Below are 144179 nucleotides of genomic sequence, written 5' to 3'. Positions count from 1 at the left end.
ATTTAAGGTCGCCAAGGAATTCAGCTATGTAATTCCTAAATGAAAACTCAAGTCAGCAGTCAACCTTTTATGGAGTTTTTAATTACAAACAGGAGGAAGAAAGGTATTAGAGATAGAGAGAGAGAGAAGGAGAGAGAGAGAGAGAAAGAGAGAAAAAGGGAAGAGAAAGGAATAGGGCTTAATACCCCCTCTTCTTAGGCTGGGCCAAAGGCCCAAGCCCTTAGATAGCTGGGGCAAAGAAAAGAGATCAGTCCCTATCACTCACGTGACCAAAATGGAGAAACAGTCTCAGGGGCCTCCACCTCCAGCCTCCTTCAGAGCAAGCCCTCCTCTCAGATCTCTCCAGGAGCTCTTCCTCCAGGACCTCTCTCCTCTCAGACTCCTTCAGAGCAAAACCTCTCAGAGCAAAACCTCCTCCTCTTGTCCTCAGACCCCGCTATCTTTAAGGAAAAATCTAAGTCCCCTCCCCTCAGTTCTCACATCTACCAATCACTGTCGATGTCTCCCCTGTGCCAATGGTGGCTCTAGCTTAACCCAGGACCGCCCAGAGGTCTGTTTCCTTTGCACATGTCTGTTGAAGGTCATATTCTCAAATAATTAAATCTTGATCCTTTGCTGCAGCCCTTCCTAAATCCTGTTACTCTGACTGGGTGGAGATTGGAAGTTCCAAGACCTGGTTCTGTCATTCCAAGTATCTCTATTGTATCAATTCTAAAATCAATCATGACTCGAAGAACTTCCTGTTCTATGCTTAAGCATAGGTCAAAGCTCTTTCCATTGTTTAGCAAAAGGTTTCTGTCCTAAAGTAGTCTTAAGTAGGGAGGAGAAGGATCCTCCCATGCCAAGGAGTTTCACATTCCAATAGAGTTCTTACTATCAGTAGGAAATTTTTTCAAGTATGAAATTTCCCAATGGGGAATTTTCCAACATTCATAAGTCTAAGAAATTTTAAGGTTTACAGGATTAAGCCTAAGAGAAAAGGGGAAAAGGAGGGCTTGTTTTCTAATTAAGAACAATTACATTTCCCTTCCTTCAGGTATCCTAGAAGTCGATTTAAATTAAAGAACTATTCATTTTCAGTTGAACTAAAAATGAGATTTTAATGTGCTTCCACACAATGTACAGTGAATTGTGACCTATGGGAATCATAACATCACTTTATCATCTCTGGAGTCTCAGACTCTGCTGATGTGGACACAGAAGCTATATTAGCACTATACTTTGGGAAACCCAGTTGAGCCACAAGGAGAAGGTAGAATACACTCTGATCCTGGATAATTATACTGAAAAGTGGCATGTTTAAAGGGTACTTAGCTGGGGGCATTTGAGGAGAAGCAGGGTAATTACTGCTGACAGCAAATTATAAGACTGCCTTGGGGCAGTGCTGGGTAATCATTGAGAAGTGACCTGAGTAAGCCTTCCAAGCTCAGGGAAGCATGTGGCTGCTCTGTGTGGGTCTTCCAAGGAATGTCCTCTTACGTGGGCATTTACTATTTTCTTTCCCAGGGCACTGACTCATGGAAAGGAACCTGAGGTGGTGATTGCGGTGTGCCTATGTCTCTCTCCCCAGGCATCTTGCGTGCTGTGGTTATACTTGGTACCCTACTCATAGTAAGGATCAGTTTCCCAGAAGAGTGAGTCTGTAATGATAATGATTCAGTTACAGCCCAGGTTGCTTGACTAATTCAAGCAAGGAGGACCTAAGAGTATGTTTTTAAAAAAATCCTGATGCCAGTTTAAGGCCTTCATATTGCCATCTGAATCAGAGAAATGCTTGAGAAATGACTGAAAGAATAACAAACAATCAGAAAACCAACAACTTCTACAGAGAAGCCATTTTAAATTTGGGTGGTTGGATAGAAAGGTGTTTCTCTTATAAGTCAGATGAATTTTTAAAATAACTTTTGCAGTTTTACTTTTGCTGATTTTTCTCTTATAATTCAGGTGAATTTTTAAATAACTTTTGCTGATTTTTTTAATAATTAAGCATTGATATTTGTTATATAACACAGTCCTGTACAAATTTTGCTATTAAGGAAAATATAAGAAATGAGGATTTTGTATCACTAAAATAATAGTGCCTAGGATATAAGTATTCATATCTTTTCTCTACTCTTAATTAAAGATTTCTTGACTGATTGACTGGATTGTCAGTCAATAAGGATTGACTGAATCCTTAAGGAATTCAGATCTATGATGATAAGGTTTGCCTGCTGGTTTCCCTAAATTATCATCCCTAAGTATTTAATGCCTTTTCTTGGAAGCCTCTTTCTTGTCTTCTTTCATTTCTAACATATTATTGAATAAATATGGAATTTCAAGATTTTAGGGAGAATTTCACATATCCTTTGGCGTAGGGACCCAGAGAAATTAGCCTTTAAGGGAATCAATTATGATATGGGATTTCCTGAAGAAATGTTGATTCATCCTGCCAGTGAGAAAAGGACATCCAGTAATTAGCATGTCATTTAGTTGGGAAGAGAAGATGCAAATATGAAGTCTATGAAAATTTAATGAAATACAGGTAAAATTTCCCAGTATGGACCATTCAGATTAAAATGTAATTTGGAAGATTTAATAAAACAAATTAAAATATAATGCAACATAGATAATGTTAACTTATGGTTTTCTAACCACATCCAGCCTGCAAATCCATTTAATAATAATAGTTAAAATTTATATAGCACCTTCTATGACCTAGGCATTATGCTAAATACTTTATAATTTGAGGGAAATGAGAGGATTAGGACAGCAAGTGGTTAATTGTGGGAATTAAGTGATCCACACAAACTCCACCTTGTAACTTAATTCTGAAGCTAACTCAGTTCCTTTTCTATTCAATTATGGCTGTAGTCCAATTTTTGTCTTGTGAGAAAACTTTCTTCAATTGTGGGAATTGGGAGAAAACCTTACTGTATTGTTTAAACCTAGCCCTGCATGACTGGGAACCAGGATCACCCCTACCTATTGCTTAGAGATGCCTTGATTGTATACAGACACTTGGGAGGAATATCTCTTCTCTGAATTCAGGGAATTACACTTGTTTTCTCTCCCCCTCCCAATTTGAAAAGTCTTTAGTCTTTCATCCAATTCAAATATAGATTAATGTTGTATTGTTTCCACTTAACTAATTAACCTTATTTGGTTAATTGTTTTTAAGTGTATAAAAGTCTATCTCCTCCTGTATTGGGGTCTAATCCTAATCTGAAGAAGGGGCCTGGTCCTAATTTGTTAGGCAACCAGCATGCATTGCTCAATAAATAAAAATGCTTGGAAACTGGAACCTTTTTTTGGTCAGTCGTTTCATTTTTCATCCACCTCAAACTGTTGTCTCCTTCAATGCTTACAAGCACCCTGGAATATAGGTGCTATTATTATCCTTATTTTATAGATGAGAAAATAAAACAAATAAAGTTAAGTGACTTGCTCAGGATCACACAGCTAGTGAGATCTGAGGCTAAAATTGAACTCATGTTTTTTCTGATTCCAGGGACAGCTAGGTGGCACAGTACATAGAGTGCCAGGCCAAGAATTAGAGAAGTCTAAATTAAAATTTGTCCTCAGACTTACTAGCTATGTGATCCTCAGCAAGTCACTTTGCCCTCTTTGCCTCAGTTTCCTCATATGCAAGATGAGTTGGAGAAGGCAATGACAAGCCACTCCAGAATCTTTGCCAAGAAAATCCCAAATAGGACAGGGAGAGTCAGACACAACAGAACAACAACTTCCTCACTCCAGGTCCAGTGCTCTCTTCACTTTACTACCTACCTGTCCACAATTTGTCAAATTATTTGAGTTTGACACCATTAATCTACAACACTAAATAGCAAAATGACTTGTCCAGGATCACATAGTCACTGTATTATCAAAAAAATTGAAATCAGATCTTGTCTGCTTCAAGGCCAACCACCTAACCACTGCATGATCCTGTTACACAGTTTTCATTTCAGTGACTTTAACTGCCTGGCTCTGAGAATGTGAGAGCAGCCATACTATCAAAAATCTACATTCACATCTTTCTATTTGACATGTTGGAGGGCAAATGGTTTTTGACGCATTTACCTAGCCACTTTTCAATTCCAATTTTGCAAGTGCTTTGTAGACTGCTTTGAATTAGTGTATTGTCAGATACATTAATGGTACCTTAATTGATTATGTATCAATTGATTATCAATATTCTGTAACTGACATTTCTCATATATATGTATGAGAAAGAGAGAGAGAGAGAGAGAGAGAGAGAGAGAGAGAGAGAGAGAGAGAGAGAGAGAGAGAGAGAGATCTAAAATCTCATTTGATCCTTACAATATCCCTGGAAAGAAGGTATTTTTATTATCTCTATATTACAGATGAGGATGAGAGATGTTAAAAAGATTGTTAAGGATTACAAACCTAGGCTGTCTCTGGTTGCAGATTTGAACTCAGGGCTCTCTCTTTTATATGTCTCTGTTCTATTAATGATAACATCTAACTGCCTCAACTGGGAAAGAATCTGAGTTATTGGGCAATTTGGAAGAGTGAAATATTATTTTAAAATCCACACAAATAAAGTACTACTAGACTGTAAACTCTAAGCCCCATGAGGCCAGAATATATCTTAATTATCAAACTCTTGAAATATTTGGTATAGTGTAGTATACATATTGAGCAGTTTTCAAATGGTTATTGAGTGAAAGAATATAAACTTCAAAATTTATATGAAAATAAACATGTAGATCAATCTGATAGCTTACTTTGTCTACCTTTTTTCCCCCAGAACAAATGTTTTCTACCATTTCCCTGATCAATGGCTTTGCAAATCATCTACCTCATCCCATTCCATCCCACCCCTGACCATGGAATGTACTCTTTTTAAAGGCTGCATACCAAAAGGCTGAGAAGCTACTCACCAGGCCTTGTTTGGGGTAGCCTCCCCACCTCTTTACATAATGATATACATCTGCTTCACTGAGACAGGTGAGACTCCCCACTGGCATTCCTACAGATTAAATTGCCAAGCAAATGAAGCCTTGAAGGCTGTAAGTCAGAAGAGACTTCCCTGGAGCAGAGAAGGCATGATGTCTCCAGAAGAACCCAGCAGGATGTCATCACACCCAGGGTGAGTTGTTTCCTTATAAAATGGTTCAATAAAGTCAAATGTACTAACTCAAGATGCCCTTCCCTTCTGCCTTTTATTTAAAGACCATTATTTTTAGGGGGAAAGGGAAGGTCAGAGTCAAACCCCAAGCCAGGGTATTCGCTTTTTTTCTTCCTCTCAGTAGTTGGCTGATTAGTGTGTCCAAATGAATTGAACCCAATGGTTTTTCCTGGTGTGACACTTGTGGTCTTCTACTAGTGTATTTTTTCCCTAGACTAAACATATACTGTATTCCAACATGTGGTGATGAAGAATTTGTTAAAATGCTTCCAATAACTGTGAAAAACAAATAAAAATAATGATTCCCCCCACCTCCTGCCCACCAGCTGCTCCCCACACACCCACACATACACATACACACCCTGTCTGAACATCTGTATACAGGATAGGCAGTTTCTTGGTTTGGGGGAAGGGTAGAAATAGTGTTCTCATCCCCTGATTAAAAGTTATTCTCCAAATCAAATGAGCTGTTATGAAGTGAATGGGACCAAATTTCTTTTGACCACGTTTCTTCATAACACAGTGGGGATAATGAAAAACTCCCTTTAAAACAATAAATTTTTTGAATGGGTTTATGGTGGCTTCCTGGTGGGAGTCAGCTGACATAGTCTGTCTACATGATGCCAAAATATCCAGTCTATATTGCCAAGGTAGGGAGGATAGGAGAGATGGTGTGGGTCAGGGAATCAGTCAATCCAGATTTTGAGATCACTGCCCAATTTCTTCTAATTTTGATCCAAAAATTGGGTATGCATCAAAATGGGGGCATGCCTAAACTTTCTCCTCTCACCTTCTTTATTTTTAAGAGATGATTTGGAGAAATATTCCCCAAAATGTGGGTGAGGGGAAGAACACCCTTTCTTACATCACAGATTTCATTCTCACTCAAAAAGTCTCCACCTGAAGGGAGAATAAAATCCTTTCCTGTGGAAAAAATGTCTCCTGGGCTTCAGAGTTCACTTTACAATCAAAAATATGGTTATAATAGGAGGCAATGCTACGATTAAACAAATATCCTTTAAAGAATCATTCAACTTGTCAAACCTGGCTTGTTAAATGAGGCTGGAGCCATTATCCTTGTAACAAACTTGATCTTAACCTTGGATAACAAACTGCAGTTTTATAGGTCCTTCCAATGACCTCATTGTTATAACAAATGAGTACATCAAGTTTCCTTATCCATCAGGAAAGTCCTACACTCTGTGTGTCAGATGACTCAAAAAACACACAAACTTCTCCCTGTGTTGAAAGATCACCAGGGTTCTGGAGTTTCTCCATCCAGCATCCCTCTCAGCTACATGTCAAAGCAATATCTCTCCAGAGCTCTTTGCTAACCTGTTAAGGGATAGAAATGGGGTGACTGTCTGCCATCTTACTCAGCTTATCTTGGACATCATCCTCTGCTGCCAAGAAATGAAACACATTCTTCCCTCTTAGCTAAGGGCATCCTATCCTATCACACAAGGATCCAATATGCCACCCCCTCCTTGAAAAATCTTCTCTCTATCCACTCTATATTCTTTTCCCCCTCAGAATACATCCTTTATTAAGCAGAAAATGGCACAATGATCAAGAAATAATCTAATTTTCTGATTAGGCAGCTGTTGAGAGAGAGAAGAAAAAAATAGATTTATCCTTTGCTTCTAGGGTCATACTGGGAAAATGGAAGCTAATTGGGAGTAACTCCAACTCTGAATTATCAGACTGACTAGCTATTCATTCTCTATATGTTTTATGCCTAATGGCAGGGTACAGAATGGGTGAGGGCCTGGTGTTATTTTTTTTTTACTTGTCTAATGAATACATCAATAAGATGTTTGTTGAATTCTTTTTATCCAGGATTATTGATGTGTTATAATAGAAAGGGGGACAACTAGGTGGCACAGAAGATAAGAGTCCTGGGACTAGAGTCAGAAGGAGTCATCTTTCTAAATTCAAATTTGGCCTTACACAATTATTAGCTGTGTGACCCCAGGCAAGTCATTTAACCTTGTTTGCTTTTGTGTAAAATGAACTGGAGAAGGAAATAGCAAGCTATTTTAGTATCTTTGCTAAGAAAATACCACATTAAAAAAAATGCCACATAGGGTCAGGAAGAGTTGGAGAAAACTAAAATGAATCAGCAACAACAATAAGATTGTAGAAATAGTAAAAGATTAGCGATCCCAATTTTTGGTTCTAACAAAGCAATCCTTTCACATTTCCTTAATTGATTCACTACCCCACTTACTTAAGTAGCTGTTCAAAATTTTTCATCCGTTCTGAAACTTCTGGTGGCTTCCTCTCCTTCTTCTCTTTCAGTTAAGAATTTTTCTTTATAATTCTTTTTTAAATAAGTTTAATTAATAAATTAATTTAGAATATTTTTCCATAGTTAGATGAATCATGTTCTTTCCCTCCCCATCTCTAACCCCTATCCCCTAGCTAATGAGCAATTCCACTGGGTTTTACATGTGTCAAAATTTACAAGATTTACAAAATTTACAAGACCTATTTCCATATTATTAGTATTTGCACTAGGGAGATCATTTAGTATCTACATCCCCAATCATATCCCCATCAACCCATGTGAACAAGAAAATGGTTTTTCTTCTTTGTTTCTGCTCCCACAGTTCTTTCTCTGGATGTGGATAGCATTCTTTCTCATAAGTCCCTCAGAATTGTCATGGATCATTGCATTGCTGTCAGTAGAGGAGCCCATTGAATTCAATTGTGTTACAGTGTATTCATCTCTGTGTATAATGTTCTCCTGGTTCTGCTCCTTTCACTCTGCATCAATTCCTGGAGGTCATTCCAGTTCACATGGAATTCCTCCAGTTCATCCTTCCTTTTGAGTATTCCATCACCAACAGATGCCACAATTTGTTCAGCCATTCCCCAATTGAAGGACATCTCCCCATTTTCCAATTTTTGCCACCACAAAGAATGCAATCATAAATATTTTTGTACAGATCTTTTTTCCTTATTATCTCTTTGGAATATAAATCCAGCACTGGTATGGCTGGATCAAAGGGCAGGCAGTCTTTTAATGCCGTTTGGGCATAGTTACAAATTGCCTTCCAGAATGGTTGGATCAATTCACAACTCCATCAGCAGTGCATTTTGCTTCATATTTCGCAGAAAAATAATTGAAGTAATTGACTGAGGACTCTCTTTTCTCCCCTCCTCATTTTGCATCACTTTGATGTTTTCTGTTTCTATTTCTATCTTCACCATGTGTCACATGAAGAGGTAGCCCTTCTCCTCCCAAAGCAAAGTCTTCCACAAGCACAAATAATTCCATTCCATCCTGTGTTCTCCAGGAAGCAAATTTTTTCCTCTGTCGTTTTCAAACTATCACTTACCTTCGGTCTCTATTTGGTAGTTATTTCTTTACAAACTTACTGGTGCCCACAAATATATCCATGTCTCCCCCATCTTCAAAAAACCCTCACTTGATCTGTATTTCTACACTAGCTCATCCTACAGCTCTCCTGTTTTGTTTTGTTTTTGTGGTTATATTCTTTGAGAAGGCTAAGTACAATCAATGTCTCTTCCCTCTTCTAACTCTCTACAGTCTGGCTTCTGACCTCATCTTTCAACTAAAACTCCTTTCTCCAAAGTTGTCAATGTCCTCTTTTTATATAATTTTTATTTTTCTTATTTTTTTCATGTCAATACAATTTTAATAATCTTTTTCTGACTTTTGTGATCCATATTCTTTCTCTCTCTCCTACCCATCTCCCTTCCCCAGGGTGACATATATAGATTGTTCATGTGTTACCATACAATACATATTTCCATCACATCATGAAATAAGACAATAATATTGCTTATTCTGGAAAAAAATTCATGGAGGAAATAAAGTGAAGAATGGTATGCTTTGATCTGCATCATGAATCTCTTGGAATTGTTCTGAATTGTTGAATTCCTGGTAATAGTTAATTTATTCATAGTTGGTCATCATACATTATTGCTTAATAGCCAAATCTAATTGTCTTTTTTTAATCTTCATCCTGCTTGACCTCTCTATAGTCTTTGACATAGTCAATCAACCAACCTCTTCTCCTTGAAATTCTCTTCTCTCTAGGTTTCTTTGACACTAATTTCTCCTAGTTCTCCTCCTACCTGTCTGATCACTTCTTTTCAATCTCCTTTGCTGGATTTTTAGCCAAGTCATGTATACAAATTTTGGATATCTCCCAAACCTCCATTGGTGCTCTCTTCTTTTTTTTTAATATCTTTTCTCTTGAGGATCTCTTCAACTCGAATGGATTCATATCATCTCTACACATATGATTCTCATATCTATATGTCCACCCCTAACCTCTCTTGACCTCTAGTCTCATATCTCTCACTTGCCTATATTAAACTATCTCATAAACAACTTAAATTCAGTATGTCTAAAACTGAACTCATCTTTCCCTTCCAAACCCATGCTTCTTTTAAACTTCCCTATTACTGTAAAAGGTACCATCAACCTCCTAGTTATCCAGACTCACAACTGAGTCATCTCCAACACTTCACTCTATATACAATATATTGGCAAGTTCCATTGATTCTACCTTTCACTTTCATAATACAAAACATCTATTTTGTATCCCCCCTACTCTCCTCTAAAACTGTTACCTCCTGTTGCTGGTCCTAGTCACTTTAGGCCTCTTCCAATAGTGTAAGTGGAAAAAAGGGTTAATTATATAAAAAGGTTGAACTGGGTTATATTTAAAATAGGGTTGCCAGGAATTTAATTTATTCCAAAGAGATATATTTACAAACTAGAGAAAGAGTGAAGTTAGAAAATTAGAGAAAGGATAGGGTAAGATATCTAGCCTAAGCACTAAGTAATTTACTCTGACTACTGGCTCAGCCCAGGCAGGGGCTTTAACCAGAAAGGACTCAGCCCTGGCTTTAACCAGAAAGGACTCAGCCCTTGTAGCTGAGGACCTGGGGATGTCTCTCTCAAGAGGATAGGTCTCTACTAGTCTCTTCAAAAAAAAAACAGGAAGGAGTCAGCTTTTTCACTGACCACGTGTCAGTCCAAAGGAAGAAATTTATGGACAGTCTCACCAGGAACAGGGTCTCAGATCTAGTCAACAGATTCTTCTCCAGTCTCAACTCCAAAAGATGAAGAACTGTATGTCACAGGAAGTTCAACTCCAAGTAGACCTCCTCAGGAAGTTATAACTTCCTTTTAAAGACACTTTCTTTTGCATTGCTTCCTGTGCCTTCCCCTAATTTTACTACCATTCACAGTTGAAGCTTTGCTTTAGGACTGCCCAGGGGCAATCAGTTTAATTCTGATTAGTTACCCACTATTACACAGGTGGGTCACATATCTCCCCCCATCCAAGTGTGAATGGGTTGTTTACACCTTTGGTAATTAAATCTAAAAGTGAGCAGATCTCCCCACTCAACTTTTAAGTAGGGTGCTTACCATTTTGGTGATTTAATCTAAAAATGGGTAGGGGAGTTAATTTAATTTTCACAATCATGGGAGAGTAAATTAATTTCACTTTCACAATCAGGGGAGAGTTAAATTTAATCTTCACAAGAGCCAATTGTTTGATCTTCTGACTGAAGTCTCTCTATACTTCAATCCATTCTCCCCCCAACTGTCAATCAATCTTCTTAAAATATATTTCCCCATGGTACCCCCTATTTAATAAGTTTCATTCCCTATAACCTACAGATTGAAATATAAAATCTTCTCTTCAGTTTTTTATAGTCCTCCATTTCTGGTCTCTTTCTCTCTTTTCAGTTTTTTTCTCCATATTATCACCATCCATGTACTCTGCAATTCAGTGACAGCTGTTCCTTGAATTAGACACTCCATCTTCTGACACTGAATATTTTCATTGACTGTCCCCATGCCTAGAGCTCTTTCCTTCCATCTCTCCATATCCCTGCTTCCCTGACTTCCTACAAGTCTCATCTAAAGTCTCACCTTCTTCAAGAAAACTTTTCTGATCCTTAACCTTATTGCCTTCTATGAGATTATCCTGTATATATTTCATTTGTACATACTTGTTTAAATATGGTCTCTCCCATTAGAATGTGAGCTCTTTGACAGCAGAGACTGTCTTATCCCCAGGGATTAGCAAAGTGCCTTGCACATAAGAGGAGGTTAATAAGTGTTTCTTGACTTGATTTATGATTCTCATGATTCTATGATTCTATGTAACCCTAGGCAAGTCACTTTGTGAGTGTGTTGAGTCTCATTATGAATCTCAATTTTCCTCACTGCAAAAAGTGAATAACATTATTTATACAAGGTTATTGTGAAAATGGAACTCATTTCAACAAACATTTGTTAAGCATCAGTTATGTGTAAGGCTCTGTGCTAGAAAAGACGATAATGGCTCTGTAGGCATTTTGCAAAATATCAGGATGACCTTACTCTTTTTCTGAGTTAAAGTAATGGATGACCAGATTTAGATGTTGGGGTAGTATTTCACCTTTGCATACTTTGACTCTCTATGAATTTCTACAACCCCATATTAGATGGAAAACAAACTATTTAATCATCTCCCTGAAGATAATGTAATGAGAGAAACCTAGAACATAGGCTAGCAGGGGAAAACAATCAACTAATAAGGAAAAAAAATCATTCAGCAAAGGTTTTTGCCAATCTGCAAAATGTCCACCAAATCTTCCAATAGTGACCTATGTCATGTTGCTGACCCAAGGAAGAATAACAATAACTTCTATTGCACAAGAGAATCTTAAGGTTTAAAAAGTCATTGACAAGCATTATCTCATTTTCTCATCAGAATAATTCATTTATTAAATGTAATTCTTCCCCCTCCCATCAATTAATTAATTAATTAAAGTAGAACTATGAGAATAACCTCTATTTTAACCATTAGAAAACTAAGGCTCAGAGAAATTAGGTGATTTGCCCTGTCAATCTGACACAAACTATCTGAGTGGCCCTGGAAAGTCATTTAATCTCCCATGGCACTAAACAATTCTCTGAGACAGGAAGTGTCAAAGAATGTGCTAATATGTATTGACAAAAGGAATTTACTCACCTGAGAGTTCCCTAGATCAATGACATCATAGGTTCTCTCTCTCCCTCCCTCCCTCCCTTCTCTCTCTCTCTCTCTCTCTCTCTCTCTCTCTCTCTCTCTCTCTCTCTCTCTCTCTCTCTCTCTCTCTCTCTCTCTCTCTCTCTCTCTCCCTCCCTCCCTCCCTCCTTCCCTCCCTTCCTTTACACAGTAAGTCAGGGTCAGAAGCAGAAGACTGAAGTCCAAGATCAAGTTAGACAGGCTCTGAGAAGACCACCTCATCCAACTGTGCTCTTTGTAGAAATCTCCTCTTTAACATCCCAATGAATGGTCATCCAGCCTTGACTTGAAGGGCCCCCCAAAGTGAAAACCCCTCTTACCCAAAGCAGCCAGTTCTACTTTTGGACTGTTCTAGTGGTTAGGAAGTTTTTCCTTACATTGAGCCAGAATCACTTTCTTTCCAACTCTCAGCCCACATTTCTCCTGACTCCAAGCCCAGCATTTCCCTCACTGTCATACCGCCTTCTACTAGTGCTAAAGGTCCCACATTATTTAAATGATCATTTCTCTAAATCTTGTTTTCTCTTTAGTCTATAAACTTTCATTAATTGGCAAGACATTGGTGAATAACAACAATAACAATAATAAAGCCCCTGATGATGTGCAAAGTGTTTTATGTAAATTAGTTCATTTGAGTTCAAATCTTCCCTCAGAAACTTGCCAGCTTTGTGTCCTTGGGCAAGTCTTACAGTAACTCTATAAGGTAAGTCGTGCAGTATTATGACTATTTATGTATGAAGAAATGTAAGTTGAAAAAAGGTTACTGAAATAACCAAATCAATCTATAGATAGATAGATAGATAGATAGATAGATAGATAGATAGATAGATAGATAGATCTTATTACTGATGCCAGTAGTGCTGTAGATAGAGTGCTATAGTAGAAGTCAGCAAGGTCTGAGTTTGAGTTCTGCCCAGAAACTAAATAGATTTATGATCCATGGCAAGTCACTTAAACTCTAAACCTTAAGTCTCTTCAACTGTAAATAGAAATAATAATATCTACTTCTCAGTCTTGTTATTGAGGATCAAATGAGGTGATATATGTAAGATGCTTTGCAAACCTTGACATGCTAAAAAAAGATATCTTTAATTGTCATAGGATATCATCATCATATCATAGGTTTGAAATTAGAAGATCATCTATTCCTACTCCATCATTTTGCCACTAAGGGAATGGAGGTGAAGAAACATGAAGTGCTTAGCTCAATCAGACAATAAAGGTTTATGAAGTGTTTACTATTTACCTAGCACAACTCACATTTATGCAATGCTTCAAACATTTGAAAAGCCCTTTATGCATTAGCTCCCAGCTGCATCTACACCACAAACTCTGGAAGGAGGTGCTCTTATAATCACCATTTTAGAGATAACTAACTTTATGGATAAATTCTCTTCTTCCCCCTGACTTACTGTTATTCTTGATCTTGCTTTAATGACAATAGTAAAATGAGAGCTAGCTTTTAAATAGGACTTTAAGGTTTGCAAATTTCTTTGCAAAAAATCCTCATTTTTTCCTTATACCACAACACTGGGAGGAAGATATTATCACCCTATTTTGTAGATGAAGAAACTGTGGTTAAAATGACTTGCCCAGGGACACAGTGCTGGCAAAGTTTCTGAGGGAAAATTTGAACTCAAGTTCTGATAACTACAGATCCAGGGTTCTAAGCTATCTGGATGTCTAAATTGCTTTGACAATTTGATTTTTATCATTATCATTATCATTAACATTGCTGACTTTTTCTGTTTGCTGTAATTACAAAGAGTAGGAACCATACCTCTTACAAGGAAGGCTTTATTTGTCTGAGTATCTTTTATGGTGTCTGCCCTCCATGTCAGTCTATCCCTGTGTCTCCTTCTTCTTCCTCTCTCAATCTCTCCATCTCTACTTCTCTGCATCCTTTAGTCTGTTTCTGTCTCTACTCTCTTGTCTTTCTTTGTCTATCTGTGTATGTTTCCCTGTACATGCATACACACACCCGTTGCTATATATAATCAAGGAAACCCTTCTGCCACGCTCCATTTAAGACAACACCATGATGATTCAGTGCATTTTCTCAGCTTTAGGTGAAAGGAGCTGTTAAAATGTAACATAATAGACAGATGTCCTCATCCCAGATCTCTCAACAGAGAAGTTATAGAGTAAAGGAGCGTGACTCTTGTAAAGTTAATTATTCCAAATGGGAATTACGTCTAATTAAGTGGGGGTTGAAACCTTTGCCTTGGGTATTCTGATCACTGTCCTTTGGTAATATCAAAAATCTCCATTTCCAAGGTACTAATGGCCTTTGCAGATGTTAAGCTCTGAAGCCCCCAATCCCAGCCATCAAGGATTTCCTAGCGCACAGTCACCCATCATGGGTCATTGTCCCCAGTGAGACAGTTTACCCAGCACTAGGTATATATCATGAGGACAATTTCTTTAGTCATTCTTGTAGCTTGGCACTAATTTGGATATAAGCCATCCAGCACAAAGCAGATGGTGAGGACAGATAGCCAGGTCAGGACATCTCCATTGCAATAGCTCAATGCTTGTAATTCTTTATAATGAAGGCTGGCATGTCCTGTGTAAGCTCTGTAGGGGTTTTCTCTCCCAGGCTCCTGCTCCCTATTCCTGCTGCAAACTGAGCTATCTAGGCATCACACAAAAGTGGAGTTGTGCAAGATTTCCCATCTAATATGCAATGTGAGCCTCACTCAAGGCAAAATCAATCTTTATTTGTCATTTGCCCTGGAGGCCCAGAAGACCATATCATTACATGTGAGCAAATATGGTAATTTACACATAGGATCCCCAGGGACAAGAAGCTGTGCCGCTTGCCCTAACTTGGAAGTGACCTTTCAGAGTTTTCCATTAAGACACTATAGTTTGGTTTTTTTGTTTTCTTGAGGTTTAGGGGGGTGGGGGAGTTGGTCAATTTATCCTCTGGCTGACTTGAATCCATGGATTAGACAATGGATGCTTTTATGTAGCTAACATTCCTGGATTGTAAATCTATTTAAAAAAAAAAAGGAGGCCACAGCAAATGTAAAAATTGATTTCTGCTGTTTTCTCTTACTTCCAAATAATACCATAGGTACCACTGCTGCCTCACAGAGCAAGCAGCTCATAATTTAACAGACATGAAGCTATTATGTCCTCATTTCTTAGAGAAATGAATTAGCAACTTTTCTCCAAGTCACAGAAAGTAGTCACCAAAATAACTTGACCCAATGGTGCTTCCAATTAATGTCGTGTTTCAGTGTGTGAGGAGCTGAAAGATAAAACTACCATGTAGTAGGGGACTTGAGAAAGAAATCACCCAGTTCCTAAAGGGAGAGAGGGGAGGGGCTGAGATGGGCAGTGTGTATTTTGTCTATCTTATCTTATTGATGTCTCCAAAAAATTATCTGAGGATTATTTATCTCTGTTAGACTAGGCAAAAGGCCCCAGACAATTTACCTTCCTTACCTTCAATGACTGATCCTTTGAAAGGAAATTCTTAGGTTACCTTCTTTGGCTCCATTAAAAGTTTAAAATAAAGAGTAATATTATTTCATTTCAGCCATGTTTAACTGAAGAATTGTTTCAGGGTCAAAAGTGAAGCTTAAGTCAAGAGTCCTTAGCCTTATGAACAGGGCTATTAATGATCTAGGATAAAAGGTGTACCTTGGTTCACCTCAAGGTAAAACAGGTAATATATTATCAGTCTACATGACAGGAACTTTATTAAAATTTAGGAAAGATTTACACATTGGCTTAGGGAGGACATGTGCTCTCAAATATATTTCAGCATTTTCAGTTACTTTGGGAAATCTACTTACAATGTGACTAGAAAAAACATTAAGAAATATTGGGATTATGGCATAAAAGCTTTTAGGGGGAGAAGAAGGTGATTTTATTAATGTAACTCATTGCATGTAAACTTTCTTCATCTGTGCCTATTTAAAACATGTTTTCAACTTTCACTGAGGCATATATAAATTTTATCTTCTCTATCCAGAGATAGGATCTATCTATCCCTTTATATTTTATTTCATATATTGCTTATAAAACTTAGTACTGCATCAGGAATATAAAAGATCCTTGACAATTAATTCAAGAAAAGAAATGCATATTTTTTAAAAGATCTTCCAAACTGGCATTGTAATTCCATTGCTAGAGTAGAAAATGAAAGGTAATACTGGAAATTGTCCATTAGTTCTTGGACATTTTAAAATTCTTGGTTTGGAAAATTCTGTTAAAGAAATGGACTTATTTTGGAGAAAAGAACTACCCTAGAAGTCAGGAAGACTTGCTTTTCATACAGACTGACCTCTGTGATCCTTCTTAGTGCCATTAACCAATTCTGTAATAGTTTAAAGTGTGGAAGCAGAGCCAAACTAATCTACAATGGCAAAGGAAGTCATTGAAAGACTCCTTAGACCAATGAAATTGCAGGTCTAGTAAAAAAAAAATAAAGTTTGTTTTTGCAATCAGACTCACACACTCACATACAAAAATGAATATATTCTGTGCTTTTATATCAAGAGTGGTCAAAGAAACCCCTGATCTGAAGTGCTTTAGGCACCTTCCACGGAAATGACCAAGCATTCTGGTTTCTATCTAAGGGGCATGCTAAATGGTCTTTTACTGAAGAAGAGACCAGGGCACATGTTGATTCCCATGGAAATGTCTTTATCTAGTAAGTCAGGAAAATTCTTAATGACCTCTCTTGTCATTTTTTTTTTCATTCTAAGTGTAATCTTATGTGTAAGTCCTATTCATTTCAATGAAGATCCTCAAAGAAATCTGAGGGTTAGGTGGTTGTGTAGGATTTTTTGTTTGTTTTTTTGCCTTTAAGCCAATCAGTAACCCTCATCAAAAGTTTAATGAAATGATCCTGAGGGATGGGGGAAGGAGGAACACAAGTGAAACAGAAAATTGGCCCTTTCCCTCAAGGAAATAATGATATATTTGGTAAGATGGAGCATGCATAGATGAAAATGTCTCTGGAATGCTTAAACAGCAGTTTATCAATATTCATTCATGGAGAGAATACAAACCAAGAGCTGGTTTGTATTGTTCCTAAGGGAATTAGGACTAGTGGCTAAAAGTGGGAAAAACTCCAGAGCATGATTCTTCTGAGTCATCCAGTCCCTTCCTGCCAGCATACAAGACCTTTATCAGGTACCTAACAAAAACCAATATATCAAAGCAAGTAAACTTTTATTAGTTTCTTTGGTGCTCGAGGAAAAAGTGATATTACAACAAGGTTTCCCATTATGAATAAATTAAGGTATTAGAACAAAAAAGATGCTGGCAGTTATATGACATCATACAACTGACACAAGAAGGATACCACTAATTTACTATTGTGTCAGATATGTTAAGGCCCCTGTCAAGGATTTTACAAAAATATTTAGCTTTTTCTGAGCAATTATTTAACTTTCTTCTTGTAAAAAAAATAATCTTTTGATGTAAGAAATGTGAAGTAAATGATTTGAAGAAATGGTATAAAAAGAGCAATTTTTTAAAACTTTCACAGGCCTGGCTTATGTATCTCACCTATCTCAGCATCTTATTCTTCCCTGGTACCCTCTCACTTAGTTACTCTCGTGTTCAAAGCTCCCTGAATCCCTGATAAATTACTATCAACATAGGAACAGAATATCTGTGTCTCTCCCCACCCCCACCTTGCCACAGAACTTTCCCATATTCCACGGGAGATTTTTTTTTTTTGAGGCTGGAAGAGAAGATGGCTTAGTGGGAACATTGCCGTATTGTTGAAGTTCTACAGTTTAAAAGGCAATTCTTATTTCAGTTTTTCCCTAATGAGCAGTATATTGATGGCTCCCAAAGTGTTGTCTGGGGTGCCCTGGAGACCTCAGACACACTTTCAGCAGGTCTTCAAAGTCAAAACTTTCTTCATAATAATGCTAAGATGCTTTCTCTTTCTAATGCAGAGCGCACCAATATACATATGTGCACATATGTGTATATATGCATATGCATATATACACATATACACACAAGCAAAAGCTCTTTGGGACTGAAGTCTTCAATAATTTTTAAGAATACATAAAGGAGACTCTCAGACCAAAAATTTCAAATACTTTTGATTTATTATATTCCCAGTGAAACTTTCTATCTCCAATGATATACTGATTTGAGGGTGGAACTCATGATATATGGACTCTCCATCACCAGGTACAAATCACTTATGATTTAGGAAGGGAATTACAAAGGAACAGGCACTTAGTAAGCGTCTACTATGTGCCAGAAACTAAGCTGAGCTCCTTTTCCAAATATTTGACCCCCACAACAATAGTGTGAGATAAATGCTCTAATTATTCCAATTTTGCAGGTGAGGAAACTGAGATAGACAGGTTATGTGACTTGCCCAGGTCGCACCACCCAGAAGTTTCTGAGACAGAATTTGTATGTAAGTCTCTCTGACTCCAGATCCCAGCGCTCCATCCACTATACCTCTTAACTGCAAAAAAAGTAGTTAAATCATGGGGAAGTTTCCTGACATATATAGTAGTTAACTTATTTGCTCAGTGTCATATATTTAGCATCAAAAGCCTGAATTAAACCCAGAACCATCTTAACTTCAAGCCTAGAACTCTGTCCACTATGCTATGGTTCCTCTACAGAATAACCTTATTAAAGACTAGTTTTACCTTAAAAAAAGAAAGTTTTTTTGATCCATAAAGAAGGGGTTGGTGGAGAAAGGACATTGGTTAAGGATCATTCAAAGAGAACTAAGAAAACTTAATTGGCCTCCTCTTAGAAAATAAAGCAAAGGATGTTTTTAAAGACCTACGAAATGTTCCTTGGAGCTCTAGAATTTAAACACCTAGCAAATAAAATACTCTGAAATGTTCCTTCTTGTTTTGTTCTGAAATGGAAATAAGTGATAGATCTTCATTCCCATGTAATGATGAAAAACTTAAAACCTCATAAAAACAGGGGATCATGGGCTCACCTTGAGGTTTTATCAAAATTTCCAAGTTAGGTCCATTTGTGTTCATAGGATTTAAAACTAGCAGTAACTTTAGAGATAATGTAGTCCAAACCTTTGAACTCACAGATGAGGAAACAAAGGTCCAAGAGCTGGAGATGAGTTCTCCAAGACTCCAAGTTTCCTATCAGAGTTTGTTTACTTTACTACTCTTCTAGCCTGATATTCCCTTCTCTAGTTCTGACCTTGAAACTAAACCTGATAAAACTCCTCTCTCTCCTAACAAATTCCCTTCCAAATCCTGCCCCAACTACTGATTTCCACCTGCAGACCTTTGCTTTTAATGCCTTTCATGTTTAGAATTCTTTACCTGATTCACTTAATTGATCTAAATCTACTCATTCTTCAAAACCAAACCCATATCCGTCACTTGCATCTTCTAGAAAGTCATCACTGAAACAATATCCCACTCCGGTATTTCTCCTCATAGCACTCTATTTTATTCCTTGTAACAAAAAAAATAATTTAATTATATACTATCTTAGGTTATTATAACATAAATTAACATATAGGAAAGGATCTATACAACTCTTTATCATATTTCCATTTTTGAGGGGGGAAGAAACCTTTAATTTATGATTTTCAAAAGTTTATTACAGAATTATTTTCCAATATGACACCTCCTCCATCAAATCATTCCTTATAACAAAACTGAATTTAAGAAAAGCCCAACTGGCAAAGCATATGCAACTGAGTGAATATACAACATTCTTCATTGTTAACCCACTATCTCTCTCCCAAGATAAAGCAGCACATGTTTCTTATTTTCTCTGGGACTAAGGTTGGTCATTGAAATTATTATATGAGGTCAGTGGCATTTTAATGTTGGTTTCATTTATATTGTGAGAGTCAGTATAAGTAGAGAGCTAGCCTCAAAGCCACAATGACCTGGGTTCACATACTGCCTCTGACATATTGACTGTGGGACCCTAGCCAACTCACTTGACCTCTCGGTGTACTAGGAAATTTTCTAAGATTCTAAGTGATTGAGATGGTTCTAACCTAAATTAGTTGAGGGAGTTTCCTCACTGGGGAATTTCATATGTTATTGAAATGGCAGGTCTACCTGTATCGCTATATTTTTCTCTTTAGTCTCCTGGTTTTACATAATGTCATACAAGTTAATTAAATTTAATAAACATTTATTAAATTACTATTATGCCCCTAGAAATATACTAAGTACTAGGGATACAAAGAAAAATTTTAATTATCTTTGTCCTCAACAGGCTTAAAACCTACTAGAATAATAATACTGGATAATCATAGGAACATAAATTTAAAGCTTGCATTTAGGTCTAGAAATATCAAATGACTTACCTAGTGTCACAAAGGTAGTAAGTAACAGATCTGGGATTTAAATCTAAGTGTTCTGACTATAAACCTAATGTTTATTCATCATGTGTGTTCCATTGAGGGGGGGGGGCTCATTTGATATAAATGATTAAAAGGTATTGAAATTAACTTCTGTTGTCCTAATTCTTCAAGAAATCTTGTATAACTTTGACATATGCATGGGGCACAACTCTTTGGTATATAGCTTTTGTGGAAGGGAATTTTTTATCTTAACTTAATCAATCAAGCACTTGGAGTGCTCTACCCTTTTAATGTATTCATTCAAGAACTTGAGAATCCTTTTGCTAAAAGTTCACACCCTCAGAGGAAAGAAGGTAGATCCCATAAGCACTGCAGTGTCAAGTAAATTAAGAAACCCTGATTGGTTACTGAGATGTGATAAACCAGTCCACAGTGAAAGGAAGTAGAAACCAGAGAGACAGGAAGTGACATGGACAAAACTACTTATAAAAGCCAGCTGAGGGTATTCTGACTCATTCTGCTGCCTTGTTGGCTCTTGCTAAAAAAGGATTTCTTCTTTGGAGGGATTCTGCTTTAGAGGGATTCTGCTGCTGGGTGTTTCTATTTTGGAGATTCTGCATTGGTCACCTAAGGAGTTTGGCTTCAGTGACTCACTTGGGTTGAGGGGACCCTGGCCAGAGACCCTGGCCTTTTTGACTCTTCTCCTGTCTTCAGAGGGATGTTCTCTTGGGTGAGGCATTCAGATCTGGTCTTAGTTAATTTAGCTAGGCAATATCTTTTATCTCCTTTCTACATTTCACCCTTTACTATCTCTACCTTGATGCAATAAACCTACTAAAGCGACTAACAACCTTTTGACTTAAGAGTTATTTTTTTTAAACCCTCACCTTCTGTCTTAGAATCAATACTAGGTATTAGTTCCAAGGCAGAAGAGTGGTAAGGGCTAGGCAATGGGGGTCAAGTCACTTGCCCAGGGTCACACAGCTAGGAAGTGTCTTAGGCCAGATTTGAACCTAGGACCTCCCATCCCTGGGCATGGCTCTCAATCCACTGAGCCACCAAGCTGCCCCCTTAATTTAGAGTTAATTATTACAATTGGCGACCACAACAAATTTTTAAATTCTTATTTTGGTCAAACCCATTTTAATCATTACCCTTTTAAAATGAAAATTTCTTCCACCAAATGGGACTTTTATTTACTTAGCAAATAATCACTATGAGTTCTTGTGTTACCTACATCTTTTAGTCAATTGTTTTATGATAAGTGTGATTTACTATGAAATGTTGCTAACAAAAGTCTATCAATTCACTTATCAAAGATGCATTTGATACATGTCTATTTTTCTTATTCATTTTAAAAATAGGTAAATAGCAATTGATTGTACCTTTTTATTGTAATAATAAGATATTGAGGTTACTTTTTATTTTGGATGGTGAAAAGAGTTTGCTAATTTTGTTTTGAGTACTGAAAGGGTTAAAGTTTATGGCTGAGAAGTGAAAAATTTCCTGAGCTCTTTGGTCATTCAGGCCTTTCACACCACCAAAGAAATACTCCATGAGCTACTAAACAAAATAAAAATATATCAACCAGAAATAAGACATTATTATTTATTTCTTTTGGATTTAGGGTAAAATTGCTGAGTTCTTTTTTTTGTCTTTACAATATTATTTTAACTATAAATTGTTCCCCTGGTTATGGTCACTACACTTTTCATTAGTTCACACAAGTCTTTCTGGGTTTCTCTGAAACCATAGCTTTCATTAATTTTTATGGCACAATAGTATTATTCAATTATATTTATATGTCACATTTTATTTAGACCTTTCCCAAATAATGAGCACCCCCTTAATTTCCAGTTTTTGCCACTACATAAAAAGTGGCTACAAATAGTTTTATGCACAGGAGTGAATAAACACTTTTAGGAAAACTGTTCTCAGAGAACAGCTTACTTCCTCATCTCAGAAACAGTCATCTTAATTGTTAGGGTTGTGTGTCTGTATGTAGAAAGAAACAGACACAGACACAGACTTAAGGATTTGAGGTGTACACTCCCCACTTCATCTGCATGTTTCCCCCTCTATCAAACCAAAGGATGAGACAATTTTATATCAAGAGTAGTGCTGAAACATAGTAAAGGTTAATAAATGTTCATATTGAAATTGAATTGGATAATAACCAATTCTGAAATAAGAAATGGGAATTTTGATTCTATGGGAATCAAAAACCAAGAAACGGGCAGACTGAATTCCACATCTCCCTGACTCATATATTTAGACAAAAAAACATTAACTATGCATCATAGTTAAATTATGATGTTTGACCTGGTGGCAAAGCATTGAACACACTCTTCTAAGTGCAGCTACTGAAATGTCTTCAGTCATATTTATGCATATTTAAGATATTACTCAGATTTTTTTAGTCCCTGAATATTTACCCCTCTTGAGTGAGAAAACTGAAGTGACTATTTTTCTCTTATGTTGTGCATTAGCACACTATTTCCACTACCTGTGAAGTCTGTAAACTGAATCATTTAAAAAGAATTAGTCACTATGTGGAGTATTTCTTTTCTTTTTTTTTTAAGTATATGGCTCCATTCCCTATATTGCAGTTGCTCTAAAGCATTTTCTTTTTCAACAGTAATTTTAAAAAAAGCTGAGAAATATACAGTATATAACTGAAAACATCTTGTTTTGACTCAGATTTCCTCCCTTTTACCCCTAACTAGTCCTGAGGAGTCCCCCTAGGATATAGAAAGATAATTCTTTCTGCCTCAGTTGCTACCTACCAAAATTTCAAGCTTTTCTGTTGCTCATCTTGATCTACCCATCATCACTTCTCCCTATCATTCAGGTGAGGATACATCTCAGCTCTGAATCTCTCTGTGTATCTGTCTGTGTGTCTCTGTTTTGTTTGTCTGTCTACACCCATACCTCATGTGCTGACCATTTTCTCCTTCCAGTGAGTCTTGAGGAAGTTAGTCAAAACAACAGTCTAGTCACCACCTATTTTAAAATTTTAACAGAGTTCAATTAAGAATGGAACTTAACTACAGGAAGAAGAATTTTAGGCAACCAGCCCAAAGAAGTATGTCTCCAGATAAGTTGGACTATGAAGGTACACTCCTTGAGTGTAGGAACCATAATGCCTTCTAAATCTGAAGGACTTTCGCCCACCTTTGTCATTTGGGATAGTCTTAGTCCTCATTCAGTACAGGTGTGTTGAATAAATGAATGAAGAAATGCATTGTGGGATCTTCCCTTTAAATCTTTAAGAATGAGAAAAATATATTAGGGTTAGTAAATCAATAAACTTTTATTAAGCATCTACTATGGGCTAAGTCCTGAGGATATAAAAAATCAAAAAAAAAACAAAACAATCCCTTCCCTCAAGGAGATTACATTCTATCTGTATGTGGGCTCATTTAGGTATGCATATAAGTATATATATAGATTAAACAAAAAATAACACAAGGTAATTAGGGAGGGAGCGTACTAGCCGTTGGTGGGAAGGGGGTGGCAGGTGGCTCAATCCAGGGTTCATGTAGAAAGTAGTGCTTGAGGTGAGTCCTGAAGGGAATGATATTCTAAGAACTAGAGAGGAAGAGGTGGTAGGTGTGAGTCATGGAGACCTTGTACTGCAAAGCCAAAGAAATGGCAGATGGCATGGTGTGGGTGAGTGAGTAATAACGAAAAATCCAGTTTGGGGCTACACTGTAGCATGTAGGGATGGAAATAATATATAACAAGACTGACTGACCTTATGGCTCAGTCATGTCTGATTCCTCTTGACCCCCACTGTTGTCAGAGTGAATTGAATCTATCTGTGGGGTTTTCTTGGCAAAGATACTGGGGTGGTTTGCCATTTCCTTCTCCAGTATATTAAAGCAAACAGAGGTAAAGTGACCTGCCTGGGTTCACACAACTAATGTGTCTGAGACTGGACTAAAACACAGAGGTCTTCCTGACACCAAACCCAATGCTCCCTATCCACTGAGCAATCCAGCTGTCTCCATAGGGACCTCAGAGGCCATTTAATCCAAACTTTCATGTTTTTTTGTTGTTCAGTTGTTTTCAGTTGTGTCTAACTCTTTGTGACTCCATTTGGGTTTTCTTGGAAAACATACAGGAATGGTTTGGCACTTCCTTTTCCAGCTCATTTTACAGATGAGGAAACTGAGGCAAACAGGGTTAAGGGACCTGTCCAAGGTCACACAGATAAGATACTGGAGTGGTTTGCCATTTTCTTTTCCAGCTCATTTTATGGATGAGGAAACTGAGGCAAAGGGGACTTGCCCAGGGTCAAATAATGAGTATCAAAGGTGGGATTTTAACACAAGAAAGAATCACTCTTATTCCCAATATATAACACCTTCTTCCCTAGGGTAGTTTAGACACCCCTTTTCCCCTTGAACCAGAGGTCTCAACCAATTTTTTCAAACTTCTTTTTTGGCCTGGGCATTCTATGAATCCCACCCTCCATTTGGTTAAGAATTGTCCTTTGTGTTCTGCTGCTTAGCTGATAGCTAGGTATGTCTTATCTACATCTCCCAACTCACTTTGGTTTGGCAAAGCCTCTGCTGACTGGGGTTTTGTCCAGCCCTGATCTATTTAATCCCTGTAGTTGGAATTGATACAGGTGCTGGCTGAGTCTAGTGAGTTATTGTGTTGTTGTTATTGACTTTGGCCAGAGTTTCAGGGTTATTAACTACTTGGAAAAGTGGCCCAAGTTTATATGATGGGTTCATTTAAAACATCTAAAATATAAACAAATGAGTAATATTTTGCCGTGGGGAATGGATGAGTGGTCATACTTGAACTGATCTCATGTTCTCTTGACTCACTGATTGTGTCACTGGAGAAGGTTTTCCCTGGGGTTTGGGTGAATACAGAAGCTAAATTCATGCCCTGGTAAAAAGGCTAGAATTTAGGAATGCTGGGAGGGAATCCACACAGCTGAGTTGCAGGTTTCCTAAAACTTTCACTATTTCATAATTTTTCATTTTCAACACTTTTATCCATAAATTTAATTTGATACTTCTTGACTTTTTGTGGGTGATTTCATCAGTGTCGGGAACTCCCTGGCATGGAAACAAACTCCTTTCACGAAGCTCAGAAACTCCTCTGTAACTTCTAGTCTTAGTGAGAGTTTCCTGGAGCATTAAAAGGTTAAGTGGCTTACCCCTGGACACAAAACTAGTAATCAATCAGTGGCAGAACCTGAACCCAGGTCCTCCTGATCCCAAAGCCAGATATTTATCTACCATGCCACCCTGCTTCTTTTTTTTGTTGACATTGTGTGTGTGTGTGTGTGTGTGTGTGTGTGTGTGTGTGTGTGTGTGTGTGTGTGGATGAATGTATGTCTGGTCCCATGATTACCCAGAAGCTTATAGTCTTAGGGAACACCTATGGGCATTCAGAGCTGAAATGACTTGCCCAGGGTGGGAAAAACTGTTTGTCAGAGAGAAGATTTGAAGAATTTGGTCTTCCCAACTCTGAATCAGGTTTTCTACCCTCTGTGAAGTTTGACATAAAATTGTAAACAACTGATGGATCAAATCTCTATATTAATTCAGTTGAACCTACCATACAGCTGTGGCTGGATCCAGGATCCATCAACACCTGTTTTTTGATTGATCTGTTGGGTATAATGTCCTGTCATGGATATCTACCTCTTTAATGGGGTAAAACATTACCGTAAAATACCCCCCAAAAATCGTTAGCTGAAAAGATAGGGTAAGAGTCAATACAAGCCCCACCATTATACTCTGGGCTATCACTCTAAACACTCTTTCCCTTCTCTCTGAAAGTCTACCATAAATAAACATCCCTCATTTAAGAAATGTAGGAGTCAATGTGAACTGGTGACTTTAACATAAACCTTTAATACAAAGAAAACTATTAAAGGAAAAAAATTAATATACACAAACCAACTAATAAATAATTTTTAAAAGGTGCACAAAAAACCCTACCAATTCCTCCGAAAGGCAAATTCGTAAAGCAATGTGTGTAAGGCACTGAAATCATAATTGGCACTACTGTTTTGGCTCTATGACTAGTTTGACATCAGGGACTTATTTTCCAGTCTTTCCTCAGAGTCCCTACAATCCCGTGCTCCAGTAGACTCTAAATTGAAGGGCTCATGCAATAAATGTGCTCCCTCCTGAGCCCTCAAAGGCACTATAAAATGCAAAAGAAAACAGTAGAAGGCATTGAAGTGGTTCACACCAGGACCTTTTAAAACCCCAAGAGAAGAAAAGACCAACTGAACAATCTGAGATTCATAGACTGCTCTCGTCTGGCCTCTCCTACCCCCATCACTTCACCATCCAGTTATCAGAACACAGTTTCAAGTTGTGAAAGGTAGGAAAGACTTCAGCGATAAGAAAGGCACCTTTCCAAAAGCAGCTTCTAGGATACAAAGGTTTTATGTGTTGTCTTTCCCAACTAGACTGTCAATTCCTTAGGAATAGGAATCTCACTGTCTCACTTTTTCTATTTGTATCTCTAGCTCAGCACCGTGTACTTTGCAAACACTTAATCAACTTTTTTCACTTAGTCATTTATTCATTCATCTATCCATGCATCCATTCAACTATTCATTCAAGCTTTTAAGTAAATTGGGAAGGAGTATCCTGGTTATACTTTGGGATTAAGTGTGTCCATTTAGGTATCAGAAAGTGAACTTTTCAATCAGATTCCAAAATAAAGCTATTAATTGTGATAATATTCCAGTGAGTGCTTCACAGGTGAACAAAAACAAAACAAAATGAAAATTCAATCTTTTCTGCCTCTAGCCAGAAAAGGCCTTGTGAAATCAGTCTTTCATATTTGAATATTTTTCTTATTTATATATTTATTATTATGATTTATTCATACTTTTATTATTTCACCCTGACAAAAAGTTCTCTCTGCAATATGCCCAGGGAAAAGATGATGTGCCTAATCTGACATGTGCTCTAAAAAATACAGCTGTTTTCTTTTTATCTTTTATATCCTCTCCAGTAATAAAGATTATTCCACTAGAACTGAATGGAGCGATTGAAAATATGTGAAGTAGATCAAAATCTCCTTGGCATTAGAGCTATAGCAGTTACAATGATTTCTAAAAGCTTATGTGTAATAGAATTCGAAGACCCATATTCACATGGCCTCTTTCCCATGCAAAACTGTATTTCTAACACAAGGAAAAAAGAATGTAACCTCACAGTCTATTAAAGGCAGAAAATGTTTGATAAATTCACTATGTCCATGTTCAGAGATATATTCTTCTTACCCTTTCTTAACCTGATTCAATATTATTATGTAGGAATGTGATGCCAACCAAATCAGACCTACTTCAATTCACTGGATTCTGCAGTTGAAAGAAGATTTCCTTGGTAAGAACTTTGAGTTCTCCATAATCTCTTTTATACTAAAGTCAATGGGGAAGACTAACTACAGAACAACTTCTTCTATCCAACAAGATGCATCCCTTCCACTTTATAAAATCTCCATGACTAATACCCGCTCAACAACAAAAAGAGTGTGAAATGACACAGAGAATAGTGAAGTGAATTTGAAACAGTATTGAATCTGGAGTCAGAGGACCTGTGTTCTTATCTTTTCTCTCTTCCACTTACTGCTTGTGGGACCTAGAGCACTTCATCTTTGTGGAATTCAGTTTCTTCAAATATATATATATATATATATATATATATATACATATATATACATACATACATACATAGATAACATATGATTCATATATGTATATAGACAGATAGTGTGTGTAATATAACAAAGGTTGTATATATATACATATATATATATATGACCTGGGTACTATGGAATTTTGCTTTGCTGGACTTGCATAGTTGCAAAGGATTTTGTTTCTCTTGGTTTCTCAGTGGGTGGGAATGGGAGTGACAGGAAGGAGAGAATTATAAATTCAAAATAAAGTAAAATTGAATTTTTTAAAAGGAAGGAAAAGAAAAGAAGAAAAATAATAATGAGACAGCTGGACTAGTTTACCCCTAAAATCTCTTCCAGCTCTAACTGTCTAAATCTAACAGACTACTTTGAATCCCACAACAATCCTCTGAAATTTATTTTCTCTGTAAACATTTTAAAATAAATTTTCTGGATTTTTTATCTTGGTGATGACTACTCATTAACCCACCTACCCACTCTTGAAGCAGAAGTTTTTCCTCAAAAGAAAGAAGCACAGACAAGCTAAAGAAAGAAATAAAGCAGTATATTGCCCCATTTTAGACTGCTACCTCTAGTCCAAAGGTGTACTAGAAAAAAATTTAAGTTAACTTGTTAATATTTTCTCCATCATTTTACCCAAAAAAGAAAGAAAAAAGAAAAGAAAAACTCAAGCCCTGATTTATAGCTTTAAAAAATTATTCTGAGATTTAGAAGCTAATTCTAAAAAATTAATTAATTGCTTTTTTAATTAACCAATTCTTAACCACAAGTTTGATTTGGCTTTAGCATACCCTTATTCTAGGCTTAATATACTACAATCGGGGTGTATGGGGTGCTCAGGGAGGAGTAGTATCTCTGGTATGGAGGGCTTGTCGTGCCCTCCTAGGGCAGCTCTCCAACCTCTGACCCCCACCTGACACCCAGCTCTCACTTGTGGCTCCTTGTAGCTGCTAGCATGCGGCACCGGCCACACCCCGGGCAACGACATCCACAGGCTGGCTAAACCTTGTGAGGGTAGCCATTGGGTCGTTGTGGACCCCTGGTGAACTAGGGCTTTGCTCACCCAGCATGTGAAGACTGTTTTGGCTGAACAGGCAGAAGAAACCAATAAGAAGGTTCAACGGCTGAGATGGCAACACAGCAAGGCACTGTGGAGTGCTTAGGGCGTGTTGGAGCACAAAAGACAACATGGCCATCCAATGCAGCTGAGGAAGTCTCCAGGTGTAATGACTTTTCGTGCCACTGGACCCAGGCTTCCAACGCCGAGAGAGTGGGACTGTCTCTGTGCATCGACTTTCCCACTTAAATCTCCTTCACGCACAAGTGTTTTTGTGCACACTCATCTACATCACTGATGAAAGTGCACAAAGACAGTCATCATCCTCTGTTACTGAGAGACTACTACTATATATTACAATCCTTTTTGAAGTCCTGACTGGTCACTACTTTGATCAGAATTCTGAGTTATTTCTAAAATAGTTCCTCTCACAGTATAATTACAATCATTATAAAAATATTATTATCCTGCTTTTGCTCTTTCAGTCTGCAACAGTTTATGTAAGTCTTTTTGAAATCTCTAAATCCATTATATTAATAATTTTAATTATAATAAAATTACATTTATATGCCATAATTTGTTAGCTCATTCCTTAATTGGGTAGGCACCTGTTTTGTTTTGAATTATTTATGACATCAAGAATAGCTGATATACATATCTTTGTACATAAAGTTGATTCTAATTATTCATAGATTCCATATTTGTGAATTTGCCAAAAAATTTTAATAACTCCCAAATCAATACTTGGAGCCCTTTCATGGTCATTTGAGAACATATGCAGAGAGGCAAAAAATTTTAATCGCCTGACTGACACATTTCCAGCTGAGGTTTGAACAATGCCCAGGATGCCTGGGAGAAAAGTACTGCAAAAATCTAGCAAATCAATAATGCTATATTTCATTAGCTCTGTAGTCACAAAGCCTGTGTTAAAATCCCACCTCTCTTGCTTAATACCTGGTGATTTTTGCAAGTTGCTTCCTCTTCCCAGGTCTCAGTTTCATCATCTGTTAAAAGAGAGGATCGAATTATATAGTTTCTGAGATGCCCTCAAGGTCTTCATGTATGATTCTATTAGTGACTTACTACTTGAATACTTCCACTGTGAGTGCCTTAGTAGAAATATTCTCGTGAACTTCTCTGGCCAATTTGATGATGATGAACTTCTCCAAACTTGGCCATGCTTGCCTTCAGGCAAAAAACATAAAGTGTGAGAGGTCTTATCTTGCACTCACTCAAGTCATCTCCATTACACAACAATCCATTGGTGTAGGATTCCAGTGGATAATTCAAGGTACACCAGCTTTTTATTCTTAAAGAACTCTAATCTTTAAAATATACAGTTAGGAGAATTGGACAACCTTCTTATTCCCCAGAGAGATCTCATTTTATTGGTACTGGATCAAAATAGAGTTTGTAAGGACAAATAAATGAATCAATACTCTGGGAATTGTCAGAGGATTTAAGTTTCCCGCGATGTTAAATTAAAATTTCTCTTGAATTTTTAAAATGTCAAAATAATGATTCAAGGATAGGAAATGAATCAAAGCATCAAAGTTTTAGGCAGATTTCCCTTATTTGCACAGTCCATAATGTCCATCCCCAATAAAAAGAAAAGTCTTGAATATCTTAATGCCTTACCTTGCTGGAGTGAAGCAAATGGAATAAAAACACTGGTTATCAAGTGAAAAGCTATACAAATCATAAAATATAATAGCACTTTTGACAAGATCATACTAACACTCAATAACTTGCTAAAGAGAAGCCCTACAAAAGCCATGATAAGAAAGAGAGCAGCCAGATTTATCTTTAAAGGCATGATTAATCTACATTTCTACATTCTTGGGCTAGGAGGCAATATTTCAGATAACTGTAATTATAAAACTTCCAAAGATCCCTTTGGTCACAGTGAAGAGGTAGGGCTCCCTTTAAAGAACTCATGGTTAACACAAGTTTCTAGAGGTAGGAATAGAAAAACCCTTTTCTCCTCCAAATTAGTGGTTTCCATAGCTACATAGCACCACAAGAAGAGTGTTGAGAAAAGGATAGAGCCATTCTCTAACACCCTATCCAAAAGTAATTTCCAGGAATTAATAGATAAAGCCCTGGACCTTGAGTTAGAAGGCTTATTGTCACCTTCAGTCTCATACATATAATAACTATGAACATAGACAAGTCTTTTAATATTTCTCTCTAGGTCTCAGTTATTTCACCTTTAAGCCTGTAAGATGGAGAGAATACTACTTTGATTGCCTACCCACAGGGCTGTTGTAAGGAAATTTCTCTGCCAATTTAAACAATAGAACAGTGAGTTATTAACCACCTTACAAATGCTCAGTTTAGAACAAAAATTCAAGTCAACAAGTATTTATTAAGATGATCAGGTAATAAAACAGTTGAAATAAGCAGACTGTATATGTCTATATCACACATTTATTGACTTGAGTTTCTTTATTTTTTCTTTTGCATACCCATCAGCATTGACATTTTATTCTTCTTAGGTAGAAAAATCAAGGAATGAAAAGCCAAAGAAAATGACCTGTCTCACAAACATCTGATTGTGGAAAAAAAAACACTTAGGTCATTACCTTAAAAATGAAGTTAAGTGTAATTTGGATTTTAAAATCTGAGACTCCCATCTTGGAGAAAACCAGGTGTTGCAAACGTATTCTTTTGCATAAGTCCATAAAAAAAGTCTGATTACTGAGTGTGTCAGAGCCCAGTGATTCATTATTAAGTGATATGTTTTCAAAAAGCAGCACAAAGAGATTTTTAACACTGAATTTGTCTGAGACTTTATATACATCAAACAGATGCTTTTCACTTGGAGCATTTGACTTTTAAACTTCAGTGTTTCATATGTTAAGTGATTGGAAACTTGGGAACCATGAAGTAATACTCCTCTCTGATTTGGAAAATTTGACTCTTTAACAATGAAACCTTAGATGTGTATTAAGAAATACTTTGAAAAGTGGTAGTTCTGGTATATAGGACTGGTATTCTCTTTACAAAGAGAATTTGGTTCAACAATATTCCTTTTTTAGAAAAAGAATCCTAAAAGTTGTTTTTGATGTTAAGACCTTTTCCCCCTTCTTAGTTAACCTTTGTAAATCTTTATTTTCCCTTAAATCCCCCTTGGCTTCCATACACTTCTCATAGATTTCTTCATAAGATTTGGATAGAGTCCATATGACTGACTCAAGCTCTGTGAAAAAATTCTAGCATTGGTCTCTTGATTTGCTATTAAAAAAAAAAAAACTTTCATAAACCAAGAAGTAAATGCTATGTATCTAGATAGATAGATAGATAGATAGATAGATCTTTTATCAAATGCTCAGAAGGTCTGTTTCTGTAACTTCTGACCCATTCTTAGTTGTAAAGCATTACCACTATTTTTAATACTTTTGTACATTTTTAAATTCAGTTTAAATGAGCTGGTTATATAGCACTTTGCTGGTTTTATTAGTTATAAGTCATTTTATAAACCACAAATAGCACTGGAAGAAAGCAAAAATCAGCCCATTTTATGAGACTATTCAGTATTTGGTTCAATTGATTGACTAATTGAAGCAGGATAATAATGGAAAGAGTATTTTTCCTTTTATTTCATAATATAAAGTGAGCTTCTCTCATAGTTCAATTCTTCATGGATAAAGAGAACAAACAATGTTCTTATCAATTACATCTGAGCAAGCTTGTGAGAATCAGATCGATAATAGAAGTTTCTCTCGTTAATTGCTTCATCAATGGTGAAGTTGGGTGGCTAAATAGACACTGTTCTCTGTCTCAAGTCAGGAAGACCTATGTTCAATTTTTGCCTCTGATACTTATTAGCTTCTTGATAGTGGTCAAGTCATTTAGCTGCTCTATGCCTCATTTGTAAAAGGAGGATTACAATTGCACTTACTTATGAGATCTGAGGATAAAATGAGATACTATTTGTAAAGTGTTTTACAAATCTTAAAGTGGAATACAAATTTTAGCTATTATTATCCAACTCTTGAAAGATGAAATTATCTTAAGACAAGTAAAAAAATTATTAGTAGCTCTGTCTGGGCAGAGAGAATATCCAGTAAAATATATGGATTAAATGAAGATTCCATTTCTCTGACTCTAAGATAAGTCTATGATCTGTTTCTCAATCTCCTCATCTCTTTCTGTCTAGGTGGTTTGTAGTAATGATAGCACTACTTTTGTTCTGGCTCTGTTAATTTTTGCCAAATACTCTACTCCACTTCCCACACTCTGTTTTCTAGTTTCCTTAAATGAGTAGGCCTTGATATAAAATTCTATTTGGCAGCACTGTCTAATTTTCTGCTCCTGGGCAATACCTGGCCAGTCATATTCCATACATGTGTGTATGGATGTGTTCCCCATCAGGGCAATTTGTATTGAAATTGCCAAGGTCAAACCCACCTTCTTGTATTAAGAATTCTAGTTTTTCTTTCTGTTACACATACTTTGTATATAGATATTTGAGGACACAAATTTTATTATTGACTTTTCCTTCCTTCCTTCCTTCCTTCCTTCCTTCCTTCCTTCCTTCCTTCCTTCCTTCCTTCCTTCCTTCCTTCCTTCCTTTCTTCCTTCCTCTCTCTCTCTCCTTACCCCTTATGGTTTTGAAATCCAATTGTAAATATGCTGGAATGTGTGATTGCATATAGAATTGGTTTAGTAACTCCGTATTTTTCAAGTTAAAAATAAACTGAGACTGTTATTCTTACCTTATTATTATGATTTATAAGATTTCTCTCTCTCCCTCCCTCCCTGCCTACCTCCTCTCTCTCTCTTTCTCTCTCTCTCTCTCTCTCTCTCTCTCTCTCTCTCTCTCTCTCTCTCTCTCTCTCTCTCCCTTTCTCTCTCTCTCCCTCCTCTCTCTCTCTCTCTCTCTCTCTCTCTCTCTCTCTCTCTCTCTCTCTCTCTCTCTCTCTCTTCCTCTCTCTCTCTTCCTCTCTCTCTCTTTCTCTCTCTCTCTCTCTCTCTCTCTCTCTCTCTCTCTCTCTCTCTCTCTCTCTCTCTCTCTCTCTCTCTCTCTCTCTCTCTCTCTCTCTCTCTCTCTCTCTCTCTCTCTCTCTCTCTCTCTCTCTCTCTCTCTCTCTCTCTCTCTCTCTCTCTCTGTCTCTCCCCCCCCGCCCCCCTCTCGCTCTCTCTCTCTCCCTCTCTCTCTTTCTTGGAGTGAGGAAGACTGGAGTTCATATTCAGTCTCAGATATTTACTAGTTTTGCAACCCTGGACAATTCACCTAAACACTCTCTCAGTTTTCTCTTCTACAAAATAAGTAATATAAATTCAATGACATACCCCAACCCTAAATTAATCATCTTCTGATCTCAGATATTTTAGTATTCATTTCTCTGACTCTTTGGATTTTTGTATACTTTTTCCCAAGTAGTTGTTTATAGTTTTTGTTTCTTACTTCAGTAATTGCCTGTTTATTGGGTGTGAAATATTGCTCTATACCTAACTTTTGTCATACTATTTTCCAATTTTCCAAGCAGTTTTTGTCACATACTGAATTCTTATCCCAAAAGCTAGGATCTTTGACTTTATCAAACACTAGATTTCTAAGATCATTTACCCTTAATCTATTCCATTGATATACCATTCTATTTCTTGGCCAATAGAAAATTGTTTTGATGATTACTGCTTTATAATGCAGTTTAAGCTGTCGTACTGCTAGACCTTCATTCTTCATGTGTGTTTTTTCCATTAATTCCCTTGAAAATCTTGATCTTTTGTTCTTCAAAGCCCATTATTTCTATATAGCTCAAATATGTATTTTTTTCTTCATCCAGAACTATGATTTCATTGACTGGAAGCTCCCAGTTAGATAAGTATCTCTACCATTTCAGATCAGTCTTTGAGAACAGGCTGGACCATTGAGAGGGGAAATGAATTGCTCAAAATTTAAACGAGAAGTTTGAGTAAGAGTCCAAATATAAATGTCTTTTCCTTACTGCAAAGCCCACTCCCTAATTACTCTAGCATGCTACCTATTATTTTTATCTAATTCTATGAAGTACCACAATATTTTGATTGTTATAACAATCAGATCTCAAGAATACTTTCTGCAATATTTGTATATTTTATCAGACTTTTGTATCTATTTTTATACTTTTATATGATGTGATTTTTATTGCTTTGATTATTGTTGTGACTTATTGGTCCATTTTCTTAATATTAAATCACTTTTAGTTCCCATAAATGTAATAGTAAGTGAGTCAAGTCAGGGAACAATTAGGTAATTAAGTGAATTGTGACCTGGGCCTTGAGATGGGAGGTCCTAGGCACAAATATGGCCTTAGACATATTTTTATTTTGTCTCTAGGCATGTCACTTAATCCTCATTGCCCAGCCCTTACCACTCTTCTGCCTTGGAACAGATATATATTATTGATTCTAAGATGGAAGGTAAGGATATTTTTAAAATAGTCAGTGAATCAATGCATTCATCAAGAACTTTCTTTGTCCCAGGCACTGTGCCAAGCCCTGGAAATGCAAATAAAATAAGTTAAAGGGCTTCCATGCTCATGGAAGAAGACATCACATAAAAAGAAGCTGAAAAGTGGAAGGAACAGAGAAACCTCAGTTCATGAAGGAAAAAATCATCAGTAGTACAGCCTAGAGAGGAAAAAGATGTGGCTGGCCAGGGTACCCTCTTTAAATGGAGAAGTCATTGAATCAAAGGGATATGCTGCAGGTGCACGTGGCTCTTCCTCTGTATGGAGTCCAGGGCTAGAGTGAGTTTCCAGTATGAAAGATTTGGAGACCATGATAAAGAGAATATAATACTGTATTCAATTACCCAATATTTTATATCATTCATGTCATATAAAAGTCATTTGAAGCATTTAGGCATATTTAGTTTGAAGAACAGATGAATCTCGTTGGGTGTAATAAATATCTTTAAGTATCTGAAAAGATTGCCCTAGGAAAACAAAAATAGATGACTTATAGTTGGCCCCAGAGAACAAAACAAGGACAATAAAGGTGTACTTTCAAAGAGGCAATTTTAGACTTTCTAAAAATTGTAATTGTCCCAAAATTGAAATATGATGCCTTCTAATAGACTTCTCACTAGAGATCTTCAAGAAAACTTGAATAACTAACTGCCAGGTTTCTAAGAGGAAATTATGTTTGAGGTATAGGCTGGAAATGAAGGTCTCCAAGACCCTTTTTTATTCTGATCTTCTATGATACTGTGAATGAATGTTCATTGTGATATTGCTTATAGTTCACTTTTTCTCCCTTAGCCTCTCTAGCTTGGTTATTAGGACCATATTTATTTCATAGAAAGAAGTATCTATATTTCTCATAATTTATATAACAAAGGGATTTTTAAAAAAAACTTGTTTGAAATTCACTTGTGAATTTGTCTGGTTTAGACATTTCAGTAATAACATGTTTTTCTCTTTCTTGAGTGACTTGATTTGGATTATAGATTTCTGTTTTGCAAATGTAGACAATTCATATTTTGGTATTTATTTATAGATTTTATTTAAATTTTCATATATTGTTCATATTCATAGATATCATTTAGATTGTTGGTAAGTAGATAAAAATAGTAGATCCTTTTAGGTTTTTATACAGTAGTTATTTCCTCTTCATTATGTCAATGTAATTTATACTTTGGTATATGATTGGCAATTTTAGTGTATGGTTTTCATTCAATTTATGATTCACAGAATCTCTATAAGTCTATCTAATCAAACTTATACCTGAACAAGAATACCTTTTAGGAAACTCCTGAGGAATCATTATCCATCCAGGTTTTGCTTGAAGACATCTAATGTAGGAAAAACTCATCAGGTCCAAAGCCAGGTATTTAGCAACAAAAGTAATTATTATATTTATTATATTATTATAATTATATAGTATATATCTTACAATATATTAAGTATATGTCTAATTATTTTTTAAAAGCTGAATTCAACTGCTACCCATAGCAACTACTTTGGTCCTCTGGAGGTAAGAGGAACAGGTCTGTTCCCTCTTCCATATCATAGTCTTTTAAACTGAAGATGGCTATCCAATACCTGCTGAGAATTTTCTTTTTCAGGATAAATTTTCCCTTTTCCTTTGACTGGTCTTTGAATGCCATGAACTAAATAACTTTCACCATTCTGTGTGTCATTCTCTATTAGCTCTCAAATTTCTCAATAGTCCTTTTAAAACATGGCATTCAATCTGACAAAGGCACAATATAGCTGCATTATTACCTTCTAAGTGTCCTGATTCTTTTAATGCAGTCTAATTGACCTAATTAGATGCAATATCACAATATGGAGTCTGCATTCCACAAAATCTCAGTTAAAAAAAACAAACAAATAAAATGAAACTGTTATCTAGTCATTCTATCTTAGACCTGAAAAACAAGTATAAAAGTTTATGTTTATGTCAATTAAATTTGATCTTATTAAACTAGTCTGTCAATCATTCTAGTCTGTCAAGAACTTTTGGAATCTTTATTCTTTCATCTGTCTTGTTAGTTATTGCTCTCCCCAGCCTTGAGCAATTTTCAGATTTAATATGCATGTCATCATTAGTTTTATCCAAGTAACTGATAAAAATGTTAGACAGCACTGGTCCAATCATAAACCTCAGGGGCATTCTGCTGATGGGAATCTGCCAAGCTGATGTCAAATCATTAAATTGCTCAATGGGTCCAAATAATCATTTCCAAGTTCATCTAAATGTACAATCACATGGCCGACAGTATTTCAGCTTTGCCATACAAGTAGAATGAAATGCTTTTTAAATTTTTTTCCTTAAGTGAAGAAAAGTTAGATGTCGACAACATTTGAACTGTAACGTTTTCTACATATCTACATATAGATAAAGTTAAATTTGGAATAGCTTATTCTTCATGAACAAATACTGATTCTTCCTCTTTTAGATACTGTAGATCCTAAACATTCACTCTTTGAACTTTTGCAACATATGTTGATTTTATTAGTAACCTCATTATCACTTTCTATGAAGATTGAGAAAAGAATTGAGTCCCTGTGCAAGTTTGTGGATAAATTGGTATCCTATTAGCTATTTCACTAGCGTTGTTCACATTATATTTTAGGGTAAAGAACTTCATTTATTCCCTTTTTTCACTGATTACCTTTAAAACTCAAGTTTTGTACTAAAATCCTCCCCCTCCCCAAAGCACAACACAAGTTGGGCTCTAAATCAAAGCATGCAAAATCAGTGATGGGGCTCAGTGAGAAAATAAAAGTGTTAAATAAACTTTGTGTCAGAATGTAATGTTAGCCTAAATAAGCCATCTGGCTATAGATATCAAGGTTATCATTTCCATCATCACTATAAGTTTCAGGGTAAAACATCAACTAGCCTCTGCTATGTTCCCATACTCCAAAACCCTTAAGGATCTCAAACAGCACATAAAGCAGAGGTTGCCAACAGATTAGTTCAAACTGGTTCATCCTTCATGATTTCAAATGCCCCACCAACAATGAAAGGCAGTGTACTGGAGGTCATGTTGAGGTCTTGTCTTCTAAGTCCTAGCTACCTTTCCCTTGCTTTCAGAAGGTGGTCAAATCAGAGAGGTTTACAGCAGTATATTATGTAGTACAATCCCCTCATACCACCATATCACCGAATAGTGGAAGGTAATATTCAGGTTTAAATGTTTAGTTTTTAAAATTTTATTTGCTGTGCAATGTTTATGGTACGGTAGATTTCATGTGTTGTGAAAAAAGTGAATATTGTCTAAAAATCAGTCTTTTAATAGATAATAATAAATGAGTAATTAGACCTTTGTCAGAGGTTTTTTTTATGAAAATTGGTTCCCAGTTTGTTGCTTCCCTTCTAATTTTGGTTTCATTGGTTTTGTTTGTACAAAAACTTTTTAATTTGATGTAATCAAAATTATTGATTTTATATTTTGTGATTTTTTCTAACTCTTGCTTGGTTTTAAAACCTTTCCTTTCCCAAAGAAATGGCATATATACTATTTTGTGTTCACCTAATTTATTTATAGTTTCCTTCTTTATATTCAAGTCATTCACCCATTCTGAGTTTATCTTGGTGTAGGGTATGAGATGTTGATCCAAACCTAATCTCTCCCATACAGTCTTCTAATTTTTCCAGCAATTTTTATCAAATAGTGTATTTTGTTTCCAAAAGCTGGGACATTTGGGCTTATCATTGACTGTCTTGCTGAGGTCACTTTCCCCATGTCTATTCCACTGATCCTGCTTTTTGTCTCTTAGCCAGTACCATATTGTTTTGATAACCACTGCTTCATAATATAGTTTGAGGTCTGGAACTGCAAAGTAACCTTCCATCGCATTTTTTTTTTCATTATTTCCCTAGATATCCTTGATCTTTTATTCTTCCAAATTAACTTTATTATGTTTTTTTTCTAATTCAGTAAAAAAGTTTTTTTGGTAGTTCAATGGGTATGGTACTAAATAAGTAAATTAATTTGGGTAGGATTGTAATTTTTATTATGTTATCTCATCCTACCCATGAACAATCAATGTTTTTCCAATTGTTTAGATATAGTTTTAATTGTGTGGAGAGGGTTTTGTAGTGGTGTTCATAAAGTTCCTGTGTTTGTCATGGCAGATAGATTGCTATGTATTTTATATTGCCTAGGGTGATTTTAAATGGAATTTCTCTTTCTAATTCTTGCTGCTGAGATGTGTTGGAAATATATAGAAATGCTGATGACTTATGTGGGTTTATTTTGTATCCTGCAAATTTACTAAACTTGTTGATTATTTACACTAGATTTTTAGTTGATTCTCTAGGATTCTCTAAGTAGACCATCATATCATCTGCAAAGAGTGAAAGCTTGGTCTCCTCATTGCCTATTTTAAAACCTTCAATTTCTTTTTCTTCTCTAATCATTACAGCTAATGTTTCTAGTACAATGTTAAATAATACAGGCATCCTTGTTTCACTCCTGATCTTATTGGGAAGGCTTCTAGTTTATCCCCATTGCTGATGATGTTTGCTGATGGTTTTCAATATATACTGTTTATTAATTTTAGGAAACACTCTTCTATTCCTAGGCTTTCTAGTGTTTTCAGTAGGAATGAGGGTTGTATTTTGTCAAAGGCTTTTTCTGCTTCTATTGAGATAATTATGTAATTTTTGTTGGTTTGTTTGTTGAAATGGTCAATTATGTGTATTTTTTTCTAATATTGAACCATCTTTGCATTCCTAGTATAAATCCTACCTGGTTATAATGAATAATCCTCATGATCACTTGATGGATTCTTTTTGCCAGTATTCTATTAAAGATTTTTGCATGTATGTTCATTTTTATGTTATTTTCTTTCTCTGTTTTTGACCTGCCTGGCTTTGGAATAAGTAACATATTTGTTTCGTAAAAGGAATTTGGTAAAACTCTTTCTTTGCTTATTCTGTCAAATAGTTTGTATAACATTAGGATTAGTTGTTCTTTGAATGTTTGATAGAATTCATTTGTGAATCCATCTGGTCCTGGGGATTATTCTTAGGGAGTTCTTTTATGGCTTGTTCAATTTCTTTTTCTGATATAGGGTTGTTTAGGTATTCTATTCTTTGTCTGTTCGTCTAGGCAATTTATATTTTTGTAAATATTCATCCATATTACCTAGATTGCCATATTTATTGCCATATAATTCAGCATAGTCATTTTTAATGATTGCCTTAATTTTCCTCTTCATTAGAGGTAAGGTCTCCCTTTTCATCTTGGATACTGTTAATTTGGTTTTCTTCTTTCCTTTTTTAAATTAGATTTACCAAGGACTGTCTATTTTATTTGTTTTTTTTTCAAAGTAACAGCTTCTATTCATTTATTAAATCAATAGTTCTTTGACTTTCTTTTTTTTTTCATTTCTCCTTTGATTTTTAGGATCACTAATTTAGTTTTCATCTGAAGATTTTTAATTTGTTCACTTTCTAGTTTTTAATTTGCATATCCAATTCATTGATCTCTGCCCTCCCTAATTTGTTAATATATGAACTCAAGGATATAAATTTGCCCCTGAGTACTGCTTTGGCTGCATCCCATTAATTTTGAAAGTATGTCTCTTCATTGTCATTTTCTTCAGTGAAATTACTAATTGTTTCTATGATTTGTTCTTTAACTAACCAATTTTGGAGAATCATATTGTTTAATTTTCAATTAATTTTTATTTGCCTCTCCATGTACCCTTACTAATTATTATTTTCATTGCATTGTGATTTGAGAAGGTTGGATTTGTTATTTATGCTTTTTTGCACTTGTTTGCAATATTTTTATGCCCTAGTACATGTTCAATCTTTGTGAATGTACCATGTGCTGGTGAAAAGAAGGTTTATTCCTTTTTGTCCCTATTTATTTTTCTCCACATATCTACTAACTATAATTTTTCTGATATCATTCACTTCTCTTATCTCTTTTATTTATTTATTTTTTGGTTTCATTTATCTAGTTCAGATAGAGGAAAGTTCAGGTCTCCCACTACTATAGTTTTTCTATCTGTTTCATCCTTGAGCTCCACTACTTTCTCCTTTAGAAATTTGGATGCTATGCCATTTGGTGCATACATGTTGAGTACTGATATTTCCTCATTGTCTATACTACCTTTTATCAGGGTGTAATTACTTTCCCTACCTCTTTTGACTAGATCTATTTTTACTTTGGCTTTGTCAGATGTCATGATTGAGACTCCTGCCTTCTTTTTATCAGTTGATGCCCAATAGATTTGGGCATCCTCTTACTTTTACCCTATGTGTGTCTACCTTCCATATGTGTTTTTCTTGGAGACAGTATATGGTAAGGATTTGGTTTCTAATACACTCTGCTATTCCCTTGCATTTTTATGGGTTAGTTCATTCCATTCACATTCAGAGTTATGATTACCAGCTGTGTATTTCCCAGCATTTTGATTTCCACTCCTAGTCCTGCCCTTTCTTCTTTCTCTTTTTCCTTCTATGCCAATATTTTTCTTTAATCAGTCCCCTAATTCTCACCCTTATTTTACTTCCCTTTCTACCCCGCTCCCTTCTTATTCCCCTCTTATTTTCTTTACAGTCTTTTTAAACTACCCCACCACCCTCTCCCTCCCTTGTATTGCTTTCCTCCCCACCAGTCTGTTTGTTCCCCTTTTACTTCCCTATAGAGCGCAAATCAATTCTCTGTCCCAATGTATTTGATTGTTCTTCCCTCTTTGAGTCAATTTCAATGCATGTAAGAATTGAGTATTTCGAGGGGGATATGATTAGGGATATAGACTCTAAATGATCATCCTAGTGCAAACATCAACAACATGGAAATAGGTTCTGATCAAGGACACATGTAATACCCAGTGGAATTGCACGTGAGCTACAAGAAGGATGGGTGAAGATGAGAAAGGAAAAGAATATGATTCTTGTAACCAAAGAATAACATTCTAAATTGACAAAATAAATTAAAATATTTTAAAAAGAATTGAGTATTTCCTATCTCCAACCTCTTTACCCTTCCAGTGTATTGGTGTTCTCCCCCCTCCCACCATGAGTTTCTTTGTGACATATAAATTTACCCTAGTTTTCCCATTTCCCTTAGTATTAACCTCTTTTAAAACTCTAGTTGTGTATATATATATATATATGTATATATAATACATATGTATATGCACATATATATTCATGCATACATATATCTATATACATATTTATGTCTTGGAATATCATCCTATACAGTTTGTCACTGTTGCCTCTAAGTATAATTCTTCTAGCTAACCTGGTGATAATAACAATTTTTAAGAGCTACCAATATCCTCTTTTTTTATAGGGATACATATTTTAACTTATTGGGACCCTGAAAAAAGGGGGTTTTGTTTTGTTTTTCTTTTTCCCCCTTTCTTAATTACTTTTTGATGATTCTCTTGGGGTCTGTGTTTGGGCATCAAATTTTCTGTTCAAGTCTGGTCTTTTCTTTATAAATGCTTGAAATTTTTCTATTTTTATTAAATGACCATACTTTCCTCTTTAAGAATATAGTCAGTTTTGCTGGGTAGTTGATTCTTGGTTGTAGACCTAGTTCTCCTGCTTTCCGGAATATCATATTTCATGCTTTTTAGTTCTTCAGTATAGATAAAGCCAGACCCTGTGTTATCCTAACTTTAGTTCTATGGTATCTGAATGACTTCTTCTTGGCATCTTGTAATATCTTTTCTTTGGTCTGATAGTTCTTGAATTTGGCTATAACATTCCTGGGTGTTGTCAGTTGGGGATTAAGTACAGGAGGTGATCTATGGATTCTTTCAATCTCCACTTTTCCCTCTTGTTCTAGAATGTTGGAGCAGTTTTCTTGGATAATTTCCTGTAGGATGATGTCCAGGATTTTTCTTTTGTCATGGTCTTCTGGTAGACAAATGATTCTTAAGTTGTCTCTCCTGGAATGATTATCTAAATCTTCTGTTTTGTGAAAGAGGTACTTCATATTTTCCCCAATTTTTTAATTCTTTTGGTTTTTGTTTTATAGTTTCTGCTGCCTTGTGAAGTCACTTGCTTCTAATTGTTGTATTCTGGTTTTTAAAGACTGAATTTCATCCCTGGCTTTTTGGTCATCCTTCTTTTGGTCTGATTTTCCTTGGAGGCCATCTTTCATCTTTGCCTCATCTCTGATTAATTTTGGCTTTCAAGACACTATTTTCTGTTTCCAGATGACTTATCTTGAATTTTAAGTTCTTTTCCCAATTGTACTCAACCTCTCTTAATTGTGTTTTGAATTCTGTTTTGAGTTCTTCCAAAGCCTGTGTCCAATTTGTTTGAGTTTCTGTGTTTTTGCTTGGTGTTCCTACATCCTCCTCTGTTACATTTGCTCTTTGTTCAATGCCTGAATAGAAACTTTCAATTGTAATTTCTTTTTTCTTTTTCTGTTGTTTGTTTATATTTGTCCCTTCTCCCCCCCCCCCCTGTAGTTGCCTGTACTCTTGATCCTCTCATTGTGTGCTAAATCTGTGCAATTGATCAAGACATAGCAATTGAAGGAACAATCTAAGAATCATTAATACTTATTTCCATATTATATAAATGATAAAAAAAATTCCCTGGAAATCCTGGGAGCAAAGGGCAAAGAATCCACAGGACTACTGGAACCTATGAGACATTATTAGGAAGATACTTCAAATTTATTTCACTTAGAACTATGTTTGTCAAGCTCCAATACTTCAAGGTCAAAGAGAAAATAATGAAAGCATGCTGGAAGAGAAAGATAACATGTCAAGTAATTCTAGTCAGAATCACAAAATTACTTTAATCTATCAAAGCATGAAAGAAAAATTGAAATGTGATATAATGAAAATAAAAGAAATTTTCACTTAATAATAACATATACTACAAAGTAAAGGTTACTTGTAAAGGAGAGAAGTCATAATTGCTGACTTCAAAGCTTTTGTTTAGAGAAAAAATGTATTTGGGTAGTCTTCAAAGTGAAAAAGTACCTTCAGAATGAAAAGCACATTCATAAGGTAAATACATTCGAATATTTTGAAGGAATTTTGTGATAATCCATAGCTTAAATAATGAAAAAGAGACCAAAGTTCCCTGGGAGTGCCATCTTGTCTAGGAATTTTTTTATAACCATCTCTGTGCTTGGTTTTTAAAAACATTTTACCCCTTCTCAGAAAAAGAAATTGAATAAATCATCAATTAACTCCCTAAGAAAAAATTCCCAGGGCCAGATGGATTCACAAGTGAATTCTAAAACAATTAATCCCAATACTAAATAACCTATTTTGGGAAAATAGCCAGGGAAGTAATTCAACCAAATTCTTTTAATAACACAAATATGGTACTATTACATAAGGTAGGAAGAACAAATACAAGGAAAGAAAAATACAGGCCAACTTCCTTAAAGAATATAGATGCGAAATTTTTAAATAAAATGCTAGAGAGGAGATCACAAGGATCATTCACTATGACCAGGTGGGATTTATACCTGGAATGCAGGGCTGGTTTAATATTAGGAAAACTATCTACATAATTGACCATATCAATAACCAGACTAATAGAAATCACATCATTTTCTCAATAGATAAAGAAAAAGTCTTTGGCAAACTATAGTATCTATTCCTTTTAAAAACAATAGAAAACATAGCAATAAATGGGCCATTTCATAAAATGATAAGTAGCATCTACCTAAAACCATCAGCAAGAATCATTTGAAAAAGGCAAGTTCCCAATAAGAAAAGAAGTGAAGCAAAGATGCCATTATCTCAATTATTATTTAATATTGTGCTAGAAGTTCAATCTTTAGCAATAAGAAAAGAAAAAGAAATTGAAGGAATTAAAGTTGGCAATGAAAAAGCCAAACTATCACTCTTTACAAATGATATAATGATATAATTAGAGAATCAACTAAAAAAAAAGTAGTTGAAATAATTAGTAACTTCAGTAAAGTTGCAGGATACAAAATAAATCCATATACATCATCAGCATTTCTATATATTACCAACAAAAGAGATAAAAAGAGAAATTCCATATAAAATAAGTCTAGATCCACATTGGTGAACCTTTTCAAGATCATGTGCCCAAATTGCAACTTCAAGCTGCCTATGAGCCCCAACTTTTAAACCACATTACCCAAGATAGCAGAGGGAAGAAGTTCTCCCATTGGGCAGCTGGACAGAGGGACAGAGCATGCAAAAAAAATGTCCTCAAGCTCTATGGAGAGAGGGAGAAAAGGAGCCCCCTCCATCTCTCAGGGGCATGCATGCCACACCTTCTATAGCACAGCTCTAGACAATATACAATACCTGGAAATCTAGTTGCCAAGACTAAAACAAGAATTATACAAACATAATTATAAAACACTTCACACAAATAATGTCAGATTTAAACACCTGGGAAAATATTCATTGCTCATGTGTAGGACAAGCTAATACAATAAAAATGACAGTTCTACCTAAATTAATTTACTTATTCAGTGCTATACCAATCAAAATACCATATAATTATTTTATAGAATTGGAAGAAATAATAACAAAATTGATCTAGAAGAACAAAAATTCAAGGGGAGTAATGAAAAAAAAAGTGAAACAAGGTGATCTAGCAGTTTCAGATCTCAAACTCTACTGTAAAGCAGTAATCATCAAAATAGTCTGATACTGGCTAAGAAATAGAAGGGTAGTCAATGGAATAGATTAGATATACAATATAGAGGAGTAAATGACCCTAGCAACCCAATGTTTGATAAACCCAAAGACCACAGCTTTTAGGATTAGAATGCACTATTTAAGAAAAACTGCTCAGAAAATTGGAAAATAGTATGACAGAAAATAGGTATAGATAAATATATCACTCCCTATATCAAGATAAGATCAAAATGGGTGTATAATTTAGATATAGTGATACCATAAGTAAATTAGGGGAACATAAAATTGTTTATCTGTCAGATCTATGGAGAAAAAGAACAATTTATGACCAGATGACATAAAGAACATTATAATATATAAAGTGAATAATGTTAGTTACATTAAATTAAAAAAGCTTTTGTAGAAATAAAACCAATGTAACCAAGATTAGAAGGGAAACAACAAACTAGGAAAACATTTTTATAACAAATTTTCATGAGAGAGGTCTAATTCCTTAAATCTAAGAGAACCAAGTTAAATTTTCAAAAATACAAGCTATTCCCCAATTGACAAATGGTTAGAGTATATGTACAAGCAATTTTCAGATAAAGAAATCAAAATTATCAATAATCATATTAAAAATATTATAAATCACTCTTGATTAGAGAAATGCAAATTAAAACACCAATGGGGTACCATATCACACATATTGAATTGGCTAATATGACAGTAAAGTTGAGTTATAAATATTGGAGGGGATATGGCAAAACTGGGACACTAATGTCTTGATGGTGGAGTTATAAACTAATTCAACCATTCTAGAGGGTAATTAGGAACTATGCCCAAAGGGCCATAAAATTGAGCATACCTTTGACCCTATAATCCCACTACTGGATGTATGTCTCAAAGAGATCATAAAAAGGAGGGGAAAGGATCTTCTTATACAACAATTATTTATAGCAGCTCTTTTTGTGGTGGCAAAGCATTGAGAATTGAAGGAATGCCCATTATTTGGGAAATGGCTGAACAAAATTATAGTACATATTGATGGTGGAATACTATTATTCCATAAGAAATGATGTATAGGATGATATCAGAAAAAATCTGGAAAGATCTAAATGAACTGATGCAGAGTGAAATAAGCAGAACTGAGAGAACATTGTACACAGTAATAGCAACATTGTACAATGATCCACTGTAAAAACTTGGCTACTCAGCAATGCAATGATCTGGGACAATTCTGAAAGACATGATATGGAATACTATCCATCACCAGAAAAAGAACTGTTGGAGTTGAATGGCTTTGGATCAAAGCATACTATCTTTCACATCAGTGTAATTATTTTGTATCAGTAAGCTTCTACAACAATGACCAACATGGAAATGTGTTTTGCATACACGTATGGCCCAGATCAAATTGCTCACCATATCTGAGTGGTGTAATAGGGGATTATTTAAGTAGAATGATAATTTAAGATCAGATCTGCCAATCTCCTCCCTTCCTCCCTCTTTCCTCACTTTACCCTCCCTGGTTTACCTCCTTCCTTGTCCCTTCTCCATTCCTCCCTCCTCCTTCCCATCGATTCTTCTGTTGGTCTCTCTAAATATGATGTATCAAATGAATCACTCCTCTTCTATAAGATTAAGAAAGGGGTTTATTTGAGAGAAAGGGAAAAATAAGAAGATGGAGGGAAAGAGGGTTTGAGGTTTCCCTAATACTAGAATAATTCCTAGGTTGGAGAATGGTGGAATATAGTTCAGATATGGGAAAATTGGTTAACAGGTCTTGAAATTCAGTCACTGTAGTACAGCAGAGATAAACCAGAGAGTTCAGGACTTTTGCCCTTCTTCTTTTCTGTCCCCAAGCAAAGAGACCAAGATTTTCAATTTCCCAGATCCTTCTCAATAGTCTTTCCTGGTCACCATTCCAATTAGCATGTTCTCCTTGAGTCTCAGTTCAGCAGTCCCAGCTACCTCCAGCTCTATTGCAGACTTTTCCTATTTACTCTCCTCCACAGTGGGAGGAGGAAAAAAGAGGTAGGGAGACAGTTTTGATTATTTAATTTTAGAAAACTTATGTTGAAAGTTATTACATATAAGTGTTAAAATAAAATATGTTTGAATTAATTGTAAGAATTATTTTTTTTTAATTTCCATGGTTTCTAATGGAAAAATGAGAGACGAGTAGAAGAAAAGATCATTTATTTTGAAATCAGGCACCACTGGAAGAAATCATTTAAATATATAAGCTGGAAAATGACATGTGAGGTAATTTTATAATTCTCATCCACATCTAGGGCATTGAAAGGAATTTATATATAAAGAATAATGTCAGTATGCACTAGTGTGTCATCTTAGCTATAATGCGGTGTTGGTAAATATAAAGCCTGAAGTTAAACAAAGTATAACTACAGAGCAATGATTAACAAAAGGCAGAATGGAACAAAGATACTTTTCCCTTTACTGTGCTTTATACCTCAATCTCTTTTTTTCTTTTTTATCACATACTTGGCATTTTTAAAAAGTATATCACATACTTTTTATCACATACTTGGCATTTTTAACACTGTCAAATAAAAGTGGAAGCATCTTTGTTTATTCCTAATCTTATTTACAAAAGTATCTAATGTTTCTGTTCCCAGGGGCAGCTCTTGGATTTAAGTGGCTATTTTTATCTTATTAAAGAAAATAATTTTTATGTTATGTTTTTAAACATAAAAAATTTCTATATTTTAACAAAATTTTCTTCTTTTTCATAATCATGCATTTTATTATTTGTATAAATAACTGTTTATCATTTTATTAATGTTAAATTATCCTTGAATTTTTTATATGAGTTCAGCCTTGTCTTGAGGAAAAATTAAATCATATTTCTCTACTAAAGCTTCTCTGTTAATATTTGATTTATTATTTTAAAATCAATATTTAATAGTTATATTAATTTTTAGCTTTCATTTTCTTCTATAATTTTTCTCTGGCAAAATGATCGGCCACATGTTATTTCTGCCTTCCTGTCCCTACCCCAGAGAATGGGTCTAGTCTGTTACTGTCTCATTCAACCCCTTGGCTGGTAACATTGTCAGGTATAGGTCCTGAGGCTCCTTTTAGATATATTGTATATTTCTTACATAAACTACATAACTACCAAAAATAGGCCCAAAACTATGCGAACAAAAGAATGCTTAGCAAAAGAATATATAAAAGAATACCTATTCAGTCACTCTTTGGTATATATTTCAAGTTCATTTCCTATCAGGAGAGAGAGTTCAAAGCTTAATATTATACAATCCTTTCTTCTGTTCATGGTCACAGTCAAAAAATTTCTGCCACTAGACTTAAGGAATTAATAGTAAGGGACTTCATGATTTCAGTGACAAAATTTTGAAACAAAATACTTCATATTATAATAAGACATTAGAGGAGATCATCATAGGTTTTTATTTTTTTAATCCTTATCTTCTCTCTTAGAATCAATATCAATTCCAAGGCAGAAGAGAGGTAAGGGATAAGCAACGGAAGTTAAATCACTTGCCTAGGGTTGTACAGCTAGGATGTGTCCGAGTCCAGATCTGAGCCCAGGACTTCTTGTTTCTAGGACTGGCTCTCAATCCACTGAGGCAACCAGCTACTCCCACTTCATAGATAGACTCAACATTACCTCTTGCTATATTATAGTTAAAATGTTTAGAAATGATTTTTAAAGACTATAAAGAATCTCAAGAATTCTATAGGAAAAAAATAAAATAGTTTACAGTTTAGTCTATTATATTAATTTTTATTTGTCAGATGATTATATCATATTATATTACATTGTTAGTTACTGTGTAATATATACAATACTGTATATATATATATATATATTATTCAGTAACTAAAATGTAATGTAATAAATTGTTGTATTAATATTATGTTATTAATAATATACAATTATATTATATATTATATATAACATACAAATGATCATTTTAACAACTACTTTCATCATTTTAATCACTCATTTGATCAATTAAGATTCATTTTCAGGCACTTGGGTTACAAATGTAAAATGTGAGAGTTCCTGTCCTCAAGGTAGTATATCCTTTGGGGGTGTTGGAGGGAAGGGCATTAGGGATAGGAGTCACAATATGTTCTCAGATAAATAAATATAAGAGAAAGACAACATAAATGCAAAATGATTTTAAAGGTGAACCACTAAGAAATTTAAGGAAGTTCTTTTTGAGGAGATGACACTTGAGAAAAATCCTGAAGATAGCTAAGGGCTCCAAGAGGCAGAGGTGAGGAGGGGATCAAATTCCAGGTACAGGGGACAAATTATGCTGTAAAACCCTAAAAACAGAAATGGAATGTCATGTGTAGGGAAAATTAAGTTAACCTATTTGCCTGGAATATAGAAAACATGAAGAAGACTAATGAGTAATTACTCTGGAAAGATAAAATTTAAGCAAATACTTCTTTATTACATATAAAGTTAATGTATTCAAATATATTATATATGTGTATCTTTGTGTATGTATGCATATATGTATAATTCTTTATTTTTTTTACCTCTCTTCAGGTTAGAGATCTGTGGGAAATTCCTGCAGTGTAAGAAGGCAGGCTGTAGCATTATTTCCAGTGGTAACTTGAATTTAAGTGGTATTAAACATATCCAGGAAATGTAATAAAATAGATAATCTGTGTGACTATATCTGGTTGTGGTGACTGGGTACTCTAGCAGGCTAGAGAGCTACTAGTATGGGGACACTTGAGGGCTGCCTAATTAAAATGGAGATAGGTGAGAGATAGAGAGATGCTGCTACAAGGGAATGCTCTGGGGTTTGCCTACTGATCACTATTTGATGGTTAATGGATCAATATTTTCCTAACCTCCTCTTCCCTTCACTCCCTCCCTTCTTCCACCCTCTCCCTCCCAGTTTCTTCTGAAGCTTGTGGCTTCACCCCTCTCCTTCCCCCTCCCAGTAGACTATGATATTTAGGAGGAAAAGTTCCTTTTCTTTTCTCAGGTAAGGGGTTTATTGGGATAACAGGACAAGGAAATTGAGGTGAGAGGGATGAGGGTTTCCCTAATCTAAAATGAGGGTTTGAGAAGTCACAGCTGTGACAGGGGGACAGTCAGAGAGATGGAGAATAACTATTAAGTCTTCTTTTCTTCTTTCAATTCACAAAGCCACCAAGGTCTCTCAGCCTAACTCCAGAAGCACCCCCCCCCACCTTCCCCCAGGGTTCTTCAGCCTGGGACAGAAGCTAATAGGATCAGTTCAGCTTCTTCCCCCTTCAGCCAGGCTTGCCTCCCTTGGTCAGGAACCCAGAGCCAAAATCCCAGTTTTTCTCTCCTTTCTTGGTCAGTCAACCCCAGAGAGCCAAAGTCTCCTCAGTTCATCTCCCCTGGCCACCTCCAACTGCCTCCTCCTGGGAACATTCCATTTGGATTCTTCTCCTTGATTGACAGACAGGTCCTTCACCTTGGTCTGCATGTCTGGGTTGTCCTGCAAATCCTCTCTCTCTTCATGTCTCTTCCACAGAAATGTACAACTAACAAAGGATAGAGGCACACTATGGAGCAAAATTGAGGAATAACAAATGGACACAGTGTATTTCATGGATATGCTATTATTCCTGAAATGTTAAAAGGCCTAGAACTCCTGTACAAATGTATTCAATGGAAGCTCTATAGAAATCTCAATATAAAAATTATATGTGATTAGGTGTCAATAGGTTGGAGAGAGTATGCCAGGGTTTTATGTTACTATTTTGAGAGGGAAAATTACAAAGATTATAGATGCCCAGAAACTTCTCACTCTAAAATCTTTTTCCCAGGTTGTCCATTTTATAGTAATATTGGCAAAAACAAGTTGTATTCTACTAAATGATATTTTTTAGCAAAATAGTTTTTATTTCAAGTTATTGGGCTCATAAACTAAATAATAGTAAATCTTCACATCAGCTATTAATAAAGACTTGCTGAATTAATGTAGATATAGTTTTAATTATTGACTTAAATCAAAATCCCTAAAATCAAATCCCTAAAAATCAACAGGAACACTAAGCAATATCTTAGGATAGGAACATTAGTTAAATTGTTATTATTTCTAAAGTTCCATTTGAAGTTCCAGGGGTGGAGCCAAGATGGTGGAGTAACTTTCAGCAGCTCTGTGCCACCATGAGAATCCTCTCCAACCAGAATTAAAATATCACCACAAAACAAATATAGGAGTGAAAGAACCAACATGGAGACAGAGTGAAACAACTTTCAAGAAAATAAAAACACAAAAGGTAGGCAACAAACATCCAGGGCACTGGGGTAAGAGGAGAGTAGACCCAGCAAGAGGCTGTAGCAAGAAGGGAAGAACAAGCCAAGAGTGAGTCACACACCCGCACTGCACAAGCACTGTCCAAGGTTTGGGAACCTATACCCGAGCCAATATCCAGACCCTGCCTGAGCAAACATAGGTACAAGCCAACCCATACTCCTTGAAATTTCAAACCTGTGTAGAAGTCCAGGGAATTCTATTCTGGGCTTGGGACAAGGACTTAATTCACACTTTCAGGTGGATGATAACACTAAGTACTGATCTTTTTGCCTAAAGCTCAGGGAAGAGCTCCAAGACAGGACAATCAAGGGTGGTCTGATTGGATAAATTGCCCAGTGATATCAAAACCTTGAGCCTATAACTGAGGCTAGAATTTTTCCAGCCCCTGAACTGACCAAGATCAGAGTGATTTCAAAAGGTTACACCTAAGCCTGAGGCAAGTCTTTAAACCATCAGCATCTTACCAGTCAATGGAATCAGCAGGGAGATGGGTTCTCATAGCTCTCAGCCCTCAGACCATCACATCATCCACCCAAGCCTACCAATATTTTGATAGGAAAATTGAGGAAACAACAAAAAAAGCACGTAACAGTAAAGAATTTTTATGGAGACAAAGAGCAGAGTACAGACACAGAAGGGGACGGTGAAAGCAAAGGAAACACATGCAAAATTCAAAAGAAAAATATAGATTAGACATAAATTATGGAAGAATTCAAAAATGGCTTCATAAAACAATTAGGAAAGGCAGAGGAAAAGTGGGAAAGAAAAATGAAAGTGATGCAAGGAGAAAGGAAAATGATTCAAGGAGAAAGGAAAGTGATTCAAGAAGAAATAAAAGTAATGCAAGAAGAAATGAGCCAATTGAAAAAGTAGAATCAAAAACTGATAAAGGAAAACCAGGCCTTAAAAATCAGAATTGACCATCTAGAAACTAATAATTACACGAGAAATCAAGAAATAATAAAATATAATCAAAGGAAAGAAAAAAACAGAGGAAAATATGAAATATCTCATTTACAAAACAATTGACCTTGAAAGCAGATTAGTAGAAACAATTTGAAAATTATTGGACTATCTGTAAGTGATGATGAAGAAAAAATCCTGCATATCATATTACAAGAAATTATCAAAGATAACTGCCCAGATGTCCTCAAACAAGAAAGTGAAATTGAAATTTAAAGAATTCTTAGATCACCTCCAGAAAGAAATCCTCAAATGATAACTTCCAGAAATATAATAGCTAATTTTAAGCATCCAGGAAGAAACTATTCAAATGCCAGGGTCACATAGGACCTAGTGGCCTCTACATTAAAGGATTGAAAGGAATGGAAATGATACTTAGTAAGGCAAAAGACTTGGGGTTACAACCCAGAGTCACCTATCCAGCAAACTGAGTATATTCTTTCAGGGGAAAAATGGACATTCAGTAAGATGGAAGATTTCCAAGCATTCCTGAGAAATGAGCCAGACCTAAACAAAAAATATGAAGTTTAAAATTGAGACACAAGAGAAGCCCAAAAAGGAATAATGAACTGGAAGAATTCCATGTGAACTGGACCAACTTTCAGGAATTGAAACTGAGTGAAATGAGTAGAAATAGGAGAACATTGTACACAGAGACTGATACATTATGGCACAATCAAATGTAACAGACATTTCTACTAGCAGCAATGCAATGACCCAGGACAATCCAGAGGAACTTATGAGAAAGAACACTATTCATATACAGAGAAAGAACTGTGGGAGTTGAAACACAGAAGAAAAACATATGATTGATCATGTGCTTCAATAGGGTCATGATTAGGGTTTTGATGTTAAAGGATCATTCTACTGCAAATATGAATAATATGGAAATAGATTTTGAACAAAAATACATGTATAACCCAGTGGAACTGCTTGTCTGCTCTGGGAGGGGGGAGAGAAGCAGAGAGAATCATTAATCTTGTAACCATGGAAAAACATTCTAAATAAAAAATTAAAAAACTATAAAATAAAGTTCCATTTGATTCAGTAATACTATTAAAAGCCTTTGTTTAAAGCACTGTGCTAGGTATTAAGGATTCTGAAGAAAGAAAAAAGAATTCCTGCTTTTAAGGATCTTATATTCAGGTATAGATTTAAGTGTCTTATATTCTAACATACATACATAAAAAGTAAATGCAAAATAATATGAGGAGGGAGAGAGTTCAAGCAACTAGGATGACCAAGAAAGACTTCCCATTGCAGGGGTACCTGAGCTGAGCCTTGAAGAAAGCTAAGATTTTAAGAGGTAAATGTGAGTTGTGAGGACATTTAAGGTATGGACACAGCCTGTGCAAACATGGAAGTGAGAGCTGAGAAGTTAAATTCAAGGAAGTGAAGAGTATGCCCAGTCCACTGAAACACAATAATATGAAATAAGTATGGAGGCAGGGTGGGAGTCAGATTGACTTTAAATCCTTAGATGAGGAATTAGATTAAGAAGTGATTCATAAGTATTTATGATGCATGTTTTAGAATTTTTCTTTAATAATTCATTCTTTGATTTTTGTACTTGACTGCTTCAAATTGGAATGACTTGGAGTCAGGAAGATCTGAATTCAAATCTACCCTCATACATCTACTAGCTCTATGACACTGGACAAGTCAATTGGCCTAAGTTTTAGTTTACTTTTGTAAACTAAATTAAACTAAACTAATTAGGATAATAATAATTTCACAGTGGTGTTGTTAGGATGAATTGAAGTAATATGAGAAGGATGTTGTTCACATGATATAGATTACAAAATATCAGAAAATGAATATTAAGAAATTGTATTGATATAATCTGGAAAATGTTTATAATTAAAAAAGATTATTATAGTTATTTTTTCTCTGCTAAATTGATAGTATGTTTTGGGATGACACAAGCACAGCCATATCCATTAGGCCCTGTTCACAATACCTAGAACTTTCAATGTCAAAGAGACTCAGTGAATGAAATGACTAATAAACAACTTTGAAAGCCACTGGATTTGTAGAATAAACTATTGTAAGAAAAGGTCTAATTCCTAAAAGATCATACCATATGATCAAGCAAATTAAGGGGCAGCCTGACAGCAAATAAATAGATGGCCTTGAAGCTTCTTACACAGGCTAGCTTCTTGATCTTGGGCAAAGAACTTTTCCTATTATCTCCCTACTCGACTCTGTAAGACCATAAGTTTCAGAAGAGTGGCAAATCTGTATTGATAGAGGGAATTTCCTTTCCAGGAGTTCCCTGCATTAAAGAAACCACAGATCTATATTTAAAAACATACTAATGCTGCTATGTATAATAGTGTCATATAATCCAATAAAAATTGGTAAAGAAAAACTGTGTTGATTAGAAACTCCTCCCAGGGCCTTTATCCTCCAAAGAAAAGTCTTATCTTGTCACATATAACATGAAAAAGAAGAATATAGCATTGCCTAAAAGAATATTGTATTGCTATATGGACATGGTCTAGATATATGTGAGTACATAACTTCAATGAGAGCACATGGGAGCTAGGGACTGAGCTTATTCTTTTAAAAAAATTAATGTCCATATGTTTGTTTGGCTAAAAACCAAATTTCATTACATGGTCCTATTATTATACTGCACAACAATTTTATTTACAGGCCTTTCACATAAAGACTAATTTATTTGATAGTAAGCTGCTAATGCTTATTTAAGCTCACCATAATGAAAACAATATTTGCAGAGGTATGAATGGATGCTGAACCTTAAAACCATGTGTTTGGGCTTTGATCCAAGAAGGGGTACTTTGGAATGTCAACTTATCTTTGCAGGTCCCAACACAGCACATGCCAAAAAGTCAGGAACATTATTATATATTGGGGATTGGTATATAAAGCAGACATGGTAGACCTAATCTCCATAATGGCACTGAGAAGCCTTACGGTTCCCAGTGAGACATACATTCTAATTCTAAGTCTCGTTTCATGAATAATTCTAAAATAAAACAAGGGTATTTTGTATAGCACATAGCACATAATCACGAACATTAGAAGCAGCTACCTTGACGATTATGATACTCTGCAGAAACTACTTTGGCCAATGTCATACACTTCTAGTGTGAACATTAAAAGCCCTGTCTCCGTTATTAAAGACAAATGCACAAACACTATTAAATTCCCCTGTGGTAATACCAAGTCAGATCTAGCTTTGATTCTTCATGCTGATACATATGTGGTTGGATTGTATCATGCAAACAATACCAGGGCTTGACAATTTCCCTTTATAATTCAGCAAGGTCTGGTAGTAATCAAAAATATTTCTGTATCACTTTTAGAAAGTTTATGTACTTGGTGGGAAAAAACTCTGCCATTTCAAGAAAGTCACCATAATGTTTTAAATGTTTACATTTTTGTTTACAGAAGTGTCTACTTGAAAAACACATTGGTAAGGGCTCCAAAAGTGTGATTTAATGATACCATTATTGCAAGATCTGCACACTGCCTGATCAGTTTTCTGTATATAAATGTAGTTCGCCATTCCTAATAATCTTATAAGAATATCTTAATCTTTTCCCTTCATCCCTAAAGCTCTCCCTGCCTCTTGCCTAAAAGTAAAAAATAATTATAGACAGAGATGAGATCTTGGACTGCACAATTTAAGCAAAAATTTATACAATGCAAATGTTGGAAATAATTTTTCTGCACATTAAGTGGCCATGATAATTTAACATATCCTTGTTATGTTTTTCAAGTACTGGGTTAATAGAACAAATAATTTAGTTCTTGGACACCCTAACTACACAGTAAGAAGCCAAAGGAAAGATAAAACTGGAGTGTGAAATAAATACACGGCACCCTGGACTTGAAGTTAGAAAGACAAGGGTTCACCTTCCATTTCAGATACTTATTTGAACGAATTTAGGCAAATCAATTCGTAATCAGCATGCCTCAGTTTCATTCTATATAAATTGAGTGGTTAGTCTTGTTGACTTCCTATGTCCCTTCCATCTCAAAATCAATGATCCTATAATAATTTAGGATAGATATGTGTGTGGGTGAAATATATGTTCGGTTGTTCAGTCATATCAGACTCTATGACTCTACTTGAGGTGTTCTTGGCAAAGATACTTAAGTGGTTTGCCATTTCCTTCTCCAGCTCATTTTATAGAAGATAGAAGGAAAACAGGTCTAAAGTGAAGATATTGCAATAATTATATCATTAAATGACACTTTATTTTTATTTTTTTTAGAAAAACTCATGCCTTCCATCTTAGAATCAATACTATGTGTTGGTTCTAAGGCAGAAGAGTGGTAAGGGCTTGGCAATGGGGATTTAGTGACATGCCCAGGGTCACACAGCTGGGAAGTGTCTAAGGTCACATTTGAACCCAGGACCTCCCATCTCTAGAACAGTTTCTTAATCCATTCAACTGCCCCCAAACTCAAAAGTTTAGAGCCCTTACCAATGTGTTTATCAAGTAGATGTTTCTGTTAACAAACATTAATAAAAACATAAACACCTGAAACATGATTACAACTTTCTTGAAATGACAGGTTTTTTTCTTCCCATCTAGAATGAAAACTTCCTAAAACTGACACAGAAGTATCTTTGATTACTACCAGAGTCAAACAAATAATAAGTGTTTGAGGGCAGATTTATACTCAGATCTTCCTGACTCCTTGATTTTAGGCTTAGCACTCCATCCACTGTACCACCTAGCTGCTCTAATTTCAACTAGTTCCATGAACTGCACAATTGCGCTCGCTCTCTCTCTCTCTCTCTCTCTCTCTCTCTCTCTCTCTCTCTCTCTCTCTCTCTCTCTCTCTCTTCTCTCTCTCTCTCTCTCTCTCTCTCTCTCTCTCTCTCTCTCTCTCTCTCTCTCTCTTTTTCTCTCTCTCTCTCTCTCTGTCGTATATATGTATAATTGACGATTGATAATTAAATCAGCATGGAAAATTTACAACTTTAAGAAATTGAATGAAAGATGCAATATTTCAAGAAAAATTTACCATAAAAATGTTATAGTAAAAATCTAAGTGGTTATTCAAGAACCTTTATTTCACTAAAGTGAGCAAAGGAATATAGAAACTGTGAAGAGTAAGGTTATCCAATCAATTAGCAACATGCTAACAATTTTCTTTTAATTTAATTTCTTCTTGAAAACCATTAATAATTTTTTTAAATCTAGTAAAATATCTATAAATAGATAACATTTTAAATTATAGATGATTCAGTGCATACACAGTGCCTGGCAGATAGTAGATGCTTATTAATATTTATTGACTGGCTTTGTAAATTTGAATTATTCTTCATGTACTTATTACTTCAAAATTCCTTAAACTTAGAGCTACAGCACTATTGTCTGTTTTGAAAAGGGTATTAGTAATTGGGCAAATTGCCTGATTAATATTTGTATTTTAGAGGTACATGTACTGGTCAACTCCTTCCAAGGGATAAAAAAGTGGGACTAAGTTAGGTTAAGAATTAATTTTTAAATGTAGAGAATATCAGTCATCTGGCATAAAACTGAAAGGCTTAATACTCTCAAATATTGCCTGTTCCCCCAAAATGGGCTCCACTTCTCAGATGTGATCTCTTGGAAAAGAAAAATTATTATGAGACATATGTTGAAAAAACAGTACCAACTACAAGTAATAGCCAGGTTTTGTTGGGAAAAACAAACTATGTTGACCAGAATATGATAAATCTATATATCTCCTTCAGGAGGTCTTTCCTTGCAGCTATTAATGTTTTATTTTCAGATTATTTTCAGATTACTTTTCATGTGCTCTGAGTATATCTAGTATGTCCTTTTTTTTTTACATTTTTGTCTTCTCATTTAGAAAGTAAGTTGCTTGAGGGCAGGGGTTGATTTTACTTTTCCTTCTATCCCCAGTGTTTAATACATTGCCTAACATATACTAAGTGCCTAATAAGTGTTGCAGTTATATAATCACTAAAATCTAAGTGAGTTTAAGATAATCTTTTGTAGTTGGTAGAGAAATGTAGCTCTCTGAAGGAGGAAGAATTGTAAAACCTCCATAACTTTGAGGTATAAACACTGATACATGGCAACAAAGAATCTCAAGCATTTGAGATGATCAAGATGCCTTTACATTCCTAAAAATTATTATCTATCCCAAAGGGTTTTGCTTATATATATGAAGTGACATTTGAAATATTAGAAATCAAAAATGTTAAATTTGAAAATGTCAATTTATGTAAAACTAACAATAAACTCATTGCACACTAACAAATAATTCATTTATTTAAAAATGTATTAAAAACATTTTAAAAGCAAAAATTAGTGAGGGGAATGGCATTGTTTTACATATTTTTATAAGTCTCTTTAATGTCTAACTTAATAGAAGACACCTGCATTCATATAATGTGTTTCTCCATTCAATTTGTTGAAATAAGTTGATTTGTGATGGGTTGCTTTGGTTGAAGTATAAGAAGAAATACAAACTTCATAGGGATAGGTAATTGGAAAAGGGAGTAGTATTTTAATTGGAAAATTATGTTTTAGTATTATTATAATCATAATTCTAACCTCTCAGACTCCCTGAAAGGAACCGCCAAGCAACTGTGGTCTGTACTTTGAGAACTGGTGTGTTACAGTTCTAGCAAGGAAAAATTGATAGTCTTCACATGTATGAATTATGGGATTGCTCTTCTTTTCATCCATATTTATACACACATACCTGACAATATCAGAAATGCCATTTTCATATAGAGAGAGCAATATAAATACCTAACAGATTCAATTTTATTAGATTCTTAGATTTGGGGAGCCAAAATGTTTAATTCCTAATGAGCATGATACTTGATCAATAGATTATTATGCTATAATATATGTATACATGTTGTATATATTATATATGAATATATACATATAGGTTTATACATCATAGACTAAATGTCTAAATGAAGGGAAAGCACAAGATATAAAGCATTTATATTTATAATTATTTAATTTAATAATTATTTAATTATTTAAAATATGTATAAAGTATTTAACATTGTTGTTATTTGTCCTTTGTTTTCAAAGAGGCCCTGGTTGGTGTCTTGACTAGTACCTTGTGGTGATTTGGATTTAAATGAGGCAGAGTTGTACAAATTCATCAACCTTAATGAGCAAAATCAGCAGCCTCATTTTCTCTTCCAGACTTATTGAAGTCCAGTGGCAGGACAAAAGTCAAGATGACTGTCAGTGGTACAGGATGCACTGGGATAACCTTGGCACTTTTGATGTCTGACAAAGCTCTAAGTGCTCTTAAAGTGCCTACTTCAGTTGCCTTCATGACTGGTGTAACAAATTGCTCTCATATGCCCATTCCAAACAAGGGAAATCCTAAAATGCTTGAGACCACTAACTGGTTTGAGGACTGTTAGCCTCAATCTGGTTTAGCCTGTCTGCTGGGACAGTTTTAGTATAGAGTGGCCACTGATTATACTTGTAATACTTAAAGGAATTGGAGGGATTGATGAGGGTACAGGGGATAAATGAGGGTAACAGGGAATTGAGGGGTTGAAGGGAGAGAGGGAATATGGCTGCTGGTGAGGTAAAAGGAGAGAGATACCCCCTCCTGAGTGACTATCTTTGAAAATTGAGGTACCTGAGAAATGGGCCACCTATGATAGCCTGAGGGAATGTCTCCTGTATTGATTGATGTTGAAGATACCCCAGAGCAGGTAAGCATGGACCCCCCTGAAGGATAAGCCTCCCCCCAGACCAAGGTTGCCCAGCAGGGGTCCGATGAGAACCATTTGTGTTGAATGGCTGCTGTTAGGTTCTGCTCCCTCTATGTCCCCCTGAAATGATAGTCCTCTTATCTTACTGAGGTTATTTAAATAAAGATGGATTTAATAACAAGTTTGGATTGGGGAGGTATCAGGGAAGAGGGAATTGGGATTTCCCTAGATTAGGTTTGATTCTCTCTCAGCTTTTGAGCTGAGGCCAGGCCTCGCAGGCTGGTGGAGAGTTTCTTTTATCCCTGTCTAAGTTAAGCTATACTAGTTTTCTTAAGTTCAAAGTCTTAGCAGTAGACAGCAAGAGGAAGAAAAGGTTCTGACCTTTAATAGCTGGTTGGGCCTGTCTCTTCAGGCTAACGCCCCTAAAGACTTACCTTACAGTTCAAACTTCTCCCCTTCAATCAATTTGTTTGATGACACGATCATAGGAATCCAGGTAGAGCACACAGTTGGGAAAGATCCAGGAATAGAGGAACTTCTATCCAGAGACAGGGAGAGAAGCTCCTTCCAGTCAGAAGGCCAGGAAAGAGAGAGTCAGGAAACCAACTGTCACTCCAAGTACCCCTCTCCCCACCAACTGTCATTCTTGCAAATATCTTCTCTTTAACATACCAACCCCTGTTTGTTCCACCTGAGTGGCAGACAGTCCAGAACTTGCTTCAGTTTTCCTTCCCAAATACTAAAGCTTCTTGGAGGCACAGGTGATAATATCTGCCATACATCATTCATGTAGTATCACAAAGTTTTCTTCTGCTATGCTTTTTTAACTGAATTTGAGATTTCATCAGTGGAGGGAGCATTCTGTTAGAAAAATTCCTTTATCAAAACAGATGGACACAGTTTCTGCAACTTGTAATCAGAGAGGTGCTTCAGGGAGTTGAAACAAGTCATTTCCCTAAGGTCTCACAGCCAGTGTCTATCAGAGGTAGTATTTGAACTCAGGTTTTCTTGATTCAAAAGCTAACTCTCCATGCACTATACCAAGATCCTTCCAACAGCTTTGAAAGGTTTTTTTTCAATTGTTTGCAACTATTCTGTGTTTTTCTTTCTTTTTTCTCTTTTAACATATTTCAAAAGATTCTTTCCCTGTTTGTAGTCATCTGGATCTCATCTCCATGCATGCAAGACATTCACTCACTTGGCTCTCTTTCCATCTGCACAAGATTGTTAAATGGTCTTAAATATGATTTACTTTAAATTCCAATTGTTTTTATATACCAGAAAGTGGGATTAATATAAAAGCAGGACTTTATATTTTAGAGATATGTCCAACTTATGTTAGCTGTCTTTTTTTAGTGGGCTGATTAGCTGTTTTCCAGTATCCGTGTAATTGGATATTGATATCTAATTCTGAAGCAGGCATACAGTTGCCATGACCTCCAAATAGCTCCTCCAAGTAGCCAAGCAATTCCTTGGGTAGGTGACTGGGGGATTTTGTGAGACAAAAGTGGCTAGAATTGACACTGAAGAGATGGCTGGAGATGCAAAGAAAAATTTGTACTTCTTGTGATAGCATTTGTAGATGTTTTAAATAGACATCATTCACTTTGAATATTTTCATATTGATATTGATATTTTCTCCACTTTTAGAAACACAAACCTTCAGATTGGATTAAAATGTAATTCTATCCAAACATTATCATTTGAAAAGGTCCCAGAAAGAATATGAAATAAAAACAGAGGCAGAATGGCTGAATTGTAGGGTTCAATATTGGATTTTACATTTTCCTTAAATTTATCATCATAATTCTGGTATTATTAAAATGCTAAAGTATTAATGAATTTCAATATTTTAAATTTGAAGTTAGAAATTATAAGGCATTGTATTTATTAAACTATCAATTAAAAATTTAAAGTACTATTTAATTCTAGTGTTTTAAATAAAAATGTACAGTGAAATGAGACTAACAAATATAAAAACATGTGATTTATTCTTTGGTATTAAACAATTGAAAATATTTCTTAATCAAATAACATATAAATTGAATTTAATCATTTTTCCTCTAGCCACTTAAATTATAATAATAAATTACTTAAATCCACATTATTATGGTTAAAAATATTGTTATTCATCTGCTTCTCACACACAAAAAAAAAACCCAATACCCAAGACTGGTAGTGTATTATTATACCTATTCCATAGATGTAGAAATTGAGGTGAAGAAATGTTTGAAACGTCCCAAATTACAAAACTAATAAGTGATGGAGTTGGGCTTGGGAACCAAGTCTTTACATTCTGACTTATTACTCTATTCAGAGCTGCTGTGGCAAGTCAATTTAATTTTTTATCAACCACATATTCTTTGTAAGCTACTGTGCTAGGCACTGGGAATACAAAGAGAAAAAAAAATATTGCTATCCCTTAAGAAATTACAGAAGTATAGTAAGACATATAGGCCAAGGAAGTGTCTAAAACAGGGGAGGGAATTACTTCTAGAAAGAAGTGGAAAGGTTTAAGCTAGAAATCACTTCTAGCTGGAGGAGAGTAAGGGAAGATTTAATGGAAAATCTGTAACCTGAGTTAGGTGACAAGAATCAAGGAATAGAGAATTTATCCATATATAATGCAGGAAAGTAAAAAAGGAAAGCAGAATAAAATCAAGGAATTTTTTAATTTCAATTTTCTTTTCAAGTCTGAATTCTTTCCCTTCCATCTCCTCCTCTTCCACTCACTGAGAAAGCAAGAAAAAAAAAATAAAGACCTATTACAAATATGTATAGCCAAGCAAGCCATATCCAAAGAGGGAAAAGGGGGATGGGGGAAGCTAAATAGTGTATTATTTAGAATGTGTATCCCAAACTACATCTCCCATAATTCCCTTTTCCCTTTCTTGGTGTGCATAATTTTATGTGGATTGAGGTTTTTAGCTTTGGTTTTGACCATGTGAGCTCTCTCTATGGCTGGACCAGCATGGAAGAAGGGAGTAGCTGACTCGGTTTCTTTGGCTTTGATTTTCCCTTTGCTCTTAGTTGATTTTAATAAATAGTATTAAATATAATGCTTGGAGTATTGCATATTAATTTTAGTCTTTACAAGAGTAATTCAAACTGTAATGAGTTCATCATTTCTCTATTTGGGAGTAGACAGCATGTTTTAGACTAAGTCCTTTGGGTTTGTGGTTGGTTATTGTTCACAGTTCCTGCTACTTAACTTTGTATCAGTTCATTTATATCTTCCCAGGTTTTTCTTAAACTATCTTGCCCATCATTTAAACTATCCTGCCCATCAGAAGTACTTAATCACATTTATGTGCCATAACTTATTTAGCCAATCCCTAATTGGTGAGAATCTCCTTATTTTCCATCTTTGCCACCACAAAAAGTGAAATAAATATTTTGCATAGATAGCATGTGGTGTGAGATGTTTTTTAATGCTCATTTCTGTCATCTACTTATGAGTTTTCCTAAGAGTTTTTACTGAATAGGGAATTCTTATCCTAATATCTGGGATCTTTGGGTTTAATCAAACATCAGTCTTCTCATTTGCCTCAGTTTTTGTGTACTTAATCTCTTCCACTGATTAACCTCTCTATTTCTTCCCCAGTGCCAAATTGTTTTGAAAATTATAGCTTTATAGTAAAATCTGAGATTTGGTACTACTAGGTCTCTGCCATTTTTTCCATTAATTACCTTAATATTTTTAACTCTTATTTCCTCTTGATGAATTATAATTTTTCTATCTCTTTAAGTAATCCTACAGTAGTTTGACTGGTAAGTCCCTAAATATTATAATTTTGATTAGCTTAGTCTACTTATGAGTCATTAATATTTAGGTCTGTACTTACAGAAAGTGTTTTGTAACTGTTCTTATAGTTCTTCTGCATGTCTTAAAAGTAGACTTCCAAACATTTTAAACTATCTATAGTTATTTTAAATAGAATTTTTTTACCTCTTCCAGCTGGATTATGTTGTTGACATACAAAAATGCTGATGATTTTTGTATGTGTTTGATATTGTGTAACTTTGCTGAAGCTGTTGTTTCAATTAGTTTTAAGTTGATTTTCAACAATTCTTCAAGAAAAACCATAGCATCTGCAAAAAGGAGGTTTTTTCCCTCTTTTCCAATGTTTTTTCTTTCATTTTTTTCTTATCTTATTGTTATAGCTAGAATATCAAGGACATTATTAAATAGTAATGGTGATGATAAACACTCTTGCTTCACCCCTGATCTTACTGGAAAGGCTTCCAACTTATTCTCATTAAGATAATGCTTACTCTTGGTATTAGATTACTTATCATTTTACTTTGCTCCCCCCTTTCACCAAATCTTCTTAATGCCCCAATCTTTCTTTATATATGATTCTTCTAACTACTCTTATGATGCATACAATTTTTGAGAGTTACACAATACATTTTCCCCACATATTAATATATATAATTTGATGTAAATGTAGTCCATATAGAAGAGAGTTTGACTTAAATAAAAAGATAAGATTTATCTCCTTTTCCCTTTCTTTCATATTTACCTTTTCATGTTTCTCTTGCTTTCTGTGATTGGATATCAAATTTTCCACTAATCTGTTCTTTTCTTAGCAAATGCTTGGAAATCTTCTATTTTGTTGAATGCTCATATTTTCCCTTGGAGTATATAGTCAGTTTTGCTGGGTAGTTGATTCTTGGTTGGAGACCCAGCTCTCTTGCCCTTCTAAATATCGTGTTCCATGCTTTGTGGTCTCTTAGTGTGTTAGCCGCTAAGTCATGTGTGATCCTTATGGGAGCCCCCCATATTTGAAGTTCCTCTTCTTGGCTTCTTGTAGGATTTTCTCCTTTGCTTGGAAGCTCTTGAATTTGGCGATTACATTCCTGGGGGTTGTCTTTTGGGGATTTAGTATAGAAGGTGTTCTATGAACCCTTTCTATTTCTATTTTGCCCCCTTGCTCCAGAACATGTGGGCAATTTTCTTCTATAATCTCCTGTAGTATAGCATTGAGGTTTTGTTTTTTTATCTCTGGTTTTTCGGGCAGACTGATAATGCTCACTTTGTCTCTTCTTCCTCTGTTTTCCTGATCTGTGACCTTTTCAGTGAGATATTTTATGTTTTCTTCTAATTCATTAATTTTTTGGCTTTGCTTTATTAATTCTTGCTGTTTTGCAAGCTCACTATCTTCCATTTGCTTAATTCTGGTCTTTAGGGACTGGTTTTGCTTTTCAGCTTTGTCTGCCCTTCTATTATATGCTTCCAGGTCTTTCCCCAATTGTGAAGTCTTGTCTATCAGACTGCTGATCTCTTTCTCCCATTTTTCTTTCCAGAAGGTTTCCATCTTTTGGGTAAGCTCCAATTTGAGTTCTTCCAGAGCTTGTGGATAGTTTCCATTTTGGGAGGCATGTTCTGATTTTTTTTTGGATTTCATCCTCTTTCTCTTCTTTTCCTTGGGTACTCCCACCATAAAAGTTTTCAATAGTCACTTTTTCCCCTTTCTTCTTGGAGGCTTGATTTTGGGCCATCTAAGCCATCCCTTTGGTGGTTTTATTTCCCTTTCCTTTTTGGTCTGGGGTCTGGGTGGTATGGGCAGGTTTTCTGTGAATTTAGGTTGCCTCAGACTAGTTCTTCCCAGCCTCCAAGGTTTCTTAGAGCTCAGGCCCCTGTGCTCAGCTCAACCACCCCTGTGTTCAGCGTTGTGACCCCTTTGCTCAGCATGGCCGCCCCTGTGCTCAGCACAACCTCTCCTGTGATCAGTGCAGGATTCTCCTGTGAAACTGTCCTGAGAGGTCATTTCCTAGCAGTCTTTAGATCCCAAGGACCCTGATGTGCCCCCCGCCCCCCCAGACAGAGACGTTCCTCACTCACTCACTCACTGTCCCAGTGAGTGCTCTGATACCTTAGTCTGGTTTGGTGGGAGAGGTGGGGTGGGGGGAAGGGCAGCTCAGTTCATGTTTTTAGGCAAGATTTTCCTCCTTCTTATAGTGTGGAAATGTTCAAACCCCATGTACCTTTGTTTCTGTAGGGTACTGAAGAGTCCCTCCATTCTTCCAAAGGTGATTTTTATGCTCTTTTGAGGTAGTCTATTTCGTTCGGTGCCGGGGAGAGGAAGCGATTCGCGTCTAGATTGCAGCCATGTTTACCCGGAAGTCAATTACTTATCATTTTAAAGACTTTTCAATATATTATGATGCTTTCTGGGATTTTTAGCAGGAATTTGTATTTTTTTAAAAAGTTATTGCATCTACCAAAATAATTATGATTTGTATTGTTTTTGTTATTAATATTTATAGTTTTTATAATATGAAACCAGTCCTGTATTCCTAGCATAAAACCCGCATGGTGATAATATGTCAAATTGGTGATATTTTGGCAATATTTTAATTTTTGCATTGATATTAACTAAGAATACTGTTCTATAGTTTTCTTTCTCTGTTTCGACTCCTCCTGATTGAAGCATCAAGACCACATTTCTGTTGTAGAAGGAATCTGATAGAACTTCCTTTCATCTGCTTTTTTTTTTCAGTTTATGTATCATTGGAATTAATTGTTCTTAAAATGCTTGTTAAGTACATCTGGTCCTAGGTTTCAAAGAATGGTTAATAATCCAGTTTCACTTGTACAAACGTAAGTAATGTGAAATGACTAGGAAAGTAACATGAAATCTAATTGTAGAGTGCCTTAAGTATTAGTCTAGAGATTGTATTGTATTTTGGTTTTGTTTTTCTGTAGACAGTGGTAAACCTATGAATGTCTTTGAGGAGGTGAGCGACACATTCATATCTAACATCAAAAATATTTCTTTAGCAGGATTAATAAGGGAAGACCAGTTCGAAGGCTATTAATTACAAGAGCTTTAGCAAGAGATCATGGGCATGAAGTAAGGTGTTGGCAAAAGGAATGGGTGAGATAGCCAACAAAACTTTAACTTTGTCAATACTTTCTCTGGTTACATTTTAACATACCTGTCAATAATGTGTATAAAGAGGGGTTTTCTTCTTAAATAAATATGCCTGAAAGGCTTGAGTGATCTACCCAGGATCAAAATAGTAGTTTCACAGAGCTGGAATAATTTGCATAAATGTTTGTTGAACTGAAGAACAATTAACAAATTCTTGGACTGATTTAAATTCATCTTCTCCTCCCATGTTTTAATTAAAAGTTTCTGCCTTGATCAAAGTTGTTCCTTTAATAGGTTATCCTGGATCTCTTATGGGATACATAAGAGTTATATTCAAGCACACATTTACTTAAAGAAAGCAATAATCAAAACAAGTCTTTAATTTGTCTAGGAAATAGAAGAAATGGAAATTTTAATATATAATTGTGATTTTGCTAATGTTTTTCCTTCAGGTTTCCCTAATCCTTCTGTGATAGTCATAAGATGCTAATGTAGAACTATCTAACAGTATATATACAACATTCTATATAAGCAATTTGAGGACAATTTTCCTACTTAATTGGTATTTTCTCCCTAGTCAAAAGAGAGTAATTTGCTTATGACTATTTAAATTATGTTCAAACACCTCAGAATTTTTTAGTTAGGTATTTTTTATACTTGTAGAAAACAATACCATTTATCATTATGATTATTGCTACTACTACCTGATAAACAATAAAATTATTATTACTATTGTCCTAATATAACACTATGCCCTAGATCAGGGATTCTTAAATGTTTTTCATGTCATGCACCCCCTTCCTTCCCACTCCATGACAGTCAAGTGAAGCCTTTACTTCTTAGAATGTTTTAAGTGAATGAAATAAAATGCACATGATTACAAAGGAAACCAATTATGGTGAGTCACCATATCATTAAAAAATTCAACCTCCAAATCCATAGAATCAAAGTTAAGAACCCCTAGAATGTTGTTAGAACTTCTGCTCTAGGGCCCTGATCTGCAGATTGGTGACAGACTCTTACACCCATCTCTCCTCCTTGTAAAGGATAATTTCAGTGTTGTGACCTAAACTATATTAATTATTGGTCGCCATGGATATCCCAAATAATTTTTTAAAAATCTATCCAAGTGAATCTGGAAATTTATGGTGATTTAATAAATATAGTGGAAAGAAATTTAAGAAGAAGGGAGAAGGAAAGGGTGTAGGATTTCTCCTGCCTGGCTTCTGCTGGGCAGGAAGATTAGAGGCTATAGAAGGTAAGGTTTTGGAGAGTAAAAGAGGAAGGAATCAGCCTGAACTCCAAGAGGGCTCAGCCAAAATGCCTGAACCTGAATTAGCCCAAAAGCAAACTCACCACCAAAACCCAAACAAAAAGCTGCCACCATGCCAAGATGTAAGAACACTTAGCATGCTGCCAGCCAGAAATGCCTCTCAGGGAAAAGAGCCCGAATAGAGGAAGTGACAAGCCCTATATAGACGGTTTTACATCACTTTCCTGTGTCTCATCTGTACCAATGTTAGCTTAGCTTAACTGAGGACAGCCCAAGGGTTTGTCCACTGTTTCTGCACATGTCTGTTGAAAGCCATCTTCTCAGATAATTAATCCTTGAGTATAGTGCAGACATTCCTGACCTTGTTAAATAGAGTAGAGAAATGTAGAGTTCCCAAGACTTGATTCTGTTAGACCAAGCATCTCCATCTTTATGGAGATTTCTTTATGGAATCTTTCTCTCCAATTTTTATAGATGTTGGAGTAAACAATATTTGGAATGGTCCTCCCCATGAAGGTTGAGTTGCTCCAGTATGCTGGAAATTCATAATATACACCTTGTCTCCTGGGTTCAGGTCATGAAGTGAAAAGTCTAGTGGTTCAGCTTGTACTGCAGCTCTGGATTCATGGAGTTCACACAGTTTGTGCTGTAATTTCTGTATATAGGAAGCAATAGTAGTATCACCCCCTAATAGTGATTTATATGCAGGGGAAAAAGGCTTAGCCTGTATAGGTGGATGTCCAAAAAGCATCTCAAATGGTGAGATGTGTAGCTCTCCTCTAGTCCTGGGAGAATTTCAGGCCATTTTAAGTGTGTCTCAGTGCATAATTTGCCAATCATAGTTTTAAGTTCTTTATTCATTCTTTCAACTTGGCCTGAGCTCTGGCAATGATATGGAACATGGAATTTGGGAGTTATCCCTAAGCAAGAATATATTTGATTTAAGACAGAATCAGTAAAATGACTCCCTCTATCTGAATCAATACGTGCTGTCAGGCCAAAGTGAGGAATAATTTTTTCTAAAAGCACCTTAGCAACAAAAGCCACTGTGACTCAGGTCACAGGAAATGCTTCCAGCCATCTGGTCAGTTGATCTACTATGACTAGACAAAATTTAAAATGTTCAGTCTTTGGCATTGTTATGAAATCTATCTGTAGGTGCTCAAAAGGTCTGTAAGCCAGAGGACATCCACCAAAGACTTTGACACGAATGGCATGTTGGTTATATGCTTGGTAGGTAGAACAGGCTGTACATACTTTAGAGGCTATAGTAGTTTTACCAGAGGCTATTAATACACTCTTAACAGAGTCCACGATGCCCTGGGTGCCAAATTGACCATTTTTATGAACAGATTGGCAAATTTGGTGATAGAAACTTCTAGGGAGCAGGGGTTTTCCTTCAGATGACACCCACACTCCATTAATCTGTTTTGCTTTGAATTTTTGCTTCCATTTTTCCACTTCCTTTTCATTATAGGAAAGTGATAAATTTAAGTCATCAGTGGTTGTTAATGTTAAAATTAATTCAGGCCCTTCTATGGCTGCTAGCTTTGCAGCAGCATCTGCTCGGTCATTTCAACTAGAGACAAGGTCAGTGCCACCTGTATGGGCAGAGCAGTAAGCTACAGCTAGGGCTTCAGGCAGCTGGAGAGCAGAAAGAACTTCATTAATAATTTCTGCATTAGCTATATATTTTCCAGCTGAGGTTAAAAGTCCTCTTTGGAGCCATAGCATCCCGACCAAATGACAAATGCCAAAAGCATATCTAGAATCTGTATAAATTGTTGCCCTTTTATCTTTGGCAATTATACAGGCATGTTTCAGAGCTATGAGTTCTGCCCCTTTAGTGCTAATATTAGAGGGCAGCAAAGCTGACAACTCAGTGTCAAATTCTGTGACTACAACAGCTCCAGTGTAGCATATGCAATCCCTCATAAAAGAGGAACCATCAGTAAATAAGATCAGATCTGGATTGTCTAAGGGAGTGTGCAAGAGATTATCTTGAGGCTTTTCTGCTATGAACACTAGTGTTTCACAACTGTGTAATGGTTCTCCTGAAGTTGGTAAATCTGGAAGCAAGGTGACAGGGTTAAGGGTTGTACAGCATTTCAAGGTAATGTTTTCGCTATTTAACAAGGTTATTTCATACCTTGTAATTCGCTCATCCAAGAATGCCTGTGTTCTATGCCTTAGCAATAATGCTTCTACCTCATGTGGGCACATAATTGTTAATTATGTTATATGTAATATATGTAATAATTGTTAATGGGTATCCCAATACTAGATCAACAGTTTTTGTCACTAGTAAGGCTGTAGCAGCTTCTCCTCTAAGACATGGTGGTGTTCCCCTGATGCTACTGGGTCCAGTTGGGCAGAATAATAAGCAATTGGGGGTGGAGGAGACCCCAAAGTCTGAATTAAAACACCTGAAGCTACCCCTCTTCTCTCATGTACATACAAAGTAAATGGCTTGTTGTAATGTGGGATGCTTAGAGTGTGGGGCAGACAGGATAACCTGTTTTAGATTTGATAGAGCTGACAGGTGTTCTGGCTCTAATTTGAGGGGTTCAGGGACTGAATCCCTTGTTAGTGTTATAAGGAGTTTATTAATTTCCTCATAGCAAGGAATCCATTGTCTACAAAACCCTGTTGCTCCTAAAATTACTCTCAACTGTTTCTTAGTTGTAGGAGTGCTTAAATTTTGAATATTTTCAATTCATTTGGGAGAAATAGAGTGGGCACCCACAGTCAGGATGAACCCCAAATATTCTACTTTAGGGAGACACCACTGAACTTTACCCTTTTAGATCTTATGTCCTCTTTTGTGCAATTCCAAAAGAAAGTGTTTACTATCTCCCTGATATGCTTCTGCATCTGTTGAAGCCAAGAGTAGATCATCTATGAATTTGATTAATTTGCTATTTTTAAATGTTATATTATCTGTGTCTTGGCTCAAAATTTGTGCAAATAAACTCAGGCTTTCCACGTAGCCCTCTGGCAGATGACTCCATGTATAATGAGAGCCCTTCCAGTTGAAAGCAAAGATATGTCTGGAGTTCTCATGTATGGGTATGGAAAAGAAGGCTGAGCACAAGTCTACTACTGTAAAGTATGTAGCTATGCTAGGAATAGAAGAAATAATCGTATGTATGTTGGAAACTATGGAGTGTGTCTTTATAATGTTGTTGTTCACAGCCCTCAGTTACTGTACAAATCTATAGATATGCTTGCCAATGGGCCCCCTTTTGGATTTTTTAACAGGCAGGATGGGCGTGTTGTATTCAGATTTACAAGGGATTATTATTCCCTGATCAATTAATGAGTTTATTACTGAGGTAATACCCTCAATTGCCTCTTTTGAGAGGGGATAATGAGGAATGGAAGGAGGTGGGCTAGATTTAGTTTTTATCTACCCAGGAACAGCCGACTTAAGTAAGCCTACATCAGAAGAAGATGTGGCCCAAAGAGACTCTGGTTTATCTTCAGGTATTACAAAGGTGGGAAGCTCTTTCCCCTCCTCACTCTCTCAGAGAATTACAGGGAGTAAATTTAAAGATTCCTCAGGTACTTCCAATGATAAGGAACCATCTGGGGAACAGTTATTGTGGCTCTGAGTTTGCATAGAATGTCCCTCCCCAGTAAATTTAAAAAAGGGAGTCAGACATCAAAAGGAAGGAATGTTGTACCTCTAGGGGTCCTACAGACACCATTCTAGGGGAAAGTTTTTTAACCCTTTGGCATATTCCTGACACTCCCATTACATTCTCTGAGCCAAACCTGGTAGCTCCAGTGTCTAAAAGACAATCATAATAGGTGTTACTCACCTTTAAGGTAACATGGGGTTCATTAGTATGGGGGGGGGAGTGGATAGGGACAACAAGTAGTAGGACATCAGGGTCTGGAAAAACAAATGTATCCTCTGATTCCTGTGTCCCAGCCCCATGCCCCCAGACACCTTCATTGTATTTGGGAAGTTCCTTGGGCACCCTCCTGAAGGGCACCCCGCCTAAGGGACATTAGCACCCCGAGTATTTTTTGGACGAGCACCATTTAAGTTATATTGTTGGGGAGTTATTTGGTTTCAGTTATCATTTTCCCAATATCTATTCCTATAGTTATCATTCCTAAAGTTCTGGTTTCCATTATCATTATTATAGTTATTTCTATAATAATCACTTTCATAGTTGTTTATTAAACTGCTTATTCCTTCTTATAACATTGAGTAAAGTTCTACACTCTCATTTTGTGGCCCTTCTTCTTACAGAATTGGCAGGTAATGGATCAATAATTAGACTCCTGGAGATGGGCAAGTGTCATTGGTTGAGTATCATGCCCACTTTCCAATTTAGCCATCTTATCTTTTATTTTCCTTTTAAACATTATTTTGTTTGGTCATTTTCATACATTATTCATTGGGGAAAAAAAGATCATTTTCTTTTCCTCCCCCCTCCCGCCATCCCTCCAAGAGCCAAAGGGTGATTCCACTGGGTATGACATGTGTCCTTGATCCAAACCCATTTCCATGTTGTTAGTATTTGCATTAGGGTATTCATTTAGAGTCTCTCCTCAATCATATCCCCTCAACCCTGGTAGTCAAGTAGTTGCCTTACCTCGGTGTTTTTACTCCCACAGTTTGTCCTCTGCTCGTGGATAGTGTTTTTTTCTCATAGATCCCTGCAGATTGTTCAGGGATACTCCATTGACACTAATGGAGAAGTCCATTACGTTCGATTGTACCACAGTGTATCAGTCTCTGTGTACAATATTCTCCTTGTTCTGCTTCTTTCGCTTTGCATCACTTCCTGGAGGTGGTTCCAATCTCCATGGAATTCCTCCACTTTATTATTCCTTTTAGCACAATTGTATTCCATCACCAACATATACCACAATTTGTTCAGCCATTCCCCAATTCAAGGGCATCCCCTCATTTTCCAATTTTTTGCCACCACAAAGAGCACAGCTATGAATATTCTTGTTCAAGTCTTTTTCCTTATTATTTCTTTGGGGTACAAACCCAGCAGTGCTATGACTGGGTCAAAGGGCAGACAGTCTTTTAGTGCCCTTTGGGCATAGTTCCAACTTGCCCTCCAGAATGCTTGGATCAATTCACAACTCCACCAGCAATACATTAATGTCCCAACTTTGCCACTTCCCCTCCAGCATTCATTATTTTCCTTTGCTGTCATATTAGCCAATCTGCTAGATGTGAGGTGATACCTCAGAGTTGTCTTGTTTTGCATCTCTCTGATTATAAGAGATTTAGAACACTTTTTCATGTGCTTATTAATGATTTTGATTTCTTTAACTGAAAATTGCCTATTCATGCCCCTTGCCTATTTTTCAATTGGAGAATGGCTTGATTTTTTTTTGTACAATTGGTTTAGCTCTTTATAAAATTGAGTAATTAGACCTTTGTCAGAGGTTTTTGTAATGAAGATTCTTTCCCAATTTGTTGCTTCCCTTCTAATTTTGGATGCATTTATTTTGTTTGTACAAAAGCTTTTTAATTTGATGTAATCAAAATTATTGATTTTACATTTTGTGATTTTTTTCTAGCTCTTGCTTGGTTTTAAAGTCTTTCCTTTCCCAAAGATCTGACAAGTATACTATTCTGTGTTCTCCTAATTTGCTTATAGTTTCCTTCATTATATTCAGGTCATTTACCCATTCTGAGTTTATCTTGGTGTAGAGTGTAAGATGTTGAGACAAACCTAATCTCTCCCATACTGTCTTCCAATTTTCCCAGATTTTTATCAAAAAAGTGTGTTTTGGTCCCAAAAACTGGGATCTTTGGGTTTATCATAGATTGTCTTGCTGAGGTCATTTACCCCAAGTCTACTCCACTGATCTTCCTTTCAATCTCCTAGCCAGTATGAAATTATATTGATAATCACTGCTTTATAGTATAGTTTGAGATCTGGGACTGCAAGTCCTCTTTCCTTTGCATTTTTTTTCATGATTTCCCTGGATATCCTTGATCTTTTGTTCTTTCAAATAAACTTTGTAATGTTTTTTTTTTTTTCTGTGTCAGTAAAGAAGTTTTTTTGGTAGTTCAATGGGTATGGCACTAAATAGATATATAAGTTTGGGTAGGATGGTCATTTTTATTATGTTAGCTCATCCCACCCATGAGCAATCAATGTTTTTCCAATTGTTTAAATCTAGTTTTAATTGTGTGGAGAGTGTTTTGTAGTTGTGTTCATATAGTTCCTGTGTTTGTCTCAGCAGATAGATTCCTAAGTATTTTATATTGTCTAGGATGATTTTAAATGGAATTTTTCTTTCTTATTCTTGCTGCTGAAATGGGTTGGATACATATAGAAATGCTGATGACTTATGTGGGTTTATTTTGTATCCTTTACCTTTGCTAAAGTTGTTGATTATTTCGACTACCTTTTTGGTTGATTCTCTAGGATTCTTTAAGTAAACCATCATATCATCCGCAAAGAATGATAGCTTGGTCTCCTCATTGCCAATTTTAATACCTTCAATTTCTTTTTCTTCTCTAATTGCTGCTGCTAGTGTTTCTAGTACAATGTTAAATAATAGAGGTGATAATGGGCATACTTGTTTTACTCCTGATCTTGGGAAGGCTTCTACTTTATCCCCATTGCAGATGATGCTTGCTGATGGTTTTAGATAGATACTGTTTATTATTTTTAGGAAAGGACCTTCTTCTTCCTATACTTTCTAGTGTTTTCAATAGGAATGGGTGTTGTATTTTATCAAAGGCTTTATCTGCATCTATTGAGATAATCATGTGATTTTTGTCAGTTTGCTTGTTAATATGGTCAGCTATGTGGATGGTTTTCCTAATATTGAAACATCCTTGTATTCCTTGTATGAATCCTGCCTGGTCATAGTGGATAACCCTTGTGATGACTTGCTGGAGTCTTTTTGCTAGTATCCTATTTAAGATGTTTGCATCTACATTCATTAGGGAGATTTGTCTATAGTTTTCTTTCTCTGTTTTTGGCCTCCCTGGCTTTGGGATCAGTACCATGTTTGTGTCGTGAAATGAATTTGGTAGAACTCCTTCTTGGCTTATTCTGTCAGATAGTTTGTATAATATTGGGATTAGTTGTTCTTTGAATATTTGATAGAATTCATTTGTGAATCTATCTGGACCTGAGGATTTTTTCTTAGGGATTTCTTTGATGGCTTGTTCAATTTCTTTTTTCTGATATGGGGTTGGTTAGGTAATTTATTTCTTCCTCTGTTAGTCTAAGCAATTTTTATTTTTGTAAGTATTCATCCATATCACCTCAATTGCAATATTTGTTGCCATATAATTGGGCATAGTCGTTTTTAATGATTGTCTTAATTTCCTCTTCATTAGAGGTGAGTTCTCCCTTTTCATCTTGGATACTGTCAATTGTTTTTTCCTTTTTTTTTAATTAGACTGACTAGTGCTTTGCCTATTTTATTTGTTTTTTCAAAGTATCAGTTTCTAGTCTTATTTATTAAATCAACAGTTCTTTGACTCAATTTTATTAATTTCTACTTTGATTTTTAGGATCTCTAATTTAATCAGCTTCTGAGGATTTTTAATTTGTTTGCTTTCTAGTTTTTTTTTTTAAATTTGCATGTCCAATTCATTGACTTCTGCCCTTCTTAATTTGTTAATATATGAACTCAAGGATATAAATTTCCCCCTGAGTACTGCTTTGCCTGCATTCCATAAGTTTTGAAAGGATGTCTCACCATTGTCATTTTCTTCAATGAAGTTATTGTTTCTAGGATTTGTTCTTTAACCAGTTTTGGAGAACCATATTCTTTAATTTCCAATTAATTTTTTATTTGCCTCTCCATGTACCCTTACTAATTGTTATTTTCATTGCATTTTGGTCTGAAAAGGTTGCATTTATTATTTCTGCTCTTTTGCACTTGTTTGCAATGTTTTTATGCCCTAATACATGGTCAGTTTTTGTGAATGTACCATGTGCTGCTGAAAAGAAGGTGTATTCCTTTTTGTCCCTATTTATTTTTTTCACATGTCTACTAACTCTAATTTTTCTAAGATTTCATTCACTTCTCTTACCTCTTTCTTATTTATTTATTGGTTTGATTTATCTAGTTCAGATAGAGGAAGGTTCGGGTCTTCCACTACTATAATTTTTCTATCTATTTCATCCTTGAGCTCTAGTTTCTCCTTTAGAAATTTGGATGCTATGCCATTTGGTGCATATATATTGAGTACAGATATTTCCTCATTGTCTATACTGCCTTTTATCAGGATGTAATTACCTTCCCTATCTCTTTTAACTAGATTTATTTTTACTTTGGCTTTGTGAGATATCATGATTGTGACTCCTGCCTTTTTGTTTTAATCAGTTGATGCCCAATAGATTTGGCTCCATCCTCTTACTTTTACCCTATGTGTGTCTACCTTCCTCACGTGTGTTTCTTGCAGACAGCATATGGTAGGGTTTGGGATTGTAATCCACTCTGCTATTTGCTTGCATTTTATGGTTGAGTTCATTCCATTCACATTCAGAGTTATGATTACTAGCTGTGTATTTCCCAGCATTTTGATTTCTACTCCTGTTCCTGCCTTTTCTTCTTTCACTATTTCCTTCTACACCAGTTTGTTTTTAATCAGTCCCCCTAGTTCCCACCCTTATTTTACTTCCCTTTCTACCATCCTCCCTTCTTATTTCCCCCCTTATTTTCACTGTAGTCTTCCTAAAATTACCCCCCCACACACACACACTCTCCCTCCCTTGTACTGCTTCCCTCCCCACCAGTCCTTTTGTTACCCTTATATTCCCCTATAGGGTGCAAACCTATTCTCTGCCCCAAAGAATTGGATTGTTCTTCCCTCTTTGGGTAAGTTTCAAAGCATGTAAGAGTTGAATATTTCCTATCTCTGACCTCTTTACCCTTCCAGTGTATTGATGTTTTCCATCCTCCCACCATGAGCTTCTTTGTGACATATAAATTTACCCCCATTTGTTTCTTTTCCCATTTCTTTTAGTATTAACTTCTTTTTTAACCTCTAGTTATATATGTGTATATATATATACATATATACACACACGTATATGTATTTATGTATGCATATATCTATATACCTATTTATATCTTGTCCTTTCATCCTATACAGTTTGTCACTGTTCCCTCTAAGTGATAACAACAGTTTTTTAGAGTTACCAATGACTTTTCTTATAGGGATACATATCATTTTAACTTATTGAGTCTCTTAAAAAATTTTTTTGCATGTTATTTTGTTTCGTTTTTATTTTTCCCCCCTCTTTTTAAATTCTCTTTTGATGATTCTCTTGAGTTCAGTGCTTGGATATCAAATTTTCTGTTCAGGTCTGGTCTTTTCTTCACAAATTCTTGGAAATCTTCTATTTTGTTGAATGACTATAATTTCCCCTGCAAGAATATAGTCAGTTTTGCTGGGCAGTTGATTCTTGGTTGTAGACCTAGTTCCCTTGCTTTCTAGAATATCGTATTCCATGCCTTTTTGTCCTTCAGTGTGGATGCAGCCAGATCCTGTGTTATCCTCACTGTGGTTCCAAGGTATCTAAATGACTTCTTCTTGGCATCTTGTCATATCTTTTCTTTGGTCTGATAGTTCTTGAATTTGGTTATAACATTCCTGGGTGTTGTCAGTTGGGGATTAAGTACAGGAGATGATCTATGGATTCTTTCAATCTCCACTTTTCCCTCTTGTTCTAGGAATATTGGTGCAGTTTTCTTGAATAATTTCCTGTAGTATTATGTTCAGGCTTTTTCCTTTGTCATGGACTTCTGGTAAACCAATGATTCTTACATTGCTTCTCCTTGAACGATTTTCTAAGTCCTCTGTTTTGTGAATGAGATGCTTCATATTTTCCTCAATTTTTTCATTCTTTTGGTTTTGTTTTATAGTGTCCTGCTGCCTTGTGAGGTCACTTAATGCCGGTTGTTATATTCTGGTTCTTAAAGACTGGGTTTCTCCCCTGGCTTTTTAGTCGTCCTTTTCCTTCTGTTCTGATTTTCTTTGGAGGTCATCTTTCATCTTCTTCACCTAATCTTTCACCTCCTTTGCCTCATTTTCCAGCTGGTTGATTTTGGCTTTCAAAGTACTATTTTCTGTTTCCAAATGACTTATCTGAGTTTTTAAGTTATTTTCCCAGTTGTCTTCAGCCTCTATTGTGTTTTGAATTGCATTTTGAGGTCTTCCATAGCCTATATCCAATTCATTGGGCTTTTTGATTTATCGTTTGCTGATCCCTCCCTCTCTGTTCTGTTGGCTGTGTAGAAGGTGTTTATTGTAATTTCTTTCTTCTTTTTCTGCTGTTTGCTCATATTTCCCCTTCTTTGCTCCCCGTATTTGTCTGTGCTCTTGCTCCTCTCTTTTTTTTGGCTTTGGGGCTTTCTGTCAGTCTCACTTTTTGGAGCATTGTCAGATCTCTCAGGGAAGTCTATGGGCGAGGAGTTTGAGATTCCCTGTCCTCTGGAGGCTTTTGATGGGATTAATTTCAGCTGGGTTGGACTGTATGTGCTCTGAGGCCGAAAACTTCTGGAAGGCTTGAGCCAAATGGAAGGTCTCAGCCACCGAGGCTCTCTCCAGTTCTCTCCAGCTGCTTCCCCGCCATCTATGTTTGATGCTCTGATCCTGGCACAGCCCTGCCCACACGCTACACCCTCTAGTCCAGTGCCTTTGCCCACCCAGAGGTTCCTGTCCTTGCTGGAGGCTCAGCACTCTGGGGGGGCAGGGGTCCTGGCCTCCCTGAGCTCTGAGGACTCCCGATGGTATTAACTTCAGCTAGGTTGGGCTAGATGTATCCCGAGGCAAAAACCTCCTTAAGGTTTGTGAATCTTAAAATTTCTCAGACTTGTGAATCTTAAAAATTCTGACCCTACTTCAGAACACTTGGTTAAGACCATTCCCCATTTTAAACAATGAAGGGACTTAGTCAGGAATGTGAGAACTCTACTCTACTTATACTTAAGCATACTTTATGGGAATATAAATGTGTAAACTCTTTACCAAACAATGAAAAAGTACTTAACTCATACTTATAGTGCAGCAAAAGCCTTAAGCTAAGTTTTTAGGAAGGTGCTAAGTACCTATGAAGGTCAGGCAACTTGCAAACTTGTAAGGGACAAGCCTTGTAAGGTTTTAGTCCACTCAGGTGTGGATTACTCAAAAGTTTAGTCTACCCAGGTGTGAATTAAGAATGGTCTGTCCTTTGGAAAACATCTACTGTGATTGGTAGATGTGAGAACTTTGGGGAGGTGACATAGGAGAAAATTCTCTTTAAAAGGAGGTAAGAAAAGGCCCCTGGAAATTCAGTTTTCCAAAGCTAAATTGGAGCTCGGACTAGTTGGAGTAGCAGGATCTCTCCGAACACCAGAATCTTTCTTGGGACAGATCTTGTGGTCAGTGATTAAAGACTGACTGATCTATCTGTTAGGGCTTGGGCCTAGGCTGGCCTAGGCTGGCCTGGGCTGGCCTAAGCCTTTTCTCATTGTTTCCTCTTACTCTCTCTCTTTCATTAATTCCTTATTTGTATTAATTAAAATCTACATAAAAACCCAGCTGACTTGGGTATATTTCATATTTGGGAATTTTTCCCTGGAGACCACTTTATATTTAACTCAAGACAATGTCTTGAAACCATATTTCCATGGTCACATTTTAAGGCAACAGACTCTTTTATCTATAACAGTTTATACCTCCACTCTTTTAAATGTTACAGGCTGGAGCCAAATTGAAGGACCCAGCTTCCCAGGCTGCCAGCTCTTCGATCTCTCTCTGGCTGACTCCCTGCCGCCTGTTTTGGATGCTCTGAGCCTGGCACAGCAATGCCCACAAGGTACACTCTCTAGACCAGCACCTTTGCATGCCCAGAGGTTCCCGCTGCTTCTGGGGGCTCAGAGCTCTTGGTGGGGGTGGGGGGTCCTGGGACCTTCCTTCTGCCTTTCCCTTAAACCCAAATATTCTCGAATTCCGGCTTTTGGGGGGCGTACCTTTTGGATTGAGTCCAGCAGGAGGTTTCCTTGGCTCTGTCTTATTAGGTTTGATTTTCAGTCTCCTAGGAACATTCAGTTTGTGATCAGTAAGGAAGGGTTTTCAGAGGTCTGAACTTCTACTGCTTCTAAGCCACCATCTTCTCCATCTTATCTTTTAAACATCTCAATTCTTTCTTTATTTCCTCCATGACATCATTATTTTCTTCCTCCTTTTCTTTGTTTCCCTTTGAAACATATAAAGCTGTTTTCTGCAATTCTTCAAGGTCCATCTCTGGCCATCTTGGGCAATGTATTCTAAAACAATCCCTAATCACTTTACAAGAGTTATTGACAAAGATTCTTCTAACTTGTCTTATGTCATTTTCTTTAGATAGGTCAAAATCCAGGTATCTACCCCCAAACTCAAGTATTCTGTCCATGAATCTGGAGGGTGTCTCTTCCTCATTTTGCTTAATTTTTTCAAATTCTGTCCACTTATCTGTACTGTCTGCACACTCCCTCATTGCCATTAGGATGGCCTCTCTACAACGGTATAGTTGTAAAAGATCCTCAGAGTCGTTATAGTTCCATTCAGGATCCTGAGATGACCAATGTGCTGCATTGTGCCCCTAGGTTTTATTGTCATGAGCAATTATTTTATTTTTCTCATGTTCATTTAAAAAAGTCTGTAGCAAGTTTTCAATGTCCTTGTAAGATGTATTATACTGAAAAAATATGTCTGTCATCTTTTTTGTTACTAGAAAGGGATCTTGTTCATATATGGGGATATTTTGTGTAAATTCATTTATTTCTTGGGGAGTAAACGGTATATTGTGTCTTAAAGTCACCACATCTCTGTTCCATCCTATTTCAGGTACTTCTCTTAGAGGAAACAGACCTCTAATTGAATTTGGTACCTGTGGGTCAGTTTGACTAAGATGAGTTTCTTTAGAATGAAGAGATTTCCTTTGGGCTGGGATTTGGTTTTGTGTAGAAGAAACATGAGAAGCTGGGATTGCAGGGGAAGGGTATTGAGGATTAAGTTCAGCCAAGATTTGCAGACCCATGAGAGAAACAGTCTGTTAGCTGACCTATAGGGAAAGTGTTTGCCATCTCTATTTCGGGGAAGGAAATTTCCTCATTTAGAGGTTCAGAAATAGGTCTGTCATATCCAAACCTGTTTCTGGTGGGGAGGATGTTTGCCAACTGATCCTGTAAGAAACATTTTAGATTGTCCAATTGGGCTTGCATATTCTCCTGCATTTTAGCCTCAAATTTTTAAAATATTTTCTGTTTTATATTGCATGATTTTTGTTTTCCTGTGTTTTATCTTCAGAATTTTGCATAATTTTTTGTATTTTAGCTTCAGATTCTTGCATAATTTCTTGTATTTTAGCTTCGTAATTTTGCGTGTTTTTCTGAATTTCACCTTCAAATAATTGTTTTGTTAGCATCTCGAAACACAGTACTGAGGAGTATAAAATGACATTACCTAATAATATAAAAAATTGGAGGTATGCTGAATTCCTCAATGTCCCTAATTCTTCAACCACCATATATAAATGTTGAAGAATGTAGTATTAATTTTTATATGTGTATATTTTGTAATTATTTTTTCTAATGGGTTTCACAAAACAGGTAAGGAGCAGGACAAGGCCAAAACTTTCTTTAGGTCCCCTTCACTCCTAATTAAGAGTAATAGAGGCAGTTGTTCCCTGAGGGAAAGGGGATTTGTAGCTAAACAGCTTTCCCAGTCCTGCTGCTTTGGATTTAAAAAAAAAAAAGAAAAACAGCTGTATTCTTTCTAATTTAAGGAGGGAAAAAAAAAACATATTTACTTACCTCTACAGCTGATCAAAATAAGCTATTAAAAGCTGAACTTAGGGATAGTCACAGTAGAGAAAAGGTTTAGGAAAGTTAAGAAGATTGAGGGTATTTTTGTCACAACCAATGTGGTCAGTCAAAACTGTAAAGGATAATTTTAGTGTTGTGACCTAAACTATATTAATGATTTATCCCAAAATCCCAAATAATAAAAAAAACTTACCCAAGTGAGTCTGGAAATTTATGGTGATTTAATTAACATAGTGGAAAGAAATTTAAGAAGAAGGGAGAAGGAAAGAGTGTGGGATTTCTCGCAGTAAGATTAGAGGCTCTAGAACAGTGGTTCTCAACCTTTCTAATGCTGTGACCCCTCAATACAATTCCTCATGTTGCAGTGACCCCAAATCAAAAAATTATTTTGGTGGCTACTTCAAAACTGTAATTTTGCTACAGTTATGATTCGGAATGTAAATACCTGATATGCATTATGTATTCTCATTGCTACAAATTGAGAATCGCTGCTCTAGAAGGTAAGGTTTTGGAGAGTAAAAGAGGAAGGAATCAGCCTGAACTCCAAGAGGGCTCAGCCAAGATCCCTGAACCTGAATTAGCTCAAGGGCAAACTCACTGCCAAAACCCAGACAAATAGCTGCCATCATGCCAAGATGTCAGAACATTTAGCATGCTGCCAGCCAGAGATGCCACTCCGGAAAAAGAGGCCAAAGGGAGGAAGTGACAAGCCCTATATAGACGGTTTTACGTCACTTTCCTGCGTCTCATCTGTACCAATGTTAGCTTAGCTTAACTTAGGACAGCCCAGGGATCTGTCCGCTATTTCTGCACATGTCTATTGAAGGCAATCTTCTCAGATAATTAAATCCTTGAGTATGGTGCAGATATTCCTGACCTTGTTAAACTAAGTAGGGTGGAGAAATGTAGAGTTCCCAAGACTTGATTCTGTTAGACCAAGTATCTCCATTGTTACTAATCAGGAAATAGCTAAATCAGATCTTCTAAAGTACAGTCTGAGTAGGGTGAAGTAGTTTTAAAATTCGCATCCTCCAACCTATCTGGTTCTGGAACAATGGTCATGTCAATTGAGCCACTGTTTTGGAATGGGATGTGTCAACCTATTTTCCTCTTGGCCTCAGTCACAAAACATGTAGCTTTCTGGACCAAAATGCCTCTCAGTGGCTACCACTCCCTGGCGTATGTTGTCCCCAATATTTGAATTTAGTGTGGAAGCATATATTTTTAAAAAGAATTCCTTTACTGCTAAAACAGAAAATATTAAAAAGTGATTTTTCTCTGTTCTAAATAGCCCATCCTAAAATCTTCTGAAAGACACTTTAGAAAGATGGATGACAAAAGGGAAATAAAAAAAGAAAAGGGGATGCATTTTTTAAGGAAATGGATTGATGGTGCTATCAAACCTTTTAACAAAGTAACTTTTCTTTACATCATTACATTCCCCACCCCAATTGGGAAGCATCAACTCAATTTCTAATTCATTGCTAATAAAAAAAAAGTTGCTAACATTTTTATATAGATGGGTACTTTTTCTCTTTGATCTCTGGGGATTAGAGCTAGAAGCAGTATGACTGGGTCAATGGATATGCATAGTTTAAAAGCTTTAGGAGAATAGTTACAAATTATTTTCCAGAATGATTGAAGTAGTCCACAGTTCCACCAACAGCACTTAGAGGTGACTGTGAGATCATTCTCCAAGTGAAACACTGTCAATAATTTTTTATGCTTTCTTAAAGAAAAAATTATGTAATATATGAATATATGTTTTACTTGAATATATGTTTAACTCTAAGTGATTAGGAATTTTAATATATAGAGTTATTAATACTTACAGGTTTCTCTACTTGATTAATATTTGATGAATAAGGATGGGGTCTTTGAATTTAGTTGAGAGATCCTGAAATTATATTCAAGAGGCTAGTCTGCCCTAAAATATGAGAGGATGAGATTAAATAGGAGAGTGACTAAAGTGAGGCTAGAGGGATAACCTTATTATAAATAGGAATAATTAATCTCAGCCCATCTTCTCCCTTCTAGCCCTAGACTATACAACTTGCACAAAGGAATATGGTAATGATCTTGTAAGATAATTATATGAAAGTATATAACTCTATAAACTATAGTTACAAGAGTAAAGTTATAGAGTTTAAATTATGAGGAATTATTATGAAGTTGCTATTGAAGAAGGGAAAATATAAAAAGCACAAAAGCCAACACAAAGAATGATTAGAGAAATCACTAAACAGTATTAGTTTTAATAGCTTAATTATTTATCAGCAATTATACAACATTTTGACATCAAACTTCACTTTTCATGATAAGGACATTACATACTATTACTACTTAAAATACTTGTTTTATTCACTTGTTTTTTTTCCATTTCTCTTGGTAGTTTCTCAAGGATCCAAGATTTTAATTTCTCTAGCTCACTTTTGCTTAGCTCATGAAAAAGATTTGTAAAACTATGAAATGTTGTGTTCACGCCCAGTGATTTCAAAATTGAATTTGTCTCTTCACCCCATGAATGAAGAACTAACTCATCAGTAGTGCCATGACACTGAAATAATTCAGGGAGTGTATCTTCATTCTTCTTTAGAGCCTAGTGAAAAATAAAAATAAAAAGTTCTTTGTCAATGATGTAACTATTAGCCACTAACAGGCAAAAATGTCATAAAATTGAAGAGTTGGCATAAAGTTCTCATATTCTTAAAGACACATTAATGAAGGGGTAGCTAGGTAGCACACTGGATAACATGCCTGTCCTGGAGTCAAGAGGACCTGGGCTCAAATCTGGCTGCAGACACTTCTTAATTGGGTGACCTAGGGCAAATACCTTAACCCTAACTGCTGAATCCTTGCTGTGATCTTATCCTAGAATTGATACTAAGACAGTAGTCAAGGGTTTTAATAAATAAACAAATGAATAAATAAATGAATGAATAAAGCTAATCACTGGGAGAGAGGAGGAAGACAATCAGTTTCAAGTTATTCAAAAGAGGTCCAGAACCCAGGCTTAGCTGAGAGGTTGGCTGAGCACCTAGAGGCTATATAAATGGCTTGCGGGCTCTTTATTATTGGAATTGGACTAACATGAGATAGGCTATAGTATCTCCTCCAGGGGAGAGAACCATTGTCTCTTTTACCTAAAGAGGGAGGACAAGAAACTGTCTGACCAAAGTATAGGATAGGAAAGAGGAAGATGGGCAGGATATGGGAGTTTATATGCCAGAATGAATCCCTAAGCCTCCTCTACAGTATGTACTCGATAAAGACATGTCTACTAATGAATCATCCTGTCAAAACACATCCTACTTTAATAGAACAAAAATTGCTATCATACAAAAAGTATTAGAGAGGACTTGTCAAGGGCAGCTGGGTGGCTCAGTGGATTGAGAGCCAGGCCTAGAGACAGGAGGTCTTAGGTTTGAATTGTTTGAATCTGGTTTCAAACACATCCCAACTATATGACTACCTAGTCCTTACTCCTCTTCTGCCTTTAAATACAGTACTGATTCTAAGATGGAATGCAAGGTTTAAAAAAAAAAAAGGAAACGACTTGTCACTGGCTTATTCATGATAAACTGTACAAAATGTGACATGCCACTTTGCCATGCATAATATATGCTACATAAACATTGCCACAGAGAGTATTTTTGTGGTTGTTTGGTCATTTCAGTAATGCAAGACACATGTGATTCCATTGGAGTTTTCTTAAAAGATAATGGAAAAGCTTGCCATTTTCTTTTCCAGCTCATTTTACAAATGAGTAAACTGAGGTAATCAGGGTTAAGTGACTTGCCCATGTTCACACAACTAGTAAATATCTAAGGTCACATCAGAACTCAGATATTCCTGACTTCGAGTCTAGTTCTCTATTCATTGTTCCACCCAGCTGCTTATTGCCATATAAGAGTATATAGGGATTTAAAAATCTTTTCCCTCAAATGTCTCACTTAATAATCTTTTTTAGTATTTTTCATTATCAATCAATCAACTTCATTCTTTTTGTCATTAATCCCCAGAAAAATGCTATATGGATTATTATTATTAAATTATCATTTTCTTTTTAGTTGTAAATTATGTATACTATACAAAGTATTTTTTTACATCTATAACTTACCTGATAAACAGCAGATGTTTTATTGAGAAAACTAGAAAGTACAAATACTCCAGCCAGATCACGATGCTTCCTAAATGCTAAATGCAATGCCATGCATCCCCCCATTGAAAATCCTCCTAAAGGAAACAAAGCATATTAGGCTTAAGCAGTTATCAAATCAACAATCCTAATAACTTATAGAAAATATTAGCAAAGTGTCCACACCTTCCTATCTCTATACCTATATCTATATATATATGTATGCATGCTTAAAGGGGACTATAGTTAAAACATATCTCAAAATTCAATGCATGGCTTAGTAAAATATTATTAAATAGAAGTTAAACTGTTACAGGGAACATCACTTTACAAAATTAAATAGTGACTTTTCTGTTAATTGTCTGAGTCTTTCATAAAAGAAAAAATCATTAAGAAAACTCTGTTCTGTTTTCTTTTTTGTGCTTCAGGCAGGCACTATTTAGTAAAATGGAACTAGAAAGAATATATCATTAGAATAGTTGAATAGGCTGAGATTCTCCTCTGTTGTTAAAGAAACAGCCAGATGTAGGGTAAATTTCATCTAACATTGCCAAAGTATTCTCTAAGGATAAAATCTAAGAAGAGAAAGGCTATTTATCTCAAAGCCAAGTTAATTCTTATTCTTTTGTTAAATGTCCAACCAATATTCTAATGAGATTCATCTGAGAGATAACTACATTTATTTTCTCAGCCAAATTAGAACTATTATTCACTTAATTTTCAAAACTAAAATGAAAATGATGCCATATATCACTTATGTCATAAAGATTGTTAAAAATAAAATTTCTAACAGAATATTATTTTAATGATAAATGCTATTAAATAAAAAAGAAAAGGAGATTAAACACAAAACTAAAAATATTACTTAAGTAATTAAAATTAGGACAAAAATTCAAATTCAAATTTCTCCATGCTTCATATCTATCTTGCAGTTAGTATGAACAGCCCAAAACTCAAGCATCAAGCATCTATTAAGCACTTGCTATGTGCCAGATAATAAATAGCACTGCGGAAATAAAGACAAAAATGAAATAATACTTGACCTCAAAGAGCAGATGATGCAATAAGTATATCAAAAACTATACATTAAAAGGCATGAGGAAATTTCTAGATTGTTAGAAATTCATCTGCAATCCTTCTTTGCCAACTAGGGTATATCACATAATAACAACAAAACCTTTGTTACACAATTGTGATTAAATAAAATCAACCATATGGAAGAATTATAAGACTAAAAAAGAAATCCTACTGATGTCAAAAGAAATACCTTTTGACCCTGGTTCAGTCTGTGTCACCAACTGCCTACTTTAACATTTCAAAATGGAAAATTAGAAGACATCTCAATGTCATCCTGTCTAGAACTGAACTCATTTATCTTTCCACTCAATCCTATTACCCTTCTAATTTCAATTGCAACACATTTTCCTTTCAATTTAAGTCTATAATTTCAGCATTATTGACCCCTTACTCTCCCCTCTTTCTATATGTCCAAACAGCTGCCAGATCATTCTATTCTTACCTCACATCCATTGAATCTAAGCCCTTACACTACTCACACATTCAGGCTGCCACTGTCTCTTAGCTTAGATTATTACAACAGTCTCCAAATTGTTCTTTCTACAAATCAACTGTCTTCCCACTGTATTCCAAGATTTCCTCAAGAGTGGTTCAACCAAGTAATTCTAAAATATAAACTCCTCTTTTTAGCTTAAGAAAATATAAACCCTTACCTTCCTTCTTAGAATGAATACTAAGCATTGTTTCTAAAGCAGAATTGCTGCAAGACCTAGGCAATCAGGGTTAAGTGAATTGCCCAAGGTCACATAGGTAGGAGTGTCTAAGGCCAGACTTGAACTTAGTATTTCCCATGTCTAGGCCTTATTCTATCCAACAAGCCACCTAGCTGATTCCTCTGTTTAGCTTTTAAAACCTTTCACAACATAGCCCCAAGCCACCTTTCCAGGCTCAATGGACAGGCTCATCACTCTACAATTCTCTGTTTGCCACATCCTATCTTAGGTCTGGCCATGCTCTATGGTTGGAATGCACACTCCTTTGGAATGCTCCTTAACAAATTTCTCTCTTCCTTCAAGACACAACTCAAGAATTTTCTTTTATGTGAAGCTTTTTCTGATCTCCCCAAATGCTTATGCCTCTTCCCTCCTAAATGACCCTTATTATTAATCAACTAAATAATTATTTCAAGTTATTCTCTTCATATTTATTCTATGTATGATTATATATATATATATATATATATATATATATACTTGTTTCCCCAGCACCATAAAAGAAGTTTGTGCTATTGTGTTTGCATCATCAGAACCTAACTCAAAACCTGGTACAAAGTAGGTGTTTAACAAATAAGATTAATGTAATGGAATATTATAATGCATAAAATATGAAGTTTACAAGGAAACATGGAATGATATGTTGCTAATGACTTCTCCTTTCAGATAATTTTGACATACTATATTTGAGGGAAGCTTTTTTTGTCATTTGTTTTTACTTTGATATTCTCAGTGCTTAACATAGTGCCTGGCACTGTGAATCTTAAAACTACTCAAACTCTACTTTAGAAGATTTGATTAAGCTATTCCCCATTTTTAACAATGGAGGTACTTGATCAGGAATGTATTGAGAACTTTTAAAATTACTCCACCCTACTCAGACAGTGCCTTAGGGGAAGTTAAAGTTGCAAACTCCTGATTGAACAATGAAAATTCCCTTCCTGGTCTCTAAAACTGTGAATGTTAAAAAGTTTGGCCAAAACCTTTACAGTAGTTTGGCCTTTACAGTTTTTAACATTCACACACATACTAAGCATTTAATAAATAAGTTATTGATGCAAAGCAAAAGCAGCAGAATGAGACATATATAAACTTGAACTGAATACAGCATTCCAGATATGGTCTTATTAGCACAGAGTAAAGCTTATTTATTCATGGGAAGAGTGAGTCCTAGAGAGGATAAGTGACTTGCCTAATATCACCTAAGTATACTGTGATGGAGCTGGAATTTGAATTCAGGTTCTTTCATTCTAAATCTGAAACTCTGTTGTTACCCTTACTATATATATAATAAAAAAAGAATTATTATCTAAATTTATTTTTTATATTTATATCTATTGAAATAAAGATACTTGGTTCTTTTTCTCACAACTCTCTTTTTAATTTTGTCATTTTTATTGTCATTATCTTATCCATTTCTTATGGTCATATTCAGGTTTTTATAAAAACCACATTTCAAGAAAAAAAATGGCTGATATGTAATACTTTACTTCTTGCCAAACTTTTAAAATATATTATTAAAATGCATTTTAATAATTCTTTAATATTTCAGTTCCTCAATAGATTCTAGAATCAGAAAGAGCCCCAGAAATCTAGTTCAACTTCCTTATTTTATAGTTGAAGAAACTAAAACTCAAGAAGGTTAAGCAAATGGTCCAAGGTTATATGGGTACTATAGACTGCAGGTGGGATTTGACCTGAAGTCCTCGAAGTCCAAAAATTAGATCTTTTTAAGGTATGAAATTATCTCCTCTGGATATTAAATGATGTTCAGTAAATGTAAGTAAGAGCTTATCTCAAATATGCCTGGGTAACACCTAGTGTAAACCAAGTAAATGCAAGTTTAAATGTTATATGATTAAAAAAAAACTGCAATGACTCAGGAAGAATGGAGTGAATATGTATATGAAATGAAGCATCTTTAATCATTCTGTCTACTGTGAACAGTTTCCAAAAATACATTGTGGTGAAATCTAGAAAATACTTATATGGATTAAGTATCTCTCAAAGCTTTATTTTTCTGCTTATTTTAAGAGCAAATTCATTGTAACAATAACTTCTCTATTAAAACAACAGGTATCCTTAACAAACAATCAAACTCCTTTACAAAGTAGATTCTCCAAGCAAAATTTCAATAAATAGAAGTTATATTAATGGCAAATAATTTATTACAAATTAACAGAAAGAAGAATGTGTCCTTTGATTTTGGCAGGGCCATAATCACTGTAATAACTTGAGTTGTGGTGCCCCTTGCATCAATTTCTGGCAGACATTTTGGATGTTGTTCAATAGTTACCTATACAGTAGTAAACATTTAAAATGTTATTAGAATATTTGGTTTCCATTTTCTTTACTATGCATCCCCTTCATCCAAGTCCTCTTTGTTTTAATGAATTTTTCATATTTATCATTCTTTATTGCATAATAATATTCTATTACACTCACGTGCATGTGTTCATCCATTCCCTACACGATAGGCACTTATTTCATTTCAAAATTTTTGTCACTGCAAATAATAGGGCTATGAACAATTTTGTTGATAAGGTCTTTTCCTACTAATAATAACTTAAGTTATAATTCCAGTAGTAGTTACTTTGGGACAAAGGGACAATTTAGTAACTTTATAGAGCATAATTAAAATTATTTTTCATGATGGTAGAATTAATTCAGTCCCATCAATATGCAAGCCTGTTATCTAATAATAGCCTCTCCAGATTCAAATCTTCCTGACTCCAAATATGGAACATCTAAATTACATTATTTGTGTCTCCTCTAAACAACATGTAAACCTTGAGCTATATTTTGACTTTTTGATGTTATATGGAATTGCTAGGTTCTTTTGTTTATTCAATTTACATTTCAAAAGTCCTGATGCTTTTTGGATTTCCTGGAAGAAATGAGTGAAAGTTTATTGAAGGTCCATCTTTCTAAATATAGGAATATGTTTAACTGTGCAGAATATATTATCCTGTGGTGGATGCTATTTTCCTTTATTTTTTAGTGTCTAATCTGCCGCCATGCTTACCCGGAAGTCTACTATGATTAATTTTTATCAGTTACAAAGCTTTCCTTAAAGTAATGAAGAACAAATTAAATAGCTGGAGGACTATTTAGTGTCTTTGGCTGGGTTATGCCAAGATAATAAAACAATAATATTACCAAAGTTAATTTACACTTTTAATGCGATATAAATCAAATTACTGAACAAAAATTGATGAAATAACAAAATTCATTTGGAAAAACCAAAGCTCTAGAATATCAGATAAAATGAAAAGAGAATACAAAGAGTAAGTATTTTAATCAAGGCTAGGTTATTGCTAGATTATCTTCATTTCCTTTTTTTTTTGACAGAATTAGAGAATGAGTAGAATACTTTAAATACAGTTTGTAGAAATTTTAGCAAAGATCAGTGTCTCATACAATTTTTGTAAAGAAGATAGATGTGAATTGAATGATACATAATTAGATCAATTCAGAACTTAGTGGATAGCCAGTGAGCAAAGAATATGTTAATGAGGGGGGTCTTCAATGAAATTTCTTAGGAATCTTGACTTAGTCCTAGGCTAGTTAACATTTTTAGAAAGGACTTGGAAAACAGAATGGATGGCACACTCATCAAATTTGTAAATCACTCAAAGAAGGGAGAGATAGTGTAACGCATTAGATGACAGGATCCAGAAAGATTCTGATAAGCTAGAACATGAGGCTGAGTGTATTAAGTTGAAATTCTATAGGGATAAATGTGGTCTCATTCTTAAAAACAAAATAAAATTCACAAATACAATTGGCCAATGGTTTGTCTGAAGAAGTTTTGGGGGATTTAATGAAATACAAACATAACAAAAGTCATAAGTGTGATAAAGTAGCCAAAAAAAAGCTAATATAATCTTATCATGAGAGGATTATTTGAAGGAAATGGAGATATTTAGCCTGATGGGAAAACTCAGAGGAATCATTTAATAATAGTCTTTAATTTGAAGGGCTTCCAGTGTGGAAAGGTCCTTTTCTATTTGAATTCTAGGGTCTCAGAGACTAATACGGTCTAATCTACTCATTTTTACAGATAAGGAAACTAAAGCAAATGATTTTTCCAAAGATACTATGTTTCAGGGATGGGATCTGAAGCCAGGGCTTCCTGATTCTGAGGCAAATATTTCATCCAGTATTCCCAAACTGGGGCATATGTGCCCTAGGGAGTATAAGATACTAGTCAAAGAGGTATTATGGGATTTAATAATTATTTAAATATAATGGTAATGTTCATGAAAAAAAATTATAGATTGGAGAGAAATTTATGAGAAGGCACAAGAATAGGAGAAGGAATGAATTATTGTAGTTTCTAAAAAATTTTAAGGAAAATTTGTAAGTAAAAGTAATAATTAATAACCAATATCAAATAAATAAAGGTGAATATTTTCATACTGAGTTAGGAAAAAAATCAATTAACAATAATCTAGTACAAGAAAAGTTAACTGATCTCAATAACCAGATACTCTGAATTGATTTCAAATCCATGAAATGACAATATTTTAGGGATTTACTAGGAGAAGCACATCCCATTCTTACTAATGTACTTTTTAAAAAACTTTTTATTTACTTTTATTTACAACTAATTTCTAAGAATTGGGATTTTTAATCATGTTCTTAATCAAATTAAAAGCAAAAAGTAAATCTAGAATAACAGTACAGGATGACAAGAAACAAAATCAAATATCTCAGTAAGTTATCTTTGTTCTGATAAACATTTAACAATTTTTAATAGTGTAAGGTAAGTTTTAATAGCATAAAGTACCAGCCATTTTATATATGGACATTTAATTTGCTGAAAGAGGCAGAAAATTCCCCTCTTGACAGTGTGAAGGTAGGCTGGATATGAAAGGATCAGACTAGAGAGAAAGAAAAGGGCTGTGGTTATTATGATAGATAACACAACTGTGGTTAAGTCTATCAGTGTAACATTTTTACTATTATAGGCTATTATGCCTAAGCTATAATAGTATTAAAAAGTCATGAATGAAAAGTTAATCTTTTTTAGATCTTATGGATATATGTATGGTAAACTCTCTAATATATTTCTTTTCTAATTTCACACTGAATAGGGGATAAAGGAAAGTTAAGTACTTCTGAACTATACAATATTGCTCCCATCTAAATATCCACATAGACCAAAATATCTATAGCATAATTTTTTAAGCAACAAAGTTGCCCACTGATTGGAGAATGGCTAAACAAGGTATGGTACATGCATGCAATATACTACTACTGCATCTTATAATAAGTATTATCCCCGCCAAAGCATGAAAAGGTTTAGATGGATGGATCCAAAGTAAAATAAAGAGAATAGGGAAACAAGAAAAAAGGAACAAGGCACCATTAGAAATAGGAGGCAGCATATGCTGGGCAAGTCAAATCACCACCAGGACCACTATTTTCTCCCAAATTCTAATAGAGACAGCTCAGAACCATTAATCCAAGAGCCCTGGAATAGCAATGTCTTCCAAACTACCAGATCTTCTTCCAGCTCAGTCCCTGAAGCCCATACTGAAAAGGGAAGTCCTGAGGAGAAGAGGCCCACCTTTCTCATCACCACCAGAGACACCTGCTAATCAACTGCCACCAAAAGGTACAAGAACCCATCACTCATAGCCATCATCAAGGGAAGCAATTCCCATGGAGAGAGAGTCAGCCATCCCCAACAATTGCCATTCACAGGACAGACAAGTGAGACTAGTTAAAGTACCCATAGGGAGACACAGGAGGCAGGGAATGCCAGGAAAGTGTCTTCCCCCCATCCCACTACTTTGATCACCTGATGCCTTAAGACCCTCATGGAGAGCCCCAGACTCTGAACCTAACACGGTATAATATGCTTCCAGCCTTGTGCCCTCAGCCATAATCCAGGGAAGAAAAACCTTTGGAGACAGAGTTTTTGACAACTACTCCTACATGTGCTATAGGCATAGTTCTTACTCACCAAAGTCGTTGGGACTACCAAATGGTACAGCACCAGAAACTAATAAGATTTTATCAGTGGAAATATTATTAACAAAGAGATATTCCATCTGCTTTGCTGCTGCACCCTAAGTTCTGAGATCTTTCGGTTTGATTTGCTACTTTTCTTACTAGATCATAAACCTCTTGAGAGGAAGGATTGTCTTATTTTTCTATTTGTATCCTTCCTGCTTAATAAATGAATCATTCTTCATTCACTCATTTAATATTTCCAATAATTTTTTAAAATGGAAATGGAAAAAGCAACAAAATAATCAAAGCCTAACACTATTTAATCATGTTGAACAAGCTTAAAAAAAGACTTGTAAGAATGTACCTCTATTCCTTCTTTGCAAAAAATGTAGGATTATGGCTATAGAATGCTATATATAATATTGGGCTTGGCTGATGTCTGTTATAAAATACTAGGAAATAATCTTCTGAGCAAATCTGACTTTATTCTGGAAGTACAAATTAAGTCATTGTCTCCAGACATACCCAGCACACAAGCTCTTCAGCTGACAAGTATTATACTTCATGCAAAAGAGCCAGTTAAACAAATCCTGCTGCACCAGAGGTAGAGTGAGTCAATTACATCTCTAGTCCATTGAAAGAGCAATATTAACTTTGTTTCCCTGAAGGCAAGGTAGCTATAATTTCCACTGAAAGAGATCCAGCAGTTCAATTTCCTTTTTCAAGATCAGATTTGTTTTATCTTTTTTCTATGGATAGATTATTTAGCCTCTTTTCCATATATGGTGATAGAAAGACAGCCAAGTTTATTCTGTAGCCAAATGAGATATCATAAATCCAAAGACTCAGAAATATCTGGACATATTCCAAGATTCTGAAGGCACATGCAAATTCCCTTTGACAGAGCTATATTGGAAGGGGCTACATTTTAAACATTTTAATCACACTCTGAATATTAATCATTGATTCTCTTACATAGTTATTCAATCGATAATTGAATTATTACTTACAATTCATCACTAAAATGCTAAATATCTAATGAGATAACATGCAGAAGATTTAAAGTTATAAGGAGGCATTAAACATTGAATACTGAAGTTGCTTAAGTTATTCTTTATAATATCAATCTCCCTTGAATTATAGTCATCTATGGAGATTATCAAATCCTGTTCTAGGTAACTGAGTGAATGGCACATAGTACAAGTTTAATAAAAATGTTAAATTTAATTGAACTGAATGAGACCTATATTATTGATGCTTATACTGCCCTCACAGAATAAAACACAATACTTTCTTGCACATAGTATATGCTAAAAAATACTTGAATGATGACACATGTTAAACCCAGTGGAATTGCACATCAGATATGGGAAGGGGGAAAGGGAGGGAAAGAATATGAGTCTTGTAACTATGAAAAAATATTCTAAATCATCTAATTAAATAACATTTTTTAAAATGCTTCCATATAATACCTAAAATGAAATTACTATCTATACTGAACTGAGAACATTATTACCATTAGGTTAATACGTGGAGAAATTTTCAAGAAATGTACAACATAAAACTGAGTATTATTTTGTACTTTAATCATTCTGGTACCTCTACTTTTCAGTGACTTGATTGAAGAAAAATCTCTAGGGGGCAGCTGGGTGGCTCAGTGAATTGAGAGCCAGGCCTAGAGACAGGAGGTCCTAGGTTCAAATCTGGCCTCAGACACTTCCCAGCTGTGTGACCCTGGGCAAGTCACTTAACCCCCATTGCCTAGCCCTTACTGCTCTTTTGCCCTGGATCCAATACACAGTATTGACCCCCAGACAGAAGGTAAAGGCTTAAAAAAAAAGGAAAAAAAAAGAAGAATCTCTAAATAAATTCCCTCAAGCATCTTAGCAAATATTCTAATTCCTTAGTATCTCAATGAAAATAATGTTTAAGGACCCCTACAAACTTGTCTCAAAGATGTTTTTTGTTTTAAATCTTACTTGAATCAAGAATAAGGACATTCTTCTCCTTATGATTAAATTTTATTGCAAATTTCTTTAGAATCAAGCTTAAAAACACTTTACTAAGTACATTCCTTTCCCTGTCACAGTTTTCTTTTTTTAATTTGAAAAGAGAGAAATATAATAATTTAGGTTTTTTATATCAATAAAGAAATATGACCTAACAAAATTATTTCAGCAACATCAAATTAAGAATAAAAAATGCTCATCAGTTTTAACATGAACATGCCTAAATTTCATAAGTGTAGGCTACTAGTTCTGAATAGCCTTGGGTTTTAACAAATTTTAGATGTATTCTCTTCTGTATTTTAATTCCTTTTAATGACTACAATCATCACTTTTGCACTTGTTAAGATAACTGCTCAGAGAAAGTAGGTGAATTTCTCCCAGAAGTCTGAAATGTATAATCTATTAGTTGATGACCAACTGAGATTATTTGTATTTTAAAACAAAAATTATTTTAAAAATACATTTAATTTTATCACCTCAATATATATACATTATTAATATTACATGAAAGTAAAATATTTCTAGAAATAAATTGAAAACACCAGACATATATAGTTTAACATAACTTCTATGTGATTCCTATTAATAAAAACACACAAGTTACTTAAATAGAATATCCAAATATAGCTCGATGTATATATTTGGATATATATTATATATACCTATATATATTATTGACACTAAAATTTCTTACCAACTAGTATCCTATTCTTCTTTATGCCATTTTTTACTTCTTCATCAATTAAATTTGCAAGTACTTGGCACATTGAGTCAATAGATTCAAGGTGTTCTGGACAATCATTTGATATTTTATATCTGTCAAACCACACATTGGAGAGCCCTCCATTCATCGGTGTATATGGCCTATAAGAGATTAATGTAAAGAGATCTTTAATTAAGTATATCAAAGATAAAAGTTTGAAATGAATTTTGAAGAAAATGAGAACAATCTCAAATTCCTTTTTTTGAGTTTCCAAAATGGGGAACAAATTTTTCAGTATTCAGAAATTAAGTAGACCTACAAAAATTCTACTAACAAGTACATAAATCCCATTTTCATTTTCCCCTCCCCTATTCTCACTCAAATCTATCCATCTCTCACATACAGCCCTTTTCCTCCTCTGATAATGTAACCACAGTAGTGTAGGCCCTCCCCATCTCACATGGACTACTGTAATAGCCTACTTGTGGGTCGGCCTGCCTCCAGCATCTCCCTATTCCAGTCCACTCTCCACTGAGCTATCAAAATGCAAAGGAGCTCTATTTCCCTACTCTAGTCATTTTTTTAAACCCTTACCTTCCATCTTGGAGTCAATACTGTGTATTGGTTACAAGGCAGAAGAGTGGTAAGGGCTAGGCAATGGGGGTTAAATGACTTGCCCAGGGTCACACAGCTGGGAAGTGTCTGAGGTTATATTTGAACCTAGGACCTCCCGTCTCTAGGCCTGACTCTCAATCCACTGAGCCACCCAGCTGCCCCCTTCCAGTCATTTTTATTGGCTGTCTCCTATGCCTGGAACACTTTCCTTCCTGCCTCCTGGCTTCCCAGTATTCTTTCAAGTCCCAGCTAAATTCTTTCGTTCTTTGGAAGGAAGAATTTTTCTAGTCTCCCTTAATTCTAGTTCCTTCTTTCTACTAATTATTTCCAATTTTCACCTATCAGTAAATTTTTATATATAGTAGTTTGCAAATTGCTCTTTTCCATTAGTCTGTGAACTCCTCACAGAACAGGGACTGCTGTCTTTTATCTTTCTTTGTTTTCCCAGCACTTAGCACAGTGTCTAACACATGGAAAGTAGGTGTATAACAAAACAAATATTCATTGACTGCCTCCTTCTACCAATGGCTTTGAGCAGCCATCTTTTGTTTCTCTCCTGGCTCTGCTTCTGTCTCCAACTTTACCACTATGCATGCTCCTGACTGGGTACTTTCCCACTTCCCTAGTCCCTACTTTTCAGTTAACTTTTATGTGTCATCTTACCATATTGGAATATAACCTCCTGGAGAACATAGGCTTTTATTTTTACTTTCATTTATTTCCTATCACACAGAATAAGCACTAGATAAATACTTCTTGACTTGACATGCTTCAGGAAAATAAATTTAGCAGCAATGTGGAGCACTGGTTGAAAATAAGAGACTCTGGAGGAAATGAGACAACTTTGGAATGTACTTCACTAATCGAAATTGATTCTGAATTGACAGGTGTAGAAAGAGTACTGGGTCCAGAGGACCTACATTCAAATTCAAGCTCTGCTACTTATTACCTTCTACCCTTATACAAGCCACTTAAAACATTCTGGAACTCAGTTACATCTGCAAAACTAAGGGGAGGGGCTATCTAACCTTTAAAATTCCTTCCCCTCTTACGTCTATGATTCTAGTAAAGAATATTTTTTTTTATAAATTGGATGAAAAGAAACCTGAATACCTCCAAAGATTCCCTATTTTGTAATAGTATCTAAATTCAATACTAAATACATTATTCTGAAGTCAATATTGTGATCTTAAGTGGATCAAAATACAAAATACCTAAAATTTCCATTATATGGACCATAAATTATATTCCGAACAAAGCCTATATTCTGATAAATTAAAAACAGATTAAAATAATTGTCAGCATTCAGTGAACCAATGCTAAATCTGCCTGGAAAAAAAAGTCTTCAGTAAAAATGTATTTTAAAATGTATTTTTATTTGCTGCATGAATAAAAGCACTACTAGAGTTTTTAAAATATAAGATAAGCAAATAACACTATTTTAAATTGGAAGTGAATCTTTAAAGGAATATTAGAGAAGTGTTCCAAATGTTTCACCAAAAATATTAATAAATTAATACATCTGATTAAAAGTAATTTCTGATAAATAAGAGTGTATTTACATATTATATTTAGAAAACAAAACATGTCCTGGGATCCAAATATAAACAAACAAATAAACCTTATCAAAACTAATATAATATTCCATACTGGATATTCAAAGGGATTATTCAGATTGAAGAGCTTAGAAAAAACCCTTGTTCCAAACAAAAACACGAAGGATATCACAGCAGAATGCTCAGAGGCTCTACCAGGGAGTCAAAAATAATATATAATGAATAAGTAGTAGACTGACATACTAGATTTAAAATATTCAAATTTTATTTTCATTTAGATAGATCTTATTGCTCATGACTCAATGCTGAAGGCTGTGTTAAAAGAACTATAACACATAACTGTAGTTCCAGAACTGAGAACTATGAACACTAAATAGCATGAAAATTTTATCTTTGAGGCCATTGATAAAACTACTGATCCAAATGTACCCAATGACAAAGATTATTTGGTAGAGTGATAGTACTAGAATAAGAACTAGAAAAGAAGTGTTAATGAGGGCCCTGATTATTAGTCATATTCTCTTTTCTATAACAATGTTTCTATTATTGTGTATAACTGATGCCAATAAGATTGCTACCATCTTCCTCCTATACCATCTTTATATTTCTAGAATCTTGCTGTTGAATTTTAGGACTAGTAATTTTGCTTCAGCAGCCCCAATCTCTGAGATATAAATTTAAAAAACAGATGGCAATTAATCTGCTTAAAGTGACAATAAAAACGGAAACAGGTGCTTTCTAAATAGAAAGTGTCATTAACAAAAACAAGGCAAAGATTTTCTTAAACTGTCACTTTAATGACAGCAGATGCTGAATCACACTGAATTCATGATGCTGTTTTAAAAGCTTAAAATAAAATGTTATTTTTTATCTTTCCCCTACTTCATGTCTCATTTTATTCTGCTACTTCTCCAAGTGTTTATTTCTCTGTCAAAGCACTTAAATTTTAAGGATGATATCATAGCCTAAAATGTGAATCATGATTGGAACTCAGCCACACACACACACACACACACACACACACACACACACACACACACACACACACACACTTCTGCCTTTTTTCAATGCTTATGAATTTAATTCATTGTTATGAATTAATAAAAAGGTGTCCATGCTGATGTAATACAAATGTTAATATTTTTAATAAAATGGTGGCTTTCTTTCCCTTTCAAATACTTGAAAGAATTAAGGTTTTTAAAAGATGTTTGGAATAAGGACATCCATGCTTCCACCTTTGCCATTTTAAGAAGAATGACTGTTTTTGTTTAATCTAAATCACTGTTAGTATGACAAAAATATTCAAAAATAATTAATTTTCCTAAAACTTAACTGCAACTTTTTCATGAAACACAATTTTTGTATAACAATTTAACAAGCTGATACAATTATTTTAGTTCATCTGATTATTAGATAAATTATTTTATTAGCTTTTACCAGTTAATATTACCATGGTAAACAAATATGTTTGGCATAGATCCACATGAACATATCCAAGAAAAAAAATTTATACAATTAAACTATACCTATGGTGTTAAGATGATGTGGTATTAGAATGATACTTACAAAGCAAGGAAAGAAAACTGAAAATTCAGTTTCAAATGATATATTTAATCCTCTCTATAAATCACATAACCCAATGGTCATTCAATGGCAGTTTTACCTATAATGATAACCACTTAGGTCAGTAAATAGGTCTTCTGTGAATTTAATATAAATATACCCCCTATTCCATTTGAAAACTCATTTTGGTAGGTGTCAGTTCCACCCTTTGATTGGGCATACACTTACTATGAGAGGAAGCCAGAAGCCTCATGGCCCTCTGGTAACTGGGAAGAGGCTGGCCCTTGTCTTATATGACTGTGGATGTCAGAAAGACTGGGATCTGTCCTGGACTGAGATCAAGTCTGTCCAACCAGATAGACCCAGGAGTGATGTCAATGGCTTTATAAGAAAGGGGTTTGAGGAACCAAGGAATTCTATTGGGGATTTAGGTTCTTGTCCCACTTGGGCTGCTTTTGGCAGGCAAAAGGAAACAAGTGTGGCAAACAGGTTAGGTGTGACCAGATGATCATGTTATTTTTGCTCTCTCTTTTCCTAATAAATAATTATGAATTAATATACAGTCTCCAGAGAATTTTAATCAAAATAGTCTGGGACTTAACCTTAATTGTTTGCTTCAAAGATTTTTAGAAAAACTTAAAAATTATCTCTAAATGAACTAATAATTAAATTTGTCCTGGTAATTACTTGATGCTATTGGAGAAAATTTTTGAAATAGTAAAAATAATTTGAATAAACCCATTTTACTATGAACTTAAAACCACAACAAAAACATATAGACATACAACAATTGTCTTTGCTAACTTTTCCTTTGTGCTACCACCTGAAATCTCTTCTCCCTAGTAATGTCAAACTTTTTAAAAGAATGGTCCGCACCATAAACATCAAACTCAAATAGGAAATCTTCCTGCTGGAAGCACAGCAACTTGGTCTTTGGAGTATTGTTCAATGCATGGAAAACCTCTTGTACTATACTATATTTGTTTTTATACCACTCATTGATTCCTGAATTCCTTAAAATTTTGCTTCCAATTGCATTTTCTCAATTTCTGTCTTTGACTTTTCTGCAGTATATGATAGTACAGACCACTCCTTTCTTATCAAAGCATGTCTTGTGGGCACTATTGTTCCTTTCCTAGCACCTTGTTATTAGCCACTTTAATACAAAGATTCCCAAAAGTTCTTTCTTTACCTTCCTCATCTTCCATAGCTACTTCTTTAGCAATCTCATTCAATGACTTAATAAAGATAGCTCCCCAAATTCTAGCCAGGACATGATTATTTCTGATGGGTTCCAGACTAACAATTTGCAATGCCTACTAGAATTTTTCAACTGGATTTCCAATCAGCACTTAAATTCAATGTCTAAAAAAAATTTTTTTCATCCAAAAAACCTTACTTTCCCCCCCTGATTTGTTTCAGTAAATAATATCATCCATCATTCTCTGTGTCACATATGCACAAAAACTTTGAAGTAATCTTTTGACCCTTAATTCTTTTTCCTCATTCTCACTGTCCAAATCAGTTCCCAAATCTTATATTTCAAGTCTCATTGCAATCACCCTAAGTCAAGTTTTCACTTAACATGTCTAACCTCAACTACTGCAAAAAGTCTTATGTCTTCCTGCTTTCAGTTTCTATCCTTTTCAATAAAACTACATACATGCATATATGTTTAAATTAGTTTTTCCTAAAGATTTACTCTAATCATAACACTTCTCAGAACTTTTAATGGGTCTCTATTGAATAGTAACAATAAAACATATTAATTATTCTGGAATTAAAAAGCCTTCTAAAAATCTCATTCAAAATTACCTTTCCAGTTTTATTTCAAATTACTGTTGTTTACATAATCTAATTCTAGGGGACAGTTGGGTGGTTCAGTGGATTGAGAACCAGACCTAGAGACTGGCCACAGACACTTCCTAGCTTTGTGACCCTGGGCAAGTCACTTGACTCCCATTGCCTAGCCCTTACCACTCTTCTGCCTTGGAACCAATACACAGTATTGATTCTAAGATGGAAGGTAAGGGTTTAAAAAAAATCTAATTCTAGACAAATTACATTACCTACTACATCCTGTTCATTTGGTGATTTCCTTCCATTTCTATGCCTTTCCTTATATCACCCCATCATGACTAGAAAAGACCACTTTTCCTTCCCATCCACACCTGTTTCTGCTCCCATCTGTGCCTGTTAAAATCCTTTGTCCTATAAGTACCAACTCAGGTGCTACCTCTACCATGAAGTACTATCTGATCCTTCCTGCTTAAAATGATGTCGCTTTCCCCAAATTTCTTATAGTACTTTGTCTGGACCTCTCAGCACATATCACATTCTTCCTTGTACTGCTGTTATTTATAACCTGTCTTCCATTAACCAAGTTGTTTTTTTGATTTTGGATTTTTGGATTTTTGGATTTTTGATCCAGGGCAGAAATGACAAAGGGGAAGGGAAGAGATTTAGTTCAGTCATAGGGAACGGGATGAGAAAAAGCATAAATATGCAAGATGTTTCAATGAGATATGGGAACAGATAATAGTCTTGCTTAAGTTTTCTTAAGTATGACATGTTTAAAGAGAATTCCATGAAATAAGTTCAGAGGTAATTTGGAAGAAATATTAGGCTAAAGGGTTTGATAATGAGGCATCAGAAGGTTTTTATGTAGAGAAGTTAATTGATAAGAGCTGTTTACTCAGTCCAATTCAACAAACATTTATTAAGTAACTACAAGTATGTAAGCTGCTATTTTAGACACTAGGGGTATAAAGATAAAATAACTCAGATAATACTCTTTAGGTAATAAGAAGGCTAAAACATGTACATATATATCTTTGTGGGCATGGACATAAAAACTTAGATGGATTCAGTAAGTTTATTTAATGAATTGAAGCAGCAGTGATTAAGGTTTCTTGTCATTCTTGAATGAATTCTCTCATGGAGTACAAGCAGTCTCTGTCCTTGGCTTTAGTCCAGTCAACATCAATATGGTGGCTTTGAGGATATGATCATCAGTCTATGGATGATAGGTGTGATTGCAAACAAAATATATTACAAAGTGAGGATCCAAATGGTTTCAAAAGGATATAACTGTGGACTGAATCTAATAAAATTGAATTTAAGAAAGATAAATAAATGTCAAGTCCCATACTTGGGTTAAAAAAAGTTAACCACAAGTTTCAAACAATATAGCATGTGAAAATGAACCAAAAAGAATTTGGAAGACAAAAGTTTCAATGAATGAAGAAGATGTATGGCAAATTATAGACAAAAAAAATCCAGCAATCTTAGAATTTATTAGGAAAAACAGAGTTTTCTTGAATGAAGTTTGTTGTATCCTATAACAGTCAGAGAAATATCATTTTCTCTTTCAGGTATCATATTTTGGGAAAGTAAATGACAAACAAGCACATTCCACAAAACATATGTGGATGGTGAAAGAACTAAAAAATAAAGCTATTTTAAGCATTTGAAGAGTGTTTTAGGGAAGGACTAGACTTGTTTTGCTCTCAGAAGGAACAACTGGGAGTAATGAGTAGAAGTTTCAATGTGACAAGTATAAGAATCAGTACTGAAATATTTCTAGTAATTAGAATTGTCCAAAAACAAATGAATTGCCTTTGAACGTAGTAATAATTATTGCAAGAGGATGTTGTATGAAAATTCAAAATACTATTGGAAAGGTGATACTTATTCAATCATTGGTTGAATGAAATGATCTCAGAGGTCTCTTTCAGATCTTAGACTCTAAGAGATATATAGAAAGTATCAGATGCAATAGATTGACGAGGTCAAATCTACTTGATTTATAACTGGTCAGATGTAAGTAAAATAGAATGTCTAAAATTAACACCAATTTTTTTGAATTTGTGAACCTGGATGAATCTGATGGCACAAATAAAAAGGAGAACTGGGATTTGGGAAAAAAGTAATTAATGTGAAATTAGATGAATTTGAGATGTAGGAGGATATCCAATTCAGACCAAAATGCAGTTCAACAACTGGAAAATAGGTTAAAGCTTGAGATACAAAGTTGGGAGTTACCTGCACAGAAGTAAGAGCCCTAACTAGTATGGGGAAATAGGGACTTTTCCTTTGTATTGACATGAAAGTGCTTTACTTCCCCCATGTGATAAGGAAAGGGTCTAAACAGGCAAGAGAAAGGATTTTTCACAGAGATCAGTGTACTGGACTTACCGCATGCCATGGAATGGTATAAACTGAGTTCTGGAATATGAGGGAAAAGTAGAAAAGGGGACACAGAGAGATGCTAGGGGTTTTTGATTTCCTGTTTCTGGGAGAACCTGAGGTGATAACTTCTTGCTGCTTAGGACCTTTATCAAGTGAAGGAGAGGGTTTGTTTCCTATTCCCTTGAAGCCAGAGCCACCAGCTCTGGTATCCCATGTGAAGACATTGGTCATACCTTGCCATCTATCATGTTCTAGTCTCCTAAGAGATTGTTTCCAGCTGCTCTGAGCTCTGTCTGGCCAGCCAGTGAAGGAAGTCCAGCAGGCCTACAGCCATCTGGGGCCTAACCGGCCAAGGTTAATCCCTGAGATAAAGGGTCATCCTACCTGATCTAAAGAACTATATGCCTTCCCAAACTTTATTCGGGAGGATTTCAGTCAGGTAGTTAGACAGCTGGGGATTTTTAGATAGTGAAGGGATCTAAGAAGCTAGAAGAAACAAAGACATCCCTTTGCAGGAACTGTAGAATGGAAGGAAGTAGAGCTAGAATTTTTTAGAGCAAGGCATCCTACTCACTAATCCTCCCATCCTTACCATAGTTAAAATAAAACCCTGTCTTTGTTTCTTAAACTGGTCTGGAGTCAGATAAGCACACTGGGTCTGTGGGGAGGCCTACCTCACTGTGGGTTATCATGAAACCAGCAAACCTTGATATCTCACTTCTTTTTTTTTTTTTAATCCTTACCTTCTGTCTTGGAGTCAATACTGTGTATTGGCTCCAAGGCAGAAGAGTGGTAAGGGTTAGGCAATGGGGGTCAAGTGACTTGCCCAGGGTCACACAGCTGGGAAGTATCTGAGGCCAGATTTGAACCTAGGACCTCCCGTCTCTAGGCCTGACTCTCAATCCACTGAGCCACCCAGCTGCCCCCGATATCTCACTTCTACAAAACAAACATCAAGATATTTGCAATATTTCACCCAAGATGTTTTCTTCCAAGTGGAGGTTAGGGGTTGTGGGCATTCTTTCTCAGACCTTGACTTACTGTCTTTGGCTATACCTGGATCACCCATTATGGCTAACTTCCCCCCCACCTAAAGAGGCAAAGTTAGAGTATCTGTGGATTGGAACAATACCTGTCCTGCTATAGTTTGTTTATGTATACATTATCCTCACCTATGTTTGTTCCAGATTATAGTTAAATTCTGAGAACATTATTGACATCATTTATAATACTGAGAGCAACCTATAGTGTTGCTGTAGTACTATCATATTTTGTTAGCTAGAGAAGATTTCTGTTTGAAGTTTTACTTGGTCAAAAAATTTAATTCCATTCAGCTAGATTTTTAAAACTATAATCTTTCGCTGTTTGTTAGTAAATGAAAAAAAAGTCATTCTTTACATCTAAAAGAATGATTAAGACAAATCCTCAGTGCAGCTTTCTCTTAATTTATATAATTTAACTATTGTGATGGTTCACTAGTGTTTAAAGTAAATAATGCCTACTTAAAACTTATTTTTAAGACAGAGAATAACAACTCCTTTCCCCCTACTAAACTACTTTCCTACCCTGGAATGACATTTATTACCAAATAATAAACTTTTCAAGATGAGACTTATTCTGGAAACATTGACCATAGTATACTGGTAAAATAATTAACACTCTAGTTTAACAATTCAAGTCAGCAGCAATAGTTAGTGCATTAGATATGTGTCAAGAGAAACTCAAAGAAATAGGAACTAAAAAATGTGCTCAGAGAACCTGCATTATTTGTTTAGGCCTTGGCATTTTAAAATTAATTTGCAACATGAAATACCAAAAGAGTGACAAAGAAAATCATTCCTAATTTACATTTATGATTTGGGGAAAGACATTATCCAAAGTTCAGAGAAGGTAGTATTTTCTATATTAGTGGTTTCTACTCAAGGGTCAGTGAGAAAAAAACACATCTTGAAATCTGAGCATTATATGTTGTAACAATACAATACCAACCAAGCCAAATGAAGTGAGTATCAGATAACTTTCAACACCTAAAAGAAGTGTGGAAATCAAATATTTAAAATATCATGCATATTTTGAAAGGTTTAGTCAAAAATGGATAGTTAGAAAAAAATTTTATCAAGAGATATATAAGTATTCTCCTAATATATTGTTATTCTCAAATAGCATATTGCTTGGCCATTTTCCAACCAAAGAAAATCAATAGGGGGCATCACCAAGATGTGAAGTAGTAGAAAATAAATTTTGTTTCAGAGCTATAAGCATGTCAAATACACCCATTAGAGGATCAAGACCTCAATGACTGATATGTGGACAGTAACAAGATAACACAAGTAACTCAAAGAACTCTTTTTTTAGGAGTTTTAATTAAGAGCAAAGGCTTTATGAAAATTGGGTTGCAGGGAGTATTCTGTTGATATCCTGCCTATTAAAGGGTCCTTTCCCCTCCTCTATCTATGAACCTAGAACATATTGAGACATTCCTCTGAATAAAATGACTATAGCAGGGTGAAAGCAAAGACTGGCCTAAGAGCATGAGTTCTCAACCTATCAGTAGATAGACTTCAAGTGCTTTGTAAACTTTGATGGGACATCATTTTACACCTTTATTTTTACTAATATTTAGTTTCATTTCTAATCCTATATATTTTATTTTATGCATTTAAAAATATAACTGAAAGAGAGGGTTTACAGATTTCACTAGACTGCCAAATGGGTCCAAGACCCAAAGGTTAAAGTTTTGTCTTAAAGAAAGTACATTCTATCAACTATAACTAAAACCTGGGGAGTTACACAAGCATGGCACTAATATGGACCTTGAATCTTAGAGGGAATCTTATGGCAATAGGACCACCAAGAAAGTTGGGCTTTTCCCTTATTTGTCTAGCTGATGCCAATTTAGGGCAAAAGGTCAAAGGGAATACAAAAGCTACCCAGAGCTGAGCCAAGGCAATAAAGAGAAGATAAATTTGCTCAAGGTACATAATGATAGTAGCAGTTCATCTTTATATTGTATTTCATAAAGTAATTTAGACTATGATCTCATTTAATTCACAACTTGTTACAAAAGGCCTGAAGCAGTTACTATTAAAAAGAAAGTGAGACTCATAAAAGTTCCTGGTGGCTCATTAGACAGTGCTGGCCTTGGAAGTCAGAAATCTGACTTCAAATACACCTTAGGTATCTCATGGGTACATATATATGAATATATATATATATATATATATATATATGTATGTACATATATATATATTTTTATATATCCATGTGAAAGTTTAAGGAGTCTTAAGTCCATCAAATAATGAAGACAACACCTCAACAAGCAGTTATTAAGTGCCTAATATGTATCAGGCCCTATACTGTTTATCATATTTGCTGTTACCACAATTTTTCATTTTTGGCAGAGTTGAAAGGATATGATATATGTCCTTCTAGGCATGGATGTCATTATGTTATTCTGCCAGCATCAATACTAATGATGACCCAAAAGTCACCTACTTGGGGAAAGTGAATTTTTTCTTAAATACTAAACTAAGCATTTGAATGTAATACAGTATGCCATTGGGAATATTTCTCTATGTTATTTTTCTAATAAAATGCTACTAAACAATCTTTTTTTTTTTAAACTAGTAAACAATCTTAGAATTCTGAATTAGTAGCATTTTCTTACTCAAAGTTTTTGCACTTAGGCATGGTATTCAAGCCTCACCTAACCCTACCAATGTACTTCAATAACAGCACTGATACATTCTTGGTACTAGTTATATCTTAAGTTAAGACATGCCTGCTTTATTTGGCCTCAAAGCAAAGTCCTAGGATTGGGAATTTCCAGGAAATTGGTTCTTGGGAAACTGATAGAAGTAAAAGCTTTATTATTATGTGGCACAGCAAGCAGACAAATAAAAGCACCCATGCATACATATACCTCACCCCCACCCCACCCCATACCCTCTATGGCAATATAAACAGACAGAGGTTGTCCCTAAAGATATAAGAAAATCACTTACTAACGGGGGGAGGGAAATGTGTCAGAGAAGAAACATGCCCAAAGTTGGAGTTCAGATGGCAAAATTATATACTCTACCAATGGGTTTGGTTGAAAACAGGTAATTGGTGCCAGATGTGGGAAGGGGCATTCCTAATTAGACCCAGATGTGGTAGAGAAGATCTTGGGGTCACTTATTGGTACCAGGTTTCAGTGAAGTTTGGGTAGGAGGAGTTTATTTATTGGGAGTCAAACTAAGTAAAGGATCTAATGTTAACTATCTAAGACAGCAGAAGAGATGACTGGCTCAGAATTCTGTAGTTTCATCCATCAAAAGATGTGAGCCTTATATGCCTGACAAAGTTAACAATAGAAAAGTATAAATGGTCTTTTTTTCTTAAAAACCCTTACCTTCTGGCTTAAAATCAATACATGAGAAGTAAGGACTAGGCATCTGGGGTTAAGTAACTTGTCCAGAGTCACACATCTAAGAAGTGTATGGTCTGTCTTTTCCTATATATTTCTATAGACATTAGGTCCTCTTAGCCTAGGTGACTACATTTTGAAGTCCTATGTTACAACTTTAACATCAAACAAGAAAATATGCAATTATCACAATGCCCCAAATTCTTAAGTCAAAATCTCTTTGGATCACAGTAGGTTAACAAACCTTTCTAAGGTTATATCTAATGCAAATTGAATGCTGGAGATCAAATTCCTTGCTCCAAGTCACTTATAAAAGTGTTAAAGAGAACAAGGCCCAAACAGAGATCTCTGAGACACTCTACTGGAGGGATTATCGCTGGCCAAACTGACACTGAATCCTTGACAACCCTTCTCTGAGTCTACTCATGCAGTCAGTCCTGATTCCATCTAGCCCAAATGTCTTTAGCTTTTTCAAGTTAAGCATTAGCTGATCTGACAATTTATCAGTGGCTACTTCTTCTTTTTTTTTTTTGAGGGAGGGAGTTATATTTATTTATTCATTTTTGGGAAATTTTATTTAATTAGTCAATTTAGAACATTATTCCTTGGTTACAAGAATCACATTCTTTCCCTCTCTCTCCTCACCCCTTCCAGAAGCCAATGCATAATTCCAATCAGTGGGTACTTCTTAAAAAATTAAATATAATATATATTTTGGTTGTAACCTATTATGAAAGTGGAAGGAAAACATCTGCCCAAACACTTATAAACATTAAAAATTATTAAAGACTATCTTAAAAGTCAGACACTGAAAATAATTTGCTAGAAAAGTAAATGTAAAATTATGCAGATTTGTAACTGAATTTCTAATAGTCAATGGTAGAATTGGGAAGGATCTCAGAGATCATCTAGTTCAATTCTCTTATTTTATGGCTAAGGAAGTGAAGGAGGATCAGAGAGATAAGCGTTTTGCCAAAAGTCAAAGAATTCTAACTCATAGTTCTATGTTCTTTTCATTATACTCATTTGACTGAATCAAAAAGGCAAAAAGTGACAGAAAAACTAGTTACTATGAAGAAAAGAAATTGCTTAATTCAATAATCTGCAGTAAACCCTAATAATACCAATAGTATGAGTAGCCTTAAATTTCTCTCTGCACTTAGAAATGGACAACCCATTCATCTCTAGGTAATTACACAATTCTGAAATGGGCCATTTTCTGAATATGGCCCCTACCATATACTCATAAACTAAAAGGAAAAAAAAAACCAAGAAATAGGTAATTAACATTTTGCTCCATAAAATGTTATAAAAAAATTTACCTAGATATACATATAACATATAACATTCATTGAACCTGACAGCATGAAACTAAGAGGATATGTATGACTTGGCTAATTGTGGGAGTTTTGCTTTGCTTGACTATACATATTTACAACAAGTTTTATTTTTCTTGATTTCTCAATGGATGAAGAAGTCGGAGTACAGAAGGAGAAAGTTAGGAACTGAAAATAAAATAACACCAAATTAAAAAAAAAGATTATGACCAATATCAACATACCTAGTTTACTTAAAAAGTAGAAGCTACAGTAATACCAATATTAAAATTCATATTAATATCTATCATAGAGGTTTAAGGTTTGCAAAATATTTTATATACATTATCTCATTTGATTATCCTTTTGGTGTCTAATACTAAAGAGCAGTATGAAGACTAAGAAGTAAAAGGAATGCTTAATATTATTATTGCACTTTCCACTTAATTTTAAATGGTTATTATTAAATGTGAGAAAGGAGATAAGATGGTAAGGCCAAGTCAATCTTATCAACCCTTAACCTACAGTATCTTATTTCTTAATCAACAGAAAGTTGATTTGTATTTAAAAGATAAATATTTTTAGTCTTGGTATTTTAGATTTTATAAAAAGCTGACATAGCTAATTGTTTTTTAAATGTTCCATAAGAGAGATCTGAAAACAAAACTTGATAAAGCCTATATTATTTCTAAAAGAAAAGCTATTTCACAGCTTGGGACATAAGATGAATGCTGAAATACATTTTCAAACATGATTAAAATACTGAAATAAGCATTATTCTCTATTTTGTTGTTGATAATGTTTAGAAGAGCCATTATGAAACTTAAATTACTGATGTTTTAGGTTCATTTTTAATAATTTGTTATATAACCTATTATTATATTTCTACCAAAATATTTGATTACTATTATAAAAAAGAGACTGGTGAAATATACCAGGCCTTTAAAAATGTGTAACTTGCTGTATATTTGAACATTTTAATATTCTAACTTAGGTCAATACAAGCTTCTGGTGTTTAGGTTTCAGCCAATAAGCATAACTTTACAAACTTACGTTGTTTGTATATTGGTACCAAACTGTGGCAGGCATTATAGTACTTAAATGCATCTGTTTTATTTCACTGTTTCATTTAATGGTTCTTATCAGGCACAGGGGCCTGAAATGTAATATTCCATAATGTAGTTCACTGCTTATGGTAAAAAAAAAAAACAAATGAAGTTCAGGTATTTTTCTTTTGATACACCATTTCATAAAAAGAGCATACTGTAATATTAAGAAAAGCTCTAGTGTTGAGGGATATATGACTACAAATTGCTATATTTTTTATTTAAAGGGAAAATTTCCATATTTTAATTTTTATGTATGTTTCAAGGAGTCCAATACAGTCCAATTCTGTACTACCAATACAGAAAAAAGAACCAGTTTATTAAAATGTACTACTTAATTTTACATATTTGTTTCTTTGACTATGCCATATATTTGTGACTTTCTAAATAAAAATATCCTCATTTTCCTAAAAACTTCAATATAAGAAACCAATTTTGCCTGAAATATTTTTAAATGCAACAAATTTAGCTATCACACTTAAGTTTGGCACAAAAAGTATTAGTAAAACTTCTTAGAAATAAAAAGTGAATATTTAATCAAATAGTTAATAAATTTAACATTTCTGAGTGCTTAATCCCAGAACTAACCAGCCATTCCCTAAGGAAAGGAAGCAAAAAACTCAAAGGGTAAGGAAAAGCAGCTAGTAGGAACTCCTTTCTGGGGAAATGAAAAAAAGTTTACTGTTTCTGACCAAAAGTATTTAGGTCTTAAAATAAAAGTAGCCTAGTGCTTAAAAAGTTAGCTTTAGGGCTAACCTTTATTTCAATGTGAATAACACTATTTTGGATTGATTAATTAAGATATAAAATTCAAAGATTTTACTATTCATAGCTTCATCTGTTCATTTAGTTATTTTCTTAAAGAATCTGTTAAATGAAAATAATTATACTCAAAAGAAAATATCACACATTGATTTGGAACTGGAAAACACCTTCAAAGCCACTTTAGAAAGTTCAACTCCCTCATTTTATAGATGAGGAAACAGAGGCCCAGAGAGCATATGTGAATTGCTCAAGATCACACAGCTAGGGTATACCTGAGAAGTGATTGAAACTCAAGACTTTCTAACTCCAAGTCCAGTATTCTATCTAGTATACAACCTGCCAGCCCATTAATACAGCACAAAGGGTGCCAGAGTTGTGAGTTAAGAAATTCAAGTTAAAATCACTGGCACTAAATAGCCATGTGGGTCATTTCCCTCTCTAAGCTTTAGCTCTTATCCTTAAAATAGGAATAAGAATACTTATAATATCTACCTTAATGTGCTTATAAATATATTATCATTGTTAGGGGGAAAATTGATAGTTGGTAATTCAATCTTTAACCTATTTGAAAACTGGAAGGATGCAAAGTTACATGATATGTAGGCAAAAAAAAATATGATTTGTGATAGGGGAATAAGATTAAAATGTATCTTAAGAGTATTTAAAATCCTCAGATAACTAAATTGGAAATCCTAAAAATTAAAGGAGAAATTAATAAAATTAAAAGTAAAAGAACTATTGAATTAATAAATAAGACTAGGAGCTGGTACTTTGAAAAAAATTGTTAAAATAGATTAAGCTAATGATAAAAAAAGAAAGAGAAGCAAATTAACAGTATCAAAGATGAAAAAATAATAAATAAGACTAGGAGCTGGTACTTTGAAAAAAATTGTTAAAATAGATTAAGCTAATGATAAAAAAAGAAAGAGAAGCAAATTAACAGTATCAAAGATGAAAAGAATGATCTCACCTCTAATGAAAAGCAAATTAAATTAATTATGATGGACTATTTTGCAAAATTATGTGGCAATAAATATGACAATCTAGGTGAAATGGGTGAATATTTACAAAAATATAAAATGCCTAGATTAACAAAAGAAGAAACAGAATACTTAAACAATCCCATCTCAGAAAAGGAAATTGAACAAGTCACCAAGGAACTCCTAAGAAAAAATCCCTAGGGCCAGATGGATTCACAAGAGAACTCTATCAAACATTTAAAGAACAACTAATCCCAATACTATTCAAATCATTTGACAAAATAAGCAAAGAAGGAGTCTTACCAAATTCTTTTTATGAAACAAATATGGTACTGATTCCAAAGCCAGGCAGACCAAAACCAGAGAAGGAAAACTACAGACCAATCACCTTAATGAACATCTATACAAAAATCTTAAATAGAATACTAGTAAAAAGACTACAGCAAGTTAATACAAGAAACAGGTGGGATTTATGTCAGGAAAGCAAAGATGGATTAATATTAAGAAAACCATCCACATAACTGACCATATCAATAATCAAACCAACAGAAATCACATAATTATCTCAATAGATACAGAAAAAGCCTTTTACAAAATATAACACCCATGCCTATTGAAACCGCTAGCAAGTGGGGACCTAGCAGTACTAGACCTTAAAGAGTACTATAAAGCAGTGAGCATCAAAACAATATGGTATTGGTTAAGAGAGAGAAGGGAGGATCAGTAGAACAGACTTGGGGTAAATGACCTCAACAAGACAGTCTATGATAAACCCAAAGATCCCAGCTTTCAGGACTGTAAAAATAGAGATTTGAATCCCAGACTTCAATCCCCAGAAGTCCTTGGCACTTCCCAGAATGCCTTATAATATCACACGAGAGTCCTCACCTGGGCCGAGATCAAAATTTGTTATTTAAACTGGCTGTAATGCCTACTTCTCTGCTCTTCCTCTACTCAGAGATTGCAACAAGATGTAAGTGAATTGTGAATGGGCTAATCAGCCTTAGGAACATGCTTTTTTATTTTGTATTTTCTTATTTCCTTGATTTCTAATAATCTTAATAAACCTCATAAAATTATAATACTATCAGTAGAGACTAAATGTAACTTTTACAGAACAAAAATCCACTATTTGACAAAAACTGCTGGGAAAATTGAAAAATATTATCGGAGAGATTAGGTTTAGATCAACATCTCACACCCTACACCAAAATAAACTCAGAATGGGTGAATGACTTGAATATAAAGAATGAAACTATAAATAAATTAGATGAACAAAGACTAGTATACTTGTCAGATCTTTGGGAAAGGAAAGATTTTAAGACCAAGCAAGAGTTAGAAAAAATTAAAAAATTTAAATGAATTTTGATTACATCAAATTAAAAAAGGTTTTGTACAAACAAAACCAATGCAACTATAATTAGAAGGGAAGCAACAAATTGGGGGGAAAATCTTCATAACAAAAACTTTTGACAAAGGTCTAATTATTCAAATTTATAAAGAGCTAAATCAATTGTACAAAAAAATCAAGCCATTCTCCAATTGACAAATGGGCTAGGGACATGAATAGGCAATTTTCAGTCAAAGAAATCAAAACTATTAATAAGCACATGAAAAAGTGTTCTAAATCTCTTATAATCAAAGAGATGCAGATCAAAACAACTCTGAGGTATCACCTCACACCTAGCAGATTGGCTAACATGACAGCAAAGGAAAGTAATGAATGTTGGAGGGGATGTGGCAAAATTGGGACATTAATGCATTGCTGGTGAAGTTGCGAATTGATCCAGCCATTCTGGATGGCAATTTGGAACTATGCCCAAAGGGCGATAAAAAACTGCCTGCCCTTTGATCCAGCCATAGCACTGCTGGGTTTGTACCCCAAAGAGATAATAAGGAAAAAGACATGTACAAAAATATTCATAGGGGGCAGCTGGGTAGCTCAGTGGATTGAGAGCCAGGCCTAGAGATGGGAGGTCCTAGGTTCAAATCTGGCCTCAGCCACTTCCTAGCTGTGTGACCCTGGGCAAGTCACTTGACCCCCATTGCCTAGCCCTTACCACTCTTCTGCCTTGGAGCCAATACACAGTATTGACTCCAAGACGGAAGGTAAGGGTTTAAAAAATAAATATATTCATAGCTGCTCTCTTTGTGGTGGCAAAGAATTGGAAAATGAGGGGATGCTCTTCAGTTATCTGATGGTGATGGAATACTATTGTGCTAAAAGAAATAATGAACTGAAGGAATTCCATATCAAGTGGAAAGACCTCCAGGAATTGATGCAGAGCGAAAGAAGCAGAACCAGGATAATATTATATACAAAGATGGATACACTATGGTACAATCAATTGTAATAGACTTCTCTACTAGCAGCAATGCAAGAAAAACAACTGCTTGATCACATGAGTCGATGGAGATATGATTGGGGATGTACTCTTAATGATCACTCTGGTGCAAATATCAATAATATGGAAATAGATCTTGATTAATGACCCATGTAAAACCCAGTGGAATTGCTCATTGGCTACAGGAGGGGGGTGGAAGGAGGGGAGGAAAAGAACATGAATCACATAACCATGGAAAATTTTTCTTAATTAATCAATTAAATAATTTTTTTTAAAAACACTGGAAAGTATAGGAACAGAAGGGCTATTCCTCAAAATAATAAACAGTATATATTTAAAACCATCAGCAAGTATCATCTGCAATGGGGATAAATTATAATCCTTCCCAATAAGATCAGAAATGAAGCAAGGATGTCCATTATCACTTCTATTATTTAATACTATACTAGAAATGCTAGAAGTAGAAATTAAAGAAGAAAAAGAAATTGAAGGTATTAAAGTAGGCAATGAGGAAACTAAACTGTCACTCTGCAGATGATATGATGGCATACTTAAAGAATCCTAGAAAACCAACTAAAAGGCTAGTGGGAATAATTAACAACATTAGCAAAGTTGCAGGGTACAAGATAAACCCACATAAATCATCAGAATTTCTATGTATTTCAAACAAAACTCAGCAGCAGGAGTTAGAAAAAGAAACTCCACTTAAAATCACACAAGACAATAAACAATATTTAGAAATCTATCTGCCAAGACAAACACAGGAATTATATGAACACAACCACAAAAGACTTTTCACAACATTAAAAATAAATCTAAATAATTGGAAAAAACATTAATTGATCATGGGTAGAATGAGCTAACATAGTAAAAATCCTACCCAAATTAATCTACTTATGCAATGCCATACCCATTGAACTACCAAAAAACTTTTTTATAGAATTACAAAAATTATAACAAAGTTCATCTGGAAGAACAAAAGATCAAAAATATCAAGGGTAATAATGAAAAAAAATGTGAAGGATGGGGGCCTAGCAGTACCAGATCTTAAACTGTACAATAAAGCAGCAGTCATCAAAACAATATGGTACTGCGTAAGGGACAGAAGGGTGGAACAATGGAATAGACTAGATAGAGATAAATAACCTCAGCAAGCTAGTGTTTGATAAACCCAAAGATACCAGCTTGTGGGTCAAGAACTCACTGTTTGACAAAAACTGCTGGGAAAATTGGAAAACAGTGTAGGAAAAATTAGGTTTAGATCAACATCTTAAATACTATACCAAGATAAATTCAAAATGGGTAAGTGACTTATAGATAAAAAGTGAAATCATAAATAAGTTAGGTGAATATAGAATAGTATACCTGTCAGGTCTGTGGGAAAGGAAGGAGTTTAAAACCAACCAAGAGATAGAGAACATTACAAAATGTAAAGTAAATGACTTTGATTATATAAAATTAAAAATTTTTGTACAAACAAAACCAATGCAAACAAAATTAGAAGAAAAGCAACAAACATTTTTATAACAAATCTCTCCGACAAAGGTTAAATTTCCCAAATATATAGGGAACTAAGTCAAATTTACAAAAACCAAAGCATTTCCCAATTGGCAAATGGGCAAGGGACATGAATAGGCAGTTTTCACATCCAGAAATCAAAACTATCAATAAGCACATAAAAGGTGTTCTAAATCCCTCATGATTAGAGAAATGCAAATCAAAACAACACCTTAAACCTATCAGACTGGACAATATGGCAGCAAAGAAAAGTGATAAATGTTGGAGGAGATGTGGCAAAATTGAGACACTAATATACTGCTAGTAGAGTTGTGAATTAGTCCAACCATTCTGGAGGGCAACTTGGAATTTTGCACAAAAGACTTTAAAAGAATGTTTGCCCTTTGATCCAGCCATACCACTGCTAGATTTGTATTCCAAAGAGATAATAAGGAAAAAAAGACTTGTACAAAAATATTTATAGCTATTGCTGCTATATGAATTTTTGTGGTAGCAAAAAATTGGAAAATGAGGCTGTATCCATTAATTGGGGAATGGCTGAACATATTGTGGTATCTTTGGGGATTCCTTCCTAAAAGGTAGCAGGTAGATCTAAACAAAGTACTACAGATATAGTCTAACCATGGCAGATTTCAGAGGGATTATTAGCTCCTTATTTTTAGAAGCTGTTCCTCTTTAAAGACCAAGATTTTGTTAGTTTAACTAGTTAGTTAGTTAGAGAAAGCTGCTCTCTCATACTACTGACATATATTGCATCCTTCAAATTGCCCAAATCTTCAGACAAACTGCTGACTAACCATTAATGATCCACATTATACTTACAAAATTGAATTTTTGGACCCAAGTAATATTTTATCTTTATCGCTTAAATTTAATTTTATTAGATTCATCCCAATTTTCCAATCAAGATTATTTTGGATCCTGACTCTGTCATTAAGAGTCATCTCAGGCAAGGGACATGAATAGGCAATTTTCAGATAAAGAAATCAAAACTATTAATAAGCACATGAAAAAGTGTTCTAAATCTCTTATAATCAGAGAGATGCAAATCAAAACAACTCTGAGGTATCACCTCACACCTAGCAGATTGGCTAAAATGACAGCAATGGAAAGTAATGAATGCTGGAGGGGATGTGGCAAAATTGGGATATTAATTCATTGCTGGTGAAGTTGTAAATTGATCCAACCATTCTAGAGGGCAATTTGGAACTATGCCCAAAGGGTGATAAAAGACTGTCTACCCTTTGATCCAGCCATAGCACTGCTGGATTTTTAGCCCAAAGAGATAATAAGGAAAAAGACTTGTACAAGAATATTCATAGCTGCGCTCTTTGTGGTGGCCAAAAATTGGAAAACGAGGGGATGCTCTTCAATTGGGGAATGGCTGAACAAATTGTGGTATATGTTGGTGATGGAATACTATTGTGCTAAAAGGAATAATAAAGTCGAGGAATTCCATGGAGACTGGAACAACCTCCAGGAAGTGATGCAGAGTAAAAGAAGCAGAACCAGGAGAACATTGTACACAGAGACTGATACACTGTGTTTCAATCGAACATAATGGACTTCTCCAATAGTGTCAATGCAATGTCCCTGAACAATCTGCAAGGATCTAGGAGAAAAAACACTATCCACAAGCAAAGGACAAACTGTGGAGTAAAATCACCTAGAAAAGGCAACTGCTTGACTACAGGGGTTGAGGGGATATGGTTGAGGAGAGACTCTAAATGAACACCCTAATGCAAATACCAAAACATGGAACTGTGTTCGAATCAAGGACACACGTGATACCCAGTGGAATCACGCATCGCCTATGGGAGGGGTGGTGGGAGGGAGGGGAGGAAAAGAAAATGATCTTTGTTTCCAATGAATAATGTTTGAAAATGACCAAAAAAAAAGGAAGTCTTCTAGCAAAAGTTGAATGAACTTATCCAGGATGTTGTAGAGGGGATTCTTATTCAGGTATGATTTGGATAATATGGATTCTAAGATCCCTTCCAACTCTGGAATTGCATGAATGGCCTCTTTAAATATAATTTTTAAAAATTTCCCTGAAATCTTAGCCTTTACTTGAAAAACTTGTTAAAACTTATCCAATTCTACCATTGGGTTTTAGTCATGAATGAAAAAAGGGTCTATTATGTTCTAACTGTGATTGACATATTAAAATCCTGTTTGGGGTTTCATCTTAATACAAAAGATTAAATTTATTCACATGACAAAAAAAAGTCTAGAAATAGTATTGAAGTAAGAATTCCTTTGGAGGAAAAAATTACTTGCCTAAAATGATTTAAAATAATGAAACAAGATTAAAGATTATAAGAGGTCCTCCCTAACTTTGGGGTTCAATTTAAGTAGTTAAAATTTAATTTAAAATGACTCATTTATTAAAAAGTCAAAGCACAATGAATGAATTTTAATATATTTCAACATCATTACTATAAGCATTTTATGTTATAAAAGTTATATTGGTCAATGAGTCTAGTAAATACATACCTCAAAGGAGCTGTTGGATAAATAATTTTAATGTGTTGAAAGACTAGATCTTGATTTAAAACGTGCTTGATCCATTCTCTGAATCTTTGGCCAGAATCACCTGAGAATACAGGAAGTTAAAGATTTTAAATATACAGGCTAGAAACCAAAATTGTTCCACTGAAATTGATAAATATTAGTTGAGCATAAATTTCACTACTAAATTTATTTGTGGCATACTTTAGAAAATCGATTATACTTAGAGCAATCATAACAATATTCTCATTATAAGCGATACATAACCAACATTCAATAAGCAGAAAAATATGACAATTAGGTATTTTTATATTATTCAAAAAAATTTACAAGATTTTTATGCTATATCCCTGGAAGCAAAACAATATGAAGAAACAGAACTGCTAGTCTTAATTAACAATAAGCCAAAAATACTTTTGACTTTTATTCATGGCTTTAACACCAGTTCCTGGGGGTTGGGATTTGATAATGAGGTTTTGGATTTTCTGATATCTTAAATTTATCTTAGGAAACACATTAAAAGAAAATTTCTCTAAAATTATAAACTTAAAAAATTATATTAAGACATTGCTTGGTTTCATTATATGACTACCTCTACAAAATAGCTCTATGATACATTTTGATTTATTTACCTTGAAAAATCTAAATTTTATTTTAATAAAATTTCATGTCCTATAAAGCAACAAATACCCTGAGGTATGAAAAAAAATCAGATGGGAATTACTCTTATTATTCTGACAACTTAGTATATATTTGAAAATAGAGTCTAGACATTAATTTCCTGTTGGTAAAATCAAGAGGGAGAATTGGGAATAGGTGGGGAAATACTGTACTCTGTAACCATCTCAGCAGATGGGCAAAACCAGTTTGAGGCTAACTGACAGGCCTCAAAACCATTTGATGAGTTAGGGGGATGTCTACTCCAAGCATGTGTAGACTTCCCCTAGCAGAATGGACAAATAAGAACAATTTGTTCCAAGTGCCATGAGGGTAGCTGGAGCAGGTACTATAGAGAGCTTATAGCTTGGTCAAGCATGGAAAACACCAAAGTCATTCACTGCTTCATGGATCATCATCAGTCATTCTGACTTTTGTCTTACCATTGGACTTTGATGACTCTCAAAGGAGAATGAGGTTGACAACTTTGTACAATTCTACTTCACTTAAATCCAATTCATGCTTGAGTCAAGATATTACCTTGTGATATCACAGGTCCTTTTTGAAACAAAGGATGAACAACAAGATGTAACAAATGATCATTTCAACTCTTCTTTAAGACTTTCTCTGAGACAGAGATATTCACCATGGCCATCTCACTTCTGGAAAAACTCTGTTAGAAAGTTCTTTGTATTTGTTTCCCTTAACATCAAGCCTCAATGTAACTCTCTGCAACTTCACTCCACTTCTCCTGGTTCTTTCCTCTGTGACTAAATAGAACAAGTCCAATCCTTCTTCCATGTGACAGACCTTCATCTACTTGAAGATAGTTGTAATAAAATTATCATCAAAGAATTAGAGCTGAAAGGGTTCTTGGGTATCTAGTATAACCTTTTATTTTACAGATAAGGAAAATGAAGCCCAGGCATGAAGTGGCCCCAACTCCATAGTCTCTGGCTTCATGATGTGAAGGAGAGAATTTGCAAGGCATGCATGCAAGGCAGAAAGCAGAGGACCGAAGCTGTCAGTCAAAATGAAGATTCCTTTTGGAATGTGACTGGGAGACAGTTGGAGGCAAGCCAAGGGCTGAACTGGGCTGAAGGGGGCTTTTGGCTTTGGGGCTTCTGGGCTTTTGACTTCTGACAGAGGGAGAGAATAAGCTATTTGTATCTCTGGGACAGGTCTGGCTGATTGGCAGAAGAAGAAGAAAGACAGTTGTCCTCATATCTCTCTGACTGACTCTGTGACACAATTGTGATAGAATTGCCATACCCTCAATATCCTCCTAACCCTCATTTTAGAGAATAGGGAAATCCTACCCCTCTTACCTCCATCCTTTCCTGCCTTCCCCAATAAACCCTTACTTGAGTTGAAAAAGAGAAAAGAGTATTTTCTCTAAAGCATCATAGTTCACACTGAGTGAAACTGAAGAAAGGGGAGAGGGGAAGCTGAAAGGCTTCTAAAGAGGGGAGGAAGGGTGATTGAAAGGGGGAGGAAGAGAGACATAAAGGGAGGAGATTAGACAAACTTGATCCATTAGTTATCTAATAAACCATCAAATAGACACCCTCAAATATCTATCTATTACAACATGACTCAGGCTTTCATTCCCCAAGTCCTCTGACTCCAGCTCCCCTGCTCCGGAGCTCTGTCTAGCATACCATGTTGCCAGCTTCTGAGCATAGACCTTAAAATCTTCTCTTCCTTAGATTAAATATGCTCAGATGTCAACTAATTCTATCATCCAGTGTTCTAACTTATTCCTCTTAACTTTATATGAAAATGTAATGAGTATTACATCTATGCCTATACCCAAATTATTGATGAGAAATGTTAAATAGTAAAGGATCAAGTACAGATCCCTGAGGAGTTCACTACAGAATGCCCATGGGTGCCAATAAAATATTAACTTTCATCATGGAGTTTGAGCCATCCAACTAGTTGTGAATCCATCTGGTTGTATTATCATCTAATCCATATCTCATTGGGTTCTTCTTAATAACAGTATATCTATCAGAAACTTTTGACAAAATTTGGGAAGGAGGAAAGGTACAGTAAAAGCTTTTATTAGGCAAATACTATGTGTTGGCTACTGAGCTAAGCACTTTACAAAGATTGTCATTTGATATAACAACTCTGTAAGGTAGGTACTATTATTACCACCATTTAGTTGAGAAAACTGAGGTAGGTCACAGCTACTAAGTATCTAAAGCCAGATTTAAATTCAGGTTTTCCTGAATCTGAGCCCAGAACCCTATCCTCTGTGTCATTTAGCTGCCACACAGGTAAACTATAACCCCAGAATTCCCTTCATCTACTAGGGAAGAAGGGAGACAGGAAGGAGGCAGGAAAGGAAGGCAAGAAGGCAAGAAGGAAAGAAAGAAGGAAGGAAGGGAAGGAGGGATGGAGGGAGGAAGGAAGAAAAGAAGGATGTTAGTTGGCATGACCTCTTCTGGATAAAACCATTAGTGTTTTGGTTTCTAGACCAACCATCTTTTTAACAATGTGTAAATTTTCCTAGGAATAAAAGTCTAATTCACTGACAAAAAACAGAGTTTTTGATCTTTTTGCCTTTTTGAAAATCAGGCCTTGGCCTTCCTGTAATCTACTGGTATCTCTCCCATATTCCTTGCTTATTGTAGATAGCTATCCTCTAGTCGTTTTTGTACTGTCTTTTCTAGTCATGTAAAGGTCATTCTTCTTGGCAGGAAAAAAAAAAAACAGAAGCAAATTAAGAATTGAATAGCTCTTCATGCTCTCTGTTGATAAATATTGACAATTATTACTATCCTTTCTATCCCAAAGGCCATTTTCTATCTTTGGTCTTTCCAATTAAAAACAAACAAGTAAAAAAGGTACATCTTTTTGGTGTTCTCAGGCATCTCTTCTCAACCTCTTCCCATTGGGAGCTGTAGAATTCCTGATATAATTTTAAATGACTAGGTCATGCTCTTCTAGTCATACTTGGCTACTTTGCTTTACTTCCTTCTTATTTATACTTCTTTTAAAAATCTAAGTTGGTTGATGAGTTCCCTGCTCCATATTGGTCTCGTCAAACAAATCTCAATTTTTTTTCATTCCAATTGTTCCCTTTTGTCTTTAGAATTCCATTCTTGGGCATTTCTCATCCCCTTGGGTTGACTTTCCCTTGAAGCATTTAGTCTATTGACTATGAATTCTATGAAATGTTTTTTCAGAATCCAAGGATACAAAACAAATTATACCTAGATTTCCTCCTCTATCCAGAACTCTAGGAGACAATAATAACTTTCCCTCAGGAATTTCATCATTTCTTCTTCACCAAATATTTTCTAATTATTAGAGAAAATAAAGGGTCCAGATTAGAATTTCCCTTTGTTGAATCTTCCATTTCTTTAAAGATAAAATTATAATTAAAGCATGTCAATAGCTTTTTAGCTGCTTGGCCACTGGCCAAAAGAGAACTCTAGCAGATGTCTCAATGACTGAAACTTCCCACTACTACTTTATCATTCTTCTATACCAGATTTGTGAAGTTTCCTAAACTCATCTACTCTTTCTTTCTATCTAGGTGGATTTTAGAATACTAAAATGACAAAATCACTTGTCTCTCCTGTCACTAAATTTCACCCACCTATTGTCATGATTACGCACTCTGGTTCCTAAATTTTCTGATGAGTATATTTTCTTAATGAATAATCCTACACTATATCCTACCTCCTTAACCTATCCTGTTTTTTGAATGAAGAACATTCATCCAGTCATAATTCAATCAGAGCTCTTATTTTACCAAGTTTCAGTGAAACAAATGAGGACAAATTTACCTCCTTGCATTAAAACCTTAAGTTCCTCATTTGTTGTCTCAAATTTGGGCATTGTGTAAAGCTATCTGAGATCATGGTTTTTACTAATGTCTCTCTTCTTGGATTTTTCAAGATATGTATCTACTGAGTTTCTCAGCTGCTAATTTGTATTCTTTATAGCTAATCTCAATGGTGCCTAATTTGAGGGTGATCCACACAAGTCTTCTTTCTCACCTATTCTTTTTTAATTTAAACCCTTTTTGATAGTATTTTCAATACACCTAACAGATATATTCTAAGATTCATGAAGTTAATCCCCCTGATCCAGAAATCTCATTTTCAGAAGTTTTAGCCAGCTGCTATTCACTTTTTTCTTCATTCCTTCCTTCCTTTTTCTTTCTCTTTTTCTCACTTTTTTCTTTTTCTTTCTTCTCTCTCTCTCCCCTTCCTTCCTTTTGTTCCTTTTTTTCCTTTTTTAATTCCTTTCATTCAAAAGTCAATGGGGGGGGGGGGGAGGCAGCTCATAGATCAGTGGATTGAGAGTCAGGCCTAGAGATAGGAGGTCCTAGGTTTAAATCTGGCCTCACACTTCCCAGCTGTGTGACCCTGGGCAAGTCACTTAACCCCCATTGCCTAGCCCTTACTACTCTTCTGCCTTGGAACCAATACACAGTATTGATTCCAAGACAGAAGGTAAGGGTTTAAAAAAATATCAATTGTGGGGAAAATGCAATTTTTTAAAAGGTGCCACTATGGTTTTCCAAGACTTTGAAATCATTGGCAATACCTTTAAATTATTTAAGGCAGTGTTAATGGTGTGCATGTGAAACAAAGAAGTGTATGGTCATTCATTTTGATGAATCCTGGACGGTTCTGTATTTTCATAAAATCCAAGATTTAAAATTTTTGTTTGAGAAAGATCTTCAGGGAAGAAGCTTGCTAACTCCTAAAATTCAGAGAATGAACTATTTGCAGAAAAATACCTAAAACCTTACACTACATCAGGAAGATCCAGAATGAACCTTAGGGTGCGGTTGATTGAACATTTATTTTGAATGTACACTCTTATGCCAAAAGGGGACTGGCCCCTAATTGGTTTTTGTCAATGAGTCCAACAAAACATTGGTTTTGCTGTCTCTCTCTCTCTTCTATTTCCCTCTTATCTCTTAACTATTGTAGTTTTCTCTTAGAAGGTAAAATTTTGTATGCACCTGCAGTTAAAAAATTTAGAGGTTCAGGATGATTATGTTTAGTGATCAATTGGGGAGTCTAGTCCCCCAATCATCATCAGGGGGGATTGTGAAGTTTAGATTCTCTCCATTTTGCTTAGTCTAGCACCCAGGAATGTATACACCCACACTTAAGGATTAAGTGTCGAGGAAGAATGCCAATGACTGGCATGTGCTAGCAAGTGACAAATCAGAAACAACTGACTGACCCCTGGCCTGTCCTAAGCCAAGCTTAAGCCACCATTGGCACATGTGAGACACAGGAAATGATGTAAAGAACTGCCTTTATATTTAGTGTCACTTCCTGTGGGGAGGGACCTTTGGTGGAGTTGACCCTGGAATTTGAGCCTGGAGGAGCTCCCTCAGATAGCTTCCTTGAGACATTCACGTTATGAGTGATAAGACTGACTCCCCTTTCCCTTGGCTTTCTGGGGAGACCTCTTTGACCAAGGCCTCTGAACTCCTGCCTGGCTCAGCCTGGGCTGGAACAGTTTAAATTCCTTTCCTCTCTTTCTTTCATTCTTAATTTCTTCCTTCCATTATAAATAAACCACCATAAAATTCCATTCTGACTTGAGTGTTTCATTTGGATTTAGAAATTAAATCCCTGGTGAATAACTAATTTTATATTCAGTCGCCACCCTAAATTTACCATTAATAGTTCTTCATTATGCCTTATGCTCCTGGAAGACAATAGGGTTTCATTAAATAAGATGCTATCTATAAAGTGCTTAGTATAGTACCTGAAATTTATATAAATGATTATTCCCTTTCCTAGACTGGCTACTGCTATTTTATGATCAACAAATAGCTACCTCTGAATCCCTGAACAAGGAAGGAATCACCAACTTACTAATTCTCTTCTACTACCTGTGTAAATGAATTATCCGCCTTTGTTTAATTTAACTTAATCAATCAAGAACTTGGAGTGTTCCTCCTTTCACACAGTCAAAAACTTGAAGAACTTTTTACTAGAAAAGGAAGTTCACACCCTCAAAGACCAGGAGTGGATCCCATAAGCACTGTTCCCCACTCCCACCTTTGGGCAGTGCTAGGCAAATTAAGAGACTATATGATTGGTTCCTGAGATGTGATAGACCAGCCCTTTTGAAGTAGAAACCAGAGAGACAGGAGGTGACATGGGAAAAGGGCTATAAAAGGCAAGACCAGAGAACTGAACTGGCACTTCTCCATTAGAGATTCTGCATTGGTGATTCTGCCTTAAGGACTTTTGCTGAAAAAGGGATTCTGCATTTGTGCCTCGAGGAATTTGGCTTTGGTAACACGCTTGGGTTGAGACCCTCTCATAGGCTGGTGAGATTCACATTTGGATTCCTACTGGCAGTCTGGAGGCATTAGGTTCTGTACTTAGTGTATTTAGTTAGGCAATATTTTCTGCCTTCTTCATATATTTCCCTCTTTACTATCTCTACTTTGCTGTAATAAAGCTACTAAATCTACTAATAGCCTCATAAAATGGTGACCAAAACAACTTTTTATAACTCTCAGTTTGACCAAAACCAATTTTAACTCTTACACACCCCTTCCTGAATTATTTCTAACCTGAAAGATTCTGTGGCTCTATTACCTCATTTTATGCAAGTCTTATTCATAAAAATAGAGAGGTTTATGATTATAATTAAGGATCAGATCACCATAAATTAAAGAAGAATTATCCTTTAAGGAGCTTTGTACTTATTAATATGAACTATACAAGGAAACAGAAGAAACACATGTAAAGTATCACTGCAGGCTGTAAAAAGTTAGCACCTATTATATACATATAAATGTGTGTAGATATATATACCTTTTTATATCCATATATATTAGAAACTTGTTAGCTTTCAAAAATTAATGGTTGATAGATTTCCATACAAATAAATCTAAACTATAAGAAATTAATAATCTGCACTAGAATAAAATTGCTATCAGAGATTGAATTGTTGCCAATATTTACATATAGTGTAAAAATGGACCCAAAGGTTGTTATAATAAAAAGAGTTTAGTTCATTGGATAAAGTGGTATACCAGTGAGGTATTGGGTGGTTTGTGGGAGCAGGAACAGGGTGTGATGGAAAGTCTATGTTAGAGAAGGAATGGCAGTTCCTTCTCTCTCACTCAAGTGATAACATCAAGTTATCACTTGATGCTCCTTAAGGAAATGCCTGGGGTGGGTTTGATGTCACTCTCCCCAGTCAGCCCTACTTGTAGATGTTTTCTATGCCTCTTCCTCAATGAGGATTTAGTGGCAGGCCTTCATCAAGGCCTTACCACAGTGAGAATGATCACAGGTGCCCTTTGTGAGACCAGTCCATAATTTTTGAGGTAACTCTTCCTAACACAAATATCTGACTGCTACAAAGGGGTTTAATATTGGGACTTAGGTGAACTGGATGAGGGGAGAGGGAATAGGTGGCCCTGCCAAGATCCTATGTGGTCCATAATCTGATGGGCCTATAACAGTGCTCAAAAAATGTCTCTGCCTCTTCCCACCTAAATAGTCCCTTTCTATAACTTAATCATTAGTTTATCCTAAGAGAAATATGTAGAAAATAGTTCAGGGAGGCAGGAAGGGTCAAGGGAGTTGTGCCCTCCTTTGAGAGTCAAAAAAAGCCCCACCTTAGGGGACTGAGATGTTTTTCTTCCAGTTGAGGGAAGTAATAGTTGTATATTTGGTGGGAGATCAGGAACAAGCTTGGAGAAAGAAGCAGGGTCTTCTCGGGTGGCTTCAATGATCCTTCAGCCCCCCAAAACTGAACTTCACAGCTTCAGGTCACAAGTCAGAAGACCTAGAAGTTCCTCAGAATCCCCTCAGAACCATTTGTCCTCCCAGAAGTCTTTGCTCCTCAACTGCCACTCAATTTCTTTCAGTCCTCATCCCAGAATTCCAAATCTCCCTGCCCACATCCTTAAAATAGCAATTATCTATAAAAATTTAAGAATAGCATCTTTAATAGATGTCACTATGCCAAACACTCAGTCTTCAAGTTATGTGGAATTTTAATAGTATAGCAATCTAGTAGAAAAAGTCAAGATCATATGGAAATATTCTTCTCATCATATCTGTTCCTGGAGTTGGCCTAAAGATATGTTCAGTGAATTTAAAGAAGATGGGCTTATTATATGACAATATTTTTATTTAATCTACTGACCTAATTCTGAAGAGAAGAATAAACTAGTAACTTATATTAAGACTATTTCTAGGGGCAGCTGGGTGGCTCAATGGATTGAGAGCCAGGCATAGAGATGGGAGGTCCTAGGTTCAAATCTGACCTCAAACACTTCCCAGCTGCGTGACCCTGGGCAAGTCACTTAACCCCTATTGCCTAGTCCTTACCACTCTTTTGCCTTGACTTCAAGCTGGAAGGTAAGGGTTAAAAAAAAAAAAGACTATATATAAACTCCACTGAAAAGAAGATCACTACTATGACTATTATGAAATATAATGATTACTTTATATGTATATATAACTTTAAAAACAGAGAATATGATTTCAAGTCCTGACTTGGCAACTGGTAACGAATGCTAATGAGCAAAAAATAGAATAAAACAGCATTGATTAAAACAATTTGCTTTTTCATGATTTGTTCTTTTAGTTTCATTCCAAATAAAATGAAGAACAAACTGTACAGTACTTAAACTATTTGTGGAGTCACCCTCCAGCCACAATTTCCTCTTTCTACTCAAAATTATTTCCTTAAAGAATTAAAGTTAATACTTTAAAAGACACAAAAGATTCATTAAATTTCCTTATATTCATATATTCCAAAATCCTGCTAGCACAAAAAACAATAAAAGGACAAAATAAAATCAGCTGACTGAAGTAAACAAATTCTTAGTGAAATTTATTGTTTTCCATTTAAGAAAAGTTAAACATGCAATTATTTTCCTGTCACATTAAGGGGTTCTAATTCTGTTTTTAATGCATGCCTCAGTGGTAAAAAAAAAAAAAGGCTCAAATTAACATGGGCCAAACCTTATCTTCCACCTGTTTTCCTGCAGATGACAAGTGAAGTTTAGTATCTGGTTCCTTTCAAGTTTTTAACTAGCAAAAACATATCTTTGAAAATCTTTTACACTTTGGAAAGAAAAGCAAAATGCTACAAAGAGATGTTTATACATCCTCAAATTCCACCTGCGAAGAATTATTCTCCATCACAAAACAGTAAAATAAAATACTGTTATAATGGCTCATTTTTACACAAATTCATATACAATATGAGCCAAACATTTGCACTTCAAATCTAACTACATATAATAAAATTTTAATTTGGCTAGTCTCCAAGATGGATGTCAGTCTTGTCCCTACAACAGCAGCATTATTCAATTCAACAAGTTGGGAATTGGAATCTAATATAAAAGGGTTCTGCTACTTGCATTTTGAAAGAAATCTTTGGAAAATTTCCTGCATCAGTAAAAAAAAAATATTAGAAACCAAGAATAAATTACAAGGCATTTGAATAAAAGTAAACAAGACTTGGGGTTCTCTTAAAAATAAAATCATTTATGAAATCAAACATGATCATTCTGGATTTTCTAGGCACTTAGGGTATGAGATTTTTACCTTTTACCATTTTATAAGCCTAAAATATTGGAGCAATTTTTGGCCCCACCCTCTTCTTTTGTTCCCTCTTCCAGTCACAAAATCCTATGGATTCTTTCTTCCTAAAATGGTTCATTTCATCCTTCCTATTTGTGACACCACCTAGTTTATGCTCCTATAATCTCAAGAACTTCAATAGCCTACCTGCAATTTCCTCTTTTAAATCTTTCCCTATTACCTTTCCCCAAACCCTAATTCATTCCACATGTCCCATAAAAACTAATCTTCCTACATCCCTTATCATTCTTCCACTGAAAAATTTTCAATGGAACCCTTTACTTTTAGGATAATGGCTAAAACTCCTTAAATCTATAGTTCAAGGCACAATCTGAACTCTACTACAGGAAGCAATATGTAGTGTTATGAACAAATGAATATTGGGTTTGGAGTCACTTCAAGACCCAGGGCCTCCCTGTAAAAGAAAGAGGGTTAGACTAAATGATTATATTATATTAAATGACATGGTCTGACTAAATTCAAGGTATATAATTTTTTTTTAATTTTATGATACTTTGATGTTTAAGATTCAGAGTAAATCCTAGTTTCTCTGAAACGTGGGCTTAAGTCATCTCTCTGATTTCTTAACTATGACAATTATTATTCATTCATTTGCTAATCACATACCTGTACCAGACAAACTTAATATTTTTCACAAACAAGGGAAACTGCTTCCTTTGCTCCTCTAGAATGCTTTGTAACCTAATTAGGGTCAAAATCAGGAACAGAATCCATGTCTTCCAATTCTAAACCCAGTACTCAACCCACTGTCAGGTTTCTTTCTAATGAAGATGTAATATATCATAAAACAACAATTCATTGTTATCTTCAAAGGTAATAACTTGATAGCGAATAATAACCTTTAAGTTCATTTTTCCCCATCTAGACTATAATTATCTTTCAAAGGCAGTCTGAATATGCAGAATCTTCAGAACTGGGTTCCAAACCTTGGATGGATCAATTAATCTCTCTGGGCTTCAGTTTTTTCATCTGTGAAAATAATTTTAAGTCATTTCCAGATGTCAGTCTCTAACTTATATTTTGTGTAAATGCCAATAGATAATAGATCACATTTATAAAGTGCTTCATGATTTATTTACAAGGAATTCTGCTAATAAGAAAATCACAGGTTTATGTATTCAGAGCTTAAAGGTATAGTCATCTAATTCAACCTTTTATTTTACAAAGGAGGAAAATGAGGAATAGAGCAAGAGTCTTGGCCTCAGAACACATTTAAATACAAGTAAAGTTCAGGACTTAAAAAAATCCTCATTTTTTACTCCTAGTTCAGTCTTTTTCATTGTACAATGCAGCTTCTCTGAGGCAGTGGAAAATTTAAGTATTTAACTCTGAAAGGGAAATGCAAATGTTGTAAGGGCAATAGTGCCATCAGTTTAGAACTTTTTATCAGAAGTGGTAAGTTAAAGTTGCTAATGGAAGAAAGGCAGTATTAATCAATCATTAACTAACCAACATTTATTAATGTCTGCTATGAGTCAGTTACTGTGATAAGCTCTTGGAATACAAAAAGAGGCAGTCTTATCATTGTCCTCAAAGGAAGAAGTGATCTGGCTCTTAAGCCAGAAAGAGAACAAGGAGAAGAAACTCCTTCTACCACTGTCCCCATGGGAAATCCTCTGCAGCTTAAATCCCAAATGAATTGCTAAGGTGCACAGTAGATAGCGTACCTCGCTGGCAGTCGGGAAGACCACGAGTTCAAAGACTTCGACATTTAACAGCTTGAAGACTAGGCAAATCTTTTAACCTCAAATTCCTCAATTGTAAAATGGGGTTAACGCCTACCTCCCAGGGTTATGAGATACGCAAAACGGTATATAAATACCAGGTATTATTATTATTATCCTAAGTGATTTGCACAGGTCATAGCCACACAGATAAGCGTATTTTTGGCATTTTCCTAATTTTATTGCCAGGACTATGGACTACGCCACAGTATTGCAGGAGAGTCAACGGATACAGGAAGGATCTATTTAGTACCCGTGCTGAACTTAGGCAAGTCACTAGGAGTCTGTTTCCTCAATTATAAAATGAAGAAAGGGGGTGTGTGTGGTGATGGAGGGGTGGGGGAATGGGGGGGAAACAGCCTCTCTAAATCTAAGATCCAAGAATCCAAAGTCCTCCAGGGTTAGGACTCAAGACAAATGGGAGTGGGTCGGATACGTGGAAGACGAATGAGAAGAGAGGTAGGAAGGGGATAGGGGAGGGTCCAGGCGTTCTGAGCCTGCGCGGCTGAGACCGGCACGCGCCTCTCCCGCCACCGCCCAGTCCGGAAGGCCCCGAGCCTCTCAAGCCTGAAAGGGGAAGGGATCTTCAGGAGGGGGGAAGGTCCATCCCCTCTACCCACGCCGCAAAAAACCGAAGCATAAATCTGTAATCCACCTGAACCGTGAAGCATGATCAGAGAGGCGGTATGTTGCCCTGTGGGGGACACCACGAATTGCCGCAGCCGCGCAGAGGTACCCGTTACCGCTGCCATGACGCCCAACCTCTTCTGTATCTCGCTCCTCCTTGGCCTTTCCAAAACCCAGCTCACGTCTGCCTACGGGCTCGCGCACGCTCTGGATCTGGCTGTGTTCCCGAAATCGGGGACGCGCGCCCTCTCCTGAGCAAACCAAGGGATTTAAAGCTCACTTTTAGTCCTCCAAGGTCAACCTTTATTTTGCATAGGTTAAGAGGTCACACAAGTAGGATAATGCCAGTTCCCGTGTTTGAAATGAACATTTCGAGTAAACGTATTAGAGAATAAGTAATATAAATAATATATAAGAAAACGAAGGGCACGGATTAGGACGGTGGATGGACCGGGGGGGGGGGGGGGGGGGGGGGGTCCACGAGGAAAACCCCTTCTCACTGACCTACTGGTTCCCCCTGGCAATTCACCTAAATCTTCTGACCCTATTTCTATGGCTCTAAAATGAAGAGTTGAACTCAACAATCTCTACGGTGGCTCTAAATCAATGGCCTCATAGGCATAAAATGGAAAACGTGATAGGCAAGAAATAGGCATTCCCTGGAAAAGGAAGTAAGGAGGAAAATGGGGGGAATTATTTCACATAAAAGAGGTATAAAAAGAATTGTCTCTCCCCATATATAACATACATATGTAAATATATATTCAATTGGTAATAGAAATTTGTGTTCCTCAACCAGGAAGTAGGAGAAGGGGATAAGAAAAGGAGGCATTAAAAGGGAGGGCAAGTAAAAAGGCAGTAGTCAGAAGGGAAACAGACTTTTAGAGAAAGGACGAAATACAAAGAAAGAAAGAAAGAAAAATATAAGAAAATAGGATGGAGAAAGATGCAGTTAGTGATCATGAATGTGAATGTCATGAACTAAACTATAAAACAAGTGAATAGCAGAATGAATTAGAAACCAGTATACAATAATAATTCAGTAAATCAATAAAACAATAAATAAGACTAGTATCTGATTTTATTTTTAAAAAACAGTAAATTAATAAACTAACAAAATTGATTTTATAAAAAATAAACTTGATAAATTCAATTTAAAGAAGGAAACCATATTATCAAAAATGAAAAGTATGAATACACCATTAATAAAGATGAAAGGCAATTATTAGGAGTCATTTTGCCCAATTATATTTTAGTAAAAACTGATATTTCTATAAAATTGAAATTGTACAGATTAACAGAAGAAATAGGATACTTAAATAACCCTTTCTTAAATTTTAAAAAAATTGAATGTCATTAATGAACACCCTAAAGCAAAAATTCCCAGAAACAGAAGGATTTACAAATGAATTCTGCCAAATATTTAAGGAACAATTCTAATACTATATAAACTATTTGAAAAAATAGGAAAAGGAATTCTACCAAATTCCTGGAGGAAAAGCAAAAACAGAAAGCTACTAAACAATTTCCTTAATGAATATTGATGCAAAAAATCAAATAAAATATTAACAAGGAGATTATAACAGTATATCATGAACATCATATATTATGACCAAGTGGGATTTATTCTGGGAATGCATGGCTGACTTAATATTAAGAAAACATCAGTATAATTGAACATATCAATAAGAAAAATAACAAAAATCATATTATTATCTCAGTATATGTAGAAAAAACATTTGACAAAATACAGTACTTATTTAAAAACACTAGAAAGCATAGGAATCAATGGAACCTTTCTTAAAATGACAAGAAGTATCTACCTAAAAGCAAGAGCAAGCATTATCTGTAGAGGAGAAGGGGAAGCTGGGTAGCTTAGTGGATTAAGAGCCAGGTCTAGAGACAGAAAATTCTAGGTATCTGATCTGAGATACTTCCCAGCTGTATGACCCTAGGCAAATCACTTAACCTCCATTGCCTTGCCATTACCGCTCTTCTGCCTTAAAACCAATACAAAAATTAAAAAAAATTGATCATAAGGCATAAGGTAAGAGTTTATTAAAAAAAATAAATCAGGAGAGAAACAAAGATATCTGTTATCTCCACTATTATTCAATGTTATACTAGAAATGCTATCTATAGCAATAAGACAAAAAAACAAAAATGAAAGAATTAGAATAGGCAATGAGGAAATGTCACTTTGCAGATGATACGAGGATATACTAAGAGAGGCCTACAGAAAAAGAATACCTAGTTAAAACAATTTACAACTTCAGCAAAGATGCAGAATATAAAATAAAGCATCCGGATTTCTAGTTACCAACAATACTCAGCAGGAAGAGAGAGAAAAATTCCATTTAAAAGCAAACCCTGGGATTATATGAACATAATTACAAAAACACTTTCCACACAAAATAAATATTTTAAAAATATTAATTGCTCATGTGTAGGCTGAGTTGATAATGTTAATGTAACAATTCCACTTAAATTAATTTATTTATTCAGTGACATACCAATCAAATCATCAAAGAATTATTTTATAAAGTTAGGGGAAAAAAGGAACAAAATTCATCTGGAGGAATAAAGGGTCAAGAATATCAAAGGAATGAATGAAAGAAATGTGCACCAAGGAAGCCTAACAATTCCAAATTTTAAACCATATTATAAAATGGTAATCACCAAAACAATCTGATACTGGCTAACAAAATCAATGAAATTGAACTAGTAAATATTAAAGAGTAATAAATCATCATAGTAATTAAGTTTCTGATAAATTCAAAGATATAAGCTGGGGTGGGGGGGCAATAAAAATTCACCATTTGACAAAAATTGCTAAAAAGCTGGAAAACTGTTTGATAGAAACTAGGCCCAGACCAACATCTCATACCAAACACGTAACATAAAGTCAAAATGAATAAATGATTTAGACATTAAGGTTATCATAAGTAAAATCAGAGAATCATGTGGAAATGTACCTTTCAGCTAAGGATAAGGGAAGAATTTATGACCAAATAAAAGATAGAGAAGATCCTAGAGAGTAAAATGGATCATTTAAATTCCATGATATTAAAAACTTTTCCCACAAATACAACTAATGCAGCCCAAAATAAGAAAAACAGGAAAATGGAGGAAATATATTTACTTCAAATTTCTCTGATAAAGTCTTCATTTCTCAAATATGTAGGAATCTGAAGCAAATTAGTAATTGTCCAATTAATGAAATAGTTAAAGGATATGAACATGCAATTTTCAGAAGAACAAATCAAAGCTATCAATAGTCATATTAAAAAAATGATCTAAATTACTGCTATTTAAAGAAATGCAAATTAGGAGAACTCTGAGATAGTCCCTCACATCTATCAAGATTGAATAACATGACAGAAAAGGAAAATAACAAATGCTAGAAAGGATGTAGAAAAATTGAGACACAAATGCACTATTGGTTAACTTATGAACCAGTCCAATTATTCTGAAGAACAATTTGAAACTGTGCCCAAAGGACCATAAAACTGTTCATACCCTTTGACCCAGTAATACCACTGCTTGGTCTAAATCCCAAAAAGATCAAAGAAAAGGGAAAAGGAGTTTTTTGAGCAAAAATATTGTAGGGGGGAAAAGGGGTTATTTTTTTTAAAGGATTGGATTGGATTATTTAAGAGTGTGGTCACCAGGAATTTATTCCAAAGAGATTTATTTAGAATTTATTTACAAAATGTAGAAAGAGTGAAGTAAGAAAATCAGAGAGAGGATAGGGTAAGATATCTAGCTTAAGCACTAAGTAACTTATTCCTGGCCCCGGCCAAGGAAAGTTAATCTTTAGGCCTCTGCAAAGCCAAGGACCTGGGGAAGTCTCTTCAGAAAAATCCAGCAGTTAAGAGTCAGCTTTTTTCATTCACCATATGTCAGTTCAAAGGAAGAGATTTTAGAAAAGCATCACCAGGAAACAGGGTCTCAGGTTCAGTCAGCACATTCTTCACCAGTCTTTACTTCAAAGAATGAAGAACTGCCAATAGAACTCTATTCAGGAAGTCGTCACTCCCTTTTAAATATACTTTCTCTTATGTCACTTCCTGTGCCTTTCCCTAATTCTACATCTACCAATCACAGTTGAAGTCCTGCTTTAGGACTGCCCAGGAGGCAGTCAGTCAATTCTGATTAATCACCCACTCTCCCACATGTGGGTCACAGACCTCCCTCACTCAAGTGTGAATGGGTTGTTTATACCTTTGGTGATTAAATCTAACAATGGGCAGATCTTCCTACTCATCTTTTAAGTAGAGTGTTTACACTTTTGGTGATTAAGTTTAAAAATAGGCAGGGGTTACAATTTAATCTTCACAATTAGGGAGAGTTAATTATTTTCATTTTCATAATCAGGGGAGAGTTAAATTTAATCTTCACAATATTTATAGCAATATAACAATATTTGTGTTACCAAAGAATTAAAAATGAAGGGGATACCCATCAATTGTAGGATGGCTGAAATATTTATGGTATATGATTATGATACAATACTATTTTGGGGATACTCATCTGTATTTTCAGAGAGAGTGTGGACACAAGGAAAGCCTAAGTCTAACAATGTTAAACACAGTAACCTCAAGTATTCACACTAGATTCAAAACCTTTGCATTGGCCTAGAAGTGTATCAATTCATCCTGGATTGGGTTTTCTTTGGCCCTGTGCAATGGCTCTTTTGTGTATATCTTGTCCTGGAATCAGACAGAATCATTAAGCAAAGTCCCATAATTTTTTAAATAATTAGTTGCATCATTTTTATAGTCTCTAGCTCTTTGGGCATGTATTGACAAATGCATTTTAAACTTATAGTACTGAAAAGTCAAAAAGTTAAAGAAAATATTAATACTGGTGATATGTGCTTCAAATATAAAAAAGAGAGAAAAAATAAAAAAACTGAAATAGTATATTGCACATGCAAGAAAAATAAAAGAGTTTTAAAAATAAAAATGTAGCTTATAATCATTGACACTCTGTGTCAGCTAAGAAAATATAGAATGCAAGGCTTTCTCACCAAAAATTAGCTCCAAATATAGAATGCAAGGCTTTCTCACCAAAAATGAGCTCCATTTCCTCTTCATATCTGGCCATGATCCACTGTGTGTATGAGCAAATGAATTGAGCAGTAGTACAAATCTGTAGTTATCAATATCCCCCAAATTCTCAATAGCCCAATTAATTACAATAGCAAAAAACACACTATCATATTTCACATAAGTTGCTATATGGCATTTTTAAAAGCCTATGAATTGATGGATATTTGTCATAAGTTTTTACAATCATAGCAAATCTTTCAACCTTGGTAATAAACATATTTTTAAACAAAGTAAAACTTATTTTGGGTTTAGAACATCACCAAGAAATCTAGATATCATTCTGGTGGAAGTAAAGTAGTGAGCTGAAGAGTTATAAATGAGAGGTGCTCCTTTTTTGGAGGCTTTTTAGGGGTACAAATGCCCTGAGATTAACTGCCCCAACTTCCATTCACATATTTAGAAATGTGGGAAAGTTGGGGGTTATAAAATGTATTTAACTTCAGCTACTAGAATGGGCCTTACCTTGTGGTAGGGGCAGGCAAAAATGACCAGAGATTGTTAAAAAAAATTTCTAAAAATCATGTTTAAAAAAAAAAAAACACCTTAAAATCAATTGAAATATTTAGCACATTAAATTTTCCAAAGGTTGTTATAGCAATTGTAACGAGTTCTGAAATCCATCTATCCTCTATGTGACAATTTACCAAGGCAAAAATAGAAAGGCTGTTTTCATATATGGGCTTAATTACAATGATATTTGTTCAATATGGTTATGGGGGGAAAGCAACAGAATTAAACAGTAGTTAAAACGCAGTACATTAAAATGATTCAGTGTAACAGATATTGAATGCAGTAATATATGAATTTAAAATCACAAAGTTAAACCTTAAATAAAGCAAATAGTAAAATGCAATAGAATACAGAGATTTAAAAAAACCATTGGAGTCTGAAATGCCTTAAAAATATAACCTCTAGTCTCTTTAAAATTCCTTGGGTTTCTTATCCATTTAGATGTCTATTGTCAGAAGGCAGAAAATTGGTAAGGGCTAGGCAATGGGGGTTAAGGGACCCATCCAGGGCCCCACAGTTGGGAAGTATTTGAGGCCAGATTTTAACGAAGTACCTCCTGTCTCTAGGCCTGACTCTCAGTTCGCTGAGCCACCCAGCTGCCCCTCCAAAGTTAAAGTTGTGTGGAGCTGAATTTTTTTTCTGGCACGCAGTTGAAATCAATGAAATTACCAGAACAGTCAAAAGGTATCCTTTTAAATACCCATTGCTTTTAAGTTCCTGTTTGGAAAAGTCTGTTTCTTCTCTCCATTTTTTCTCTCTCCTCCTACAATCCTCCGGCAATACCCCCGTTTTTACCAGTTAGTAGAAATGAGTCTTGCTCCAAGGCTAGAGTTTTGCTGGGGCCGGCAGGCAGGTCACCACCAGGTGTTCAAGATCTTGGTTGAATCAGGTGGGACAGGTGATCAAAAGACCAGGTGCAGCAGCTGCTAGAGAAACAGGCAGGCAGAACAAAGCAACTGGGAACCAGGTGAGCGGCAAACAGCAAACAGGTCTGGAGCGGAGGCTGCAGGCAGGAACTCATGCAGGCAGGGAGAAGCGGCCAAGCCGGTGGGAGGGAAGGGCTCAAGAAAGTCCAAAGCGGATGGCTGCCGGCAGGAGCGGATCAAGATGGTTTTCTAAAAAAGCATCTTGGAGAAATGTAGCTTAAAAAAATTTCTAGGCACTAGCTATTAAAAGCTGAAGTTAGTAGAGAAAAGAATCAAAAAAGAATCAGACGATTGAGATATTTTGTTTTCCCGAAGAGGTTACGCCAAACTGTAAAGATTAAAATTTGGGAAACTGAGGCAGGTAGAATTTAGTTTCTCTCTGCAAGGAGTATTATGTTTTTTAGTTTTATTTAAGATAAGGATTAAAGAAAATACAGAATAAGAAAGCATATGTCTAGGCCCAGAGAGGCCTAGACAACCTCACTTACATCATGAAAGAAGTGGAAGTAGGAAAAGAGACCTCAGTAGGCGGAGAACTACTTTAAATAATAATTTGTTATCTCACCCAGGTGAGAGTTCAGTGTGATTACAAAGCATTCTGGGAAGTGAGCAAGGACTTCTGGGGACTGGAGACCTGGATTCAAGTCTCCATTTTTACATTGTAGAGGTTTGCTGAAGACCTGCTGTGTTTGAGTCTATGTGTCCATACCATCATCTGATAAGTATGAATGATATAATCCCAACACCTTCTCAGTCAATGATCAATTGGAAGATATTGTTGGTGGATACTAGAATAATTATTATTATAATGAATGTAATGAGGTATTTGAAGAATCAAAATATGTAAGGGTCTGAATGTATATATCAGTGGGAGAATTCTAGAAATTGATCTTGAATGGCTCTCTATTGCTTCTAGGATAAAATATAAATTCCTGTGTTTAGCTTTTAAAGCTCCATGCAACTTGGCTGAAACCTTTCTTCACAACTCAGTGGAACGTTCTATTCTGTGATCCTTTGAAACTCGCCTTCTTTCCATTTCTGACATAGACTCTCTACATACCAACTCTATGTTTTTGCTCCTGCATTTTTGTGTATAGTAAGTGATTAACAAATGATTTTTTATTCACACATAATATAGTGCTTATGATAAGCATTTTCAAAAAGACCATGATAAAAAATAATTGTATCGTATGAATTAACCCCTATTAGAAGGGGATAAAAAGGAAGAGAAATTATACAAAAAAAAAATCTGATAGCTAAATCAATATATATTTTAATAGTGAATTTGGCTTAAAAATGAAATTGGGAAAGATGACACAAATATATATTGGAAAATATGGTTCAGAGCCCAAAAGTTTATTGACTATAAAGAAAACCTTAACCTACATATTCTACAGCATGCAAAGGCAACCATAGCCCTAACTAGTAGGTCAATCCCCCTAAACAAGAGCTACCCCAGTTTCAGAGTAATCCCTAGTCTATATACTCCAAGCCATATTTAGTTTATTATACCTTACTGATCTGTTTACCTTTCAATTGTCAACTAAAAAACAAAATTAGTTCAAAGTAAGAGTGTGTGATGGGACAACTCTCTATTAGGGTTTCCCTTTTCATCACCTCATCTACATTCAGGTTGGGCAAGTTTTTTATCTGAAATGTGAAAAAGCAGCCCCTTGGACTTGATCATCCTGAAGTCTGAGATTCAAGCTATATTCCTTTGACACAGCTTCCTAGTGGCCTCTGGCTAAACCTAAATGGCTTTCTGGAAACCACAGTGCATAAAACGACCCATCAATGTAGAGTCAAGACCTTTCAGACTTGGGAAGATATTCCCAAACCATTCCATTTGAGTCAACCTTGCCCTGATTGTTGACCAGGTATCTGGAGGTGAGAGGAGCTTCATCTACCTAAGCTAAGTGCTGAGCTGTCCTTGGTGAATATACATTCAGTATGGCTAAGCAAACCCCCCTTCATTAATTAGTGTTTCATTTTATTCTGAACCTAAACTAACAGAACTGGAACGTGTTAGATCCACTAGGTACAAAAGATAATGACCTAGTAAGAAAAGAAGTAACAAAGCATCTCCCTAAAACCTGGCCACTTAGACATCTAGCTTTCCTGGGGAGAATAAACACATTAAAACAGATTAGTACACATGTGACCTAGGCCCAACAATTAGTCAGATAACATCTAGTAAGTACCCACTATGTACCAAGTTTTGTGTTAAGCATTTCGGGTTAAAAAAAAAAAAGCAGAAGACAATCCCTTACCTGAAGAAGCTCACGATCTAATAAGGGATACAACAAGCAAACAAATATGTACAAACAGGATGTATATATATATATATATATATATATATATATATATATATAGTATAAAAGGGAAATAATTATTAGCAGACGGAAGGCACTAGAATTCAGCGAGGTTAGAAAAATCTTCCTATAGAAGCTGGAGTTTTATTTGTGACTTTTAAGAAGCCAAGGATGCCAAATGACAGAGATGAGGAGGGAGAGTTTTCCAGGTATAAGGGGCAACCAGAGAACATAACTGGAACTGTGAGAGAAAGTCGTGTTCCTGGAACAGACAGGAGGCTATCATCACTGAATCCAAGAGTATGTGATACAGAATAAGATGTAAGAATGCAAAGGTGGGAGGGGAAAAGGTTATGAAGGATTTCAAATGCCAAACAGAGGATTTTGTATTTGAACCTGGATGTGATAATGAGCCATTGGACTTTATTAGGGCAGGGCAGGATAGGTAGATTTGAGAATCATCAGCATAGAGATGGTAACTAAATCTGTGGGACTTGTATGATAAACATGTAGGCATATTCTAATGTTGCAAAATATCTAGCCTTCAGACTGTTCCTGCTGATCTTGTTCTTATAGTCTCCACAGGATGTTGCTAGATAATGTTCCACTGGACATTGCCTAGCTATAGTCTTTATTGCCTCAAAATTCTTGCTCAGCTAAAAATCCATGACTAGGGAATTTCTGTGGACTAACTTTCCTTTTCCAAGGGTACCGAGATATCAGAAAATCTTCTTTATAGAGGACCCGGTGAATGGAATTTTTAAATTTAAGAGCTTGGACTTGGAATTACTCATGAGTTAATCCTTTAAAACTGACCTCTGTATTGATATATACAAGTATATTTGTAATTTCACTACCTACTTCACTGGACTTTTTTGAGTTTGTATATCTTAAATCAGTAAATAATCACTGATTGATAATGGGGCCTGTAACAGTTAAAATTTAGGAATATGGGGAGACTGAGGCAGGTAGAAATTAGTTTCTCTCTGCAAGGAGTATTATATTTTTTTAGAGGTTTATTAAAGGTTAAAGATTAAAGAAAATACAGAATAAGAAAAAACACATGCCTAGGCCAGAAGCCTAAGCCAGATAGCCTCACATCATGGAAGAGACACATCTGCTCCAAAACGGAAGTCCAAAAGAAGACCCAAAAACCTTTGCCACCAGCTTAAATCCTTCCTCGATCTCGGCCCACCTCAGAATTCCCATGAGATTACAAAGCATTTTGGGGAAGTGGAGCAAGGGCTTGTGGGGATTGAAGTCCAGAGTTCAAATCTCAATTTTACATTCCCCCCGTTTGATCCTCTGGGAAGTAGTCCTTCCCCAAAGGATCATAAAAACATAATCAATTTAAAGATTACAATAATTTGAGGATAAGAGAAAAAAAAGAACAAAACCAATAATTACTGGTCGCATTGACAGAAAGCCAGTTAGGGGGCAGTCCCCTTTGGCATGAAAGTATACATACAAATAAATGTTCAATCAACTACACCCAAAGTTCATTTTTGTGAAGCTTGTGGTCTGGAGGCTTCTTCATGGTGGCTTCTCCAACAGTTCAGTTCTGGATTCAGAGAGGTAGCTTCTTTTTTACCTAAAATTCTTCTCAAAAGGAATTTAAACTTTGAAATGTAAAATAATAATTTTTTTTTACATTCCCCCCATTAAGAGGGTGATTTAAAAAAAAGAAAAGGATCACTTAGGGATGCATGGCTGAGGTATGAGGTATATGAATCAATTGGCAAGAGATATTAAAAAGACATCAGAAAAATCAAAAAAAAAAAAGGAAAAATTTCTGGATGAAAATATAGACTCTCAAAGTCTTATGTGTAAAAATTAAAGTAAAAGAAAAATAAATCTATAACAGATCCTTGAATCAGGGCCCAATCAAAATGATCTAAGCAATGATGCATTTACCCAATCAGTAGCCAGGATTACAGAAAGGTAGCACACTATGGAAGGCAGAAAAGAAAGGGACCAGATCATAGAAGCCAAGTAGGAGCCA

General features: G+C 35.3%; 1 protein-coding gene across 2 annotated transcripts; it reads right to left on the bottom strand.

The window, feature by feature from the left end:
• Nucleotides 1–85423: 85423 nt before the first annotated feature.
• On the bottom strand, nucleotides 85424–133507 carry LYPLAL1 (lysophospholipase like 1). Of its 2 annotated transcripts, none has more exons than XM_056815955.1 (5): nucleotides 133344–133507; nucleotides 120661–120760; nucleotides 97793–97962; nucleotides 87318–87433; nucleotides 85424–85796 (listed from the first exon to the last, which is right to left on the bottom strand). In XM_056815955.1, the coding sequence occupies exons 1-5, from the start codon at nucleotides 133438–133440 to the stop codon at nucleotides 85524–85526; spliced, it is 756 nt and encodes a 251-aa protein (XP_056671933.1). In that variant the 5' UTR covers nucleotides 133441–133507; the 3' UTR covers nucleotides 85424–85523. The 2 variants fall into 2 exon arrangements, with proteins under 2 accessions (XP_056671933.1, XP_056671934.1); XM_056815956.1 differs by lacking the exon at nucleotides 133344–133507 and adding an exon at nucleotides 131804–132125.
• Between the last annotated feature and the right edge of the window lie 10672 nt (nucleotides 133508–144179).

This window comes from Monodelphis domestica, chromosome 2 (genome assembly GCF_027887165.1).
Source record: "Monodelphis domestica isolate mMonDom1 chromosome 2, mMonDom1.pri, whole genome shotgun sequence".
NCBI lineage: Eukaryota > Metazoa > Chordata > Mammalia > Didelphimorphia > Didelphidae > Monodelphis > Monodelphis domestica.
Note: the sequence above shows the minus strand (reverse complement) of the source record. Positions and strands in the feature narration are given on the sequence as shown.

Bases quoted from the DNA above. Each gene is read 5' to 3' on its own strand.
- LYPLAL1 (XM_056815955.1), bottom strand. From the start codon at position 133,440: ATGGCAGCGGTAACGGGTACCTCTGCGCGGCTGCGGCAATTCGTGGTG. The intron at 120,761-133,343 runs GTGGATTACAGA...CTGTATTCTCAG, and splicing joins GATCATGCTTCACGGTTCAG to GTGATTCTGGCCAAAGATTC. The intron at 85,797-87,317 runs GTAAGTTATAGA...ATTTTTCACTAG, and splicing joins AAACATCTGCTGTTTATCAG to GCTCTAAAGAAGAATGAAGA.